The sequence below is a fragment of the Equus caballus genome, chromosome 12, assembly GCF_041296265.1.
Source record: "Equus caballus isolate H_3958 breed thoroughbred chromosome 12, TB-T2T, whole genome shotgun sequence".
Classification (NCBI taxonomy): Eukaryota; Metazoa; Chordata; class Mammalia; order Perissodactyla; family Equidae; genus Equus; species Equus caballus.
The window spans coordinates 5,771,452-5,915,630 of NC_091695.1; the positions used below are offsets into that span (position 1 = coordinate 5,771,452).

The window sequence follows — 144,179 nt, forward strand, 5'->3', positions numbered from 1 at the left end:
GGCTATAAATTCTTTAAGCCCCTTCTTAATACTTGACTTTAAACCAAATATCAAGTGTGAGGGAGACTATAAACATCAGAATATTTTACTTGATAATTAAAACTTATAACGTATTTATTATATATAATTTAGAATAGATAGGAATATATATTTTACATACGTCTTTTTGCTATAGTTTCATACTCACATATAAATTCTATTTTCACATCGAAATCATAACTATTATTACTTAAAATATATTTTGAATATTTGCCATGTCATTAACCATTATCAAAGAATATGATTTGCAAAGGTGCAATAAATTTTCACTCTTTGGATACATAAAAATATGCTGTCAGAAATATAGCTTTCAGATTTGTTTATTATATTTGAATCTCTTTATCAATCTTAATTTCAATTTCTAAAAACACTATCTGGTCAGAGGCACTGAGAATTTAAAATTTCATACATTTTGACAAATTGCCCTATAAAACAATAAAAGATCTAACTCATGTTAGCAGCATAACATACTGAGGATTTGCTAAGTATGTTCATCTCACAGTACTATTTTTATACAACAATATTTTAAAATATAATAAATATATAACAGTATTGGAACATAAAGATATAATATTGAAAAAATCATCAAAGAGAAACCAGATTCACAGTAAAAAAATAAAAAGGGAAGAATAAAAATAGCCTAAATTATTTGCAGTAGAGGATGCTGGCAAAACTCTCAGTTTAGAGTTAGCTAATTATGGTGCAAAGGGTTGTAGAGTTCCCAGGAGTCAATGTCAGGATGCTTACTTGGGCAATTGCATTGGAAATAAATGAAACTGCAGTAGATCAAGTGATCTTTACCTCCTGTAATAGAGTCAGAAAGACTGGGCAATGGGCCTAGCAAAGCCCATGAGGATGATGTAGATCCACACCCAGGAGACAAATGATGGGCACATCCCACCTGTCTTGCTCCTCCCTGTATATCAAAAAGCCAAGATCTAGAAACCAACATCTAGGATAAAAGACAGGAAAACACGGATATTCAATTTCAGTGATTAGCAGATAACCAGGAATAATCAAACTTTGAAGGAAGTTTAGCAATTTTAAAGAAAGTAATTAATTTAATAAAGAAATAACACATGGAGAAGCAAACTTAACAGAAAAAAGGGCTTCATGCTAAATTAGTGATGCAAATGTTCAAGGCACAGTTTATGCCTGAATGTCAAATGCAATATATACGAACGTATGCTCCTCACTGAATGCAGGGTCCACAAGAGAAATGACTTTTCCTGTTTTGTTCACCACTATATTCCCAGCTGACATTTAGTAAGTTCTCAATAAATATTTATTGAATGAACACATGTAACACAAATCAAAGAGATGGACTATAGAGAGAAAAGCTTTAAAAAAAGACAAAAATTTCCAACATCCTCTCCAAATGCTATCAGAAGGAAAACTATCCTCATGAACCACAGAAAAAGACCTCTAAGAGCAGACCCAAGACATGAAAAAATCTTTTGAGGAATATTAGCAAAGTTAGTGAATACAAGATTTTTTAATATTCCAGTTAACAAGGCTTATGAGGTATTAAATTTCTATCCAAAATATAAAGAATACATTTTTTAAACTACTTGTAGACCATTCTCCAAATGCCACTATTTCACTATTTATTAGAATCAGAAAACATCAACAGCATGAGTCACATATTCCATATTATCTGAATAAAATGCAATCAATTTAGAAATTAACAATAAAAAGAGAGATCAAAAAATCCATCCACTTAAAAATTCAAATGTGGTCACATAAATTACTATCTTTAATAAAGAGGACAGCAAAACAGAACTGGAAACTACTTAAAAGTAAATTAAAGTAAGAATACTGCATATCAGCACCTGTATAATGTGTCTAAAACAGAACAGATAGGAAAATTATATGCTTTCAATGTATACATTAGGATATGGAAAGGCTTAAAATAAATTATGTAAATAATCAAGAATCTAGAATAAGAGATAGAAGATGTAGAAGGGTCATATTAATTGGGATATTGATTCATTCAATCATTGTAAATATAATATATGTCAGGCACTAAAAAATATTGGCCAAAAAAATGCAATGGTTACCAAAAACAGATACTATTTCCGACCTCAGTCAGCTTCAAATCTATTTAGAAAGACACATAGTGAAAAAATAGGCAAAAATCATATAAACAAAAGCTTAGATAAGCGTCACAAAGAAGAACATCTGATGAGAGGGTTTCATTTAATTGGTGAGTTTAAAAAAGATTTCCCTTAGGAAATTATGACCAATCTGAGGTCTGAGTGTGAGGATGTTTTAGCTAGGAGAAGGTGATGGGCCGGGCGTGCAGAAAGACGGGAGCAGTAAGCCCAAGGCACTGTGATATGAAGGGATGTGGTACCTTGCAGAAACTAAAGGGAGGCCTTCGTGGCTAGAAGACAGCATGGCCTGAGGAGAAGCTTTAAAGAAAGTGAGGGACCAGTACTTATAGGGTCTTTGGCACATGTTTATGAGAGTGGTCTTGATCTTAAAAGCAATGTGAAATCATAGAAATGGTTTAAGCTTAGGAAGAGGTGTTCTGTTGTCGGATTTGCATTTTGAAAAAGATCCTTCTAACTACATGTGGTAAATTGATTGAAGGGTGGTATTGGTCACAGTGAACACAGGGACACTAGTGAGGAAAGTGCAGTAATCCAGGTGAGAAAATATGGGTGCTTTTCTAGAATGACAATGGGGGTGGTAAAGTGATATAGCCAAAATTGAGGGATATTTAAGTGTTAAGATCAATAAAAGCACAAAGCAGTAAAATAAAGATCAATACAACCAACAGATTTGATCAAACACTCAAAATAATTAGAAATCAGAGATGCGCACATTAAAATAATGAGAAACCATTTTTCACATATAGCATTGGCAGAAATTAAATGCTTAATGATATCAGCTATTGGCAAGTGTGTGACATTCTGAGAGTACAAATCAGTGCAGCTACTCTTCAAGGGTGATTTGATGTATTGCTTAAAACGTAAAATGTGCATCTTCTTATACCCAGCAATTCTGCATCGCGGTCTACCCAAGGGATGTGTTTGTGCATGGTAAGGAGTCATGTACAGGATGTACACTGAACAATTATTTGATAATAGCAAAAAATTGAAAATAGCTTAAAGGTCCATGAAAAGAAGATTGGCTGAAAAAGAGATGATAGACGCACATAAACGTGATTGTGATTGCAATCAGGCAATATTTTTACTAGATAAACACCAAGTTGGGACCTATGGGAATGAGTCACAACACAGGCTGGGGGTTGCAGAATGAGAACTGGACCGAGAGTAACAGTTGCTGAGTTCTAATGCACTTTCTCTCTCTTTCTTTTTTCTTTACCATGATAGTCTTTACTTCTCCTTTGCCATAATAACCAATTTCCAAATAGTTTTTAATATTTTTCTGATTGTAACTTCCAAAATGCCACAGATCTTGCATCTTTTTCACTGCTGCATCCCCACACCTATACCTGTATCAGGTAGATCGTATGTAGTCAATATATGTGTATTATTAAATATATATGAATGCTTACATAAATGAATGAACAAATTTATGAATGAAAAAATGAATAATCTCATTTTTGTCACTAACTTTGTATAACTCAGGTATATAAATCACTCATTTCTCTTAAGATACCATCCATAAAATTAAAAACATTGGTGTTAGATTTCTCAGTGCTTTTGTACTTGAACATTTTATGATTATAAAATGCTGCTTGGATTGTCTCAAAAACTGTCATCAGTTCTTTATGTCGTAACATGATTTTAACTCTTATATTTCTCCAGACAACATGTAACTTATATAGAATTTGCTATGTTTAAATTTATGTGTATTGATCTCATATATGTTTACATAATACAAGCTCAAACGTTGCTATATCATCTGCATCAGATAAAATTTTAACTTGTTCAATAAATCCGCTGGCAAAAAAAGTCATAAGATTTTTAACATAAATGGATAGTGGAACATATAAGAGGAAACCTCAGAAAGATCAGAGATGATCTGAGTCAGGATATTTTATAAAATCAATAACCGTGATAAATGTGAACTGGGTAGATATGTAGGCTATTTTACTTTTTGTGTTACTTTGGCTAATAATATCATAAAGTAAAATTGGAGATATTCTCCCCAAAATCTGTTTCATATCACAGGAATGGCAAAGCTCATGCTTTTTTGTCCTAAATTGCAAGCCTACAACCTTGTAATCCTATAACACCACCACAGTGCTTCATACATGACATGACAGACTGGAGCACATCAAACCAATTAAGTGGTATCTTGCAGCTAAATGGCTTGCTGGCACAGTCAAACGTCTCATTTTGCACTTCGTTACATAGAAGCAAACTGGAGCCCAAGGTGAACGCTAATTAATGTAAACATGTTCTGAGTCACAAGACTCTGAAAGCTTATTGGTTTATTCCTCTCTCTATAAAAGTAGAAAATAAAGCAATCATCTGTCAGTATAGTTTTCACATCACATTAGATACCACAGTGACATCTGAAGTCTCTCTAATTTTTCACTGAAATATATTTAAATGTTTATCTACTCCATGATATACTTTCTCACCACATATGCATATACATTCAAACAATTACATGCAACGTACAGTAAAGATGCACAATCACTGGAAATGGAAATCAAGTAAGTGAAAGTGTTTACTGATAAATACTTGTGATAAATTATGCTATTTAAGAATATGTTCACTTTATAGTGTACACCCTCCCATCAGAAAGATTTTACATCCCTACCCCCATTTACTTCCAGGTTGGCCATATGATTTGCTTTCTTCAATGGAATGTGAGTGGATGTGATATGTGCCTTTTTCAAATAGAATCCTTAATAGTTACTGAGTGGTCTGCAAATGGCCCTTTTCCCTGTGCTGCTCCTGCATTCTCAAACCTAGAGAAAAAAAGAAGTAACGCAGAGCATGCAATCAAAATGAAAGGGGAGCAAAAAGAAAAACAAAAAAGTTGTGGTTTAAACCATTGAGATTTTGGTGGTGTTTATTATACAGCTTTATGTCACAGAAGTCGACTAATACAATGTTTAAATGTGACATAGTATTATTCTCATCAGGAAATTAGTAAGTGCTTTTGTGGAAATAAAACTTGTAATTAAACTGTAAGATCTTTAAACTGGCACACATTAATTTCTAATAGAACTAGGAAAAGAATTCTCCAAAATTGATTTTATCTGAGTTTTTCTTTTCTTTAATATTCAGGAAGGTTAGCATTAGGTCTTTAATCAAGATCTCAGTTATATTTGTCAATATAATTACTGATTATTTTCCTTTATTTTTCGATAAATGATTTTCTACTTTCCAGAGGATTTTCTTTCTATAGATAGGATATAGAGATTTTTTTGCTTATTTTCCCATAACTAAGCAATTCCATCTCTGAAAGGGATTGGCCAGGAGTTTTCTGAGATCTTAAAAACATATTTAGTTCAAGTTTCATATAAGTGAAAACTATAAAGTTTGATTTTGAACTGGAATATTTAGAAAGTTTGAAATTTAATTTAGAATTAAAATACCTGAGATTTTTTATAAAGACCAATTAATGTTAAAATAAGGATAATGACATATATCATGATTTCACGAGAAACAAGGTCCAAGACGTAAATATTCTTTTCCAAATTTCATCAGGTTGATATTTTTTCCAGTCTTTTGGGAGTCTCATTAATTCTATGAGGTATTTAAAGTGAATTTACGAATAAGATTAAAATAATGAGGGGCCAGCCCGGGGGCATAGTGACTAAGTTTGCACACTCCACTTCAACAGCTCCGGGTTCACTGGTTCAGAGCCTGGGCATGGACCTACACACCGCTCATCAAGCCATGCTGTGGCAGCATCCCACATACAAAATAGAGGAAGACTGGCACAGATATTAGCTCAGGACTAATCTTTCTCACCAAAAAAAAAAAAAAAAAAAGATGTAGCCTTCAAATTAATCACCACTTCTTCCTGTAGAACTTAGATGTCTATAAAGTAAATTTCCCTATGCTACAGCCTCTATCACTAACTCTGGGAAATGAAAAACTCTGATATGTTAGCCGAGAATCAGTTTTCATAAACATCAAGTTCTGTCTTCAACCTTCTTTTTTTCCTCCATATAAACTAATTTTTAGGTAAATTATTAAAGATATACATTTATTGTTAAATTAGCTATGAATAGGAATAGAATAACTCTGTTGCTGATCAAAGTTTCTACTCCTATGAATGACTGAGTAAATGACTTCCATGTAACACTCAGAACATCCACTACGTGTAAAGCATTATGCTTCAGATTGTATTTGCCTTTTCTAGTTTTTAATTCACAACATATCCAATAGAGAGAAATTATTACTCCTTTCTTGCAGATAGAGAATGAGCTTCATAAACGTTATAGCGTTTCCCAAGATTCCACACCTGGTACAGAACAGAAGCAACGCTTGAAACTAGATTTACATGATTCCAAATCCTTTATTCTTTCCTAAATTTTTTAATTGTGCAGGTTTTAGATTGTATTATATTATTTGTCCATAATTATTTGTTCCCTTTGTACTGTTGCATTCTTCCCCTGCCCCATTAATTTTGAGTTTGGCCATGTGACATCTTTTTGCCTATAGTATCTGTCATATCTTGGCAGAAATATAAACATGACTGGATGGCTTGGTTGGGACCTTCTTTCTCCAGACCTTTCCTATAAGACAAGTAGCCCATAATAGGAGATGTCCCATTAACCCATGTTCCAGAATAGGAAGACACATAGAGTTAACAAGAACCCAAAGAAGCCCAGCTGAGCTCAGCAGAGCCCAGCAGACTCCAGTTGAGCCCAGGAGAACTACAGTTGACCCGCAACTCTCATGTAATGTAAATTAGAAATACAGGAACACCTCAGAAATATTGCAGTTCAGTTCCAGACCACCACAATAAAGTGAACATCACAATAAAGCAAGTTCACACAAATTTTTTGGTTTCCTGGTGCACATAAAAGTTACATTTGCACTATATTGTAGTCTATTAAGTTTGTGATAGCACTGTGTCTGAAAAACCAATGTACATACCTTAATTAAAACATATTTTCTTGCTAAAATATGCTAACCATCATCTGAGCCTTCAGTGCCTCACTTCTGAACCTCACTGTTGATGGCAGCTGCTGATTGATCAGGGTGGTGGTTGCTGAAGGTTGGGTTGGGTGTAGGAATTTCTTAAAATCAGTCAACAATGAAGTCTGCCATATTGATTGACTCTTCTTTTCATGAATGACTTCTCTGTAGCTTTTGATGCTGTTTGATAGCATTTTATCCACAGTAGAACTTCTTTCAAAATTGGAGTCAATACTCAAACGCTGCTGTTGCTTTGTCACCCATGTTTATGTGATATTCTAAATTCTTTGTTGTCATTTCAACGATCCTCACAGCATCTTCACCAGAGTATATTCCATCTCAAAAAACACTATCTTTCCTCATCCATAGGAACTAACTCCTCATCCATTGAAGTTTTATCATGAAATTGCAGCCATTCAGTCACATCTTCAGACTTCACTTCTGATTCTAGTTCTCTTGCTATTTCCACCACATCTGCAGTTACTTCCTCCACTGAAGTCTTGAACCCCTCAGAGTCATACATGAGGGTTGGAATCAACTTCTTCCAAACTCCTTTTAATGTTGATAGTTTGACTTCTCCCCAGGAATCGCTAATGTTCTTAATGGCATCTAGAATGGTGAATCTTTTCCAGAAAGTTTTAAATTTACTTTGCCCAGATCCATCAGAGGAATCACTATCTATGGCACCTATAGTCTTATAAAATGTCTTTCTTAAATAATAAGACTTGAAAGTTGAAATTACTCCTTGATCCATGGGCTGCAGAATGGATGTTGTGTTAGCAGCCAACATTAATCTCATTGTACATCTCCATCGGACCTCTACAGTGACCAGGTGCATTGTCAATGAGAGTAATATTTTGAAAGGCATCTTTTCTTCTGAACAGTAGGCCTCAACAGTGGGCTTAAAATATTCAGTTGTAGACAGACATGCTGTCATTCAGGCTTTTGTTGTTCCATTTATAGAGCACAGGCAGAGTAGATTTAGCATAATTCTTAAGGGGCCTAGGATTTTCAGAATGGTGAATGAGTGTTGGCTTCAATTTAAATCACCAGCTGCAATATGCCCTAACCAGAATGTTAGTCTATCCTTTGAAGTTTTGAAGCCAGGCATTGAATTTTTCTCTCTAGCTATGAAAGTCCTAGGTGGCATCTTCTACCAATAGAAGGCTGTCACATCTACACTGAAAATCTGTTGTTTAATGTAGCACCTTCATTAACTACCTTAACTAGATATTCTGGATAACTTGCTGCAGCTTCTACAGGACTTGCTGCTTCACCTTGCACTTTTATGTCATGGAGATGGCTTCTTTCTTTAAACCTCACGAACCTACCTCTGCTAGCTTCCAACATTTCATGTACAGGTTCCTCACCTTTCCCAGCCTTCATAGAATTCAAGAGAGTTGGGGCCTTGCTCTGGATTAGCCTTTGGCATAGAATTCAAGAGAGTTGGGGCCTTGCTCTGGATTAGCCTTTGGCTTAAGGGGATGTTTTAGCTGGTGTGATCTTCTCTCCAGACCACAAAAACTTTTTCCAGATCAGCAATAAGGTTGTTACACTTTCTTATCATTCATGTGTTATAATGGAGTAGAACTTTTAATTTCCTCAAGATCTTTTCCTTTGCATTCACAACTTGGCTAACTGTTTGATGCAAGAGGCTTAGCTACTGGCCTATGTCAGCTTTCAGTATGCCCTCCTCACTAAGCTTAATCATTTCTAGCTTTCAACTTAAATAGAGAGATGTGCGAATCTTCCTTTCACTTGAAAACTTAGAGGCCATTGTAGGTTATTAATTGCCCTAATTTCAATATTCTTGTGTCTCAGGGAATAGGGAGGCTGGAAGAGAGGAAAAGAGATGGAGGAATGGCTGGCCGGGTGAGTAATCAAAACACAAACAACATTTATGGATCAAGTTTGCCGTCTTATATGGGCATCGTTCATGGTGCGTCAAAACAATTACAATAGTAACATCAAAGATCACTGATCACAAGTCACCATGACAAATATAATAATAATGAAAAAGTCTGAAATATTGTGAGAATTACCAAAATGTGACACAAAGACAGAAAGTGAGCAAATGCTGTTGGAAAAATGATGCTGATGGATTTGCTTGATGCAGTATTTTGCAAACTTTCAATTTGTAAAAAACACAATATCTGTGAAGCCCCATAAAGTGAAGCACAATGAAACAAGGTATGTTTGTAAATATGTTTTTGTAACAAACTGAGATTTTGAGGTTAGTTATCACACCACATAACCTAGCAAAATACAACTAATACGTAATTTGGAATCTAAAAGAAGAGGCTGTCATAATATAAAATCAAAAATGTACAGTATTAGCTTTAAGAGTGGGTGACAGGTGACAAGTAAACTATTATAAGAGGATGAAATATTCTATTATAATAGGATGAAAAATGGTGATGAAGTATTTGATACAATTGTTCTTATTGATAAACTAGTAGGGAAAAAAATGTATCTAATGAATCTGTGGCTTTGGGTGAAGGGATTTCAAGACAGAATTTAGCTGGGTTGAATTCTGGATTTTCAAGAGCACTTGATTAAATGAAGTAAGTTTAGAAAATAACTGGCCTTTTCATAATCAGAGATGAAAGCAAAAAAAAGGGAACCAGAAATACCGTGGGTTTCAGTGTTGGAAGAGGCAACTTATATTAACTTTATTTTGTAAAAGATTCTTAAATAAGACCCAGAGTCTGGACAAAGACCAAATTAAGGTCTGCTTGCATTAAGTTGGCCCCTAATAAGTCCCATCTGTTAGAAAAGAATAACTTGTAAAAAGAGATCAAGCATATGGTTGATGGAAGTCTGATAAGTTCAAAATACACTTTATTGTGTCTAGAGAGAGAAATACAGCAGAAAAGAACTATTGATGTTGCTATTGGCAAATGGAACTGACTAAAATCAAGTAGCTCAATTTTTTTTTAAGGAAGCTCAAACTATTTTTGAGAAGGAAATTCTCTATTACAGGAGTAAAGGTTTATCATAACATTTGCCTGAATGATTTCAGAAATGATTAGGACCAGTGAATATCTCATTCTCCCCACCTTTCTTCCCTTTTCTGAATGGAAGTGTTCATGGGCAGTGTCATTCCTATTCCATCACTGTATTTCTGTGGTTGGGTTTTTTTAGCTCATATATCTCTGGGTAACTTATAATTTTAGTATGTGGATTCTCTGATCAAAAGGAACTCAATACCAACTTCAGTAGTTCTTGAGATCCTGTACGTTGAGTCAGATATGTGGTTGAACTTCTGAGGTGTCCTGGGGAAGATATGAGTGTACTTTGTTCACAGGAAGGAAAGAAATATTGGCAATAAAAATGAAGCCAGTGGTAAATTATATCCTTTGGTAAATTGTGTCTATTTTCTCTTTCCCCTTACTATGCTGTCTTACAAGTAGAGTGTATTTTTTTTACCATGTGAACAGTCAGAGCGGCTGTACCAAAATGAGAAGCCATGGAGAGCCAAGTCAACCCCAGACTGAGCCCAGAAAAGCCTATGATAACTGAGCAGAATCCAGTGGAGTTACAGCCAAACTACAGCATTCACGTTACATAACAAGAAGTACATATGTATTCTTGGAAGAGGTTGACATTGGGATGTTGCTTTGACAACAAGGGAAGTCTCAGCTACAACTTCTCTCTAGTCTCTATCCTTTTCACTGGCCTTTAGCAATTCCTCTCTTCTTGTCTCAGTCCCTTTGAATTGGTATTCTCTCTGCCTTGTATGTGTTGCCAATACCCTCTCCCCACATTCACTTTTCATTAAGATTCTTCATCTCCCAGCTTTCTTAGGAAAGCTCTTCCCAATCCTTCAGATCAGGAGTCATCTGTTATATGCTGTCTTTATACATTATTTTTTCTTAAAACTAAACACATTTTATATTTCTATATTTTTGGTAACATGATTGAAAAATTTTGGTGTCTCTAACTAGACTGCAAGCTTCATGAGGGCAAGAACGGCTTCAATTTCTTTCTCTGCTACACGCTCAGCATCTGAAATAGTGCTTGGCACCTAGAACAAGTTCAACAAATATTTGTTGTTTGAATAAATATACTTCAAATAGCTATACTAATGAATTCTATACAGCCACAAATTGTGTATAACTACCTATGTCTGAATATTTTTCTTGAGGATTTTACTAATTTGTGGCCATTCATTGCATAAGCTTAAAATGAGAAAAGTAGTTTATTGATAATTCCCTTCAAATATTTCTCTCATTTAATGCTCTGAATCTATCTGGTACCAAACACTCTTTTGTCTCTCTCTACACAATCTCCTGGTTGCTGATGCTTTGGCTACTCTGAATAAAGCCTTTTGGGCACTAGAATGAGCAGTGAGATGCAATATAGATGAGTCTTCTTGTGGAATTCTGTTCTACAGAAACCAATATTAGAATGTTTGCAGGGCAATATTTAAATTAAATTTTACTCTCAAACGATAATTTCCTTTTTTAAAACAGCCTTTTCTATTAAAAAGACACTTGAAATGTTCAAATTAAATCCTCTTGTGGTAAAGTAATGGCCTGGGGCAGCTTTTAAATAGAACATAAGGAGGTAACAGTCATTTTACTCCAAAGAGCATTCTCCAAAGATTCACAAAATTTTCGCCCCTCCTCTTTCACTGTGACGCATCGCAAAGTTCTTTATCTATTATGAGTTTCAATTTTCTCTTTGTCAAAATGAGAGGCATAAATGTAAGCTTAGTTATTACAGAGTCATGAGTTTATTTAGTGGTTTCATGCAGGTCATCTTTCTTTAGTTATTTCATCTTAAGAAAATATAATAAAACTATTTCATGCCTGTTTTGAATGTTAAAATTTGTACCAATACACATGGTATTGTAATATTTATATATGCATAATTAGCATGTAATATTAGCATAATTAGCATGTAATACTTGCTAGCATATTGTTTGCTTTCAATTAGTAGTTCCCTATCATTTCCTAGAACCATTAGGATAGCTAGGTAAGACCACTTGAATCGTGTCTAGGACAGAATCAGTAATCAATAAACATTTTTTCCCTCTTTTTCTATTAATCCAGGGTTATTTTACATGAAGAAAATTTTCCTTAAAATAAAGTTTTTCAACTCATTACTTGAATAACTGCTTCATTGCTTATTTTTGAATGTCTTAGAGAATGTGATTTGGATCATTCTATTTGCCAGACAGGGTTAGTTTAGGTATCTGATCTCTAGCTTTTCTGGAAGCACTAGGATCAATCCCATACATCAAGCCTCCGCTGTTTCCACACTGCAACATAAATCCCACAGAAGATCAAAATATCACACATTTATCTCTGCAGACAATCAACATATCAATATGCCTAGAGGAAAAAGATAAATTTCCCCTTTGTTCGATCAATAGAGTAATAACTGAAAGTGCTGTGAATGAAGATAAAGCTATCTCTTCTATTTTCATGTTCAACCACATTATTTGACCTGATCTCATCAGCATCAGAGAATTCTATCGCCTGACTACACACAATGCAAAGAACGTATTTCCTTTCATTGATTCTCAATTTCACCATCATTAATTTCATTGACTGAGTAGCAGGCTTCCAAATTAGAGAAAAGCAAAGCTCAAACATTGTAGTTTCATCAGTTCGGTATTGTCGATTTTCTTTAGTCTTTTTTGAAGGGGAAGGTAGGCGGCATTCTTACGGTTGTAGCATTTTTTCATGCTACTCCAGAGAGGAGACGGCAAAGGCAAAACGTGTATAATAATGAAATCCTAGTGCCTAGAATAGCGCTTGATGATTATAAAATAAACAATATGTTGATTGAATAAATAAACCAAGATTCATAAACAAAGCAATCAATATTCAAATGCTATTCATTCACCAGGTAGGCAATAGAGAAATATTTATTGGTGGCCTACTTATAGCAAGGCTGGGAAAAATGCTACAGACATCTGGATGAAAAGTCATGGTTCTGCCCTCGAGCACCTTACCATTGGAGGCCCCATGGTAATTATTACAGTGAAGATACATTGGTGCAATAGGAAGAGAGAGGATAGAGAAGCTCTCACTACCTGGAGAAGTTAGGGAGCTTCTCATTTACTCATTCTCATATTATCCATTCTCTTTCATTCTTTTGTCACATTTCCATTCGTTATCATGTCATACACATGGGTAATATTAAAGCTAGTTATCTTATTGCAGATAGGAATTAAATGCTTTTTAGTGACTCATCTTTGATACAAGTTTATAAAACTCAAACCCATTTCTTATATTTATTGTAATCATGTAATCTAGTTCAGCCCTGATCTGCTTAAATTATACTTGATTTTATGGCTTATGTATTTATTGAGACTTATGTGTCCAGCACTTTAATACTATATTGTTCATGCTTAGAATAATGATACGTTTAACAAAAATGTGTTAAACAAATCAAAGTACCTATCATGTACCTTACATTTCAATGGAAGGAGATTTAAGAAAACATAAATCATAAAATACAGGAATAAGGTTTGCAAAAGGTATAAAACAAGATGACAGAATTCAACGGAATAAGTGGTTATTTTAAATAGAGAGAACAGGGTAGGTCCTGAGAAAGTGACAGTTGATAAGAGATGTAAGGAGCTAGCTCCATGAAGACCTTCAGGAAAACCAGTCCAGTTGAGACAGCAACCTATTTAAGAGCTCTTGCCTTAGGAATAATCTTGGCAATTTGAAAGAACAAAAAGAAAGCAAGTGTGTCTGGAGTGGCGTGAGAATAGGAGGTTTATGATACAGTGTGTGAGAGGTCAAATACGCAGAGATCATTTTGGGTTTTTGTAGGCCAGGATAATGAGGGCAAAATTTATTTTGAATTCAACATGAAGTCTTCGGTGCGATTGTTCTCAACAAGGTGACAGCCTCATCAAGGGACAAACAAGGTGTCCCCTAGGAGACATTTCACAATGTGGACACATTTTTGGTTTTCACAAATGTGAGCGGAAGGTGCTCCTGGCACCTAGTGAGTTGAATCCAGGGACGCTACTGAACATGCTACAATACACAAGACAGTTGCCCACAACAAAGTACCGTCCTGCCTAAAGTGTCAATGGTGTTGAGGTCCATAAACGCTGTTTTAGGAAATTGTAAAGAGGTAAGAATAAAGTGATATAATCGAACTTACATTTTAATGACTCTGGATGCTTCTTGGAAATTAAATTATCGAACAGAGAGCGTGGAACCTGAATGACAACAAGACATCTTTGTAGTGGTCAAAAAATAAGACATAATAGCATTTATATTGATCAGATATCTTCTCTATGCAGTTTTATTTCCAAAAATATGATTTCATTCATGTCATACATAAACTCATATAATAAGTCAAACTCTAACTAGGTTCTAACACATTTGCATTCTCTTTACCTCTTGCCTCAAAGCCTTTCAGCTCTAACAATTTCGACAATAGAGAAGACAAGAGATCAATCCATCACCAGCAGAATATTTAATATTTCAGTCAAATCTCATATTGATCTTACCTCCAGGTCCACAATACTGTTTTTATTTATTTTGCTCTCTTCAGGGTCATAACAAATAAAATATGGCATTTCTTCCTGCGACGATTTATATCACCAGAAGGAAGATGAAATGTGAAAGCCGAGAATTCTCCATTAACTATTATTTATATACTATTTCTACTTGTCAAATAGTATTCACAGAAGATCAAAATATGGTGGTGATATTTTTTTCTTCTTCAATTCTAGGCAATTTGATTAAGTTGCTACACATTCATATATCATTCAGTGAAAAACAGTATTTGAACTAAAGCAAAACCCTAGGGAAGTAATTTTGATAGATCAGAAAACAATTCAAGCTTCTATAAATGGGGGATTTTGAAAGAATTTTCAAGTCTGTCATGTGTTTTGGATCAAAGCTAATCAAAAGAAATAGGTATTATTCCATTTGAAGACCTGTGGTCACCATTGACCACTCATGATTTAAATATAGACTTTGTAGAAAGCTATTCATTCAAATTTTAGCTCTGCCATTTATATTTTTGGGCAAAACAGAGTCAAGTCTCCCTGAGCCAAGTTTGCTCCTCTATAAATTGAAGATGATATCAGATATTAAATACCAAAACAATACATAAGACATATGGTACATGCTGCTAATGTAAAACTGTATGGGATGAAGACATTTCCTCTACCCACTCTGGGGCCTTCTGGCTGGACAATGAATTAAATTCACGTGAGACAGAATAACAGGAGAAGATTAAACAAAACTTTATAACATGTATGCATGAGAGAGGCTTAGGAAAACCGAGCAACTCTGCCAACTGGCCAAGGGTACCTGTTTAAGTATCTTCAGCTACAGACAAGGAGGATGTTTGGGGTAGTGGTTTGGGGCTTCAAAGGGGAGGAAGGCAATCCACATGGAAATGGAAAAACAAATGTCTGGTAAATAGAACTTTGATAAGAGTGGGCTTAGCCAGGATCCTCCCAGTCTACTGATACCCAGAGTTATCTATGGTAACGACCTGTCCTGGGGACAGACCCTCACTTTAAATTTCTTTTAGGCAGTTGAGGAGGGAAAGGTTGAATGTTCTTGATGAGCCTGAGCCTTTACTGCCTTCAGCTTGACATAATCAGCATACCAGAGTGGTGCATCTTGGGCAGCCTGCCCTGAATCCCATCAAAACCAATGAGTCAGAAGGAATCCTGCTATCCAAATTGTGTAGTCATTGTTGGATTGTCATATTTTAATGAGGCAGGCACATTTGATTTGGCTAACTCTTCTTCAAAATTGTAGATGAGAACTGGTTTGAATGCTTCCTGTCTCTTCCCACTTTAATATCCAAGTGAAGCATAATTTGAGACCTATTTGTCAGCCAGACCCTGACCCTCAACTGCTCTTACTGACACTGCAGGGATCAATCAAGTAGTAAATCCCTATCTGTTCAGTTCACAATTGCAGGAAAGAGCAAACAGCCCCTTAGTTATTTGAGGATGGCAGAGAACAATGAAAGATTGGCCTTTCAGGTATATATGTCTCCAAGAAACAGCCAAAAGAAGAGTTTATCCCCAATAATGAATGGGAACCTTATCATGGAAATAAGGAAAAGGGAAGGGCTGAACAGGAGAAAACAGAAGGAAAGGAAAAGTCACACATTCTACTACTTATTATGGGTCAACCTGTGTAGAGCACAAATTCCACATATGGTGTCTCATTTAATACTCCTAACTAAAGACTGAAGAAAATAATTTATTCCTGTTTATAGATGAGAAAACTGAGATTATAGAGTGAGGTTAGATAAATTGCCTATATATTTACAGCTAGAAAATGGTAGAGCTGGGATTTTCACATGAGTTTTGCCTCCATACAAAGCCAATGATCTCTCTACTAGGGTACATGTTCTATGTGAATCACGGTGCTTTGTGAAATAACAGGCCAATTAAGTACTGACTTTAACAGTACAAAATACCTTCGCATCATATTTAAATTCGAGGAAATATATGAAATAAAATTTGAATCAAAGGCAAGGTAACGTAGCTCAGACAAAAAGGATGGTCACAAAAGTTATACATCAGTAATCACAAGTCACCATATGATACAAGGTGATTCATTAGGATTCAACTCATTGTAAGGTTTTAAGAGAGAGAACAAGGCAAAGTTACCCTTAACCTACATGTTACTCATGAAAAATACAAACAAAACTATTTCTTTCACAAGATATACGGTAACATTTTCTGAGGCTAGTTTAGTCTTCCTTTAATTTTTTCTTTAGGAATCTTGGCATTTAAGTAAAGCTATCGATAAGAGAGAGTATTTGCCTCAGTTCAGAGAAGTTTCATTGTCTCACTTAAAAAGAATATGCTTACTTAGAAACTGCATTCAACTATGGTTTTTTCTGACCTTTCTTTTTTTGAAAAAAAAAGCATAAATCTTTATTAAAAAAAGGAGTAATAAAAATGCTTGGAAATATGCCATGGTTGAAAAAGCTAATTATAGGAAAGACTTTTTAAAAGAGTAAATATCTAGGTATAAGAAATAATATTTTCACCTAAGATCTGTTACCTACCAACATTCTATTTTCCCTACTCAGAATTTGAGTAAAATATTTCTACATTTCTTGAATACAGACTTCCAATTTTACCTATTGGGAAACTGACACATCGCTTTGTGGCTTTGGATAGTTAAATATCAAGTGATTTCTAGCAACTGATCATCAACCTTCAGGGTATTGGGCTAAAACTGTATGAATTCATACATGTATATACACGTACATATGTATGTGAACACAGACACCTCTTTCTTACAATTTTGTGTACAGGAAGCCTGGAATGTGTCAGAGGAATGAAGAACTCAAAATTAGGAGGGAGGTCTTGGGCATTAGGGAAGAGATTCAAAATGTCTAAGTTTCTTTTGCTTCATCTATTCCTTGTACAGCTTTGAAAAGATGATCCCTTCTGGCTTCCAACTGTCTGACCTTTAGCCTAGTTCCTTCCACTGAACTAATTTACTTTGTTTCAACCATCTTAGAACCTCTCTACTTCCTACTGCTCCGGGAAAAATAAAAAGGTAAAAGAGGTAAAAAATAATAGTAAGAAAGATTTGGAGTAAATCTCTACCCTGAGAAGACTAGACGATAGCAAATGTCTAGTCTCTCAATAACCAAAAGCAAGTCAAACAGTCCTCTCTCCCTGAACCCCATGGAGCATTTCACTAGTAGCATTTGCTGATAAAAACTCCTGAGCCAAGCTGAAACTTTCGAAACTTGCTTCAGGAAAGAATATTCTCAACTATTCTATGAATATATTTTTTAATCAAAAATATTTTTAGAACAAATATTTAATATGTCTCACATGGAAAATGCAACAGAAGTCTACATTTATGAGGAAGATTAAAAATGAATAAAGATAAAACACATAGGAAAATTTTCATAAAATTATTTTAAATTTAAAATTTTAAATTGTATTAAAATTATATAAGGTTATTTAAATTATTAAAATAATAGGTAGTAAAGTAAAGTTGTCAGATTCAGATCTCCCAACTCAGAACTATTGGCGTATAAATTTAAAAAGGTTGAACTTTGGCACCAGCCCTGATGGCCTAGAGATGCAAGTTTGGTACTCTCTGCTTTGGCGGCCCTCGTTTGGTGCCTGCGTGCAGATCTATACCATTCGTTTGTCAGTAGCCATGCTGCAGTGGTGGCTCACACAGAAGAAATAGACATAAATATAGTCAATTGATCTTTGGCAAAGGAACAGAGGCAATACAATGGAGCAAAGATAATCATTTCAACAAATGGTGCTGGAACAACTAGACATGTAAAATAATGAATCTAGACACAGACCTTATACCTTCACAAAAATTAACTCAAAATGATTATATACCTAAATGAAGAATGTAAAACTATAAAACAAAAAATAGCGTCGGAAAAAGCTTAGATGACCTCGGGTATGGCAAAAACTTTTTAGGTAAAACAACAAAAGCATGTTCCATGAAAGAAATAATCAATAAGTTGGGCTTCATTAAAACTAAAAACCTCTGCCCTGAGAAATACAATGTTGAGAAAATGAGAAGACAAGCCACTGACTGGTAGAAAATATTTGCAAAAGACACATCTGATAAAATATTGTTATCCAAAATACACAAAGAATTCTTAAAACTCACCAGTAAGGAAACAAACAACCCAATTAAAAAATGGACCAAAGACCTTAAGAGACACCTCACCAAACAAGATATACAGATGGGAAATACTTATATAAAAAGATGCTTCACCATCATACATCATCAGGGAAATGAAAATTAAAACAACAATAAGATACCACTACACATATATTAGAATGGTCAAATCTGGAACGCTGACAACAGCAAATGCTAATGAGGACATGGAGCAACAGGAACTCTCATTCATTGCTGGTGGGAATGCAAAATGATACAGCCACTTTGGAAGACAGTTTGATGTTTTCTTAAAAAACTAAACATACTCTTCCCATAGGATCCAGCAATCATGCTCCTTGGTATTTACCCAAAGGAGTTGAAAACTATCTACGTGAAAACCTGCACATGAATGATTATAGCAGCTTTATTCGCAATTGCCAAATTGTGGAAGCAACCAAGCTGTCCTTCAGTAGGCAAATGGATAATTAAACTGTGGTACATCCGGGAAATGGAATATTATCATTTAGTTCTGAACAGAAATGAGCTATCAAACAATAAAAAAGACATGGAGAAAACTTAAATACATATCACAAAGTGAAAGGAGCCAATCTGAAATGACTACATACTGTATGATTCCAACTATATGATATTCTGGAAGTGGCAAAACTATGAAGATGATAAAAAGATAAATAGTTGCCACAGGTTGGGATGGGGGGATGAATAGGTGGAATATCGAGGATTTTTAAGGCAGTGAAAATACTCTGTATGATATCATAATGATGGGTACATGTTATTATTAATTTGTCCAAATCCATAGAATGTACAACATCAAGTGTGAACCGTAATGTAAACTGTGGATTTTGGATGATTATGATGTCGGGTCATCAATGGTAACAAATGTACCACCACCCTGGTGGAGGATGCTGATAATAGAGGAGGCTATATGTCTATGCAGCAGGTGGTATATGGGAAATCTCTATACCTTCCCCTCAGTTTTGCTGTGAACTTTAAACTGCTCTAAAGAATAAAGTCAGTAAAAAAAGAAAAAAAATGTAATAAGCAAATAAGAGAATTGTGTATGTACCTTCTCATGTATTCCTTTCTCTCCTTTTGTTCACCTATTTTTTGCCTTCCTTAAATTACACAAATGCAAATGTTACTTTTGGGAGAAGGAAGGAATTGGAGCAGAGTTTCCTGCTTGAGGTTGAATTGTGTACTACAGAGGATATGTTGAAGGAGCTGAGAGGCAATAAACTGATAAGTGATACGTCGTAAAAAAGAAGGCAGCCATCTTACCCTGTTTCTTCCTCCCTATCTCCTTGCTTCTGCCCATTTCTGTGGTGACTATTCTCATCACTGATATCAGAGGTCACTGACCAGCTATAACCCTAATACTACTTCTTAAACTCTAATCAATTGGCATAGTTAAAACACAACATGTGAAATGACTCACAGATATAATTCCTTTGCCATACCCCAATGAAATAATAAAAATATGATGGTTTTAGCCATATGCAGTCTGTCAGCTACATACACTCTCTTTGACTTATAAGAAAAACTCAGTTCAGTAGAAAGAATCGATTCCACGATTTAAAAGCTTAAACCCAAGAGCACTAAGACAGCTGTCCTTATTACCTTTCACAAAAAAGGCAAAAAAGATGACATGGGAGCTCAGTGTCTTGAATCTCACTTGGAATCTAAAGCAACATTATCATAGACTTATTGCAATTTCTGGTATTATTTCTTATTTTCGTCAGTTCTTTATGATTTACAGCCATTTACATACATTATTTCCCTTAAATCTGAAAATCAGGTAAGTATGATTTTTACATCCATATTCCAACTGTAGTCACTAATGCTAGGAAGGCAAAATAACTTTTCTAATTTCTTGTAAATGGTAAGCAATATATATGAGGAATTCAATCTCAGGTCTTTAGACTCTAAAGCTTTTTCTTTTCACTACTCAAAAATGTAAAATATTAATTTTACACTTTCTGAAAGCCCAGAGTTTACTATATAGTATAACCAACTCCATTCATTCTGTGGCAGACATAGAAAAGTAGGATATTGTGGGATCATTTTGTGATATTGAATCTTGTATGTTTAACCAACTCCATTCATTCTGTGGCAGACATAGAAAAGTAGGATATTGTGGGATCATTTTGTGATATTGAATTTTGTATGTTTAACACACAGTTCAGGCCTAATATCCCTTCAGATACAAAAAGCTTATTCAGCAATTATTAGCACCTTGATGGGTTCATCATGTCACAAGAAACTGGCACTAAACATTTACCACAATTCTCAAATAAGTGTATGATGGCGCAATTGATTTTTAAAGTTAAAAGGGAATTTATTGACAATCTAATACTAATCCTTCATTTTATGGAGGAAGAAGCAAAATTCCAAAGAGATAAAGTAAGTTTCCTTATATCTAAAGTGAGCCATTGGCAGCCAATGCAATGAGGCAGAAGGATTCAAGGCTAGGAAGAATGAATATATGATCTATGACATAAACAGTAGTATTACTTTCACTTAAAATAATCAGAGTAACTAATATTTACAAAGGCTTTCCAAGTGACAGGATCTCTATTATGTTTTCCACGTTTTGAGATCAGTCATAAATGTAAGTCATATTTTAAATTCTATCTTAGAGATAATACAAAGATGTAAAGTGATTAATAACTTGCATATGGCAAAAAATCAGGGGTTCATAACCAGATATCTATAATAGTCTTAACTCTGCTCCAGTGGTAGAGTCTGCTCATTTTCAGTATCTTCAATCACTTATTTTCACACTTGGCCACCCTGAATAAAAACTGTTTCCCAGCTTTTGGGCACTTATATTTGGTCATGTGACTCAGATTTGGCCAATGAATGAGTAGAAGTGATGTGATGTTTGCAACTTCTGATGTTTGCAACCCTGAAAGAGAAGAGGCATGCTCTCCTCATCACCCTTCCCCCTGCAGTTGGCAGAGACGCAGATAGGGTGGTAAACCATCTTGGACCACATAGACGAGGATGACACTCTAGTGATGAGCCAGCCTTCTATCTGGCTCATGTGATAGACATAAGATAGAAGGTGTCTAATTGCCTACCCCACAGTGTTACCAGATTAGAAATGGATTGCTTACCCTGTGACTGCTACTTGAGAGAAATACATCTCAGCCTTGCTTATACCACTGTTATTTTGAGTCTGTGTTGGAAAGGTTGATATATATTATAGTAACAGAACTTCCTTCCAGTGTACAATGTAATAGGTCATGAAGGTCTATGCAATAGTTTCATGAAGCAGATTGATGTGGACCCATGACAGTCCTTTTCCTTGACTGCCATTATGAATCTCTTGCCTGTTTAGGCTTTTCCTCTATGGGAATAGAATCTTTCATCCTGTCCACATTAAGTTGATTTTTATATCTATGTTGGTTGCCCTCTGCTACTGTAAACTCCATAAGATAGAAATCATCTCATATCAAACTCTGGATTCTGAGTTTCTAAAAATGTGTCTAGCATATTTTGGACAATTAGTAAATGTTCACATCACTCAATTTATGATGTGACTTCTGACAGTTATTCAGAATTAGCACTGTCTAGAGAAACACACAGAATACTGTAAGTGACATGAACAGATAAAGACAAGCAGCACACTAGCAAAGTTGACTATAATGTCAGTATTCGGTCAGCTTGAAAATAGGATTTTCACCAGAAATACAGAAATAAAAAGGATTACTAAATTCTGGTTTTATTTTAGAGTGCTTTTCATGATGAATATGTAAAAAAGAACCAAGGAAAACCATCCTACGAAAAGTATCAGCCAATGAGGATGCTGAAGATTGTACAGGAACCAAAGTGCAGAGGTTTTGATCAGAAGCCAGACTCCTCATCAAGGCTCGCACGTCCTACAGGATTCAGGGCTGCCCCTGTCTTCAACATCACCTCGCTCATCTCTCCTCTGTGTGTTCCAGCCACATTGACCTGCTTTCTGTTCTTTGAACACACCAACCTCTTTTGTGCAAAAGGACATTTGCTCTTGCTGCTCTCTTCTTATGAAGTCTTTTTCCTAGCATTTTGTGTGGTTAGCTTCTTTTCATTTTTCAGATTTTAGCTCAAAGCTGACTCCTCAGAAATGCCTTTCTGGGTAATTTTTTAAAGTTTTCACATCCCCTCTCCCCAACCAAGGTATTTTTCATATAATACCATTTATTTCCTTCATAGTTTTTTTACAATTTGACCAATCTTGTTTTTTATTTCCTCCTTTAGTATCTGGCTCTTCTTCAAATAACCGTGAGTTTTTTATCAGTAGGAACACTGCCTGTGTTATTTGCTCTTGTATCTCCAGTATCTATGACTGGGTTTGGTACACAAAATACACTTAATAATCTTTTGAAATATATATAACAATTGAGTGGATGTATTTTAGGTTTGATGTGTACTGACATGGGACTGGCTCTATAATTCCCCTTGTAATGGTGAGTACTCTTTGAGAAATGTTGGAAAAAAGATGCCAAGGAATTACTGCATGGTGAGTCAAAGGAAAGGGACTCTGGTTAAAGCTGAGGATCAAGAGAAACAATACTAGGCTATTTGAATAGTGTTTCCCTTATGAGCTGAATTATGCCCCCCAAAATTCATATATTGAAGTTCTAACCCCCCAGTACCTCAAAATGTGACTGTATTTGGAGATAGCATCATTAAAGACGTAGTTAAGTTAAAGTGAGTTCATTAGGGTGGGCCCTAATCCAATATCACCAATATCCTTATACGAAGAGAAAATTGAGACACAGATACACCCAGAGAGAAGGCCATGTGAAGACGCAGGGAGAAGATGGCCACGTACAAGCCAAGGAGAGAGGCCTAAGAAGAAACCAACCCCGCAACACCTTGATCTTGGACGTCTAGTCTCCAGAACTGTAAGGAAATAAATTTCTATTGTCTAAGCCACCCAATATGTGGTACTTTATTATGGCAGCCATCATACACTAATATAATCACCTAGTTGGAGAATAATGGGAAGAAACAGAGAATCAAGGAGCCACCATGAACATAAAATCAAATTATAAACTATTAGAGAGGAAGGATCATAGGTAAATCCCTGTTCTTTGTATTCTGACATTAGCGATAGTGGCTAAAGGGAGAGAAGGGAGGAAGTGAACAAGAAAAGCAAAATGTATAAAAACAAGGAAGCCAGAGAATGTGAAAGAACTTACCCAGTAAGGTGATCCATTCAGAATGAAGTGCTGGGTTTCAGGTAAGACAGCAAGATGAGTGCCAACCCTTGCAAACTCTGGATTTTATTTATGTACAAAAACATAGTCTTTGTTTCATATAAAATATAAAGTGAATGATAGCAGTACAATGGCATTACTTTTTGAAACTTAATAATATTACAGACTTTTCAAAGCAGCTGTAAAGCAAGAGAGGCTGTTTTAAGACATTTATTTTTAATCAAACACTTCTTCCAAACTTCGATTGCAAATTTTCTAGAGTCTAAATCACAATAAATATAAAACATTGAACACTAGAGAATTTTAACCATCTCATCTAACAATGTAAACACAACACTCACGGAGCTTTGTGAAAGAGGGAAATGTTCTCTTTTTAAATCTGTAACCAGATGTGAGATTGCTGGTCTTTGTTTCACCCACAATGACTATGGAGAGGAAGAAATTAATTGCAATTTTGATGAATGGAATGCCTGACAAAATAATAGTTTTTAGCAGATCATTGTTTTCACTCTTTAATTTCTATCCAGCAAAGTTTTATTTCAATGGTACATCATCATAATTGCCATTTTTATAAACATCAAACTGTGCAGGTGCATTTGCAGCAAATACAATGAACTAAAGAAATGTACAGCGGGTTATGAAATTGCAGAATATCTTTGAGTATATCGTGATATGCAGAATATCTGCTTTAAGGAAAACTGAAAAATGACAGGTGTTTACAACCTGGTAGCCAGTCAAATCAAAAGAAGCCTTAGGTTTCAATATTTGACGATTTAATAATTCACTTCCACTGTCTTTCCCTAGTTTTTGGCTCCTTCTGCCATATGTGCTACACTTTATCAGGTTTAGTGTGTTTACAGCCTTCAAATCAGCACTTACTTAGATATCAGCACTGAATTTCCTACTAGTCAGTCAGTAAAATATGAATTAAAGACAGGTCAGTCTATGAATCAGACATCTTTGAGGGTACCTTGTGATGCCCTGACAACACTGGCATGATTAGTGGAACATGCTATTTCCCAAAAGCCCATTACATGAAACTTGAGATTAAACATTAGGATTCTTCAAGAATGTGCCTTAGTTTATTCACTGCAGGTACAAGTCCTGTGTACCTGAAGACATCCTCAAAGTAGAAATGTGTATTCCAGGCATCAGGACATAGTTTTCAGCTTTCTTTTATAAATTCGTATACAAATTTCAAAACCCCAGCTCAAGTCGATTATGGTAATAGTTGGTATGATCTATCCGAAAAAAGGGAAAAAGACTGTTAATACATGCAAATAGTTTCACTTTTTAATAAATGGATCAGATTACTGTGGGATTCATGCAACTCATTATCATTTACAACAATAAGCAGAGAAAAAGATTACAAATATAGCATTATTTTCTGGTGACCAGAAATATTTACTGCCCAAAATATGTTTTCACTTAGTTGTTTAATTGAGAAAAGTTCACCATCATGAATTCATTCATTGGGGTAAGACTGAATTACTTCTTTCTTCTAAAAGAATGATTATATCAACATTTACCCTTAAAGTTCCTTTTCATGGCTTCATACAATCTTAGCTTTGGAAACACACTTAGTAGGATTTATTAAGTCGTAGCAATTTGATGCACGAACATCCTCTCCAACCACTCTGTCAGACTGAAATTCATTTTCTTTGAAAATACTCTATGGCTCAAAAGACAATTCCTTTGTAAGGCAGCTTTTTTGTTCTTCTAATTTTAGAAAAACATACTTTCTAATTTTGGCAAAAAAATTAGCTGTTTTGCCATCCCTAGTAGCTTCTGCAGTTACATATGAGAAATCTGATTTTTCTACATACCACTTTTTATATATTTGAAAATGTCAGGGCCGGCCCCGTGGCCGAGTGGTTCAGTTCACATGCTCCGCTGCAGCGGCCCATGATTTCGCTAGTTCGGATCCTGGGCGCGGACATAGCACCGCTCATCAGGCCATGTTGAGGCAGCATCCCATATGCCACAACTAGAAGGACCTGTAACTAAGATATACAACTCTGTACCAGGGGGGATTAGGGGAGATAGGGCAGAAAAAAAAAAAAAGATTGGCCACAGTTGTTAGCTCAGGTGCCAATCTTAAAAAAAAGAAAAGAAAGAAAATGTCTATTATGTCCCTATTTAATCTTCTCTGTTCTAAATATTCTTACTTCGAAAATTTCTTCTGTGGTATGGTTTCTTGGTGATCTATTTAATGAACTTAATTAATAATGGTAAAAAGTTAGGATCTGGCAGGCATTCTTCCAGGAGTTGGCTGTATGGTGGTCACTAAACACAGCTCCTGCCTTAATGGCTTTTAGAGCTGAGTCAGGAGAGAGAAAAAAACAAGCAAATAAACAATCATAAAAGTTTAACTGTTGATAAATGCTGTGAAGGGAGTTCTGAGAGGGCTCTGATGAGAATTACAAGAACTTAACTAGCTTACAGGTAGTCAGGCACATGGAAGTGGGGTGGAGGAGTGAAAGGAAGAAGCATGTTCTAGAGAGAGGAGACAGAAACAAGTGACAACTTGTGAGAATATATTGACAATTTATGTCACAGAAAAGGAGCAAATCTCTAATTCAAGGTCAGTTCTCAAAATCAAAGAGATCTGTATAGAATCCTAGAACAGAAAAAAGAATTAGCAGAAAGACTGATAGAATTTGAATATGGTGGGTAGTTTAATAAAGTGTTAATTTACGGATTTTGATGGGTGTACTAGGGTGATGTAAGGTATTAACATTAGCGGGAAGCTGGGTGAAGACGATATAGAGATACTCGGAATTATTTTTGCAACTTTTCTGTAATACTAAATTAGTTCAAAATAAAAAAGCAAACATTTTTTAGGGAAGAAAAGGAAAAGCACTTTGCAAAAAAATGTAGACAAAAGCCCCTTAAACATGTGAAAGGCTAATTAAATTTACTCATAGTAGAAGAAGTGGAAAATAAAACTTCATTACGATATTTTTCACCACGGCAACAGCTTGACAAAAACTTTTAAACGATAACAATAAACTTAAGTAAATCTCTGAAAAAAGTCACTGCCTGACTTTGCTTGTTACAGAGCAAAATGGTGCACCATTATTGAGGGGAATGTGATGAATTTCCATCAAAACTACAAGGATGTTTACCTTATTAGAACTACACTTATGAGAATTTATAAGAATAACTTATTGCATTTCTGAGAAATTATCGCAAAGCTACACTCCCACCAATATGAAACAATATATGCACAAGCCTATTCACTGTGGAATTATTTGGAAATGTAAAGTATTAGAAACCACATACATGTGATTTGTAAGAGCCTGGGCTGAATAAACTAAGGTGCATTTAAATAATACAGTTCAGTGAAGCTTTCTCAAAATGAAAAAGATCTCTACAAACTGACATTAGTATTTTTCAGCATGCGTTGTCAAATGAAAAAGGAAAGATATGAAAGGCTGTATATAGTGGGCTACTTTTTGCGTGAGATGGAATGGGAAATAAGAATCTGTGTGTGATGTTTATATTTGTTTTTGCAGCAAGAAAAGAAACACAGCAAAGATAAACCAGAAACTAACGAAAAAATGTTACTTACAGAGGGTGGATGACATAGGGTGAGGGGATAGAAGTGGGAGTGTGACGTTTTCAGGTGTCCTTTTACAAATTGTTTCAATTTGAAACCATGTCAATGTTTTGCAGATTCAAAATGCAAAATAAACAAAATAGGAAGAAAAATTAAACCCTTAAATTGACTAAAAATAGAAATTATAAAACGTTGTATAAAATTGAAAGTGTGAAAACACAGACCAAATAATTCTCTCACATAACTTTTAAACACTCTCCACTTCAAGGAATATATTCTAAGGGCAGAAAGATCTCAAAAACATTTTGAGAATGATTTATGGTTTTGTTGGTAAACCCATTGGTGATGTGACTCCAACATTCTTTTTTAGGGACCAGCCCCGTGACCAAGAAGTTAAGTTCATGTGCTCCACTTCGGGGGCCCAAGGTTTTGCCACTTTGTATCCCAGGAGCAGACATGGCAGCGCTCATCAAGCCACGTTGAGGCAGCATCCCACATAGCACAACCAGAGGGACCTAAAGTAGAGCATACAGCTATGTACCCGGGGGCTTTAGGGAGAAGAAGGAAAAAAAAAAGATTGGCAACAGATGTTAGCTCAAGTACCAATCTTTAAAAATATATATATATGTTTTATATATTGTAGAATAAAGTGAATAAGTATATATACTAGCGTTTTTTGGAACTCAGAATTTTCACTGATTACGAAGATAAATGCAAATGAGGAATAGAGAAGATGAGGAAGAACGCTGGATTTGGTTGAGAAGGAGACATATCAATGTAAGTTCACATTTTGTAAGACATTTTTCTATCTCTACTCACTAAAAGAACTTACTTAAAAACAATGACACTTCAGTATCAATAAGTGAATCTGGGTCCAGATTTTGGTTTCTAAATACCATTCCCTAGTAAAAGAAACCAGGCTTCTTAGAGAAATGAACGGTTCCAGGTTTAGGCAGGGAAAGTATAAAGTGAGCTTAGAACACCTTCTGGCTGCAAACAAGGGCAGAGGAGCTAGTGTGATAGGACTTCCACACATCAAATATGGGGCAATTGGAGCATTAAAATGAATAATGAATAATAATAGAGACACCTCATAACACATGGAATAAAAAATCCACAGACCCACAGAGATACTAAAAATAATAACAATGATGATAGTAATGAGAACAAGAATAGGGAGAGAGAAAAAAAGAGGGAAACCTCTCCTTTATAGAAAGAAAACTAGCTAATAAATATAGAAAACAGAACAGAAAAAGAAAATCACCATTCCATAACCCGCTATGTAACAACTGATTCAGGTAAAGCTCATTGAGGGATGCTAAAGCCATTTGATGAAAGGCTTTTGAGGAACTAAATATTCACAATACCACCCTCCAGAAAGGAAAAAAGCTTACCTCTACAACTTCTATTGGACATTATCCTAATCAAGTAATCAATTTCAACATCAGCAATGTTGTGAAACTGGATGTTACATGCCTTCAGAATTGATGCAATAAAATATACAAACATCGCCTTTGTAGCATTCTTTCCAAAAGTGTTTAATCTAAATCTAGCAATGAGGAAACTCATAGATAAGTATAGAATGTAAGATATTTTGCAAGATAACTGGCATAAACTCCATGAAAAAGTATATGCCAAAAAAACAAAACAAAACAAAAAGGTAGAGGGGCTGTCTTAGATTTATAATAACTGATGAAGAATATAAATCAAATTCATCAACTTTGACTGGATCTTGGATTTGAAAATAATGATACATAAAATTTTGGTAAAGACTAAATATGGACTCTGCATTAGGTTGTATTATTGAACTAACACTACTTTTCAATAGGGGCAGAGGCAAATGTCCTTGTTCTTATGAGACACTTTCTTAAGGATTTTGGGATAAAGCACCATGATTCCTTCAACATTTTTCAAAAGATTGAGAAAGAAGGAGAGGATGTTACCAACTGGCCAATCTAGAAAAATGTATGTTGTTGTTAACTGTAGCATTCTTTTACGTTTCCTATAGGTATGAAAGTATTCAAAACAATCAGGAAATGATGGTAAGATAAACTGAACTGAGATTAGGACCACCCTTAAGCAGCTGGCAGAAGCAAATAAATGTGTATCTGAATGAATGAATAAACACATGAAGTACAAAATCACTTCATCTGTACCTTAGCTGCCCATAACAGGTTTGAGTACGTTCAAACTGACAACAATTGACACTTCTTACTCACTGCAATTTTAGAGATGAATTAATGTTTTCAGATTTGTTATTCTATTCACCTATTCACCTAATTCTCTGTAGAGGAGGAGGTGTTGTATTTGTGTACACAGCGTGCTTTGCATCCCCCACACCTCCTTGGGGACACTTGCTCAATCCTGGACCCATGAAGTTAAAGTCAATTGACAATCAGTTCTAAAACCATCTAACATGAGAGTGGACACTTGATTGAGGATAGTAAAATGATTATACTTACTCTCCCTAGAGTCCAGAGTGGTCAGCCAAGTGACAGGCGTGTAAGCTGAACAGATCGAAGTGCTTCTCTAGGACTGTGTGTGCAGACTCAGATTGAGGGAACCTTTTCTTCTTTGCCCTTGATAAATTGGAAGGATGTGTTTCAAATTTCTCGGCTCATCATACCCACCTCAATTTCTAGATCCCCAAGGCGTAAAGAACAAAGAGAAAGAAACAAAGAGTGGAAGGGAGATTCAAAAAGACAGGTAGACAGGGGCCTGCCCAGTGGTGCAGTGATTAAGTTCACACATTCCGCCTTGGTGGCCCAGGGTTCACTGGTTTGAAAGCTGGGTGTGGACCTATGCACCGCCTGTCAAGCCCTGCTGTGGCAGGTGTTCCACATATAAAAAAAATAGAGGAAGATAGGCACGGATGTTAGCTCAAGGCCGATCTTCCTCAGGAAAAAGAGGAGGATTGGCAGCAGATGATAGCTCAGGGCTGATCTTCAATAAAAAGAAAAACAAAAGAACACAGGTACACAGAGAAAATGGTCTGTCCAATGACATTGTTTGCTTTTCTTATGTCCTTGAGGTTAGTGCCACTCCCCGATTGCACACAGTTTTTGGAGAATCCCCTTCTTAGTCAAAGCTAGTTGAATTGAGTTTCAGTCACATATGACTGAAAAAATCCTGATACACAGTTGAAGGCAAGGAATATTGCTCATGTAGTTTCCATACATCACCCAACACGCTAAAAACATTTATCCAATGAACTAAAAGACTCTATTAAAATGGGAAAGTAAGAAAGAAGTAAAATGGGAAAGAATCATTAACTTGATGCTATTGAATTGAGAATTTTTCTTAATTTTCACTGAAGCTAACAACACTATCAATGAATGAAGACTCCAGATATAGACGATGCAAATCTATGTCTAGATAAGGTTATTTATAATAGCATATATTATACAGCCCGTACTTAATTTAGAGGCCTCTGGAGTTATATGGATTTATTTGTAGCTGATTTTTGCCTTTGTTCTTTGATTGCCTGAAATGTGAAAAACCAGAAAAAGAAAGAGTTTGGTCTGTGTGGCTAAATGATGGTTTAGCTGCTGTCATTTTTATCTTTGCATTTCTTACGAGGAACAGAGGTGGAGAAATGCCAAGTAAATTAGAAGTCATATATTGAGTTTATAACAGAGTAATATTAATTTCAAACTCCTTTAAAGTACCATTTACATCCGTAATAAGAAAATAGAATATAGACAGAGGTCCTCAGAGTTTAAACTGTTTCTCTTACGTGTTTATGACTAACCTGTTCTGATCTGTTCCTTACCAATGCAAACTTTTGAAGTCATAATACTTCAGGTACCCTCAAGTGAATTGGAAGCTCTTGAAAACTCTGTATTGAAGAAATCAACACTTATGTAGTGTCTATCGGGAGCCATGTGCTATGTTGGCAACTGGAAAATCAAGAATGAACAGAAGTCTCACACTATACTAGTGCTACGAACTGGTAAGTATAAGTCTTGTAAACTGGAGAAGAAGAAACAAGCAATATTTCAGATGGAAAATGAGGCGAAAACCAAAACTATTTACATTCCTCATGATTTTGCTCTTGAGTGACATTGAATCTATTTTTTTTTTTTTTTGTCTTTTGTTTGAAGATGGAGAGAAAGTGATGTGAGCACCTGGAAGCAATTTGCAGATAAATTCAATCATTTAGGGATGCATTCCTGCATTGTTTGCCCTTTCATAAAGGACAAAGAAAGACAAAAAAATAAAAAAGAAGGATGCAGGAAAGGAGCTTCTGAGATATCTAGATGTTAAAATCAGTATATATTTTGGAAATACTAGACTATACATAAACATACCTCTCTATAATTAGTTCTAACTGCTGCAATTTAGGAAATGGGAAGGAAATATGATCTAAAACTGAATGCTAATATAAAATTAAGAATTACTCTTAGGGGACTAGCATGAGTGGAATTGTGTCATCACAAAAGTTCTGTTGAAGTCTTAACCCTCAGTACCTCACGATGTGACCTTATTTTAAAATAGGATCATTGCAGATGTAACTGGTTAAGTTGAAGTCATACTGGAGCAGGGGAGGCTTCTAAGCCAACATGACTGGTGACCTTTCAAAAAGAGGAGAAGAGATACAGACACACAAGGGGAGAATGTCATGTGACAACAGAAGCAGAGATTGGCAGCTGCAAACCCTGGAACTCCAAGGATTGGCTGGAAACCCCCCGAGGCTAGGAAGAAGCAAAGAAAGATTCTTCGTACAGGTTTTATGAGGGAACATGGCCCTGGTAATAGCTTGACTTTTTTACTTTTATCTTCCAGAACTGTGAGACTATACATTTTTGTTGCTTTAAGCCACCGAGTTTATAGTATTTTGTAATGCTAGCCCTAGGAAATTAATATGGGAACATATGAAGATTAATTCTATGCCTTCCGTTATATGTTTAGGCCACAAAGAAAACTGAAAACTATCAGTGGGATACACTTCTGTAGTATGTCCAATACATACTCAGAAGCTATGTTTTGATGCTAACATCGAAGACAGATGTTATCTGTAACAACACTTCAAAGTGTTACCTTTGAACTTTCTCCTGGAAACTGCCAGACTAGGAAATCAAGGTCCTCACTCTCATGAAACACAAGGGCTCCAAGGCCTGGCAATTAAATAGTTTTAGCTTACACCTCTTTTATTCTGGATATGTAAGACAAACCTTCTCTAAACAGCTCATAAAATATTCTCAGGCATTTTTTTAGAGATTAATAATAATCCTAGCACTCATGCTTCCTTCCAACCCTGGATTTTCCAATTTAGGCAAAATGAAAAATCAAGTGGGAATCTTTTCACAAGGTATACATATATTAAATCACCACGATGTACGCTCTCAATGTCTTACAATTTTATTTGTTAATTATACCTCAATAAAGCTGCAAAAATTTTTAAAAGTAAAGAAAATTCAAAAAGTTTGCAAATTTATAAACCCTTAGGCAGAAGTCTGGTAAAAATCTGATTGTGGACTATGGGTTAAGGCGGGAAGTGTCAGAGGGGCCTTTTGCTTCACAATCCCCAGAATTCCCAGGTGACTCTCCTATGAGTCAAAGAATGTAGAGTCTGCAGAAGAGATTCTGGTATAAATTTGCACATCCATTCACAGTTGAAGAATATAGGTAATATTTCCCAAGTTTCCGTATTTGGTGTACTTCCTGCAGGAGGTGCAAGAAACAATATTGCATCTGGACACTAATCCTTACCACAGAGATCTTAGCCAATAATAAAATATTGTCCGATAATAGGCTAGAGGCTCACCAATAAAACGTATAAACACAAACAGGCGAACATAGGACAGAGTAGCAGAGAAATTATTAACTCCCCATGTAAGAACCGCAAGCTATCATATTCTTGATTTTTACATGAAAGTAATTAGCTGCAGATCATTTCAAATTTGGTGGTAAAGTAGGAGGTGATAACTGTCTGTACGTTGTTTTCAGGTATACTTGCTACAATGTAACTTTTAACACTTAAATAGTTCTATTAGTACAAGCATCTGCATTCATTATTAAACACGCAAATCATATTAAAGAAATAAAAATGTATTTTAAAACTCTCATGTTTTTATTGGCTTTTTGCTTGCAACGCTTAATCTCTATTTTGAATTTTTTTCAAGTTGAAAATTCAGTGAAAATAAAAGGGCTTTCTACCCTTGAATGCCACCATTCCCAAAGAGAGTTACTTTGTCATATGTCAAATGCTATTACAGATCTTGGCCTGCCTAATCTACTATATGTAGATCTTGTTTTTGAAGGTAAACCTGAATATTTTGTGAAAGAGAGATTTTTTATTTTACCTTTCAATTTTGTTATTGAAGTGTTTTTGGTGGAGACATATGCTTAGCATGAAAGAACAATTATCTTCTCAGAACCCACTAGTATTTTTTAAATATCCTAGTGTATTCCAAACAAACTTCCAGACCTTACACATAAAGAACCCTGCTAATTAAGAAATTTGGCAATAACCAGTAAAATGCACAGATGATCTCTAATTGATGTAGTTCAGAGCCATTCAATATCTCCGTTGGCCCGTCAGTTAATTGATTACTTGGATTATTATGCTTAAATCTGTGCATTGTTTTCCTATTTAGTATCTTCCTCCACATCCTTTTCTTTGGAAGACTGGAATTCTGCCTTTACATGAGTTCCCTAACGCTGCTTCTAAACTTTCTTGAAGTTAATTTCTCAAGTCCTGTGAGCTACCAAATGACGTGTTCCCCTGAAACAGTTTATTTGACCCTACTGTCCACTATCAGCCCTCCTTGACTCCATCTGAATAGATTTCTTTGGAAAACTCCTCTCTGATCACTACTCAATCACCTCTCTGTCCCAGCAGATCCGCTTAAATTCTGAGACCGGTCCAGTTATAAATTGCTGCATAACAACCCACCCCATTAACTTAGTGCCATAAAACAGCAACCATTTTATTATGCCCATAGAGTCTGTGGGTCAGGAATTTGGACAAGGCCCAGCTGGTATGGTTTGACTCTGTTTCATATTGTCTGGGACTTCTGCCGTAAAGACTCAAATTGCTTCATATGACTGAATGGCTGCGGCCTAAACTCATGTGGAGGCTTACTCCTTCATATATCAGACACCTCAGCTGGGAAGATTCCAGTGCTGAGCTTAACCAAAACTATCTCCTGGAGCTACAAGTGTCCCTTCCATCTTCTCTGGTTTCCTCACAGCATGGCTGCCCCACTGTAGTTGAACTCCTCATATGGTGGCTCAGGACTCCACGAAACAGAGCAGGAGCATCTTGGCTTTCTACCTGCTAGCCTCAGAAGTCACATAGACCAGTTCTACTGTACTCTACTCATTAAAGCAGTAACAAGTCTGTACAGATAGAAAGGAAAGGATGTAAATGCCATCTTTGAATGAGAGGATTGTTAAAGAATTTTCAACCGCATTTTAAAATTATCTTGAGGCTCCAACAACTCAGTGGATATAGGACAGATTAATCATTTCTAGTGTCTTCTGAAAGCTCAAAACAGGAACTTTGTGGAAGACCCAATGTAATATGTGAAGAAGAGATGTACTGCTCACTTGGAAAGACTCTAGTATGTCTTTCTACATAACCTGGTGACCCAGAGGGACACATAGTCACAAGAGGGCTTCCTAAACATACCTCTTTGCTCAATACAATAGGTGAAACTGCCTTTCAATTATGCTTCAAACAATCTTTGGCGACAACAAAAATCCCAGAGAGAATTTCTTCCCTGGTAAACAAATGTTTACCATGTCTTGCACAGACAATTGGACATGGAGGGGACTTCGATCAAGTGGGTCTTGCTAGGTTCCTCCCTGTCCACCACATCTAGTTCACATTACACTCTAGCTATCCATGGAGATGGCTCCTTCCTGGAACAGGCCTTCTATCTTCAATTCTTTTAGACAGTTGGGGGAAGGTCAAAGTTTCTCCCTGAGTCTTTTGTTCTTAAGAATAATCAAACCTGGAGCCAGCCCATTGGCCTAGTGGTTAAATTTGGTGCGCTCCACTTCAGAGGCCCAGGTTTGGTTCCCAGGCGCACACCTACACTACTCAGTGGCCGTGCTGTGGCAGTGACCCACATACAAAGTAGAAGAAGACCGGCAGCAGATATTAGCTCAGGGTGAATCTTCCTGAGGAAAAACTAATAATAATAATAATCAAGCCAAAGAGACACATTTTTGGGTGACATATTCTGTTCTCCTACAGTGCTTAACCTCCTTTCTTATTTCACTAATCCACAGAGCTATTTTGTGCAGTTCGTATGATGGTTCCTGCTATACAGATGAAAACAAAGTCAGTAAAGTTAGGCATTTTGTTCAAAGTCACACAGCTAAATTATCACAGCAGATATCTTCACCCATGTTTTTCTGACACCTTGGAACTCTAGCTCGAGGATTTGATTTTGGTAAAAACTGATCCATTCACTTGCCCTAAAATAGGTATCAGGTGACTTCATGCAGATGACAGGTCTTCCTGTAACTAGGACGGGTGAACTCAGATTAAAAGGGAAGATGGGGGTTCACATACTTGGCAAATTTTACAATTCAAGCAGAGCTTTCTAAGATTTCATTATGCTTTAAAGTTAAGGATTCTGTGCACTACAAACCTGTCTCCTTTTTTTTTTTCTGTCATAGTCCACAAGGCTCATCATGGTTTGGGGGCACATTCTCTCTGGAGTACGTTGGTTGCTATCACTGGCTGCATCTATTGAGACTGTTGAAAAAACAAGTAATTTGAGACATTGTCTATTTAGAAATAGAAGTAGAGCTTCATCTATTTCATATGTAATCATACTTTTATTTGTATAAGTTGGGAAAAAGCAAAAAAGTGTAAGTGAGGGAACAAAAAAAGGCAAAGAGCTCTTAATATGGTAAATATAAAATAATCTGTAAGAGCTATTGTGTTACTTACCTACCAAGATATTGAATACTGATTGTTGATAGGAAGTAAATGGGCTTAACAGAATGTTGAAAATTTCAAATTAGTCTCTTAGGAGAACTTCTTCTTAAATCGTGTAAAAAGTCGGAATGGTTTACCGAGGGAGTTCACAGAATTTCAAACTCTCAGTATGGTAAGAAAATAGCAAACACAGATCTTCAACCTGGCCATTTTTAAACTGCTATAACATTTTGCATTAATTTCTATTTTCTTGGAGTTTGCCAGAGAAGTTCCACTGGAAAACTCCCAATTCAGGTAACTGACGGAATGGAGAGTGCAGGATGAGCAGACATACAGCAAAATGGCTGGGGAGCTCACGGTGCCAACAGAGGCTCCGTGGGAGGGGAGAAAAACCACCTCACTCTCTGAAGATAAAAGAACAGCCTGAGAGCTAATACAGACAGAGATAGGAGGGCAATAATGTGAGAGCAGGAGAAGCATGATTGCTATGGGTGTGATCTCTCCTGCCTGGGGTATTTTTTATACTCACACTGAACTCCAGTTTTGACATTTATGCTTTGCTCATTCCGTCCCTGTGAAACCAGGACTAAGTCTACTTAATTAGAAAAGAAACCTAAGTAAGCACAGGCTTTTATTTTTTTCTAAATGGGAAAGGGGATGCCATAGATAATTGTTTTGTCATCAAGGCAAGATCAAATTGCTGACCCTCTAATTATATTGGGCAAAATAACAACGGATCTTACTGATGGCCTTCCTAATTCTGGAGCTCAGAAATCAAATTAAAATGGGAGAGATTCTGCTTGCGGACTAATTTGCCCAGAGTTCATTATATTGGAGGCCTACAAAAGAGCTTTGTGACTAATTACTTTGCATTGTCTACTTCCTCAATATTAGAGCTGATATCATCAATCTAAGTATAATCAAATCATATCAATGTCAAATCAATGATCTGACAGAACCAAGAGTGAACTTAAGGCATAGTTGAGCCTGAATGAGTTTAAATATGCTTATCCTTCAAAGTATATATAGAATCTGTAGCATTACATAGGATTTCTAGTTTCTCTGGAATTACAGAGTTATGCGTGATACACTCAAGTTTGCAGAAAAATATAATTCGTTCTTCACTAAAAGTGACATATCATCCTCAGTGGTACCTCTTGCATCCCATGCCACCACTAGACAAGAATAGTAAAAGGGAATCAAAGTTGATTCTTTTTGAGGGGGGAGAAAGTCTGGCCTTCTCAGTTTAATTTTATAATTTGAGATATACTTTTAGGAGATTAGTATGAGGTATATATCAAGTGTTGAGGAGATCAGTTTCTTCAGAATAAATATCCAGTGTTTCCCATCTCCTCCTTTGTCCTCACTACACTTCAAGGTAGTGTCTTCAGGTAAGAGGGGCTTTACTATACACACACCATCAAATGAAGAGGGTCTCAAACCTGGCTCGGGTATGTTGTGCTATTCTCTGGACTGAGGACCCCTATAGTGTGTCTGGCCCATCCCTGGGGACTCTGTTGTTGTCAGTTAAACTGACACAATATTTGTTTTTGCACTTATTGGCTTGGTCAGGGTGGGCCTCTGGCTGATTGGGCTCTATGTCAACTCATACTGCCGCTCTCCTTTAGCTCCAGGTCTGGCAGTGACATCCATAGCCCTAGTTCAGGTGGTCTACTCTTCAGCCCTTGCCTATAGGGCCCCCCATTGCCCCTCCTGTGAGCCACCTCTTCTGCCAAACTCCTAAGCAAGATCTTGAGCTAACACCCATGTCACCATCACTCCTAAAACAAAATGGATGTATTCACTTATATGAGACCGAAAAGAAGCTAAACTCGGGCTGTCTTTGCAATTATCAATGTTATGCCACTGTGTTTACATTAATGGACAACTCATGCCACTAGCATCCTTGGTGCAGCAATATTATCTCCAGAGTTTCATATTGGATAGGAGGAAAATCTCCTTGCTTTCAGTGTTCCCTCCATTTAACAAATACATGTCACACTCTCTGGGTTGAGATTCTTATCCCTTGCTTTTTCATCCTACTATTTTAGGGTGCTAGCCTCATGAGCTAGTTATAAGCAGAATAGGATTCTTATCTATATGATGTAATACATTATGATCTGTTTCTGGGACTGGTTCTTGCTATGTTAAGAGAATTTAGAAAATTTTCAACCTCTTCTCAAATCCTGAATTACAAGCTCCTCTGTCTTGTTGCAAAATGATTTTTGTGAATTCCAGTAGCTGAATAGAAACTCTTTATTACTCTTTGCATTTTACCAATAACAATTCTGTGCATTTTCCACCCGCTCCTGGTAGAAGAGGGAGTGTTAAGATTACCAAGGAGAGGGACATGAAGACAGAATGAAAAATAGAAAGACACATTAATAACTTCAAAAATCTTAATGCTTTGTGCTGTCTACTTTCCATTTTTCCCCTTCTCTCCCCAAGCAGATGTATTTTCTTCACTTTGCTGCCCTGCTTGGTCTCTCAGGAGTCTGACCACTACACACAGCATCATTTATACCCCCTTGCTCTCCAGTGTCCAACTTCTGTAAAAAAATGAATGGACCAAAAGAAGAGTAGAGAGGAAAGGACTAGAGACGTCCATTTTTTCTCCCCTCACCCTCCTTATATCACTATGGCTGGCAAAGTCTTCATTCCTTACAGTCGTGGATCCATTAGGCTTGCTCTCTTCCTTGACTCTAGTTACAGCTCTCCTTCACTCTTTGGTACCTCAGATCTAGAAAGGGAAAGAGTTTCCCACTGTGGTGAGGTCCTTGGTGCCTCACCATCATCTGCTGTTCCTTTAACTCTGCCTACCCCACTCTAAATAGTCCTTCCACTAGTCTCACTTCAGTTAAACCTTTGAATGTCCCATCTATTTCTGATTGGAATCCTTATGGGTATATATCTTTAAATTATCAGTTGAAATAGTTCCTTTATTATTTTAACAACTATGTATTGAGGATCTACTGTACGCCAGGCATCAATCTCAACGCTAAGAATAAAATCACCAGGACTTAAAAACAAAAGAGAAGTTCTTAATCTCATGGAGTATATAGTTAATGGAGGAGACAGACAATAAACAATAAGTTTATAATGCTTAGGTGGTGATAATTGCTATAAGGAAGAATGAAGAAGGGATGGGGGGATGGGGGATCAGAATTTTCCATCCCAAAATGTGTCTCTTTGGCTTGGTTATTTTTAAAAACAAAAGGCTCAGGAAGAAACTTTGACCTTCCCTCTAACTGCCCAGAAGAATTTAAGATAAAAGGCTTGTCCCAAAAAGGAGCTATCACCATAGATAACTCTAGATGTGGTAGACAGGATGGCACCTGGCAATGCCATGGCCTAGCAAACGTTTGTTTACCAAACATTTGCTTTTCCATCTCCATGTAAATTGCCTTCTTTCCCTTAGAAGTTCCAAACTACTACCCATAACATCCTCTTTTGTCTTTAGCTGAAGATGGTATTTAAGGTGGTGGCTTCAGTCATTTTGATGAGTTTGATCAGTTTTCTTGGGTTCTTCCTATGTACACATGTTGTTAAACTTGTTTGATTTTCTTCTGTTATTTCTTCTCATGTCAACTTAATTCTTAGACCAGCCAGAAGAACCTAGAGTGTAGAGAAATATTCTTTCTCCCCTACAGGGATAAGAAGGCGATGGTGAGGGGAGTGTGATTTTCAAAGACTGGTCAAAGAAACCCTCACTGATCGAGTGAGGCATGAAGAGAATAAGGGAGTATTATGGAGTGAACTGTGTCCTCCCAAAATTCATGGGTTGAATTCCTAACCCCAATGTGACTGCATTTGGAGACAGGGCCTGTAAGGAGGTGAAAAGGGTTAAATGAGGCCATAAGTATGGGGTCCTAATCCAATAGGACTGATGTCCTTATAAGAAGAAGAGGGCCGGCGCAGTGGCACAGTGGTTAAGTTCACACATTCTGCTTCTCTGTGGCCCAGGGTTCGCCAGTTCAGATCCTGGGTTTGGACGTGGCACTGCTTGGCAAAAGCCATGCTGTGGTGGGCATCCCACATATAAAGTAGAGGAAGATGGGCATGGATGTCAGCTCAGGGCCAGTCTTCCTCAGCAAAAGGAGGAGCATTGGCAGTAGTTAGCTCAGGGCTAATCTTCCTCAAAAAAAAAAAAAAAAAAGAAGAGGAGACATCAGGAGTGTGTACACACTGAGAAGGCAGTGGTCTACAAGCCAAGGAGAGAGTCTGCAAGAGAAACCAATAGTCCTGATACCTTTAACTTGGACTTCTAGCCTCAAGAACTGTGAGAAAATAAATATCTGCTGTTTAAGCCACCCAGTCTGTGGTGTTTTGTTATGGCAGCCCTAGAAGACTAATACAAGGAGCAAGCCAAGGGATATTTAAAGTAAGACCATATCAGTCAAAAGGAATGGTCTTTTACAAAAAGTGTAACAGTCCTGAGGCAGGAGTATGCTTGGTAGATTCAAAGAACAGTAAAGAGGTAGTGTTCCTACGGTAGAGTAGACAAGGGAGAGAGTATCAGGAGAAGTAATTGAGAGCCAGGTCATTAATGGCCACATGAGCTTTGACCCTGTGAAGCAGGAAGCTCTGGTAGCTGAGTTGGGAATGCACAATAAAGGAGGAAGAGTGGGAGCAGGGAGACGAATGAGGAAGCAACTGCAATAATTCAATGAGATATAAAGGTGGCTTGGATAAAGATGTTAAAGATGGAAATGGCAAGAAGTGGTCAAATTTTAGATTATCTTGAAAGTAAATCTATTACAGGGTTGTTTGGTTTTATTTTTTAATGGATTAAATGTGATAGAAAGAGAGTTGTCAAGGATGAACACCTAAGTCTTTAGCCAAAGAAACCAACACATGACATGCGCATTCACTAAGATGAAGAGTTTGGGCATGGGCATGGTTAACTTGAATTGCATATAGACATTCAAATGCGGATTCAAAGTAGGCAGTTGGAAATGTGAATCTCAATTTCAGGGGAGTGTGTGTGGGCAGAGGTGAAGTAGAAGTATTTATGTAAAGCACTATTCTGATATACACTGAGTGCAGCAAAAATAAATCAGACATTGCATCTGCCTCCAATAAGCATCTGATTTTAGTAGAGAGTACACATATTGTAAAGCACTCATGATTCTATGAAAATTTACCATAAGGGAGAAGAGTGTATTATGACCACAGGAATTTCCTTGGAATTGTGTGCATGCTATGTCTCTTATAAATTCAGTGCCTGAATTATTTGTATAAATACAGTTGATAAAAATGTGCAACATTTGTACTTTAATACCTATTCATTTGTTTTTATATTATGTACCTTGTTCACTCATCCGTTATTGGTTACAAAAGAACATTTAAAATATAAAATCAGCTAAACTGTTCCATAGTGAAATTTTCTCTCATACTTTTATGACTTTTATAATGTCCATATACAGTAATTACACAAGACATATGGCAATAAGCAATTAAACTAACCTAAGATGATATATTACTCCATATGGAAAATTGTCCATAAGGTGTGGGAGTGTGTGATGAAGTGGGAAAGCTGGTGGTAGGAATGCAATAAGCAGGTAGGAAGCACTTTCAAACTCCTAAATTATGGTTAAATGAAACCTGCATTTACCTTTGAGTTACACAGGAGAACTCTAACTAGGTTTTCAATTAATTTCACCTAAGAGGGCTCAGGTATCTGAGATCTAGTTTGACTTCCAGTGGTGAGCTTCATGTAAGCATCAGCTCGTTTACACTGGCTTGCATCCTATCCACATTCACCCCCGTTCACCAGACAGGTGCGAATTCGTGGTCCTTAACAACAGTTCCTCCACACCAGTTAGGTTAACCAAGCAAAATCAAATCTTTTCTAGTCTAAATATTTCTAATTATTGTGAAAATTGCACAATTCAAATTCCAAAAATTATGATACTAGGTGTATTCGGCAGTAGGTGTATTCGTGTATCAGAGCAGAGCCTGATACAAGGCATTGGTGAGGGTAGATTATTTGGAAAGCTCTACTAGAAATCAGGAATGAAGGCTCAGAAAAGCAAACCAGGGAAGGAGTAGAAGTTCATATGAGGATGTGTTATGGATGGCACTGGTGTAGACAACAGGGTCCTGATCCTGCCAGTATCTCAGAGAAGTCAGGATTGTTCTAAAATTCTTTTGCGTAAGAACAAAGAGCTGAGACATCATTCCAAGGAAATGTGATATAGGTCATCAAAAGTCACTGCTACACTAGCTGTCAAAATTCAACCATTTGTTTCATGTTTCTGCGGCAAAAATAAAACTATTCTCTGAGAGCACAGGAATATAATGCATTCACAATAAACTAGAAAAATCATCATCTCTAATGAGGGTCTTCTAGCCTAACTCAAATTCAGAGTTTGACCACTCTCAAAGTTAATTCAGAAGCTCATCTAGGTTCCTAGAGCTTTCTGTATTTCCCCCTACGCCACCCTAAACATATCGTTGGTGACTGTGCTCATGACCTAGCTGCAGCATCTCAGGCATTCTATGCAGACATTTGGAGAAAACAGGGACATTAGCAAAGTGTGATGGCTGTTGGATAGGCAATCAACCTTGTCTGCCACACAATAGGTCTCATCATATTTATCTGCTTAATGATCTATTTAATGACACAAATTTGACAAGATGAAACTATTAACAAAAATATATTTTCATTTACAACAGATAAAATTTGATCCAAAAGTAAGAAATATTTGCTTTTTGACTTGAAGAACGTGTTCACATTTCAAGCCACTATCTTTTCCCTATGCCATTTTCATGGATATTTTGATAGCTCTAAATCTGAATACAGATAATCCTATATGTCAGATCCCAAATGAAATTTAAAAGCCTCAACACTAAGTCTCTCTCAGCATTATGAATGGATGCTTCCCTATTCATTATCCCTTTCAAGTCCCATATTAGCTTCCCCCGGACTTGTATATTTCTAATAAAGCTAAAGCAAAAAACTAGACAGTCATCTTCAGAAAGGATGAGCAAGCTAATTTATGATTCATTTGCCTTTTTAATCTGCACTCTCCATTGGAAGCCTCTGATACTGACAATTTAAAGAGATAAATAGGACAACTTTGGTCATTACACAGAGATATACTCAAGAGCATCAGAATATTCTTGTCTCCTCTTTTAATTTACATAATTTCCAAATGTGCTAAGAGTGGAAAGCATTGTTCATTGAAGGCAGTTTTTACTATAGGACAATCAGCAACACAAAACAAATTTTGGCTTAACCAAAGTCGAGAAAGTGACTGCTGTAAGTTTTTTTCATGTCTGCCTTCTCAGAAACTTTTCTTTTAAATGCAGCTGTTTCCATCAATTTTCTACCACAGGAAAACTTAAAAGTGGCCTGAGCAGGCCATTGTCTGAGGATCAGATTTTTATATCAAAGAATCAGGGAAGGGTGCTTATCAGAAAAGGGGAACTATTTGGAGCTGGGGAAACAGCCAGCAGGCAAGTGGTCATTACAGAAATGGAGACCTAACTTGACTATTTCCCAAATAGCTTTTCTAACAACAAGTGTTGGTGCTCCATCCCTTCATTATTGGTTTATAATGTTTGCTTTGTTGTATATTAAACTTATAAGTGTGAATAAACAAATAAATAGGTAAATAAATAAATTTAAAAAGCAATCCAAGGGACAAATAGCTTGAGAAAGACAATATTTTTTACTGTGTAGAATCAAAAAAAAGAGATGTTTTCACTTAAAAGGGGGCTAAGGTAGGGAGAAAAAAGAGAAAAAGAAAGAAGGAGGGAGATAGTGGAGAAAGGGAGAGAGGAGAGAGGATGAGATGGAAGGTATAAGAGAAAGAAATAACAGAAAGAAAAAGTGTAAAAGAAGGAAGGAAGAGAATGAAGGAAAGCGTACAGTTAGGCAGGAAGAAGGGAAGGAGGCCAAACCTCTGGCAACAATCAGATTCTCAGGGTATCCACGATGCAGGAGAGAGGCAATCAGCAACAAAGTTTCTGTGGGTTTCTTCTCTTTACTAACATTAATTCGTGATAGGGGCTGGCCCGGTGGCCAAGTGGTTAAATTTCCACGAGCTCTGCTTTGGTGGCCTGGGTTTGCAGGTTTGGATCCTACCAGGGACATACTCCACTCGTCGACCATGCTGTGGAGGCATCCCACATATAAAAAGTAGAGAAAGATTGGCACAGATATTAGCTCAGGGATAATCTCCCTCAAGCCAAAAAAAAAAATTAATCCATAATATCTGCATGTTATCATATGCCACCTAAATAGGTCATCAAGAAAAAACAATATCCTAATTGAGGTAACATCTTATTTCTCTGGGAAGTGTTTTCTCTAAAATAGCGTAGAAAATAGGATTTGCCCCAAATAGGGATAGCATGCCAGGTTGCATAGCTCCTCTCTTATCTTATTAAAAATCAGAGGGATAATCTTGAATTCCTTCTCTTTAAAGAGTCTCTATTTAGGGCTGTGTGGATAGGCTTTAAAGAGACATTTTCTATGGGTATTATCAGAGCTTCTAAAAAACAGCTGAATGATACTATACCTTTAAATAAAAATGTTTAGTAACAACATTGAATAGTTCAGTAGAGTGAGCATAAGCTTTCAAGTCTAACTTATCTGGGTTTTTATTTTGGCTTGCTTCAGGGGTAACTTGAAGAAATCACAAGGCTTTTGCACATCTGATTACTCCATCAATGAAATAAAGTTAATAGCACTAATTTCAGAGATGTGAAAAGTTGATGATATGATGTAAGCCTAGTACAGACTTCAGGCTCCAGCCTCCAGTCTCTAGGAACAGTTTCATTCCCTCAATGTGCACGTTGCATATTGTTTTATATTTATCTATTTGAGTCACAAGATATTTACCGAAAAGTTTCTCAGTGCGAATCATCACACTAGGTCGTGGGAAGTGACTTTTCAGATTTCACCTGGATAAATAAAATATTTTTCATCTTATGTTTTGGTGTGGGAGTAGGACTTAATAAATAATGCTTTATAACCTTAGATGTTTCTCTGCTCATAGATTTAGTATCACCTCCATTTCCAGGGCAAATTGTCATGACCTGAATTGTGAGAGAGCTGTAGTTTAATTCTCATTGCTGTGCATCTACGAAACACCTGTCTTCTCCCATACAGCATAGACTTGCTCAGTTCAGGGGCTCTCTGTCACAGTTCTTTAAACTCCCACAGTAACAAGAATATTATGTTGCATCTAGAGAAATTGTTGATAAATTGCTAAAGAGTACTCACTAGTTCTATCTGAAATTAGAAAACCAGAGAATTTATTATCATTCACTCTGCTGGACCGTTTTATCTGAATTTGGGAATAACCATAAGCTAACTCAAAAAAAAAAGTTTATTGATGGCCAAGTTGCAAATTATTACTCAAGTGCATTGCCGTCTGCCTCCCTGTAATATACCAAATCAAAAAGAAAGCGTGTACTCCAACTTCTTAAAGTCAGATTGCAATTGACAGATGCTCCTTCAGAGCATGAAAGAGAGACACATACAGAAAAGAAAGTTTCTGGAAATACTAAAAGGCAGATAGGTACTTACTCAGTTGTTAGAGCCAGGATTCAAAACCTTAAGAGGCCCCTTGGCCATACTCACTCTCCATTATGCATTAGGACTCTACATAAAATGTTGGAGTTGTGGGGTGGGGGGTGGCAAGGCAGGAAGGCACACCCAGAATCTAGTTCAATCTCAGCATCACAAATGGAGACAACCAGACCATATGTGCTTCATAAAGTGATGTAGGGAGGTACACATGACTGTGTGTGAATTATCCTTGCCTAAAAATCGGAACCTGAATCTAACCAAGCCTCTGGATCTAACTACAAATCTACCAGAAATTGAAGGGGTGGAGGAAGAGTTCAAAAACACAATCAAGGAGCAATCAGTCAAACACTAAATATGGAAGATTCTATGAAACAAATTTATTTCTCCAACAGACAAAAACTTAAAAGCTAGGGGTAGGAGCACTGTTAAAGACAGAATAAAAGAGACTTTAAAACATAATAATTTAATGTAATGTTTGGACCATATTTGCAAAGTGATTTGAAATAAGCAAATTAAAATAAACTCTATGAGTCAACTGGGACAATTTAAATATGGGCTTGATATTAGATGGTGTTAAGTAATTAATGCTATTTTTTTTAAAGATTAATAAAGTTGGGTTGGGTAACAAAAGAGACGTCTACATGAATATATATGTCTTTATGAAAGAATGAAATGTATGAAAATATGAAATAACACACTGTCTGGGATTGCTTGAAAATACCGCCAGCATTTACAAAAAGATTGGGGGTGATGCATGAAACAGACTGGCAAAATTTCATATTCATTGAAGCTGAAAGAAGTAGACAGTGTTTCATTATAGTATTATTTCTAGTTTTGATAACTTTATTTGTAAAAAGCTTTTTATTAAATGGCCATAGGGAAATCTCATGCACAAACTGTGAATAATACAAATTTAGGATAACCTATGGTGAAAATTGTCAGTCTGTCAATATTTTACATGAGCTGGATGTCTCAAGCTAACATTAAGTTAAATCATATAATTTATATATCAGCTCCCCTTTAGAAGTAAGAACAATATTTATAGAAACTGCAAAATTAAATAAATATAAAGTCATATTCATGATTGCGTTCTGAAAATCATGTGTATTTAACCATGGTTTGACTTGTAAAATATAACCTAATTATAAATAATCTCAAATTATGTAGTTGGAAAAAACTATAGATATTGATAAAAATGTGGATACAGCTAAAAACTGACACAACTTCTACGTTTATAACATATATGCAAGTCTATCTAAAAGCTCTTTCTTAGAGTCATGATGTATAGTGACAATTGTGAAAAATTCTTCAACAAAGATAATAATTTAATGCTGTGCATCCACCAAAATTTTAAAATTTATTTGACAATGGAGCACATTTTTCATAACATGCCTGATTCGTACATGTAAATAGACACATGTGGATGATGGGTATTCTTCAGAATTTCTACTCAACACAATTAATATGATTTCAGGTAATATAGTAGCATTCAGAAGTCTACATTATGTCAATTAAGTCTCATGAGGTAGATTAGCTTGAATGGCTTTACTCATGAAAACAATTAAAATAGAAGTCACTGCCTTTTCAAAAATTAATATTCTATCATATTGAATACATGTTTAATTTCTAATATATATACATAGAAATAAAAAAATTAAGGATATAAAAATATGAAAACAAAATACATACTGCATCATTTTAGAGTCTTATGTTTTATCATATTTGTAATAATATGTACAAATTGTTTTGAAAATTACATTCTATTCCCATTTGATAGGTGAAGAATTTAAAGGAATCTGCAGAAGATCCAGCAAAATACATAAGTAAGTGAGGAATCATAAAGATACACCAGCTGAATGGCAAAATAGGTAAAATAGTGAAAGAGAATCTATTTGAATCATTAATGGAGTTGGGAGTCTAGCAAGCAACAACTGAGGACAGGAGTTCCCCCTTATCCACGGTTTTGCCTTCTCAGTTTCAGTTACCTGAAGTCAACCAGGAAAACACTGCTACGTCACAATGTGTGTGTCATATACGTCTCTTCGTCTCATCACATAGGCTTTGTATCATCTCCCATCATCACAAGAACAGGGGTGAGTATAGTACAACAAGCTATTTTGAGAGAGACCATGTAGCATAACTTTTATTACAGTTTATTGTTATAATTATTGTCTTATTATTAGTTTGTTGTTAATCTCTTACTGTACTTAATTTATAAGTTAACCTTTATCAGAGGTATGTCTGTATACGAAAAAACATAGTATATGTAGGGTTCAGAACTATCCGCAGTTTCAGACATCCACTGGGAGACTCGAATGCATTCCCCATGGATAAGGGGGGACTACTATAGATAAAAGAAAAGAGAGATAATTAGAAAGCCTATATAAATGTGTATAAAAGTGTTCTCATGGGCCCCAATAATGGGATTATCATAGGAAAAAATTACAACAAAAATTTAATTAGTGATATTGTTTATCTGCTTTAGAAAAAAATGTATTCCACAGATCCCAATGATATTCCAATCATAATGAAGTTTAGTAGTGGAAGTCTAGATTGATATTCATTCATTCACCAAATTTATCAGGAAACTGGCCTCTGAAATATGCTGACTTTCTTATGTTAGGCAAAACATTTATCCCCTCTAAAACTCAATATCTAAGTTTAAGACTAGCATCTATTACACAGAGCTGTAGTTAAGATTAAATGGAATAACATAATTCTATGTGTGCCTAAACCTACTCATAATGAAAAATGTCACTGGTTATTATGATCATAAATATTATTATTTACCATCTATGTGTTTTGTGTTGAAGACACAGAGATGGCTGAAGCAGCCTTTGACACCAAGTGGACATGCAGTTGAGCTAGGGCTATATTAATGTCAAATATTTTTAGATTAATTTATTGAAAACTTTCAAGCTGTTACACATCCACACATTTTTCGACAAAATTGGAAATAGCCTATTTTCCCTTCTGTGGTCCCAAAGTAGAATCCTTTTGGAAAATGGGGAGAGTAAATTAATCTTTTCTTGAGTTGGGTGTGTCTGTTATGAATATGAGAGTAATGGATGCTCCTGGGCCATGACTAGAATAGTTTAGACCTTAATATTCTATTATTTGAGTCATCTACCCCAGAGAAGTCACTAGGCTACAATAGGTGTAAAAGTTCATGGAGCAAAAAAGATGAAGAAGAGACTTGTTGTTCATGCATGCTTCTTAGAAATGAAGTGGTCATTACAACTGCAGCATTTTACAGTTGTAATTTCTCAGGGCTCATCCATGTTAAAACCAACACTTTCTCTTGGGCTTATTTCCTACTCATCTAATTGGAGGTCCCTTGTCAGTATCTGTTTCCGAAGCATCTCTGATGCAGTGGAAATGATGTTGAGGACAGGATGACTGGGCTATATTAGCATCTATATGAAATTCATTTTACTTTTATTAAAGTAAGCCACTCGGGAAAATCTTTCTTTTTCTTACATTAGCATTTCACTAAGAACACATCACAATTAAACAGCATATACACACTTGCAGAAAGAATAGTTAGCTTAAAATATTTCAAGTTGTTTGTGTGTGTGTATGTGTGTGCTTGGATCTATATTAAATTACAGAAACTCAGACAAAAATCATTCAATTTTTAAGATGAGACATTCAATATAGTTTGGCCCTAAGTTGGACAACTGCTCAGTTTTTTCTTTTCATGATAATATTTTTTATTATTCAGTCTTACTTGATACATAGTGCCCACTTTCAAAGGAAGAGATTTTTGACAACTTTATCAGGCATATCTATGTTCTGTCAACTGATTTTAAAACCAAGAGTTGCAAAGTGTCATCTTTGGTCCCCACTTCACAATATACTAACCTCATTCAATATAAATGTCACAATATTCAACTAAATTTTGTTATCACTTAGATATTGGAAACAAGACTTCAAATTAGCATAGATACTGAGGACCATTCACAGCACTAAAAATAAAACTTTATTTTGCCATCTTTATGTGTAGAATGAAAAGTCTCTTGAGAGCCTATCTTAATCCCTTGTTCCCAAGAGAAAGCTTTACAGTTGTCTCATCTGATCATCAGAAACAAGAAAATGACAGCGCTGTATGTTGACTGTTCTCTCACTGTACTGGTTTCCTATGCTGCATACAAATTCGCAAAGACTTAGTAGTCTAGAACAACATCCGTTTGTTATCTCGAAGTTTCTGTAGGTCAGAAATCCAGGTAGGCTCAACAGGTTCCTCTGTTCAGAGTCTCACCAGGGTGAATTCAAAGGCTCAGATGGGCTAGTCCTTTCTAGAGCATCTGGAGAAGAGTTCGCTTCCATGCTCATTTATGTTATTGGCAGAATACAGTTCCAGGCTTCAGCGGGACTAAGGTCCCCATTTCCTTACTTGCTGTCAGTTGAGGGCAGAGGGGTGAGGGTAAGGCTCTGCTCCTTAAGGCCAAGTGCATTTCTTCTAATATTGCTCTTTTTATCTTCAAAGCCAGCAATGCGCATCAAGTTCTTTTCACACTTCAAATCTCCCTGACTTTCTCCTTCTGCCTCTGCATGTTGGGGCCTGTGTGATGCAATTAGACCTACTTGGATAATCTCCCTTTTGTCATAGTGAGGGGTCTTTAAGGGGTGGGAGATGGAAAAAAACATTAGTCAGGTCTTACGTGACCAAGTTCTCTGCACACCTTCTATGCTAGACTTGCCAAAACACACATTTTATCAGAAGATACAATGGTTAAGAATGTAGGCTTTGGAGTCAACTAGGCCTAGGTTCAAGTTCAAGCTTAGTTATTTAATAATTGTGTGATTTTTGAGCCTCAGTTTTCTTCATCTCTAAAATAAACTCAATTATATTGCCTATTTTATGGTGTTGTTGAATTGATTACATGAGAAAAAGCATGGCAGTTAATATAGTAATTAACCTGGAGGAAGCGCTCAGTAAATGATTCTCACACAATATAGAGTCTCGTCAATATAAATAATAGTTGCTTAGCAACTCCCCCAGTACACTCCCTTTCATCCTTGTAGTTCTAGCGTTTCTCTCCTTAAATTCCTTCTGTCCTTAAACATACGCAAAAAGATGTGTAAAGTATTTCTTTGGAGTATACACCTCCAGAACATTTCAACACTTTTTAAGAAGTCCAATGCAGTCCTACATATCTGTGCACAACCTGTGTCATTTGTAATAAGCAGCATGCATGTCTTGACAATCTAACTCAAAACTCCACATTCTAAATTTTCCTGAATCAAAATTAGAGTGTCTTGATTATGTGAAATCTTTAGTGTGGGGCATGTGATCCTTCATGTACTAGTTGTCTATAAACTCTCAGTGAGTAGCAATTGTAATCTAGTTCAATAGGGAATTGAATTTGGGAAATTTTCTTTACAAAATGGTTTTTCCTTCCCAAAAGAATAAAAGGGAAAACATCAGCCCCTTTCACTCACCTCCTATTGAATTCACTTATGCCTCTGGAACAGAGTAAAAGAAGAAAATGCCATCAACATTAACAACTATAAGTCTTGAGTTTAGAATACTAAGTCCTGACCTCATGGGATGGTTTATTCAGCACCACGGATCTCTCTTCTTATCCGTATATATATATTCTCTTTTCTTCCTGATCACCGATCACTATTCACTTTTACTCCAGAGAGTCACAATTACATTTCTTATTGCAGCCCTTATTGTACTGAATATTTCAAGCTACCAATTTAATCCAAATGTTTATTAAACTCTTTCTGGGGAAAGGAAATTAAATTATTTTAGTAAAACTAGACGTTTATTAGTACACCAGTAAGCACGTAATGTTTATTACAGCTCAGAGATTTCAGCAAATGCCTTTTAACTGAACTTGTTTTGTAGCTGTCCCCTAGCAATTTCGTTAAATTCAGTGGTAATTAACAATTAGGCACCTAGACGAACTGGGATGAGCATTAGAGAGTGATAGGTGCATTAACTGTGTGGATACACTGAAAATTAGGTAGGAAATATGTGAATGGACTCATGAAAAGGATCTATACTTCCACTGATTTCATCTATACCCCTGGATTTAAATACCATCCATGTGCCAAGAACTCCCAAATTCTTATCCTTTGCCAAGACTTCTCTGAGCTTCAAGTTATTTGAAATCTCCTCTTTACTGTCTTAAAAGCATCTTAAGTTCTATGTGAAAGTATTTCCTTTATAACATACTCACCTCTAGTCTTTCTCATCTCAAAGAAACAGCAAATACACACCTACCTAATTGCTTGATTGAAAAATCCTATGAAACTGGCACATTTTTAAGCAACAGCAAAACAACAAGTTATTTTCTTGAAATTCTTTCAGCATTCTTGTACATAAATGGCTAATATCTAAGCCAAATATCCTGTATAGCATATTACTTTTAATTTTTCTTGCATATCATACTGTTGAAACAATCCTCAGATTTGATTGTTTTGTGAAAAAATTGTAATGATTTCAAAAATTATTTGAAAGAATCATTTTGCTAACCTTTAAAGTATAGTTCTTTCTAGGAAGACACAGGAGCTATAATAATATATATATATATTTTTGGTTGGGGTTGACATGAAGAAAATTTCTGAAAAGATGTAATTTCATTCTGTATACTAACAACAAATACAAAATAAAATGTAAAAACATATACCATTTATAGTAGTACAAAAATATTATATACCTGGGAATGAATTTAACAAATGATGTGGAAAATTTCTATGCAGAAACCCATAAAGATGTTGGTTTTATGAAATGTGAGATTTATCAAATTTATTAGTTGGAAGACAACATTTTGAATTTGACACTTCCCCTAAATTTAGATTTAGTTCAATTTTAATCAAAATCCAATAGAAATTTGAGGGAACATGACAAGATGAAACTAAAATTTATTCTGGAATATAAATGGCCAAGAAGAGCCAAAATATTCTTAAAGGAAGAGGATAAGATGAGAAGATTTCTTTTACTGAATGTCAAGACTAATTACAAAGCTATAATAAATAGGCAATATGGCATTGGCATAAGAATGAAGAGCTAGAAAAATGGTACCAAGTAAATAGCTCAGATACAAACTCATATATATGTGGACTCTTGAATGCATTATAGCAGAGTGACAGGGAAATAAAGTGTTCTCAATAAAGGATGATGGAAAGTTACCCACATGGGAAAGAATGCAACTTAATCCTACTTCAGATTTTTGGAAAAATTTAATTGTGGTAGGCTTTCTAAAGATGTGTAAAATAATGTTAAAGTAAAAAGATAATACGGATTTTATGAGATTATTTAGTAAAATATATTTTTGACTTCAAGATAGGCAAAGGCTTTTTTTTTTTATTAAGACAGAAAGAATGTTTTAACTTCATAAGAAAAGAAAATAAACTGGACTACATTTAAATTAAGAACTTGAATTCATCAAGAGACCGCTGCTAAGAAAATGAAAAAGTAAGCCACAAAGTGGGAGAAATTATGAAATTATTTCCAACAAATATAGCTCACAGGCTATGTATGTATATATAATATGTATACATTTACACACAAATAATGTATATATATAAAATACATATATGTAAATTTTACATATATACGCATGTGTGCATATATATATTTACACATATATATTCTACATATCTCTAATATGTGCTTGTATGTATCCCACATATCAACTTAAATTAAAAAAATACCCAGGAGAAAAATGGCTAAGGTTTAAACAAGTATTTCATAAAAATGTACATTGGTATTTATAGCTATGAAAACAATAATGTTTACAATAATATAAACTGGATAATAAATGGAATGTTCAGATATAGACATAACACATTAGTGTAAATAGTGAACTATAGCTGGATGCAACAATTCAGATTAACTCTAAGAAACACATTTAGTGAAAAAAGAAAGTCAAGACAATTTTAAAAATTCAAAAGCAGGCAAAATTAAGCAATGTGTTTTTAGCCACATACATGCACTGGGAAATTGGCTCTTCAAAAATAATTAAAAAGTCATGATTTTTAGTTTACACCAAGTATTGTGGTGTAAATATCCCCACCGTGGCTGATTTTCTAGCTAGTGACAGGCAGATCTGAATGTGAAACTGAGAAAAGACACATACTTACTTGCTGTCTCCAGCATACCACTGCATTCGTAAGTGATAATTCAATTAAACATTTTTACAAAGGAAAGATAAATGCAAATATTTAAAATGTTACACTTTTCAAAAAGTTAAAAACGTGATTTTCATACACATATAGAATGAACTCAATAAAGATTTTATTCAACTTATTAATGACGGAGGGAACTGGTCAGATCGCAATCCTGGCTCAAACAAGAATTAGAGGTAGAATGACTATAAGTACATGAAAGTAATTTTAAATACTTTACTCAGTTAGAAACAAAAATAATTAATGACCTACAGGACAATATATAATCTTTGGGGTTATTTTTCTACTAGACAGAAAGTATTTGCAATTCTATTGGATAAGATCTATAAGTTATGTAATTTATGAGTGTGTGAGCCTTTGTTTAATACCAATATCAACTACAGGTACACTTTTCTAGATCATTAAATAATTTGTTGTGAAAGTTCCAGTATAAATTTGAAAGAATATACTGTCCATGCTTTTGCTTTATTTCCAAGCTGTAAATAATTTTTCTTAATGAGTCCACCAGTTTGATAATGTATAATCTCCAAACATTATTCTTGGTCACAAAAATGATAGTCCCAATAGGCTTTGGCTTAATTATTTATAGAGGGCTACGAGAAGTGTTAATTAACCATAGAAACCTCCTTGAGTATCCAGTATTAGGCACATTCTAAAGCAAGAGAATTAACTTCTGTCAAAATTTCACGAAAGAATCTCAGATTGGATAGTGTAAAGCCTCTGTCTTTATATCCTCTTTCACCTTGGGGCTAACCAACCAAAGAAAGTCTCTCCTCTGGGGTTCTCCTATAGAGCTTTTGACTTCGGTGTATCTTTCTTTTGTCTTCAATTAAAATTATCAAACTAGTCTGATTCATCCGAGGATTCTCGTTAGTAAAAGGAACTTGCTGTCTTATATAAAAAGGCCTCTGAGCTAGCAGTTTCTGAGTCCCTCACTCCCTCTCTGAAAAGACAAACACACACCAGTCTTCAAACTTTGTTTCAAGTTCCTTTAAAACACCTAAAATTTTCTGAAGATCTCAAAGTGTTTTTGGAGGGTATATCACTCAACGCTTACTGTATTAGGCATTTTTAAATGATCATTTTTAATATTTATTAGTTCATTTTAAAGTAGCAATAATAAATTTATAACATGAATGACTATAACATGATTTATTTAAAAAATGTCTTTTCCAAAATGAAAAAAACAGTTGTGGTAAGAACAGGATCATTTTACATTTTTGCACATCTCTGTAATATCTGCCATGATAAAATATCTGCTTCTGTATTCAATTTGTTGATCATTAAGGTTTATGCAGAACATCTGTCCTTACCAGATATGGAGTGAGAAAAAGAGAAAATATTTGAATAGCCTTTTCAGATGATTGTAGATATTTTTCTTTGATACTACATGAAAAACATGATATGCTATTTCTATTTAAAATGTGGAATTTGAAACCGTATCTGTAAATTTTCTATACTCTCTTTCTTTAAAACCCCTTGATGTATTTGTTTTGGGAATGGATTTCTTACCCCTCTTTGCTTTTATAAGAGCTTTCATTGGTCATTTGAAAAATATTGGTTCATTAGATTATATAAATCTTCCAAATGTAAAGACAATTCATGATACAATATTAAAAAATTGTGTTAGTTAATATCACCAGTGATCTCATCAGAAACATCTTTCACTATTAGGAAAGACACAAGTTTTCCAAAATTATAATTTTTGTTTGAAAGCTCAAATTTTATCAATGGCAACAAACACTGCCAGTTTTTTCTTGATTTAATAGGTGCATTTACTCGTTTTTAAGAAAACGTTAAAAACCCAAGTCTGAGTTACTATGTCTCTGTCTATTTGTCACTCTGTCAAGTAAAATGGATAAGAACGAGGTTAGAGAGAGAGCAGCAAGAGTAGCTAGTAAGAGACTAATAATACTACTGAGAGCACACTGAGTTAATTTCTCAATATGCACATATTTATACACAAACCTACTACCTTAAAAAAATCCTAGAAATCACAAGAACACTTTCCATTAGCTGTCAGAACAATATTGTCGTCACACATTAAGTAGCCTCTAGACAGATCCACTATGCACTCATAAAAGAATGAAAGTAAAAAAGCATGTAATGTCTTAATACTATTATGAAAATAATTTTGACCTCCCAGACATCCATGAAAGGAGCCTCTAGATGACATTAAACCATACTTTCAAGAGGTGCTTCTCCAGTAATTGCCAGACAACACACACACACACACACACACACACACACACACACACACACACACACACATCTCCTCAGGAAATAAAATTATCTCAGACTCAAAGATGTCTAAATCCATATTAATAAAGAATGACCATTTTCCTAAAGCAGTAATCTGTTGAGATATTACATGCCTGAAATGAAGAAATTCTTTTATATTATTATACGAAACAATTTTAACATTCTTTAGAGCTATATCTGGTTTTCCCAAACTATACCCAGAGAGATAGGCGCCCATAATAAAGTATCCCATTATTGTGATTTCTTCCCCCAAACATCATTTATTTCTCAACATTCAGCTTATCCATGAAACCTGCTAAGAAGAAGTTAAAGAGTTTCCAGTTTTTCACTAACTCAAGATGGAAATGATTAAACCATACTAGCCACGCTGAGCCCAGGTACATGCCCACACTTGCTACCACCTGCACCCCCACAGCACCTCTCACTGATCTGTCAGGTGAAGAGGAACCCAAGGCATATTCATGTTCTCCCAGTGAGGAGAAACCTACAGATGCCATAGAATATTTTCGGCACATAAGACTTAACTTTATTTTAAAGGAAGCATTACAAACTCAAGGAAAATATTATTTTAAAATATAGTTCTTAGAAAAACAGTTGGAAAAAATTAAGGTTGAATCTTTACCTTATATAGAGACCGACTAAATTGCATGTCACCCAATAAATTTAAAAGTTATATGTAAAATATAGTAACCTTAAAACACCAAAAACAATATAAACAAAATATAAAAAGATGACACTCTAAGGGAAAATGATCAATGATGAATAGAGTGACATATTTCAGTACACGTTTTATAAACATTTGAAAGCCCAGAATAGTTACAAATAACATTAAAAGATTCAAAAATAAACTTGTAAATTTTGTAATAAATATGATGAAAGTTAATTTCTTTAATATACAAACAAAATTATTAACTTATACAGCAATAAAAATAGAAATAGATGCAAAAGAATGGGTACAATTTTTCCAAAGAAATGTTTTACTTTGATACTGATAAAATTACTTAATTTAAAATAACTGAAGTCTATTTTCTGACACAAAATTTTTTAGAACTAAAACTCATTGTGAAAGAATGGTGATGAGAAATTACCACTGCTGATGAAAGATAAAATTGTGCAACAGGTCTGGAAATGATTTTGAGAATCTATACAGAGAGGACAAAAATATTTTCTATTCTCTGTGCCAGAACTAAACTCCTCGAAACTCCATTCTGAGGAAAATTCATAGATGTAGCAATTTAGGTAACAGAAGCTGCATTATAGAATTGTTTACACGGGATGAGAAAAGAACAAACCTATGAAATAATAGGAGAGATTATTCAGTAATTTATGTTGCCTGTACATTATAGAATGTTATTCATCAAATATACTATACTCTTGAAAATATTTAATACAAACTAATGCTCAAGCAAGTATTGAATTTTAAAAAAAGATTAATATGTTTGCAGGATGACAGGTTAATGCCAATTTTATAAACGTATATGATATCTATTTCTATTTATGTTATTCTCTATCCATCTATCTGTTTGTTATCCATCTGCCTAGTGAAAACATTTTCAGTGTAATAAAATGTTAATCTCTTGAAATTGGAATTATTAATGATTTAATCTCCTTTTTTATACTCTTCTACTCTCCAGCATTTCTCAGGGAGCGCTTGTCCGTTTTAAACTCAGAATCAAATGTTAAATTATTATAACAGAAATAAATGGCCTTATATCTCTTAAGTGTTTTTCCCCTTTGCTTTTCTTACCTTATTGTAGTTGTCTTCTTGTGTCTTTGTACAACGTAGCCAAGAATTAAAGCACAGATTACCACATCATGTATGAAGGGAAATTATTTTGTTATTCGGTCAATAAACTTTCTAGATTATATTGAGCTCTTCCTCATTATATTCCACAAATAACTGTATACTTAAACTTCTAAAATCTCAAGAGTCTTTCCTCTTCCCAAGTTTCTGCAACTGATAAAGCAGTTTCTCAAAGGACATTGTTTTTCTGCAGATTCCTGTTGCCAACTTCCTCTTAAAATCTAACAGTTGGAACTAAATTACGTTTAGCCACATGGATCTGAATTTTCTCAAAAGTAAGTGGAAGAATTAACCAAAGGTGAACAAATTAAGTTTAAATAGCTCTTAATCACTGAATAGGACCTGTCAAAATTATGGCAGACATCGAAACTTTTTAACATTTTCCAGCTAGAAACTTGTTTTAAGTGGCATCTGATTACCATTCCTTTCCTTCCTCCAAGTCAAAAGCAAAGTCTATTTTACCGTAACATAACCAGTAGTCTGACATAAACTCCATATTTTCTCATGAGTCAATAGCTGTGTGCATTGCCTTCATGAGCTTCAGCTTCTAGGCTCATCAACATCAGCATCAGAAAGGAATACAGGATTCCAGATCAGTATTGCGATGTCCCCTTGTTTATGTGAAAATCATTTACTGAAGCCTAGCTAATCAAAACAGAAAGAAATTGGAGGTACACCAGGATTGAGTATTTCTGCCAATGTTTCCTTTCTGTAAATAGCACTAAAAAGAGAAACAGACAAAAATATCTCCAGAATCTGACTAGATCTTCAAATCAAGGGTCACCTGGAGACTGTTCTCTCACATAGATGATTTCCAGAATTTGTATACTTATTAAGGAAGTTTCCAAACAACTAGATTTCTTGTGGCAAGTGAACTCAGAAGGGCCATTGTGGGCTTTGCAGTTATACTGGTCTGGACTTATATCAGTGAGTTGTCGTGTTCTATATATATAACCTTAAGCTTGTGTCCACAATGTTCTCTCTGTCAAGAATAACCTTCCTCCTCGTTTCTGCTTAGTGATTACATTTTCCAGAACATATTTCACAAGCACCTCAATGTACTGATATAAACATCCTTCCCTCTGAGCTAAGCATTGTATCTCTTCCCAATTCAGTTACAGACTCGATTTCTAGAACTTTCTTCACTATTTAATGGGTATCTTTGGCACCAGGTCCCAATCAGCTTATATGTATCCAAATTCCCAGTTTACACCATATAATTAAAACCTTTCATTCATTCACAAACATTTATTGAGTGCCTTCTACAGGTTAGAGTTTCCACACTATCTTACACGTTATCATGTGGACAAAGAAGACAAAGCATCTACTTTCATAGAATCTAGATTCTAGTGGAAGAAAACAAAGTAATTAAATTCAAAAGATCTATCTAGTAATAACACTCTGCATTTAAGAGGATGACATAGTGGAGAGTATATAGCTAAGTCTGGTTGATCAGGAAAGGCCTCTCTGAAGAGAAGACATTTAAGCTAATATTTGAACGCTAAGAAAGCGTTAGCCGGGGAAGATCCCTGGTAAGAGCATCCAGGCAGAAGAAACAACAGATGCAAAAGCACAAGAAATAAATGAGTGGAGGCAAAGTGGAGCAAAGGAGCTCTTGACTTTTCCGCCACAGTTACTTTGAATTTGACCTCTGGAAGACAGAGCTGTGGCAGATTAGAAGTGGAGAGTGGGGGAAGAGGGGTGAGAAATGCCGGCAGCTTGCCTCTCTCTGGGAAATACCACAGCCCTTGACTGGGAGCTGGAGGGAGCCCGGTCTTCTTGGCCACACCTGCTGGAGTGGAGCTTCTGTCATACTTAGCCAGGATGGGGAAAGAGAGGGAGCAAGTTGTAGCACAAGTGCCACAGACACTCACTATTATTACTGAGATTTAGTAGAATTTCTTGAACAAACAATTCTTCCTTCGCTGTAATAACATAGGAAAATTTATAGGGGCCTTAACTGGTTGTTTTGTTTTATAATTTTTTTGAGTGAGGGCTGTTTCACAGGGGTGTGGATCTGCAGAGCTCTTCACGCCACCATTCCAGAAGTGATTCTTGCCCCTTGGCTTTTAACATCCTTCAAATAAAGTTCTCAGAACGAGGCAAGTGTATGAAGTCTCATATTTATTAAGATGGGTAATGGTGGGCCTAATAAAGGGAATGAGAAGGGGGTTAAAGAGGAGAAGGGTGGAACAAAATAAAGAATAGTTATAAATTGTTTTAACAGATGGGGATCTTAAAATCACTCTCTTTAGAAAGTGTACTTTCTATCAAAAAATGCACCTATGCATACTCACCCAAAATTTACATGCCTTACACATAATTCCCAAAACACTTAAGAAACTAAATAAACAAATGGTAAACTCATCCTCATGGGATGAAACTAGATAAAATTGCTTCAGTTGAATTTGGAAATGTTAAGAAAGTTGCTATACAAATGAAAGAAGATATTTTAATATTTAGTTTTGGCATTATAAAAAAGGGTTGGCATTTTATTTTCATATACAAAAATAAAAATAGAGTTATCATCAAATTTAAATTCCAAAGTAATTAACTGCTGCCTTTTTAAAATGTCTTCATTTGAGATGGTAGGCACATGACAGAATAAAACAGCACCGGGTGAGTGGAGATGGGTAATAAGATAAAGGAAAAAATGAGAGGATATCAGAAATGATGTGAGAAGATAAAATTAATCATGGCTTAACCAATCTCAGAAAGACCATTTTAAAATGCAGGCTTTTGCTTGACAGTGGCCCTTTTTCCCTCTGAAGTGTGGCCTTTAGAAATCCACTGAAGTTTAAGGCGTCATTTGAAGGTGAGAAGCACGTTTTAGTCCTTATTATTTATTTTACCTTGCTCCCTCACCACCTGCACACATGTAATAGCAGGGGGAGGATGATATTCTGCAAGGTTTCCAGGAGCTGTGCATCCTGTGTGAGTAGATATAGAAAGATTGTTGAAAGACAATAGCTAAATTCACGTAGCTTAATGTAACGTGAGAATCAGAACAGGAAAAGGTTGATTTAATTTTACATTCCTTTTTCGTGGCCACATTTAAAACGAAAATATATTTATAGAGAACACACGATTGAAAACACGCATTATTTAAAACTAGTAAGCACACTAGCCTCGTATTTCCCATCAAAAATGGCACGACAATGTGGCGAGACATACACACAGATTACAACTCACTGGGCTCGTTAAATATGCATAAAATGTGAACTGCCCTATGTTGCTGCATTTCCTTACTTGAAAGGATCTCATTTGGTGGTAAACTGGGAAGTTGGAATACAATGATTAAAAGTTTATATAATCAAAACAGAAAAGGATGAAGTCTATGGGGACAAGGAATATTTCTTAGTCATCTCATTCTAAGCACCAAACAAAGAATCAGGAAAAAATGTGGCACTAAATAATTCAGTCATTACTTTAATTATTTATTCACTTAACAAATATTACATTTCTCCTATGGCAGAGCCTCTAAATGTGGGGGAGGGGAGGGCTAGAAAGATAAGGAAATCATATTCTAGTGATGAGCATACTGTTTGTTGAATGAATGAATGAATACACCAATCTGGGTAAATTCAAGTATAGAAGGGGAAGACAATCAGATTTGAATAGGATTTGGAAGGAATCTTTTCATTGTATGCAAATGCTCAGTACTTTAGATTTATAGAACATTTATATTATCAAAACTTTAGATTTACAGATCATTATCTTATCTCACAGCAACATTCCAAGAAGATATTAACAAAATCAGTTCATAAATGAGTAAGGCTCAAAATAATGAATGTCTTGCTGAAGTTCCCATAACTATAAGGGGTCCAGTGGGACCTTGAACCAGGTTCTGGTGGCCTCTTTTGTTCTCCTTTGTGGAAGGTAGTTCATCTTCTCTACTACTTACGTGAGACTGATCAGGGCTGTATCCCCACCAAGTCCCTCCAATGAAAGCCAGTCCAGTGAAGAGAATATTGTGCTCAGATCTGAAAGCTCTCAGGCTCTATCTGGCATTGCCACTGACTAGCAGCATGCCTGTGGCCACACCTGCTAACGTTCCATTTGTTCATTCCTGAGGAAACTTCTGCAAACTTCTATCCCACTACCCTCAATGGTCAGTCTTCCAGCATAGAGAGAAGGAAAAGAAGATTTTACTTTATTTTCCTCTTGAGTTGTCTATTCATCAGCGTTCCTTTGTGTGTTCTTCTTATCAGCCACTGTTCTCAAAGTCCTAAGGAGGAGTTCCCTTCAGATCAGGGCCTCATCTGGAACTCCTGGTTACTGTTTCCGCAATAGGACTCAGAACTCTTCTGACTGGAGCCACTGGGAATGTTACTATAAGACTAGACACACTTTATTTATTGTCCCATATCTTTATTTTCCATGACACTTTATAGAAAACATACAGGTGTTTCAGACTTAATTAAAAGCTTGAGAAAATGAAATGTAATTACCGTGTAGGAGGAGAAAACTTAAGAGACGTATGCCGCATAATAATTTTCTTAGAGAATAAGGGTAGGTATTCAAGAGGTTAAGCTTTAAGGAGGTGGGAGGGAGACAAGGTCACTTCATAAAGAAAGCCTGTTTTTATCCTAATTTCTTTCATTCACATTTTTTCTCTCTTTGATAAAAAATGATCTAACCTCTGCCATTTTACTAACCCTCTCTACCCACAAATATCCACCTCATCCACCTCAGTAGTCCTCCCTTCTTTTAATGAGATGAGATTAATACACCATGGATGTGTCAGGATAGTTTCAGAAGGATAATCAGGGCTTTCCATTTCAGAGAAAAGTATATTACATTCTGAGAAGACAGGAAATATCTATTCTATCCTGATTGGTTGACGAGAAATGATATAAATTATCTCTGCATCTAGTAATCTTGGATTTTAGAACTTTTTGACTTTACCCTTTATGTGGTATTATTTATGATCCTAATATCCCACAGTCATCATCAACTTGTACTTTCCATGGAAATTTGCTTTCCTACTTGATCTTGGAGTTCGCTGGACCAATTTTACATCTTTCAAACAACAAGACTCAAGTCCCTTCTCCTTCTGGTCTTCCCTTGGACATTTCCAAGAAAGATACTTTGCCAAAGTACTTTTTTCTCTGCTGGCCTAACACTCTATCAAGTGGTCTCCACCTTTGTTCACAGTTGTTCTGGTCATCAACATTAGAATTGCAACAAGGTGATGTCATTCCTGATCATCGTCTAAACTCTTCTCTCTATTTTTCCTAAAGGTCATTGCCTGCACTTCTGCTCATTGTCTGTTGCAAGTTCTCAAGCCGCCCAGCTGGTGATATTGAATCTACTAACAACACACTTAAGATATGTGCTCTTCCTGCATCAAGTATCTGTAGCTGGTGCCCTCCCAACTCCAGCTCTCCAGTTCACTTTTTTTCTAGGTAATATGGCAAATTCAAATTCTCCCTTACTTTCAGTTGTGCCCACAACACAGTGGGGCCAGTCCTAATATCAATATATTTTGAGTTTTCGCACACACAGTTCCCTGGTGGCAGGAAGCGCCTACCATAGATATTTTGATCCCTGTTAATAAAAGAGATTTTCTTTTCACCTTTGATCATCCCAATCCCTCTTTTGAGTTTTTTGGGGACTGAGTCAGGATCATACCAGGACAGCTTTACTTTGTATCAAGGATCACTGGTCTCTTGTCATACTGTTGTGAAAATGTAACCAAAATGTGTGAATAAGTCAAAAAGATGGGTGGGATGGACTGAAGGCCACCCAAGGAAAATATTTAGCTTGACTCATTTCCAGTTGATCAAAAGTCTCAGACTTAGTGAAGTTGTAGATTAACTGTAATTTCCTTTTTTTTTTTGAGGAAGGTTAGCCCTGAGCTAACTACCGCCAGTCCTCCTCTTTTTGCTGAGGAAGACTGGCCCTGAGCTAACATCTGTGCCCATCTTCCTCTACTTTATATGTGGGACGCCTACCACAGCATGGCGTGCCAAGTGGTGCCATGTCCACACCCAGGACCTGAACCGGCGAACCCTGGGCCGCTGAGAAGTGGAACGTGTGCACATAACCGCTGCACCACTGGGCCGGCCCCTGTAATTATTTTTTTTATCTAGAAGAAATGACAATTACTTTTGTTCAATAAAACAGATAACCATGAGGTTGTGTTTTATTGCTCTGAGATAACCAATTTTGTATATAATCCAGTAACCTTATCTTAACATTACTCTCTTAAATTTACTGCAAATACCCCAGCTTTGCAAGTGTTGTGTGGACAAGTTTTAACATCTTCCTGGTTCCCTCACTAATTAATGAGTTAAATACAATCTATGACACCAGTTAATTTTTAACGTGCCTAAAAGTCATGATTTTGCCTTTTAAAAATTTTTAAACATTCTGCTCGCCATCAATGAATCTCCACTTCAGGATATTCTGGTACATCTTTGTGTGACTTCTCTTGACTCTGCCATTTTGATTTCTAGTAGTAACGATGCAATGGATGATTCTATATTTAAGTGGCCTTAGAAATGTCCATTTGTCCCATCTTTTAAGTCATTCAACTCATGCTATTATTATACCTCCCAGGCCCCTGTCCCACCAATATTGAGTTTTGTCAAATAAAAGAGGAAAAAGTACAACCAAAAATAACTGCTAATTTCAAACTTTATTAAAGTACAAAAGATAATTTTGAATTCTGTGAAGTGAATATGGCTTTTTACACTAGAGGTCCAATCACACATTTGGAATACAAAGCTAGTTTTGTCCAGCTCAGAGTATTTTAAGAGAAAAGTTTATTGATCTTTATCATGGACAAAAGTTCCCCAAATTAATGAAGATTACTGTTTATGGAATTGCAAATTTGGTGCCAAGAGGCACGAGAAGCAGCCATTTGACTAGATTTATACTGGAGGTACAGCATATTTAAAATTTCATTTTAGGATCTTAGATTACACAGTCATTGGATGTTATATATATCAGCATTCAGTTCAAGTGTTTACATCCCTCCAGGATGCCCAGTTGATGGTACCTGAGCACAGTGGGGGGGGGGGGCTGTATGAACTCCCATCTTTTAATAGTTATTTCTCTTTTTTGTTCTGTTTAAAGTAAACACAGTAGATTTATATTTATAATAGTGATATAAAGTTTCCTATTTAAATAAATTTAACTAAATTCATATAAAGAAAACTACTGAGTAAATAATAATTCAGGGGGTGTGTGGTTAGAATAAATGCCAAAACTCAAATGAGTTCGCAGAAGTAATCTTGGGCCTTTGTGAAAATCAAAGTTTAATGCTTAAGAATCTAAAATAGGGATGACTCATCGTATTATTTTAAGATGTTTTTTCAGTAAAGCCTTTGGAGGAGTTAGTAAGCAATATAGTCAACGGAGAATATGCTCTGGCTCAGGTTCGGCAAACCCCAGTTTAAATACCATCTCTGTTAAGGAGACCTTGGTCCCAGGGTCCTCATTTATAAAACAGGAATCTTACTTCATGAGACTGCTGTATGAAGCAAATGACACAGCACATAGGAAGCAAAAGGTACTTAGGTTCTCTGCCTTCATTCCCCTTGATTCCTCCCTGAATCATGATATGAGCTGTTTCTCTTTTCTTAATGCGTACGAACTGGAAGGAGGTCATAATTACTTGCATTTCATTGTTTTTTTTGTGATGTGACATCAAAATAAGGAAACACCAGATATTAAATTCTTACATTATTGTGAAACAGAGAAGTAAAAATTTATGTCAATGGCAAAAAAAAAAAAATTTGTAGATTGTCCCCTGAAATGCCAACTGGATACCTGATGGAACCAAGCAAGCAGGGATGGCCGGGCACTACACCATGCAGGGTGTTTGAGCCCAGGCATACGTTTTCTTGGTTCCATAAGTGAACCCCAAATGACAATAGAATTAAGACATTTGTGACTAAGTTATTTTCTTTACTTTTTACCGTGTTTATTTTTAGTTTGTGCACAGACAACAAGTTATTCTACTTTGGTATTAACACAAATCAGATATTTGATTTTATGGTCTACAAATTTCATAATCTCTGTCGAATAAGGTTATAGAGATCTATGCTTTGTTGGTTGAGAGAGGAAAGAATATATGGCTTGTTAGTCTGTATATTCGCTAGTTTTTTAAAAATTATTTTCAACCTGTTGGCCTATTTGTGACTTTATATCAATTAAGAATTGCATACCCACTGAGAAGGAGAACAGCTCTTTGATGCCTGAACAGATGATTTTTTTTAATCTTTTATTTATTTTTATTTTTTTACTTTTTGAGGAAGATCAGCCCTGAGCTAACATCTGCTGCCAAACCTCCTCTTTTTGCTGAGGAAGACTGCCCCTGAGCTAACATCCCTGCCCATCTTCCTCTACGTTATATGTGGGACACCTACCACAGCATGGCGTGCCAAGCAGTGCCATGCGCACACCTGGGATCCGAATTGCCGAACCCCAGGTCGCCAAGAAGCATAACGTGAGAACTTAACTGCTGCGCCACTGGGCTGGCCCCTGATTTTTTTTTTTTTTTTTATTTTGTGTCTATTTTTGACTTGGGATTTAGGTTGTACAATTGAAGATATAATTTGTCTACATGCCTATGTGTCTGTAATTAAGAAAAGCTTTTAACTTTTGTTGTGAGTGTGAAATATTTTCCTGATTCCAGAAAGTACAAATTGGATAACATTTCTCAAATTAAATAGATTTTCTTCCATCTGTTTTACGGATTTGGATAAGCATATATACAAATTAAAATATTTCCAAATTTCACAGAAAGTAAATAAAATGAGTCCATAATACTTTAAAAGTGTCAAGACAAATATTTATTGTAGACACTGCTATCTTAGAAATATTGAAAGAATTCAAGATTACATAATCAAGATGAATTTTGCAAATTATACCACTTTAATAATTTTGTACATAATAAATGATAACTATGTGTTTGCTATTTGACTTTTGCTATGGAGTAAAATATAAAAATTTAACAAGATTTGAGAAATATACATTTTTATAAAATTTATTTTATTTTGTTTAAAATTTAGATTTATTTTCTCACAAAGAGAAAAATCAATCTAAAATTTCTAAACTGATACTGGTTTACTAACAGTAGACATATGCAACATTTAAGATCATAAAAATCTAAATGTGGATTTAATTAATTAATTCTGACAAGACTTTTATGAAAAGTGTAAATACGTTTTCTAGTACATCATATTGAACAAAATTTCTTAGCTCTTTAGATAACCAAAATCTTTCAACTAATACTAAAATGAGTTAATAGATAATCTTTGGATTCTTAATTTCTAAGGGAGAGTGAATAGTGAACTCCTAGTTGCATAACATAATTTTAATTTTATATAGTTTGCTTCTTATTTGCAGGTGGTGTGAATTGGCCGTATCTTTGGGTCATGTTAATGAACCTGTTTATTCTTGCCACTTGAATAGGTGGAAAAGAGACATGTGCAGATATACCTGCGTTATGTGTACTATGAGCTGCAACATTCTGCTCAAATTGTGCTTATATATAACAGACAAGACTCAGTATATCTCCTAGTTTTCTCTGTTCAATAGAGGACAGTTATTTTGGTTGAGTTATTACTGTAATTGTACCAGGAGTAATAACGATTCAGAAAGACACTGTGTATGTAAAATTGAGGGGTTTGCTTTTCAAGGAAAAGGAACAAATGATTTTGTCTTAAAGTATAAGTTTGTCCCAAAATAAGAAAAAAACATAGAAAAGAAGAAAATTTTATGGTGTATGGCAAATTGTGGAAGGCATGACGTATGCGTCCGTTTATAATATCTGATATTAAAAGGATACTATGAAGAGTTTTAAATTTTGGCAAAGTTAAATCAGTTTGGATGGAGTTATTCTCAAGATATTTTAAGGAGGTGGGGGGAGATTTATGAAAACTTTGCTGACAAATATTTATCTCAATGTAAAATGAAAATTTGGCTTTTTCTGTGTCACATTGATATGTCAGAAATTCCTGAAGGATAATAAAATATTGTGCTTTATCTTCTGGGTAAACTTCCCACATAGCAGAGATTCCATACCTTATCAGAATAATCTTCTCTGCTTAGGTTTGGTTTTATATGTAATTGTTAATTAAAATAAAAAAGGAAAAATATTCCTCGCTTATGAAAAACTAAAATTTCTTAGAAAACTGTTATAATATTTTGTGTTTACTTAAAACATTTTCTTGCTCTGATTAAATAGACAGCCAAATATGGTTTCTCAGCATCCATGATCCTATCTTGAGGTATCAAATCTGCTCTAATATTTTGGTTTGCCTCAAATATCAGACGCCATATTTATAAAAAATAAAAGTATATATTCAGGAGGGCCCCTATAGGTCTTCTAGAGAAACACAAAGATTTGTTACATAAAAAAAGAGATAATAGGAACAATTAGTTTTCTTTGCTATGTTTCATATTCATAATTAGTTCAACACTATTGTAAACTCTACGTGGGAAAATCATCAAAATAGAGGAAATACTCAACTTTTCCTATGTAAAGACTACACAGGTGAAATATTGTTATAATAACTATTTCAGAAATTGTACAGTTTATGTTTCTAGAGATTTTTTAATTCCTTCACTGTCCATTTTTTCTTACTCCTAGGAGGAACACTGATCAAACTCCAGAAATACCATGCCTTGAACCCCAAGAGAGAATTTATTCTCTCCCTTTCTGATATTCTTTCTCACTCATTTAACAACAATCAAACAGGTTTCTGCTTCCCACTGATGCTTGCCAGAAGACATGCTACAAACTAAAGCTTAGAATTAGTGTCATCAACAATAAAAAAAGGCAGTCAAAATGCCCAGTGAAAGGACTGTACTAGATTCTCTAAATTATCTGTGCTTCAGTGAATAGATGATTAGAAGAGTCTTCCAAGCAGGTGACGATTAGAAAACATTCATACAATATGGGTGGGCTGAGTCAGGATTTCCAAGACTCTTCTCTCTCAGGAAGCAGACCTACTTCCTGACAGCAGACTGTTTATGCAAGATTCATAGTTACAAAAATTACATACGACTGAATGAAATGGTGAGGGAAATTTAATTGTGGTTATTTGATTGAAATACTATTGGTATTATTTTATTGTTCTAATTTTATGTATATATGAGTGCTATAGACCAAACGTTTGTGTCCCCACCCCCCTCAAATTAGTATGTTAAATCCTAACACCAAATGTGATGGTGTTAAAAGTTGGAGCCTTTGAAAGGAGATTAGGTCATGAGGGTTGAGGGTTCATGAGCTGGATTACCGCCCTTATAAAAGAGACCTCAGAAAGCTCTCTTGTCCCATCTGCCATGTGAGGACACAGCAAGAATACAGCTATCTATGAACCAGGAAGCAAGTCTTCACTAGACACCAAATCTGTCAACACCTTGATCTCGGACTTCCCAGTTTCCAGAACTGTGAGAAATAAATTTCTGTTGTTTATAAGCCTCCTAGTCTATGGTATTTTGTTAAGCTGTGCAAATGGACTAAGACAACGAGGAAGCTCATTTAACTCTAAACATAGAGCTTTTCCAAACTGAAATTTACCATTTTAAATTAAATCTGCTCTCAATAACCCCTTAGAACTGAGAGAGAACTATTTTGCTGAAACTCCTTACATTTTCGTGGCAACATGGGTATTTATATAGATTCAATAAAAGTCTATTCTCCTTTTTACCAAGATATGTCATTGGACAAAGTGACTTATAATTTGACAAATTGATTATGCAACCAACACCATACCTCATAAATGTAATATTTGAGAATAAATTTCATTTAATAGGTGCTGAAACACTTTCTACTAAGAAACAAGGATACTCTACCCAAGATAAAATAACAGACACGTAATTTACCCTCTGGACTAAAACAAACAAAAAAACTGCACAAAATATATGAAACATGGTTATTGTAGGGGAGGAAGACATTTCCTCTACCCAATATGGGTTCTTCTGGCTGGAGAACAAATTAAATTCACATGAGACAGAATAACAGGAGAAAATTAAACAAAGCTTTATAACGTGTATACAAGGGAGAGGCTCAGGCAAGCTGAGCAACTTGCCAAAATGGCTGAAGCCCCCACCTTAAATATCATCTTCAGCTAACGACAAAGGAGGATGTTGGGGGTGGAGGGGGAATCAATCATGGGACATTACCACACAAGTACAGTAAACAAATGCAGATTTAAGTCCTTGCCTTTGGCATTGATTAAGAGTTTCTAGAGATAAGTTCATCCCCCCCCTTCCTGGTACAGAGAGGGAGACATCTTTACAGATGGAGATTTCCTTTACAATGTAAATGTCTCTTAGCAAAGGGTAGGTAAATTCTACTTTTCAGTTGCTTTCCTGTCTGCAGTTTATTAAAAGTAACCAGCCTCATGCCAAAGAGACATATCTTGGGGTGGCCAATTCCAGGCCCCCACATTATCAAGACACTAGACCTCAGGTAATTTTGATGTAAATTAGTATCCAGTAGAGAATTATCTATAGCTGCCTGTTCTTCATCCTTGACTTCATCATTTAGTTTCTAATTGATTCTGAAACTAGCCTGTCTCAGTCTAGGTCTGATTCCCAGCAATTCAACTCAACATCTATGCAGCTTACACTTTTGGTATTCATCCTCAGTAAAGGAGCAGTGGTGTAAATTTGACTATGACCCAGTGAAGTATATTCAAACAATTTTAAGTCCACCCTGTGGTGGACACATTCATAATAATAATCAACAGTAAAAAAATTTTAAACAAAATAAGTATGCAGTTTTAAATAAATAAAAATACTTGTATAGAAATTACGTTCCAGGCAGTGTTCAAAGATAGATAGAGAGGGAAAAAGAAAAGTAGATATCAATAATTATTTTATACTACATAGAATATAATTTATACCCACAGCAACCCTAGGTTTTACTAATATAACCATTTAAAAGTGAAAGAACCTAGGCACAGAAATCATAAAACCAGTACACGGCAGAACCAGGATCTGCACTCAATTCCAGTTCTTCCTATTGTATTCATTATTTACATTGATAATTAAGGATGTAATCTAGATAGCCAGTAGCATCTTTTGTGTGCATGTGAATTATTTTTTAAGCTAGACAGTAAGCTTTCTAAAAAACAATACTTTTTAACACATTTTATAAGATTTTGCTGTGGTCATTGAGCAAGGTAGCTTGCACATACAAGGTACACAATGAGCAATTGACTGACTGTAGCCAGCAACTTATTCAAAGAGCCAAGAAAAACCTGGCATATCTAAGAAGTGTGATATTTTGACATAAATTCGTATCTTTTCTGATGTTTCTGATTAGAAGGGCAGAGTGTGAATGAGTCATAAGGTAATGGCCATTTTTCATTCATAGCAATTGCTGTTTTGAAGTTAGATTGTAGATGGTGATTATACGAAAGTATATATATATATATATATATATATCAGAATTGCATTCTCTTGAACAAGCAAATACCTATTGCAGAATATCTTTTTCTTTCCTCATCAAAAATATCTTGTATTTTTAATACCAGCTTTTGTACTTTAATTCAGTAGTGTTTAGTGGATAAAGACCAAAAGATTATTTTTTTCAATCTATAATAGGTAAAGTTATATTAGAAGTTAAAATTATTGATGACATCTAAAATTATTATCCAATGATCTGAAAATTGTAATAATAAATTTAAAAAGGAGAAGTAAATATTCTCCAGATAAAGTAATTATGAATAAGGGTAAGGTCCTGCACGCTTACACTATAAAGATATAGAAACAAAAGTCTGTGGCAATATATTTTTTCTGACTATCCCACCTCCACATACCCATACAATTTACACTAAAGTGTCAAAAAAAAAAAATACTAACCAGGACTCAGATCTAAGCTAGGACACGTCATTAAATGAATTTTAACAGAAAGGTGACAAAGTCTTTCATGAGTAATCACTTTTCAGGCTGTCACAATTATTGACAGAATAAAGGAGGGTAATTTAGATCTGTGATGTGTATTTTTTTTTAATTGTTCTGTTTTTACTTGGAGAACACTGGAAGCATTGAAATACTCTACTCCTTTGTTCTTTGAATTGTTGTCGTAAAATTAACATTAAAGAAACCTGGGCTTTGTAGAAGTGAGGTTCAGATCACACCTCATCAAATTTCTAGTTCAATTTCCCCATCAAAATAGCATGAAGAATTAGGAATAGCTTAGTCCTTTTAGAAGAAAGTTCTAGAGACAATGTTGCTCATTCAGAAATTGGCACTTCTTAAACAGAATATATGTTTTTATTTTAAAAAATAATAAAGTGTTTACAATGAAGAGGAAATTAAACTGATCATACAGTTCCTCAAAAATTCGATAGAAAATACTATTTACCTCATTGTTTCTTATGACAATGTATCGATATACCAGAAAAAGATTGCTTAAATAATACTCTCGAAATCTAAGATTGGTAAATTATGTGACCTAAAAAGGGAGGGCATGGGGGCCTGCTGGTTAGGTTCGTGTACTCCGCTTCCATGGCATGGGATTCGCTGGTTGGGATCCTGAGTGTGGACCTAGCACAGCTCATCAAGCCACGCTTTGGCAGGCATCCCACATATAAAACAGAAGGAGATGGGCAGATGTTAGCTCAGGGCCACACTTCCTCAATAAAAAGAGGAGGAATGACAGCAGATCTTAGATCAGGGCTAATCTTCCTCAAAAAAATAAAATAAAGTAAAATAAAAAAGGAGGGAAATTATCCTTGTTTTGATAAACTGGTAAAGGGCTAATTGCTTTATCTAGTTTAATCCTCATAACTCTCCTAGGAAGTAACTTTTAGAAAAATGAGAGCATTGAGTTAAACTAAGTATTAGGCTGATATCACATAACCAAACAAGAAATCAAGCCAGGATGTGTCTGACAGATCCATACTTGTTGTACTCAACCTTACTACCTCCGTGGTATATTTGTAAGGATAGAAAAGACTAATCTCTATTGCAATAATAAAATAAACCACAAAATCTCAGTGTATGAATACAACAAAGTTTATTTCCTACTCTTAAAGAAAAAATTATTTAATGACATTTATTTAAGAATGATAGGTAGACTTTATTTAAGGGGAAGGAGACATTGCGATGGATTTAGAGGCCACTGCAACAGAGAGAGATTAGACTTAAATGGACTCCAACAAGGATCTTGGGGATTTACAACAAAGGAGCAGGATGGGGTCAGTGGATGGAAAAATTAGTGAGGAAATATCAAGAACAAGAGGGATACTTCTTAGACCAACTTAACAGAATTCTTGCTGAAGGCAGACCAGGGCGATAAGATGTTAATGGTGGACAGATACTAAGGGTGGGGCATTGTCACTAAACTGACTTAGCAAGATTCTTGCTCAAGGGCAGAGAGCGGGAAGCTCAGTATCCAGCCAATTCCAGCAGTGGGCTCAAAGGAACTTATTAAAGTTAGATCAAGAAGAGAGTCTCTGTCATTGTAACCACTGGGCCCTGCAAGACCAGTTAAACTGACCCCATCTCTTATCAACAGAGTGATTAAGAGTTGCCTTTCGAATATCTGCAAAGGGCATGCTCAAAAGAAGAAATTTTGATCTGAAATGATCTTGGAACCAAAGGTCCTCCTTTCCACAAAACCCAAAGACCTAACACAACCAGAACTTGAAAGTCAGACTCTTATCAGAAGCAAGGAGGTCCCTCATTCAGGAAGAGAACTTGTTAAAATTCCTTCTGAAATTAAGAACTAAGGAGTTAAAAAATCTTTCTTAGAGCAAATCTTCGAGACAAGCTTTGCTAACTGCAGCTGTGCACATTCAACATAATCAACTGTTGTTCAGAATGAACCGGGTCTTTCTGCCCCTCTTCAGCATATGAGTGAGTTGTCTTTCCCAGAAATTCAAGGTCCAGACATCAAGATTCTTTCTTTGGGCCAAACGCAAGCTGGTGGAAAGACACCAACCAGCAAGGCCACGTGCTCCCCCTCCCCTACCTAAAACCCCACATAAAAACCCCTATCTTTTTCCCTTCGAGAAGGTGGATCTGAGTTCTAACTCCCATCTCTTCATCTGGCTGCATTTCAATAACAATAAACCCTCTTTCCTTACCACAAGACTGGCATTTCAGTTATTGGCCCTACTGTGTGGCAGGTAAACAAATCTGTGTTTGTGTTTGGTAACACTTCCCCACCTCATCAAAAATGTTTAGAACCCCATCATAAAAGTTTAGAACCTCATTGTAAATGTTTAGAACCCTGTCATAAATGTTTAAAACCTTACCATAAATGCTTGAAGCCCACCAGTCAAAACCTGTCCCACGAGCATTTCCACATGTCAACCTGTTCTCCATAACCTCTTAAATTTTGCCCCAAATCCTGAATCAGGGAGACGGATCTGAGGGCACACACTCCCTGTTCCCCCTGCAGGTGGGTCTTGCAGAATAAAGTTGATCTCTTTTCCCAAAGGCTGATGTCACAATTAATTGGCTTGTTTATGCGCTTGGGCAAGTGAACCCCAATTTTGAATGGTAACATCATCACTTACACTGTATGTCCACCAATGCTTATATAGCAATTCTGGGATTTGAGGTGATGAAAGTCTGCTATCTCGTGGCCACACCCTATAGGACATTTAGTACCTTTGGTTGCCAGGTCAGAGAAGAAAAGATAACAGACAGGCATGTGATTTCACCAAACGGGAAGGGGATTAGGAAACATAAAAAAAGAAAGCAAAATATTTGGTGATATTACTATTTGCCATAAATTTATATGATATTTTATATCTGGAGAGGACTTTTGTGAGGATTTAATGAAATTATTTTAAGTTTTCCTAATGGAGCCCTTTCATTTTTCTACTTATTAAAATAAGAGAAAGCCTAGAAATGAGAGCACTCCAAAATCTCACTCCTGTCCCAATGTGAAGCAAAAAGATGTATCTTTGTGTGTCTAAATATGTGTGTACAAGTGTATGTATTTGTGTGTGTATGCAAATGAAATCTTCCTCCTAGGTTGGGAATGAATTGAGCGCGTTCCCAAGGAAGTTCTATCTGCTAAAGGGTATGTAGAAATCTTGGCCTAAGAGTTAAGGTACCACCTCAAACTAGCTAATTACAGTTGACATTTTTCCCTGATTTGTGGACAAGTATAGCAGAGCATGTAAATAATAAAGATAAATTGTTCTACTCAAAAATTATGTCAGTTCCTTCCATCCTACCCTAAATACTTAAAAGTAGAGCCCCCAGCAGAGTTTGAAATGGTCTTGCTCTCCACAGTTAAGCTATCAATCAGATCAATTAGTTCAAATTTGGCTCTTGAATATCTACATGTAATCCCTGTTTTCTGCTTTTAAATTCATCCTATATCCTCTCCTTTTCACATATATTCAGTTGGCTGAACAAGAAATACAAATCATTTATTTTAACAACCATCCTTTGGATATTCCAACTAGGTTTTCAAAGTCTTCCAAAAATCCTTACCCAAGTATTTATTTATTTATTCATTTCAAAATATTTCTTTGGAATGAGGGTTATATGCCTGGCACCATCTCAGATGCTAATAATATAGAAGTGAACAAGACAGGCAATATCCCCACACACAAAGAGCTTACACTCTGGTGGTAGAGATGATATAGATAGATATAGATGTAGGTAATAAGCGTATAAACAAGTAAATGAACAAAACAATTCATCAAAGAATCTCTTAATTTTCACTATATTGTTCCTTGAGTATTTTCCCTGGACTGCTCTATTAGCATCCTCATGTCAGTGTTACAGGAAATTCAAATACACAGTCACATTTTTAAAGCCTCCATCTCACTCTAGGGCATCCCGTGTTCTCTTTATTTAAGATATTTAAAATATTTTAAACCTCAAATTTCATGAAAACCATAGTTTTCTAGGGCCTAGATTCATCACTTATTTATGTATGTTTTTAGAGGATTTTATTTTCTTAGAGCCTCCGTATTATTTTATTAATTTGTTTCATTTTATCATGTCTAGCAAGATGCATTCAGAATGACTAATTTTTCTATATGCCCCTAGGAAACGCTGCAAATAGAGCTGTTATTGCAATTCAACGTGGCTGCCCTCTACTGGGAACCCTGAGATGTAGTAAAGGGTGACAATCCCAGTTACTATTGGACTTGGATGGTTTGTTGTTCGCCTAATCATCCAAGGTCCTACAGAGAATATCTGTTCAGTGTGGAGTGCTCTTGGTGCATAGTTAGATCATTTTCTGTTCCCTTTCTGCTAAGCCCTATTTCACACACACACACACACAAATGGTGTGGATGGGTGAGGAGGTCCTGTTATATAGAGAAGAAAAAGAGAATAAAACCAAAAGCATACAAACAAAAAACAAGGCCCTGGTTTGATTCCGAAACTATTTGATTTTGATAGCCCACATTCTAAGCAGTAACGGTTCATAGGGAACAGGATACCTTTAAATATAAAAACATCAGAAATCACCACACATTTCTATCTCTAGTGTAAAACTGCAAATACCTAAATGCAAAAAAGAAAATACTTTTAACCCAAAATATAAAAATAAAGGGGACATTGCAGTACTCTTCTGATACACTGAAAAGCATTAATTTTGCCTCAGTCTTCTAAATTTGTTCAAGCACTTCTTCTCACCATTTTCTTTTTACCCCATTCATAACATGGCCATTCATTCAGTGAGCATTACTTGATTGCTGATGATAACACTGACTATTTTATTTGCCCATATCTACCTCCTCCTACTTGGAGGGTATTCCATTTATCTTGGTCAAAGGGTTTAATTATAAATTGCTTATGGATAAATAATGGAATTTTTAATTATATAAGGTAATACATTTCTTGGTGTTTTTTTCCTTAACATTTTTGAGCTTTCTGTCAATTGCGGCCAAAAGAATTCTGACCAATAAAAGTGCCTATTATGTGGCAGACATCATGTCAATTTTCCTGCATCCCTTTTTAAGATGAGTTTCAGTTACTTATATGCGGGTTTGGAAAACAGAATCATCCCCTATTCTAAAACAAACTACAATATTGTGCTGTTTGAAATACATTTTAACACACGTTAAATTTGTCCACTCTTTGTATTTGACTGTCATAATCGAAATTACTTCATAATGACATCAGCTATTTGATAAAGTGGTTTGGGAATACAGTTGGCAAAGTTTTTGCAAGCATAAGTATATTATCTTTGCATTTTGCTTCCCGAACTTTAGTCTCTCTTCATCATTCATCCCCGTACTACTCACCCCACTTTGTATCCTGGGCTGGCCAACGGGAATCTCTTAGGGTTCCGTGATTTGTTCATACAGTGTTTAAATTTATGGTCAATTAATTTCAGCAATTTTGTTTCAAGCATAAATGAAATGATTCTCTCTTTTCTATTTTTCTGAGGAAGATTTGCCCTGAGCTAACGTCTGTTGCCAATCTTCCTCTTTTTTTGCTTGAGGAAGATTAGCCCTGAGCTAATATCTGTGCCAATCTTCTTCTTCTTTATATGTGGGTTGCTGCCACATCATGCCTGAAAAGTGGTGTAGGTCAGCGCTCAGGATCCAAACCCGTGAACCTGAGCCACTAAAGCTGAGCATGCCAAACTTAACCACTAGGCCATGAGGCCCGCCCCAAATGACTCTCTTTAACAAAACCCAAGCATTACAAAATTACCGCAATTATTTCTATCCTGTGAATGAATTTTAGGGTTACAGGTTGGGATTGAAATGAGAAATAAGTAAGACCCTACCTGGTCTTTTATTTCTTGAATCTGCTCTGTTGAAACTGCTTTCAGATCTCACACTGGCTGGAGATAAACCTCATGTAAATCTGTGGGAATAACAGGAGATAAAATGAGGACGCACGCTTGGCAGTCATATTCTTCACTCAGTCCACCTCCACAAACCTGTAATGAGCATAGGCATGTACTTGCACTGTGGTGTTTCCATTTATTTCACAGGAATAATTTATATATGCCGTTTCTGTTGTGCTTATTCCCATAATGACTACTTCCAATTTTTGATTGAACTGATGTCTCAGGTATTGAAAGGACCTTAACATTTGTTCTCTTATTCAAATCTTTAAAACTCCAGGCCCTTCCTCCCTTCCTACCAACTGTTTCCTAAATGAGCTTTAGTATTTCCCAACACAGTTACGAGGCAGCAGGATGCTGTTTCAAAGGGGTGGAGGGGAGGGAGCAGAGCAGCTCATACTTACCCTAAGTATATTAACTGGAAAGCTCTTCCACTCAAGTGATGTACTGAGGCACTTCACCACCGCTCCTCTGACCCTGACACTTGAAGTGGGAGCTCCGCTCAGTTCCTATTAAGAGAGACACATAAAGCTGCCATCGTCACAAACTCAGCCAGTAATGGATAAAGTGGTAATTAAATTAAGATGGCTGTTGAAGAGAGAGTTTGCTTCATAACAAAATCCAACAAGACTGAAATTCACTTTCCCACTTTCCATCTATACCAATTAATGCAGCAGCTCGGGATCTGGTTATTTATATTCCGCCTTCCAAGTCACCTTGCTATAAGAGTTGTCTCCAATTGCTAAAAAGTTTGCTAGAAAGAAAAAAATCATACATATATATTTCTTTCACAAGCCTATAGCAGGAGTTTAAGAGGTCTTAGAAAAATAACTTCTCAGCAAAGAAGTAATGCTTGAAGTGAGTGAGCTGTGAAAGGAATGCCAACAGGAGAGAATAGCCAAACACTAAATTACAGATCAATTATCTTCAGTTTGCTCTATAAATGAATTAGTCTCATACTATTAGATCCAGGGATGATCACAGAGAAACTGACAACTGGGTATCTTTAACAGGTTCATTGTGAGTTTCATCTTTGCTCAAACCATGCATAAGACCAAGGCACAAGGCTGCATGTTAAAATCACTTAAGGAGCCTTAAAAATTGCTGTTACTTGGATCCCACCCTTGGAGATTCAGATTCAGCTGGGCTTGTGGGCAGCCTTTCAATCATGACTTTAAAAACTATACAGGTGGGGCCAGCCTGGTGGCGTAGTGGTTAAGTTTGCATGCTCCATTTGGGCAGCCTGGGGTTCACTAGTTCAGATCCCGGGCACACACCTATGCACCTCTTATCAAGCCAGGCTATGGCAGGTGTCCTACATACAAAATAGGAGGAGATGGGCACAGATGGTAGCTCAGGAATGATCTTCCATATAAAAAAAAAAAAGAAACTACACAGGTAATTTTTATGGGAAGCAGAAGCTAAGCATCGCTTCACTACACAGTTAAATTTCTTCATAGTTTCCTCTTTGTTGAGTTATTTTGTCTTTTTTTCCAACAGACTTAATATATGTAGCCTTAAGGCTGTAGTAGCTTAAAGATTAGGGCCTTGAAATAGGCAAACAGATGCTGCATCAAAGCTCACGCTCTTTGGAGTAGAGCCTGGAAGAGTCATCCTTACTTCCTCTATCTTCAACTGAGATTCGGAACTTGCACACTCTGCACAGTAGAGACTGCCTAACTGATGTGGCAGATGCAACATTTCCAGCCAATCTTCAGGATCAGGCCTCTGATTTACTGTGTGTCTCCACAAACTGAAATCAGAAAATTTTAGATGAAAAAAGGGAAATTTCTTTATCCAGTGCCTGATTTTCAGCTATGGAGTCCACCTTCTACAAACATGAGGTGAGTCACGAGTAATTTGTGCCATGAAAAATAGATGAAGATGAGTTCTTATTAAACATGAGAGAATAAACACATATTTCCACCCCAGTTTCCTCTTATATTCTCATGGAAATGAGTGTAAAGTGATTTTTTTAAAAAGAAATACCATATAAGGACAATTAAAGTGGAAAAGAAAAAATATGGAAATGCAAAACAGATGGATAGTGGTAACAAATTTAGAAGACCAGAGAAAGCTGAAACTTAAGATAGCCAGAGAGGAAGACAGAGAACCACCTGCTTTGCATTGCATTATCCTAGAAATGTGCAGGAATTTGCTGGACTACAGCCCCTGTAAGTAGGATTAGAGGGAGCTAAAAATAGGAGGATAGTTTGAAAATCTGTTTAAGAAGCTGTTGGACACTTTGATCTTCAACCAACTAACTCAGACTGGCAATGACTCTTTTCCTGCACTAAAAAAAGATTGAAGATATATCATCTGGAAAGAGTCAACAATAAATACTTTGAACTGTAGGAACACAAGGCACTGAAGAGGGCAATTTCATCAAAAAGAAGGCAGAGTTGGGGGATTAAGTGCATGCCTAGATAAGAAACTAGGTATGTCCTATTTTGGAGCATATTCTCTTGAGTTGGAATCCCAGCTTTGCATCTAACAAGATCTACAACCTTAGGTAAGTTCGTTTTCTTCTTTGTGCCTCAATTTCTTCATCTGAAAATGAGTATCATCATGGTTATTCAAATGATGTAAAGATTAAATGGGTGAATATATGAAAAGCACATATGACAGTGCTTGGCAAAAATAAGCACTATATATATGTTAACAACTCTTATTATCACCTGCTCAGGGCCCAAGACAAAGATAGAGAAACTTATAATTTACAGCCAGAAGATAAAAGATTCTTCCCAGAAATAAAAAATGTCTATGTGTGTATACATATATAGAGACATTCACATAAACATATACATTCACAAGCATATACATACAGTTCCTGACAGTTTGGGTTCCCAAATGAAATTTCCGATCACATCATCTAGAGTGAAACCCACCAGGGAACTTAGCTCATCAACTCATGGAGCTGCCCAGGAACTTTTTAGACTTTCCCTTCTTAATTATAGGCAGTAGCCAAATATCAACAGATATTTGAGGAAATTTTCTATCCGGACATACAGAAAAATAAATAAATTTCTAAAAGGACTTTGGAATAAGTGGCAACAAGACAGGGAGAGTAAAAGTACAAAAAAGAAGCTATAGTTAATTTCTGCAGAGAGAAAAAAAGAACACATTGCACATTTGAAAGAACAGCATGCTATGAAAAGGAGTATTTAGAGAACAAAATGAGCCCTTGAAATTTAAAAATATAGAAGAAACTAAAACTCAATACAAAGGTCGGGAAGTAAAGTTGTGGAAATCTCTCAATAGATACAATAAAAGAAAAATAGGCTTAAAATAGAAGATAAAATAAAATTAGATGATCAGTACAAAAGGACCAATATCTGAATAATAGGAGTGCCTAAAAGAAAAGCAGAAAAAAAAAAAAAATGATGGGTGGAAACTACCAAAGAATTAATTCAAGAAAGTTATCTAGATTGAATGAATTGCATTGGTTTTCATAAGCAAAATGCTTACCACACTTCCTGCACAATGAATGAAAATAATCTACTCTAAGGGGTATCCTCATGATTTTCAGAGCAATGAAGGGACTGAAAAGACACTAAAAATTCCCAGTGAGAAAAATTAATCTAATCGTATAACCAGTTATCATAATACTATTTTGAAAAATACATCCTTTCCCCACTGATCTGAGTGCCAAATCTGCTTTAAAGCTAGTTTCCATATGTGCATAAGTCTATTTCTGAGCTCTCTATCTGAAACATTATAATAAGACTTGTTATATCATAAAAAGTCCCCTGATTTATTTTTCTTGTAGAGAATTTTTGCTATTCTCAGCTTTCCACTCTTCCATGAGAAGTTTGAATTAACTTGCCACGTTCCATGAATAACTCTGTTACTAACTATATTAGAATCTGTTTAATAAATAGATTAACTTCAGGATAATTCACATATTTAAATATTACAAGTTCCCATCCATGAACATAATACAGTTATCCCTCCGTATCTATGGGGGATTGGTTTTAGGACCCCTGTCAATACCAAAATCCATGGATGCTCAAGTCCCTTATATAAAATAGTGTAGTAATTGCATATATCCTATGCACATCCTCCTGTACACTTTAAATCATCTCTAGATTACTTATAATACCTAACCCAATGTAAATGCTATGTAAATAGCTGTTATACTGTGTTGTTACTTGTAATACTTACATAAGATTACTTATAATACCTAACCCAATGTAAATGCTATGTAAATAGCTGTTATACTGTGTTGTTTAGGTTTAGGAATTTTTTTTTCAAAATGTTCAACCCAGGTTGTTTGAATCTATGCATGCAAAACCCACAGATATGTAGGGCTGACTGTATATCTACTTATTTAGTTTTAAATGTCTTTTAATAAAAGGTTATCATTTGTACATAAAAGTCTTAATGCCTTTGTTACATTTATTCCTAATATGTTATGTTTTTGTTACTAATGTAGATTTTAAAAATTTCTCTTTTGACACAAAAATCTTATGAAAAAGTTGCAAGAACTGTTCAAGGAACTATTTTTTTCCTGAATCTATTGATATTAGGCTGCCAACATGATGCCCCCAATACCCAAATACATTATGATGTATTTTCTACAAAAAAGGGCATTCTCCTATGTAACCACAATATCACCAAACCATCAAATTCAGGAAAATCACATTGCTGTATTGCCACTAAAAGTTCAGGTAGTTTAAATGAAAATGTAGCAGCTCTACTATAGGTCATGATAATAGTGGCATTGAAGTGGCTACACATTTTTCTAAATGGATTGAAATAATGTGGTCTTTTAAGATATAATGTAGTAGCATATGTTCCTTTTCTCTGTGAGATTTATAAAGAGGGTCAGGATAATTCTTTCTGAGCCCAGCGATGGCTACATGGTCTGTCTTGGAGGAGAGTGGTCACATTTCACCAAGGTTATTTCTCACCTGCCACTTGACTTCACCTAGATTTCTATCTATATTCTTCTTTCATGTGCCTTCAAGTGCCTTTGTGTAAATTATCCTCACATTATGTAGAATGTATAAAAACAGAACCACAATGTGGGAACTATCTGTTAAATATCACCATGAATTCCAGAGCACATATGACTATGACTTTGGCCAAGAATAATTATGCTTTGACCCTGATTTGTGCTGGCTTATGCAATAACCCTGTCTCAGCAGTAACAGCAAAGCAAATGGATACCAATGAAAGTAGACGTAGTAGATTGGATAATTGTTCTCACTCACTTCTGGCATCCACATGCTTTAAATGTGACTTTGCAATTCTTTCTCCAGAGTAAGTGGAATATATTTCCATGCTTTGTTGATGTTGGAGTTGTCCATGGAGTTTGCTTTAACAATGGGATGTCGGTAGCTCTGATCCAGTAGAGGTTTGGAGGTATAACGTATCATTTACATTGGTCTGTTGTGCTCCTATGACTCACTATGAGAAGAGCATGCCCCAGATAGCTGCCAGTCTAAGGGTGGGGAGGACCTGAAACCAAATCACAGTCTGACACCATGGCCAACTACTCCTAACTTAGATCACTAGAACCACAACATGTCTGCAGACCTGTGGAAAAGAAGAATCGCTGTAACTTAAATTACTTAAATTTAGTCTTTTCTAATGACCAGTTCACTTATACTATCAGAGGAATAAACTCACGTGCCATAGGTTATCAGAAGGAAAATTTTACCCGTAATCCAGATCCTCCTGGGACTTGCAGTTAACAGGCAAGAAGCAAGTTCATTTCTCACAAAATTTAAATATCAATATACGTGGTGTTCATTCAGTGTGTGAATAGTTATTTGATATACAAAATCTTTATTTTGCTCATAACTTTTTCTTTAGTTAGTATTCTATAGCATGCAAATTTACAAGTCTAATAGAAATTCTCCAGATTACTCACCTGTATGCACACTTTCAATAAACAATACGTGCCATCATTTTAATTATATTTTTGACTCTATTTATTTTAATTATATTGATGTAATTATATTCCTGTTGAATTTAATAATAAAAATATATGAGCTTCTCTTATGAATGTCTGTGCTTTTTATTTTACTTTTTTAGTAATTCATTCTTAGCATATTTTGCAAAATGTCGCAATGAACTAGGAAATCTTTTAAAAATGATTCTTCCATGGAGGTATTTGAGAAGCACTGCCTTGTAGAACTAAACATCTATGTAAATATAGCCAAAAGAAGTTTCATGATACAAATAGTGTAGCAAAAGGAAAGGGACATATGAAATAAACAAAGGTGCTGATGTCAGATCCTAATGGTATAGCACTTATTGAAGGAGCAACGTACGTTACTGCGGATAGCACTTTGTGCTAAAGAAGCAAGCCCATTGTTAACTGGGACAAATGACAGGCACCTATAAAGAGGCCTTATGAGACTTAAGAGGATGATATTATCATCCCACACAGAATCTACAAGAGGAAAGGGAAACAAAGATTGCATCTTAGTTGATAATGTCACAGCTCTTAGCTATAAACAATAGAATGCACGTCAGCTCCCTTAAGCAGCAAAGACATTTGTAGAGGGTATTAGGGTTCACAGAAGGCCTGTGAGATCAAACGAGATATTTAAGTTACTATTATTAAAGTTTCTAAACAAAACTTGCTACGAGAACAACATTGATACTTTTGCTCCTCATCTATGTTGTCAGAGAACTGATAATAGGAGACCAGCCATGCTTGTCCCTGAAGAAGTGAATGCACCAGACTACAATAATGTATAAACTCACAGGAAATAGCTGAACTGATTCTTTCCTCTTACCCTGCTAAAGGAGAAGGCTTCCAGAAGAAAAGACTTAAAATAGCATTAAATAGGAAACGAAGAAATGCTAGAAGTTAGGGATTTTTTCATTCTAGGAATCTACTATATTAGCTCTCTATTGTTGCAATAATGCTGTGTGCAGGTACTCCAAAATATCTGTGGCCAACAAGATGTTTGTGGTTCTAAGACACTAGTCTGTGAACTGGCTGGCTGTAGCTCTGCTGGGCTCAGCCGGGCTCATCCGGACTTAGCTCTAGGGTCTAGGTCATATTTAGGTCCACTCCAAATGTCTCCACATTCTCCTTGGACCAGCAGCTACTGGGCCATATTTTTCTTGTGACAGATCAGAAGAGCCAATGTAAGCTAGTCAAATTCTATAAGCAAATTTCAAGCTCCCACTTACACCATATCCACTGACATCTCTGGTTAAAGCAGGTAATTGGGGCCAGGCCAACATGAATGGATTAGGGAAATATGCTCCACTCACTCAAGAGGAAAGTACTATGAAGTCACAAATAAAGGAAGTGGATACAGAGAGTGAGTGAAAAATGGCAATGTTTATCAATATCATGATACTTCAATGTATTGGGAAACATTTACTTCCCTATAAGAACTGACAGACAGGGTATGTAATCATCTTCAAATTAGGGCAAAAGTACAGTAGTTCTTGGGTAAAACAAAGATCTGATGGCAGGACTTCACTTCATATCTTCTATCTTGTGGAATTCATGGTGGTACTATATGGAAGTTCCTACATTAAGGTTTTATTCTTGTATGTATCATGTGATGTGGAAATATTGTGTACAAAGCCACTGGAAGGCCTAGGAAGGCAGGATGTAGATAGAATTTAAGAGGCAGTCACTGATGCATCTGAATAGTGGGAAAGAAGTTCATAGAAATCTTCCCACTCTCCTCCAAGACAATCCACATACCCTTACAGTACTACTCACAGACAATAGCATATATCTTACAGTTTTTAATGTCTGTTTTAATAACATTCATAGTAGAGAAACCAGGTCAAAAAATATATATTGAGAGGAATAGAAGTAGGTCTTTTAAAGCAATCTCAGGGTATTCATTTTATTTCATCCAAAATAAGTTGAATGCTATATTTTCTAAAATTTAACTTCAGTCACTTGTAAGTAGCCAATTCCAACAATTTATGCTATAGAGCTATAGCTAAATTTAAATTACATTTTCATGAAATAAATGAATACCAAATTTATGAATTTTCTACGTTTGAATCTTCTTTTGGTGGAACATAAAGTTCAAATTATTCTATCAAATGTAGAAAATGCTCAGTGACTGCTTTTCTAGAGATATGATATAAACATCACTTACTTCATTGATTATTGTCTTTAAATTATGGAGCATGCTATAATGATTTGTAGACACTCTGTTCTTTTAAACTTTAACTTTTGCTTTTTCCTGATGTCATCTGCCATTGGAAAAAAAAATGACAACTTTCCTGTTTCTTTTGATGATTATGAAGTTTTATTTACTTATTTATTTTAAATGGCTAAAATTTATTTTCTCTATTGTGGTAACATTGGTTTATAACATTATATATATTTGGCGTGTATAGCATTATATTTCAATTCCTGTGACAAAACTTTCCTATAGGGAAATTCTAAGATCATTAAAAACAAAAACAAAAAAGTCAGAAAAATAGGCATGTCTGCTATTGATTCCTATTAAAAGTTGAGTCCAAACCATTTTCTGCTCTTGCAGAAACACTAAGAGTTTGTTGCATAGTTCACACATGATTGGCAGAAAATTTCCCCTCAATAACCATCATACTTAAGGATGTAATTCTTAATAATCAATATTCATATTATCACATATTAAAGAGAATAAACTCTAATTTAACACTATAGTCTTTACATAATTCACAAATTTTACTATATTACCAAGCACAGTCGTTATATTAATTAACTAAGTATTTTTTTTCATCATAAAACTTTCTCCGTGAAGAAAGCAGTTAGTTGATTTACATTCTGGAGGAAGATCCTTAATATGGGTATTTACTCAGAATATTTTCCTATCACTGAAACTGCAACATCAGAACACATCTCTATACAAAACTTATTTGTTGGCGACAGGTATTTGCTCACTCCAGATTCACCACCAACATTTATAAGAAAACATTCTAAGAAGACTTTGTTGCTATTCCTACACCACATCAGGCATCCTGATGCAGAAGTCGCAAGCAAAAGTACTTTAAAAAGATTGACATTTCTCTTGTTTTGCCCTATTGGACATTTAAAAAAGTCAAAACATTAATAAAGTAGTTGGAGTTAATGTCAAACAAACTCTTTGTCCATCTACATGCAGTTGCAAAATTCCTGGAGAGCATTTTCATAAAATAATTTGCAGAAATGTTCCTGTGTCATAGTAGTATAAGAAATTGATGATGGTAGATTGAGTGAAACTACTAAGTGATGGGCAAAGAAGCTGATGTTACCATAATATCCTTTGCAGGTTTACTTGTGTTTTATTTATTTTTAACACTGGCTAACACAATGTGTTTTTTTGAACCTGAGCTGCAATTACCTTTAAGTAATTTCAGTTAACGTCTACAATCCAAGGTCTCCGGCAATAGAGAAAGTGGAGAGCTCATATAACCTATATTAATGGTTCCAAACTCAAGAAGAACTCCGTATGCTTTCTGAAAAAGAATGTCAATACACCTTAATTAGCAAGTCTTCAGAAACTGGGAATTTTAAGTTGCAGAATTAAAAGCTCAGTGAGAAGTATTTACAGCACCATGTACATCTGTGTGAGCAAGCAGTCAAGGACCAGCTCTCACTTCCTGAATGGCTACAGAATAAATATGATAAATACGTGCTTTAAGATGCCGGGAAAATAAGCCCACTTACCTCATCCTGCTTTTTTCTACAACAGGACTTGTGGAAAAGTCAACAATTAAAGCAAGAAAGATTCCAGAACTCAAAGCTCACTATACAAATTGTTGACAAAATATCATGTTGTACAAATGGGTTGTGAAGGATTGGAATTGGCCACCTCAAAATGTGTCTCTTTGGCTTGATTACTTTTAAGGACAAAAGAGTCGGGAAGAAACTTTGACCTTCCCCCTAACTGCCTAAAAGAATTTAAGATAGAAAGCCTGTCCTCAGGATGGCCTTCCCCATAGATAACTCTGGGTATTGGCAGACTGGGAGGATCCTCGCTAAGCCCATTTTAATCAAAGTTCTGTCTCTCGGGTCACATTGTCTATAGATGGCCCGGGGAACACGTGTTTATCAAACATTTGCTTTTCCATCTCCATGTAAACTGCCTTCCTCCCTTTTGAAGTCCCAAGCCATTATACCCAACATCCTCCTTTATCTTTAACTTAGATGGTATTTAAGATGGTGGCTTCAGTCATTTTGGCGAGTTATTCAGTTTTCCTGCATTTCTTCCATGCATACATATTATGAAACTTGGTTTGATTTTCTCCTGTTATTCTGTCTCATGTCAATTTGATTCTTAGACCAGCCAGAAGGACCTAGAGGGTAGAGGAATAGGTCTTCTTCCCCTACAGAGTCAATTCCTTATGGAATTGAATAGAAAGGAACAGAAAGATCCCAAAGCAACATTAGGTTTTCCCAATAAGAGGCTAAAGACAGGATGCCTCCAAAAAAACTTATGAAATATATATAATGAAGTAAAACTCCATAACCCAAATGTCTTTGCCATATATACATATACATACAGTAAATCTCTTACATTCATATGTTTAACATTTGAGGTTTTGCATTTTAGTAAGGGACACCAACAACCATGACATATAGTTATTTGTAATGAAAATATACTTTTGACATCTCAGAGTAGTTAAGATTAAATAAGACAATACTTTTCAAGTGTCATTTTGAATCTCATATGCTGTTCTGCTGCCCCATGCAGGCAGAATCAGGTAGCTGGGTGGTGAGTCAGGAAACCTCTTAGTATTTGCATCTCAATAAGAACTGCTCAGACTCTCTGCTCAATGTCAAGGGTCTATTGTCCTTGCACTCACAAATATGAATATTGTGAACAGACTATCTTTTCACCAGAACAACAAATATCTATACACAACTGAAGAATTGAAAACTGTCAGTATTCTCAATTAACAAACCATCACCTTGAAAAGGTCATTCTTGCAGCATTTCTCACTAGGTTTTGAGTGCCTGAGATTAAATCTTTGAAACCTGGCCACAACAAATGACTCTGATTGCAAAGCCTGTCACATCACCTGGGGTAGAAAAAAAAGCATTATTTTTTGTGTGCATGCTTCCTCATTCTCTGTTGTAGGTAACGCCTTGTCTACTTTCCAAATCTTTCAATTAGAAATTGAAGTGTACAGCATCTAAATATACCCCCAGAGTATTTATTTGCATAATATTTATTTGTCTTTTAATTTTTACAGAACTGACAGTTAGTGGATTGGAGTAAAATAACTATTCCAAATAATGCTAACCCAACAATTTCCTATCCCCATGGAGAGCACTTCTGCCAATTAATAAGAAAATTTCATCATAGGAGAAAATGATGATGCTTCCAGTGCCAAATGTAGGCCAAGTGTAGGCAAGAACCATCCCTAGGGCATGAAGAATCTGGCTAATTGCCTCGTGCATTTTGCTTTTTTGGCTTTCGTGATTGAACTGCCTTAGGGAAAGGACATGATGGGAAGAAGGGAGGAAAGAGGTCTTCTGAGAATTCCCCTACTAACTGCAGTGCCCCCAGTGGGTGTAGAGTGTGGGCAGGATCAGAAATTCTAAATCATGTTCCTCCTGAAGTTGTCCTTGAGAGAGATACACATGCAGAAGAAAATACCACTAACCAGAGTTTTGACTCAAAATTCAGAGTAATTTCATGGTGAACTTGCCAATAGTGAATGCATATTGTTGAATCGCTGGTTAACAAGATGGATATTTCTGCAGATATCTTCATGGATACTCTCCTCTCTCCTGTCACGTATTTACTCATCTTCTCTTGACATATTCCCTACATATTCTGTCAAAAATATCAGCACTAAACCCCCCTCCAGCATACATACATCCTATCCTCTTTTATCACCTTAAAGTTTCTCCTTAGCACTTGCCACTACCTTACCTGCTATCAGTCTTACTTATGTACTTTATTTCCTGTCTCCTGTCAATAGAAAGTAACCAGTTACTCCCTTTTCATGGATAGTCATGAGTGGTACAGAATTTGTCCAACAAGGATGGTTTTCCTGATTCCCGAGATGGTAAATATGTGTTTGAAGAAGAAGAGGGGTGAGGGAATGATTGATAGGGTTATTGATAGAAGGAAGGTATATAGGAGAGATACAAAGAAGAAGAGAATAGATGAATTTGAAAGCAAATTTAAAAAAAATCAATTTAAGTGTTCATCCATTCCAAACAATGAAATACTTCAAGCTTTCATATCTAACATCTTTGCCTATTTTTTTCCAAAATTCTCTGCCTCATTTCCCAGAGTGTTTTTTTTCTGTATGTGATGAGCACATCAAGATTTCTGCACATAAAATCACATACACACAATCAAAGATGCTGTTAGAATCATGTATTGAGTTGACATTATTTTTTGCCACCAAATCCATTAATTAAAAGTGCATGCTTTTTCCCCAGAATAGAGATATTCAGTCTATAATATCCCTCCAAAACTTCTTGTGAAAAATACCACATATTTTATTTCTAAAACTAGAAGTCTACAAAAACAAATGCCTGACTTATTTGGCATTCTAATTGAGTCAATGTTCCTTTTTAAGGGAGATACTGAAAATGCCAACTTAATTTTAAATTAAAAGCTGATTTTTACCAAAAGGTACCTCTATTCACAGAATCACACAATTTAATGAGTTTTCTAAGAACAAAGCAAAGAGTGACACTTTTTGTTTCACACATATACCAATTGAATCATGAGTTAAAAGTTCATTACAACAGAAATGTAATTAAAATGGGGTTTAAAATACAGTTTTCATTTTTCTCCCTAAAATAATCATTAGGAGGTTTCCATGGAAATACTTTTGTACTTTAATATCACATGTAAATAGCTATTTATTCACATATTTGTCTAGAATCAGTGCAAAGTCACCGTGATGGTTCAGGAATATTTGGAAGGAGGATAAATATACTGAAAGGCAATTGTTTTATCTTTTGATTTGGACAAGACCCAAGCATATTCCTGTATGATTACCAATTATTTCAAAGATAATCTTTCAAGAGTTAAATTCTCATTTGGAGACTATGCAATGCAAGATGTCCATTTGTTTAAGCCATTAAAATATAACAAATCACACACCTAAGTGACAGAAAACGCAAAAGTGCCAAGTTTTAATGAGTAACAAGGAATGTTATCTATGTATCTTACATGCAATAACCAGCGAGTCATTGAGTGGCCCAGCATCCACCTAACATGTCTGACTCCAGGAGCTTAGTCTAATGGCCATAGAAGACAATCAGACATAACAGCAGGCAAAAAGATAATATTCTCAGTTTTATTGTCAAAGCATCAGGTCTAACAAAGAAGTGTCTATTTCTTTACCTTTTGGTGACTACATTACACAATAAAGATTTTATCAGAAGAAGCACCAAAGACTTAAACACAATCACCATTTGAAGCGTACAGTTATGTTGGGTAAGCCACTTAAAATAAAGTCTATTTAAAGTAGTGTGGATTTAATGGAACCTACGTTGTCAAAGCATTCTAAATATCTACCTCAATTTGAACGCCCTTTGTCTGTCATGCTGGAAGTTGCCTAGATATTAAAAAATAACTCATTTCAGATTTGCAGCTTTGTGGACTAGTCTGATGCAGGATTTTTCAAATGAGCAAAAATATTCTTTCAAAACTAGAAATAAAGGTATTTTAATGTAAGAGAACTGTGAAGGCTAAATTCAACATCCAAATCCACCACGGTCCCTCACAACAGTGAGAACTCTTAACAGCTCTAACAGAAGCCGTTCTTTAGTCTTGACTATTTAGATCATTGTTTAGAAAAGGGATTTATTTCTCTGTTTTTGATATTTGTGAAGTTCATGTATTTGTTTCATTTCACAACACTTTCTTTGGCTTCTTGCAATTTTTGAGGGCAAGAAAAATGTTGGTTATTAGATGTTTATAATTCTCTACCATGGTAAAACTCACATGCATGCGCGCGCACACACATACACGCAGATTTGAGTTTATAAATTCTGCTGAATAAGTCATGGATGGAGCTTCATATGGAGAAATTAAATTGAAATACCAAAGTAAGTAAAATAATATTTTAAAAAACACGGGAAGGAAGAAATCCATTATTTATCTGGTAATATAAGGTCACTTTGTCTTGGGCATTTCAAACTGTCCTCTCCACCCCTCGACCTTCTTTGTCACACATACACCCCCACACACATACACTCTAACCAAAGTAAAGTGATTTGGTTGGTCATTCAGCAGAATGTTCGAAAATGTACGTAATAATAAAAATAAATTATTTTATATGCCTGAAGTTAATTTAAACCAGAATATACAGAAATCTCCCAAACATACAGTGAGAATATTTGTTGTACTGATTGACATGTTTGTACAACACTTTTTGAAAAGTGTAAGAAAACAAAAATATTTAAGATAGTTTATTAACTTCATTATAATAATACATAAAATTACATATTAAAAAAAGTAGTATAGCAATTTAGAAACATTGCTATTTTTACACTGATATTTCAAAAAACTTTTATTAAAACTCTCCTTGTCCTTCTTCAGTGTTAGTGTATGAATCCTTTCTGGGTCCACTTTTTGAATCACATAGGTGTTTTAGAACAATTTTCACTTTCATCAAAGTTGTGTAAAATTATGCATGATGCATGTTTCCATTACTGAAACTTTCATACCAAGCCACAGGGCCCCATTCATATCACCTTAGAATAGGCTTATCTTTTACTTATCATACAAAGTTATACTCATGAGGTCTATAATGTAACTGCTTACTCTATTGCTATTTGTAAGGAGATTTTTAAGTCTTTCTTTTACTTCTTTTTTGCAGGGAAAGATTTGCCCTGAGCTAACATCTATTGCCAATCTTCCTTTTTTTTTTTTTTTTTTTTGCCTCCCCAAAGCCCCAGTACATAGTCGTATATCCTAATTGTAGGTTGTTCTAGTTCTTGTATGTGTGCTGCTGCCACAGCCTGGTAACTGACAGATGGGTGGTGTGGTTCCACTCCTGGGACCAGAACCTGGGCCGCTGAAGCAGGGAGCGCCAAACTTTAACCACTAGGCCATCAGGGCTGGCTCTATAAGGAGATTTTTAAAAGGTTTATTTACAGTTAATATCTATCCTTGTAATTGTGAAATCAATTCTCAGGAATAATTAGGAAATCTGACAAATTTATTTCCCTCCGTTTTTTTCCTGGTTACTTTTTATCAAGCGGCTTCTATAAGCACCCTAAACAAGCATTGATTGAGGTCGTTTCCCATTAATACCTGTTCCCCTTTGTTATTCAAAATAAAGCAACTCAGAGATCATTGGATAATATCAGAAACTCATAGAAGTCCCTGCGAAGGTGACTTCTTGTCTTCTGCAAGGGGAGAGGGGAAGACTTGGGGGCAGGAAATGCTGTAATTTGGCATTTATGCTACTATTTTGAACTCATAGAATTTTCTTGACACCAGATACTCTCTCTCCACCTCAAGGTTCACAAGACTGGTACGATAAAAAGAAAGTTGGCCCATAGAGAGGGCATTCTAGGAAAAAGCCATTCAAAAAGGAGCCAGATTTCTGGGACCATGATGCATTGTCTCCTTCCTCTCCTTCTGACTTCCCACATACCATGGGAAGCACACACTGTTTGTTCTTTTTCAGGAAGCTTTGGGGAGTCAGCAAGCAAGTGTAACTCCATCTCACTACCTAGCTGAATGTAGTCCACAGAATCAAAAATTATGGGGAAAATTCCTTAGGGGCATGGCAGTTTCATAAAAGGTTAGGAGCTGACAACCATGTATCTTAAGATAATTAGTGACACCCTGGCCTGCAGCAAAATCTAGGTTGGTAATCAATACTTGAAAAGTAAGGATATTTAGATGCTGAGTCAAGTAGACTTTCTTAGCTTGGAAAAAGATACCAGATAGACAAAAAAGGCAGATGTACTGCTACAAACTCCCTTTTACCTTGTTACTTCTTTCTGTCTAATCATCATTGTTCACTCATTCTACAGAAATTTATTATCTATCAAGTACTGTGGTAAATTCAACAGAAATAGAGACAGAGTAGTCCCTGATGGAAGCAGCTGGCAGCTACCATGGACTTTTTCATAATAATAGTAGTTACAAAATTAATAGTATTTATTGAATACTTACTATGTGTTTTACATGCTGCTAATCACTTTACAAGGAGCAAATTTATCCAATTCGCTTAACAAGTTCATCAGTAAGTATTGTTATCATTTTGTACAAAGAATGAGACTAAATCTTGGAGAGGTTTAAACATTTTGGCCAAAACTATACAACCAGCAAGCAGTGGGAATAAGATTTACATCCATGTGTACCTGGTTCTAGAACCTACACTCTTAGTATTAAATTCTGGTAGGTGATTTGTTTTTAAAGGAACTATTCTGGGTCAGGTTAATGCTTCTGGGTTCTTTTAACAATTTAGAAAACCTCAAACAGAGGCAGAATTTCAGCTCTTATCTGTTCTGATATGCCTCTGCCATCGTTAAGAAGCAGTGGCTGAGTTTCTTTTTCATTGTTTTTAGGAATCAGTAAAACAATCCGAATTTTGCATATAGCTAAAAGAAAATCTCGCTCAACTTATCCTTGGCTTTCTAATACCCAAACCAATGAAGATCAGCTTGGAACATCAGCAATAAGAAGATAAAACTAAGCTCAACTAGTTTGAGTCAACGGTATGAATGCTTACTGATTTTAAGTGCTTGTCTTGATATTAAATGGCAGTGTTAATTAATGATCAAAATAACAAGCATGGATTTTTGCAGTATTTCCTATCTACTGCTAAAACCTGCCTCCATATTTCTCACCTTTATGTCTTTGGACGTGATGGAAACAAATGAAACTAGGCATGAAGATACGTGAGGGGTGAATATTGGTATGTATAACTGACAATCCAATGGGATACGATAAAGAAAATGAACAAGGCAAAAGAAAAACTTACCCAGTATTTCTCATTTGAAAAGGCTCCAGAAAATACAACTCTCAGAGGAAAGTAATTGCAGACAAATATCTGTGTTTACCAAAATGTGAAATGCCTGGGAAGGGCAGAAATCACTGTTTCTGTTCCTCTCATTTTGTATCCTTATTGATCAGAGTGCTGTAATTTTCATGGCGCTGAGGGGAAAAGACAAGCAAGTAAGAGTGTAATTATTCAGAATGGAGGTTTGGGAGCAATTTTTGTAATCAATAACCTAACCCTAGAACGTAAGAGAGTAATATTTAAAACTGTGTTCACAGGAGATTCAGTTGTATTGATCTGATTCTGTTGGAGCACTTTTCCTGAAATAGCATTCTCACTGAATCCTATCTGAATAATTATATTTAAAAATTTCCTTTGCATTGGTTAGGAGGAAAATGCCCCTTAAAAGTTGAGTACCTTCCTTCACTTTTTAAAAAAAATCAGCTTCATGTACTATGTAGGAAGATATTAGGATTTTTTAAAATCTTGCCTTCAGTGCTCAGGAAAGAGGAGATGATCAAAAGTAGGTGGCTCTTGACAATTTTTAAGTAGGCATACCTCTTAAATTAAAAATCCAGTCTTCCCACATTTGCCTTTTGACTTCTAGATGTTGTCAATACAGAAGGGACAAATAGAAAAAATAATGATTTTCCTTCTCTTTAGGGCACCCTATTTATGATGTCTCAGGCATAGGGAAAAGAAATAAGTTGTTCTTTTCTACTTGGCCTTTTTGAGTGGGATTATTAATTTTCTCTTATAAAAGTATTAATATATTTTAATTAATTTAATTAATACATTAAAAGATGTATGCAGACTACTAAAACAGCATGGTACTGGTACAAACACAGGTGCACAGATCAATGTAACAGAATTGAAAGCCCAGAAGTAAAACCATGCATCTATAGACAGCTAATCTTTGACAAAGGAGCTCAGGGCGTAGAACGGAGAAAAGAAACTCTCTTTAACAAATGGTGCTGGGAAAACTGGACAGCCACATGTAAAAGAATGAAAATTGACCATTCTTTTTCACTACTCACAAAAATAAACTCAAAGTGGATCAAAGACCTAAAGATTAGACCTGAAACCATAAGGCTTCTAGAAGAAAATATAGGCGATACACTCTTTGACATCAGTATCAAAAGGATCTCTTTGGACACCATGTCTTCTCAGACAAGGGAAACAATAGAAAGAATAAACAAATGGGACTTCATCAGACTAAACAGCTTCTTCAAGGCAAGGGAAAACAGGATTGAAACAAAAAAACAATCCACTAATTGGGAAAAAATATTTACAAGTTATATATCTGACAAAGGGTTCATCTCCATAATATACAAAGAACTCACACAGCTCAACAACAAAAAATCAAATGACCCCATCAAAAAATGGGCAGGGGACATGAACAGACATTTCTCCAAAGAAGATATATGGATGGCCAATAGACACATGAAAAGATGCTCATCATCGCTGATCATCAGGGAAATGCAAATCAAAACTACACTAAGATATCAGCTTACACCTGTTAGAATGGCAAAAGCAACCAAAACAAAAAGTGACAAATATTGGAGAGGTTGTGGAGAAAAAGGAACCCTCACATACTGTTGGTGAGAATGCAAACTGGTGCAGCCACTATGGAAAACAGTATGGAGATTTCTCAAAAAAAGTAAAAATAGAAATACCATATGACCCAGTGATCCCACTACTGGATATCTATCCAAAGAACTTGAAATCAGCAATTCCAAAAGTCCCATGCACCCCTATGTTCATTGCAGCATTATTTACAATAGCCAAGACATGGAAACAACCTAAGTACCCATCAACTGATGATTGCATAAAGAAGATATGGTGTATATATATACAATGGAATACTACTCAGCCATAAAAAAGGATAAAATAGTCCCATTCACAACAACAGGGATGGACCTTGAGGGTATTATGTTAAGTGAAATAAGCCAGACAGAGAAAGACAAACTCTGTATGACTCCACTCATAGGTGGAAGTGAAACATGTAGACAAAGAGAACTGGTTGGTGGTTACCAGGGGAAAGGGGGGAGAGAGGGTAGTCACAAAGGGTGAAGTGGTGTACCTACAACATGACTGACAATCACGTACAACTGAAATTTCACAAGGTTGTAAACTATCATAATCTTAATAAAAAGTAAAAAAAAAAAAAAAAGATGTATGCAGAGAAAAATGTGATAATGAAAAAAATAAATAAAAGACTTTTCTTTTAATCATACGGTTGCTAAACTCCCAAATGACAATAGTTACTACGAATAGCATATTCTCTTTATATAGAGATTCTCCCCACCAAGTGCATGGATTTTATTTTGTTTAGTTTTCTTTCTTTATATACATTTTACGTAATTTTATTTTCTCTTCTACAAATATTCAGAATTGTAGAGGGATCATTCTGATCTCCAATCACTTTGTTTTAACTAGAGGAATCAGATGATGTTTTTCTTCCTCAGACACCAAGAAAGTCCCAAGCAGGTGAAAACAAATAAGGATGGAAGAGCAGAAATTAAGATGGGTGAGCACTTATGAAAAGGCCATTTGTGGCTCCCCTCATTTCCTTTTTCCACAACCTTTTATGATTTCTCTCCCATGTGAAGAATGTGTGAGCATTTCTTTTACCATAAAAAAATCTCTGGGTCTTCAAGAATTTCTGTGCTGTTTCTTCTTCAGTATAAATTCCTTAAAATGAGTTGTGGAACTGATAGTAAAATATGACAGCCATTCTCTCAGGGGACAGTAAAATATTATTCCAGGGAAAGAAAAATGAATTTTGATTTTGAAATTTAGTGAAAGGATACCAGGGCTTAAGAGTCCAAAGATATGAGTTTAAAGTGTGAGCTCCAACGCTTATGAACGATGTGATCTTGAGAAATTGATATAATATCTTTTATCTGAAAAATTGAAAATTAAAGTAATTAATTCAAAGGATGTCCTGAGGATTAAATGAAATAACACCAAAAGGCACTGCAGACTATCCTGTAAATGTACATCATTGCCATTCTCATCCCTCTGCTAAGATTAGTGACAACAGGTCAATCCAGATATTTTCTACTCTTACATTTGTAAGCCTATGTGCGTGCGCATCAACTAACTTAACAAGATTACCTATTCCATTGTTAAATAATATCTAGGAATATTTCAGAGAAAACATCTTCCATTGGAAATAATAATATTGTGTGCTTTCACACAAATTTTAATGTTTGGAAGTCTATAATTCCTAATATTTTCTTGCAGTATGTGTCAATGACCAAATTACCACAGAAACAGAATTCTTAAAAAAAATGTTGGAAGTATAGTGATTTGCTTTAATGCAGGTAATTTAACTTCAGGCTTTAGGTTTTGTAAGTAGGGAGAATTATAGCTGCAACCTCTGGATCTCCAAACACGCATTTTCTTTGGCCCAGTTAACAATGCAACTAAACTCTGACCCATAGATTTCCAGCTTCACCGACCCAGTTTCTCTTGCACTAAGATAGAGTGATAGAAAACAGGTCAGTAGTTTCGCCTGGGAACATATGGTCTCTGGGGAATGGACTGAGACCCCCCCAACTGAGGACAATGGACAGCCATCTGTTAGGAGTAGGTAATGAATAAGGAAGTCCATCCTCGAGGCCAGGAGCATTGATTAGATTTTTTGCTAGATGAAGCTCTATCCATTCCTGATGATCTTCTGATCTTAATTTATTTTCTCCATCATGACCTAAGTCAAGGTCTCAGGAAATGAAAAACTAACTCGGTGCTGTGATAGACGTTGCTCTAATATTGAGGCTTGTTTAATAACGAAAAACAATAGAAACAACTATTTTCACCTGAACATTAATACTGTGCTCTGAACATGTATTTAGAGGTACATCACCTATAATATTTAAGGTATCCTTATTTTTTCCTAAATGAAACTAGTCCTTCTATTTTCATTGCCTTGAAGGTGTTGAACAAATGTAGAATAATTACCTATAGCTCAGGAATTTTTCCATATCTATCACTCAGAAGGTTTTTCTTCTTTACATTGTACATTACAAGTGTTCCTTTAAGTATTTAACTATGGATCATCAATTTACTTAAATTTTAAAATGGCAAAGGGCCACATAAATTATAAAAATGAAAGTATACTGAAAATGGACAAGGACCAAATGTATGTTTTATGAAAATATATGATAATGAGAGGAATAATAAATTCTAATGTAAATATAAGTTTCTCTCAAGTAATGGCTACCACATCTATTTTGGGGGTTTAAAAATTAAAATGCTGTAATAGATCACTTTTATTAAAAAACACTACGCAAGTGTTTCACATTCAATCTTGACATTTTCTTATCTCAAGCTGCTAGAAGAGCTTGGAAAATATTAAATTATCAGTAAACATTGCTGAGTCAAAACAACCTTGTGAGGTAAGTATTATTAGTGGCTCTAATTCACAGATGAGGAAAATTAGAATAAGCAGAGACTTCTGGCTTTAACTTCTGCATGTAAGGAACTTGGAAGTCACGACTTCATCCTAACAACAAGTAAAAACTGAACAGACTGAAAAATCAACAACTTTTTTTGGACCTGTAAGAGAGGTGAGAATGCAGGAAAACCACTGACCCCAAGATTGGAGAGACAGACAGGCAAATATGGAGAGACACAGCTTACCTAAGTAGAGATTCAGGAAAGGAGATCATCCTGGGAACCGTGCCAGGGTAGGAAAACCTGAACTATAATTGATGAATTCCTGGAGGCTTAGTGTGGACAACTCCAAGAGTTAAAAACTCCAAGGGAACCCAGTCATAAGGGGTCCTCCACAATATTATGAGTTTTACTTCTAGGAACTCCACCAGGTACTCACAGTAAATATCAAACAAAAATTCCCTCATGCTTCTGGCAGGGAAAGGTGAAAAGGAACCATTCTGAAATACACCAGAGCATTCTAGTGTTCTTAATGAGGCCTTTTCTGGGGAGAAACTAGTTAACCACAGCCTAGGGGTATTTTCAAGGCCTAACTGACTTGGAGGAAGGGAAATTTCCAACTATGTTCAGCTGTAGCTTTTCACATGAGAGACAAGAAATACCCAATGCCAGCCCACTCTAGCCGTCCTGTCCCACATAAGATGAAAGAAAAAACTGAGAAACACTGTGAAGTTCACAGTCCAGAGGCATAGCCTTACTAAAAGACTGAGACTTCATCATAGGACCATAGAATGCTTCACATTCCCTCCGCCCGTATTACTAGAAGCCGATTTATAACAGTTCCATTTACCTGGTACAACATATCCAGCTATCAAGAAAAAATTACAAGGCCTACTAAAAGGCAAAAAATGCAATTTGAAGAGAGAGAGAGCAAACATCTGACCAGACAAGGCAAGGTTGTAGGAATTATTAAACCAGGAATTTAAAACAAATGACTATGATGCAAAAGGCTCTAGAGGATAAAGTAGACAGCATGTAAGAACAGATGGGCAATGCAGAGAGATGAAAATCCTAAAAGAGAACCAAAAAGACATTCTAGAAATAAGAAACACTATAACAGAAATGAAGAAATCCTTTGATGGGCTTATTTGTAGAGGACATGGCTGAGGAAAGAATCTCTGGGCTTGAGAATATCTCAATAGAAACCTCCAAAACTGAAAATTAAAGAGAATAAAGAATGAAAAACAAAACAGAACAAAATATCCAAAGACTCTGGGACAAACATAAACGATGTAACATAAGCATGATGAGAATAACAGAAGGAAAAGAGAGAAAGGAATAGAAGAAATATTGGAAATAATGACAGAGAATTTTCTAAATTACTTTCAGACACTGAACCACATATCCAGGAAGCTGAGGGAACACTAAACAGGATAAATACCAAAAAAACTACCCCTGGGTATATCAGTTTCAAACTACAGAAAATCAAAAATGAATAAAAAATAGACATTCACATTACTTGGGAAGTGGTATAGTCTTATTTGGAAATGGAGTTGGATCAGTTGTAAAAGTATATTGCAAACTCTAGGGCAACTACTAAAAATAGTTTTTAAAAAGTGTACTTGATATGTAAGAAAGGAGAAAAAATGAAATTATATAAAATGCTCAGTTAAAACCACAAAAGTCAGAAAAAGGGTGGAAGACAGAAAAATGGGACAAAGAAAAAGGGCAACAAATAGAAAACAGTAAAAAATGTGGTAGATATTCATCCAACTGTATAAATAATTTGATAATCACTTTGAATATCAATAGTCTAAATGCACCAATTAAAAGACTGAGATTTCCACAGTAGATCAAAAAACAAGACCTACCTATATGTTGTTTACAAAATACACACTATAGGGGCTGGCCTGGTGGCATAGTGATTAAGTTCATGCACTCTTCTTTGGTGGCCCAGGGTTCACAAGTTCGTATACCAGGCACAGACCTACACACTGCTCATCAGGCCGAGCTATGGCAGCATCCCATATACAAAAAATAGAGGAAGATGGGCACAGATGTTAGCTCAGGGCCAATCTTCCTCACTAAAAAAAAAAAAAAGACCCCCCTTTAAATATAAAGACATATATAGATTAGAAGTAAATGGATGGAGAAAAATATACCATGCAAACACAAATCAAAAGAGAGCAGAGTAGCTATATTAAGTTCAGGTGGAGCAGACTTTAAAGCAAGGAAATCTATAAGAGATAACGAGGGCATTACATAATGATAAATAGATCAATTCTCCAAGAAAACATAACAGTCTTTAATGTGTATGCAGCTAACAAAAAAGCATCAAATTTCATCCAGCAAAAATTCATAGAATTGCAAAGAGAAATGGATGAAAAATGGATGAATCCACCAGCATATTGGAGACTTCAGCACCCCTCTATCAGAAATGGACAGGTCCAGCAGGCAACAAATCAGTAGAGACATAGTCAAACTCACAAATACCATCAATCAACTGGATATAATGGACATCTTGAGACTACTTCATCCAACAACAGCAGAATACACATTCTTCTCCATTTCACATGGAACGCTCACCAAGATAGACCACATTCTGAGCTGTAAAACACAGCTGAAGAAATTTACAAGAATATAAATCATACAATGTCTGCTCTCAGACTGCAAGGTAATTAAATTAGAAATCAACACTAGAAAAGTAAATGGAAATCCCCAAATACATGGAGATTAACAGACTTCTAAACAACATATGCGTCAAAGAAGAAATCTCTGGAGAAATTTAAAAAATATTTTGACCTAAATTAAAATGAAAATACAGCTCATCAAAATTAATGGGATGTGGGGCTGGCTGAATGGCATAGTGGTTAAATTCCCATGTCCTGCTTTGGTAGCCCAGGGTTTGCTGGTTCAGATCTCGGGTGTGGACCTATGCACCGTTTATCAAGCCATGCTGTGGCAGGCATCCCACATATAAAGTATAGGACGATGGGCATGGATGTTAGCTCAGGGCCAATCTTCCTCAGCTTTGAGGATTGGTGGCAGATGTTAACTGAAGGCTAATCTTCCTCAAAAAGAAAAAAGTTATGGGAGGTGGCAAAAGCAGTGCTTAGAGAAAAGGCTGTAGCATTTAATGAATATATTAGAAAAGAAGACCTGAAATCAATAATGTAAGTTTTCATCTTAGGAAACTAGAAAAAGAAGAGCAAATGAAATCCAAAATAAGCAAAAGAAAAGAAATAGAGAGCAGAAATGAAACTGAAAACAGGATATCAAGAGAGAAAATCAATGAAACTGAAAGCTGGTTCTTTGAAAAAGTCAGTATAACCAATAAGCCTCTAGAGAGGCTAAGTACAAAAAAAAAGAAAAAGGACACAAATTACCAATGTCTGAAGTGAATCAGGGGACAGATACAGTGGAAATTAAAAGAATAATGAAGGTTCTGAAAAGGTACAAACTTCCAGTTATAAAATAAATGTCATGGGGATGTAATGTACAGCAAGGTGACTATACTTAATAATACTGTATTGTATATTTAAAAGTTGCTGAGAGAGTAGATCTTAAAAGCTTTCATCAAAAGAAAAGAATTCTAACTGTGTGGTGATGGATGTTAACCAGACTTATTGTGATAATCATTTTTCAATCTATATGTATATTGAATAATTATATTTTTCACCTGAAGTTAATATAATATTATACATCAATTGTATCTAAATTAAAAAAAGAGTAATTAAGGAATGCTATCAACAACTCTATGCCCACCAATTTGGCAAGCTAGATGAAATGGACCAATTCCTTGAAAGACACAATTTGTCAAAACTCACACAAGATGAAATAGACAATCTGAATAGGGCTTTGTCTATTAAATAAATTGAATCAACAATTGATAACTTTCCCAAACAGAAAGCATCAGATCCAGATTTGTTCACTGGTGAGTTCTATCAAATGGTTAAGAGAGAAATTATACCCATTCTCTGCACTCTCCTTCACAAGATAGAAGAAGGAATACTTCCTAACTCCTTCTGGAAGGCCAGTATTACTCCAATTCCAAAAACAATAACAAAAAAGATATCACAAGAGGATAAAACTACAGCTCAATATCTCTTATGAATGTGGATAAAAAGATCCTCCACAAAATATCAGCAAATCGAATCTAACAATATATAAAAAGAATTTTAGACCACGACAAAGTGGGATTTATCCCAGACACATGTGCCTGAGGCAGTATTTGAAAATCACTTAATGTAATCAATTACATTAACCAGGCTGGAAAAGAAAAGCCACATAATCATATCAATAGTTGCAGAAAATGCATTTGGTAAAATGCAACACCCAGTCATGATAAAAACTTTCAGTAAACTAGCATTAAAGCAAAATATCCTCAACTTAATACAGAATAGCTACAAAAAAATCATACAGCTAAAATCATACTTAATGGGGAGACACTCACAGCTTTGCCACTAAGATCAGGAACCAGGGAAGGATGAACACTTTCACCTTTCCTTTTCAATATTGTACATTAAGCAATTTGCACCAAGTCACACGACTGACTTTACTGAAGGTTTAGATGTGAATGCAGGTCTGATTCCAAAGTTCTCTTACTCAACTCCTATCCAATGCCCCTTCATAGTAACTCACTGGATATTTGCAATATACTATTCTATCCTATTTATGATGTACTGTACAACTTCCACGTCATACTTTTCCTAAGAAGCCATTGATAATCTGCCAATATATAGTCACATGACATGACTTTAGTTTTACAAATTACTTTTATGCCATCTTATTTTATTTGTGTGTTATAAAATACATAATAATGATACTAATTCTGATCCTTACATTACTGAGTAAGAACATTTTTCTTTGAAAATATAGATTACAGAGAAATAATGAAAGAAAATTAATGAAACAAAATAAAACTGATTAGACTAGTTTTAAGTATAATTAAAACAAGCTTGTTCAAATAGTGAATAGAAAAGTCAATTTGTAAAATCTTTATTGTAATAAATGAAATGTAGATGAGTAACAAATAAGATATTTATTTCCATAAGTTATCATGCCTAAGTTGCTTTAATAAATTAGCATTGAGCATTTTTTATTTCTTACAATTAATGCTAATAACACTTATTTTGAAAAATAGAAATATCTGCCGAGAAAGTCATTTAGAATTTAAAGCATACAACAGTTTAATAATTCATGGTTTCAAATTTTATATAAAATCGACTTTAGTATTCTTTCCATGGTAAGTTTTCCTAGAGGAATCAAGGGATGAAAAACTAGCCAAGGAAAGCCATAAGAATATTTTGGAAATGGGACAACTGAATTTATTAGGATTAGTCAAACGTTCTCTTCTATTGGTTTATTTTGACCTCTTTAAGTGAAACCTATTTTTCAAAATGTGTTCAACAAGGCTACTTTTTCACAGGTAAGAATGCCAGAGTGAAAAGAGTGTTAAGGATGTTTAAAAAGAGGCGATTATTCATTCATCAAACAAACACTTGAGTGCTCTCTTAGGCCAAGAATTCCTCTAGGTTTTAGACATGCATCCTTGAAAAACAACAAAAAATCCTGGGCCTTGGAGATCGTATTCTAGTGGCAAAAGGCATGAGAGGGAGGCAGTCAGAAGAAGAAACACGCAATAGCCCATAAATTGATAAGTACACTGTGGAGAGGAATAAAAGACACAGTTATTGTGGACTGAATGTCATGTCACCAAAATTCATATGTTGAAGCTCTAACCCCCAGTGTGTCTGTATTTGGAGATGGGCCTCTAAGGAAGTAACTAAAGTTAATTGAGGTCATCAGCGTGGTGCCTTGATCTGAAAGGATTAGTGTCCTTATCAGAAGAGATACCAAGATAGCTCACCTCTCTCTCAGTGCACATGAAACAAGGAAGGGCCATGTGAGGACCTAGTGAGAAGGTGGCCATCTGCAAGCTGGGAAGAGAGCCGTCACTGGAAACTGAATCAGCCAAAGCATTGATCTTGGCCTTCTGGGTTGCAGAACTGTGACAAAATGAGTTTCTCTTGTTTAAGCCACCCAGTCTGTGGTATTGGGTGAGAAGACTAATTCAGCAGGGTAGAGAATTGTACCTTTAGGAGGGGAGTTCCATTTTAACAGGGCACTAGGGGTAGGTCTCATTGAGCCAGTGAAATTTTAGGCACAATCCGAAGGAGGTACATAAGTGAATTCTGAGGCTATCCGGAAGAGGAGCATTCCTGGGAGAGGAAACGGCAAGTGCAAAAGCCTGAGAACAAGTATATCTGGAAAAACTGAGGAATACAGAGAAAACCATGTGGCTGCAGTGGAAGAGGAAGAGGAGAGTAGGAAGAAATAACAGCCAAGAGGAAACCATAAGTCAGATCATGTAAAGTTTTGCAGGACATAGAGAAGACTGGGTTTCATTGCAAGTAAGAAGGAAACCATAGAAGAATATAATTTTTTAATTAAAACGCACATTTATAGCTATTCTGAGAATGATTTGCCGGGAGGAGAGCACAAGAGTGGTAGTGTAGATGTCATTTTAGAGGATATTAAAATAACCCCAGTTTAAGATGATGCAATCTTGGAATAGAGCTGTAGCAGATAATGTGGTGAGAAGTAGCAGTATTTTAGATATATTTTGAAAATAAAATTAAAAGCATATGCTAATAGATTTTATGTAAAGTGTGAAAGGAAAAGAAGAGTATAGGAGGACCCCAAGGATGACAATCAAAACAGAGCATAGAGTCAGAAATTGGTTAGGATGAGAGAATAGTACCATGTCAGTAATGTAAACAAAACAAAAGCAAACACAACAGAAAACGGAGGTACCAAGAACTGTTGGAAGGTGTCATAAAAGTCAAAGAAATGTCGCAGTTTGGACCCTAGAAAGTGTAAGCTGGAAGAATAAGAAGTGATGGTCTGTAGCTAAGACTTTGAAGGATGAGCGTTGTGCGTTATGTTACGGTTGGGGGGCCGAGCAAGGAGTGGGTGGTTGAGGTAGTGTGGAAGAAAGGTTATGAGGAGAGAAGCTGAGATATTAAGAATGTAATGTACTAGATAGATAATGAATGTAAATATGTGAAGTACATTAAATGCATTAAATTCACCGAAGAAAATGCCAGAAGAGTCATACAGAGTTCTGTTAGCCAAAAGCTAAATTCTTCAACTAATGAGTGGGAAGGACTGGAACATCTGGAGATACTATTTCCAAATGAAGTGGCACAGGATGACATGAAATTCAAAGGAGTTGGGTTTTTTATTTTTTGTTTTAAGAAGGAAGGAAAAGAAATGATTGTAAAGGTCAATAATAAGCAGGGGGATACTTGCCACAATTCACCTTTTGTAAGCTGGAGAGAGGGAAGAAAAACCCCTTCTACTTGAGAGTGCTTCAAGGAAGATGGTGTGTTTGGTAGACAGCCACATTTCAATTAAAAAATAGAGAGAAAGAGGCACCGGCTTCTTGGCCGAGTGGTTAAGTTCATGCACTCGGTGTTGGCAGCCCAGGGTTCGTTGGTTCAGATCTTGGGTGCAAACCTAGCATTGCTCTTCAAGCCATGCTGTAGCAGCATCCCACATAGAATAACTAGAATGCCTAAGAACTAGCATACACAACTATGTTCTGGGGCTTTGGGGAGGAAAAAAAAAAAAAAGAGGAAGATTGGCAACAGATGTTAGCTCAGGGTCAATCTTCCTAAAAAAAAATTAATTAATTAATTTAAAAAATAGAGATAAAGAAAACAGAGAAAATCTTAAAAGAGTTCTAATAAGCATAGTTAAGGTGTTTGGAACAATCATTGTGGCAGAAGGTATAGAGGTATGGGGCATGGATCAAATTTGAATATGGCCTATGAAGGGCAGTATAGGGCTGAAATTTTGCATGACATTAAATAGCCTAGAAGGATTCAATTTCACCAAGTGTCTGAGATACAGCAATATGACGTGACAGTCTCATAGGAGAAGGTGGACAATTATTTTAAGTAAGAGTGTGAATATTTAGCCCAATAGTATAGAGAACTCTTAGTAATTCGTGTTTATGCGAAGTGTCAGGGAAGAAATGGAAATATGTTTTCAGCTTGGACCTGTCAAAGAATAACTCAAAACTATTTAGTCATTAAAGAATAACTTGGATATATCAGAGATATTATTTGGCTGTTGCACAAACTTTATACACGTATGTGGGCGAACGCCTTTGGACTATTTTCATGAAACGAGGAAAAAGCAGATGGATAAGAGAGGGTAAAGAAAGAAGGGGAAAAATACTTCAGACCATCTGGGAGTGGTGAAACCGGGTTGGTTTTCATTTGGGGATAACAGGGTTAGCTGGCATCTATCAAAGATGTCCTTTCTCCATCAATCTGAAGAATGTCCTTGAGCAGGCTGTCTAGGGGTATTGATGGTATCTCTGGAGCACACATGACAGGCTGCCTCTGGGCAGTACTTGCTAGTATCCTTCCATGAGGACCTGCACCACGGTAAGGCCAAGTCTGCACCAAGTTCTTACGAAAATGACTCAAATTACTTTCCTTGCCAAAAGAAGTTTGAGAGATTTCTATGTCACAACATTACAGCAGAGACCTGAAAGAGGTGCTAAGCAGACACATCATTGAAAAGAGCATGGATTACAAAACTTTTACCACCAATTGAAAGTAGCTGGTGTTTGCAGGCCAAGGGGACGCTTCTCCTTATCCATAGAGATTCTAAAGTGTGTCCTAAAAGTTTGCTTAGTACTCATATTTGTATATTATGCCTAATGGTGCAATATAACGTGTAGATTTTTCATTCTTTATTGTAGATCATCACTCCTAATTAATATTCTTGTTGCGTTCAGTTTTGTGTTCTTTCTAAATAGATATACAGGTTGTGAAGACATAAACTGAGAAATGAAGCTCAGATCATGATTCTTAAATTCACAAAAAAAGGTCAGCAGTATCTTTTAAAGAATGTTCTACTAATGAGCCTCATTTCTATTTAGTTATGTCAAATGTTTCAAACATATATTCTAGCAGTTTGGACTTTATGATTCCTGTAACTCAAACTCGCTTAATAAAAAGGATTTATTATTCCTTACAATTGCAGAGGCCAGAAACAGCTCATGTATCACAATTTGATTCATTGGCCCAGCATTCGGTGTTTCAATTTCAGCCCCTCGGCTCTGTCATCCATGGTATCAGCATTATTCTAAGGAAAACATTCCCCTGGGTTACAAGATGACTGTTGGTAAATCTCTGGCTACCTGCTCCTTTTCTAAGTCTATAGGAAGAAAGAGAGTTTGAAGAGTGAGGAAGATTCCTTCTAAGAGATTCCCATCAAACATCTTGCATGCCATTTGCTTCCACTGGGGAGCCTGTTTAGGTTTGAATCAATAATCCACGGGATGATACTTCACTTATTAGCTGAGACCTCAGCCATACACTCCGCAGTAAACCAATGGTGAAGTCACTTTTCTCACATGATAGAGACTGCTCAGGGGAGAAGTGGGCATCTGAAGAGCAGCAGAGCAATAAGCAAGAGAAGAAGAAATTGACCCTGGGAAGGAAAATATAATGCTTACTTTACAACCAAGCGGGACTTGTAGCAGAAAACGTCAAATATCATTCTAGTCTGCAAACATTTTTCTTATGGGAGCCATTGATTGTACTTATTACGCTTCTATAAGACAATCTACAGGATTATCATAATGAATCAACTGAATGTTGGTACATTGTAGTAAAATCCTCCTAGACTGGCTGATTCATCCCAAAATGATGTGTATGCTCAGACTGAACTTTCCAGATGTCATTACACTACAGCCTGAAAGAGTAAAAATAAAACTCAATGACTCCCTTCCTCTTGGGTTGTTATTTATATTACTCCATCCAAATTTAGAGTGAGAAGTTCCTCCACTTTAAGATAACGGAGAAGATTGGTCTTGAATAATTCTTATCACTGAGGACCTCAAGATCTGAATGCAAGTTCATCCTCTTAACTGGGTGATTTAGGCTGCCATGAGTCCTTTCACACTACGCGTCTCCACAGTTTCCTGCTTCAGATAATTTACAGGTCTCGAGAATCCATCTCTTTCCTAACATAGTCAGCTATGTTAGGTTCACTCTACACCACCACAATAATAAAGAATTCAGTCCAATTTTTATTCTGAAACTCCCAGCGGGAGCTCTAGGGTCATTCTAAAAAGAAATGCAAATGCAAAGTGATAGATTTTTAAAAGGTATTTTTGCTATGAAGAAAGAAAAAAGAGATAGGGAGAGACAAAAAGAAAGAAAACCCATAGTAGTGGCTCTGTGCTACTGCCCTTATCTAGCTTGTTAGGAGTTGTCAGAGTCAGCCTGTCTTAGCTCCTGGGCACAGTGAGTTTTTCCTCCTGTCAAACCCACAGAGTCAGTGGCGGTGCCATTAAAGAAACCTGCCACCAGATCAAAGTCCCCAGCAAAGACCTTTTTGCAGGACTCACTTTGGTGCAAATGTTTGGCTCTGCACAGACCATAAGCTCACTTTCAGTCTTAAACTGAAGGAAGACAATCCTTTTTGTTCTGTCATTTTATTTTCATTTCAGTAGATACTTATTAAGTGCCAACCATTGTTCAGTCATAAGGCTTATCAGCTTTATAAACATTTTATACTAGAGATGGAGCCAATAGAGAGTAGAGAAAAAAATTGTACTTTCCTTGAATACTTCTCAACTTGCAACCTAAATCTGAATTCCTGTTAAATGACTATAATGAAGCTAAAAAAAAATTGACTCTAACTTGAATACAGGAAAATTAAAACTTTCTTAGTGCATTGGTAGTTCCTATTATTTATGAGAAGCACAGAGTGAATTATTACGACGTGTAAAATATTCATCGTGGGAAGGCTGCTAATCATGGCAATTTTTTCCTCGTTTTGGTGGTGGGGGTGGATGTGGAGGCTTTTCTGAAGCAAGGCATATTTTTGGCATCCATACTTTGAAGAGAGCTCATTTGAATCGTAGGCCTCATGGCACATGGCAGGTAGGCAAGTTATCAGAAGCAGAGAAGACAAAATAGGCTTCAGGAATTTCTTACCATCTTGGCACACTTTTAGAACCTTCTGCTTAAGACACCAGCTCTTTCTAGTACAAAACCAGATTGCTGAGATACAGCTCTTCCATGCAATATCGAGAGAGATGAATAACAACATGGATTCAACAGACAAGCAAAAACCAGTGAATCTGTCAGATTAGTAACCAGCTCTTTGAAAGTAGTGAGGTAACTTTTTAATTATCACTTAAGACTTGTGTCCTTAATATGAGAAAACATGATCTTTAATGTCTTAACTATGTATGATTCTATGATGTTTTCAAAGAAAAATGCATCTATGAAATGGCCCATAACTTTATAAAATGGTGGATATTAATAAATTACATTAAGTATAAGATCTCATTGGTTGTAAAATGTATCAATATTTTATTAATCACTAAGAAAGAATAAATGTTGCCACATAAACCATGATACATGTTTTATCACTTAGGATTTTTTTTTTTTTTGATGGGGAAGTTTGGCCCTGAGCTACTATCTGTTACCAGTCTTCCTCTTTTTGCTGAGGAACGTTGTTCCTGAACTACATCTGTGCCAGTCTTTCTCTATTTTGTATGTGGGATGCCACCACTGCATGGCTTAGTGAGCAGTGTGTAGGTGCATGCCTGGGATCCAAACCCATGAAGGCCAGGCTGCTGAAGCAGAGTGGGCAAACTTAACCACTATGCCACTGGGCAAGCCCCTAGACATTTTTTTATTTTAATTATTTAAAAATCTTCTGTCATATATCTCTCTTGTACAAACATGAGAAGAAAAATATAATCAGAATAAATTGATTGTGGTTTTCCTAAAACATCATCTCATTCAGAGTCCTCTTCTCTAAGTCACTTTCACCTCAGAGCTATTGGTAGCCATATTTTTATACATGGTATCCTCTTTCGTTCTAAGAAGAGTTTTGATAATACAGCATTTCTTAAAGAGTACTCCACTATCATCTCTTAGATTTCCTCTCAAGCCACTGGTACCCATTCTATAGCTTTTAGTATAAGCATTTTCAATGCAAAGTTTTGAGAAAATAACCAGGATTCATACTCCTTCTTCAAATGTTCCATCAATGGTTTGTTGACTGAGAAGTCAAGAAGTTACAGTTGTACCATCATGCCATATGAAAAAGCAATTTTACACAGTGCTTGCCTTGACAACAATGGCGTGAAAGCCATCTGGCAGAAAGTGACTGTAAGATATCTTCAATGGTAAGATACATCCTGAATTTTAAAAACACCAAAAATGTGTGTGTATAGGGGTCATTTTAGAACAATGAAATATGCTATATAACAATAAATATTGGTCCTATGTGCTGAGATAGTTCCTTTGGTCTTCCTTTCATTCAATAAATAGGTATTTAATGAACTACTTCTGTGTGCAAGCATCGTGATAAACAAAGGGGACGTGATCATGAGTAAAAGCTGATCTTTTCTCAGCCCTCTGGAGAAAAATAGAAAACACAAAGGAGACAGAAGAGAAAAGGGTGCATCCCAAGGCTGGGAAAGAGGCTAGAGAGAAACTTGAGAGAGGAAAGAAAGGTGCTGTAGGGGTCGAGGATAGAGGGAAAGGGAGAGGCCAGAGCACGCCCCTTTAGGCTTCCTGAAGGATTTGGACCTTTACCTGAAGAAACAAAGGTCAGTACTGAAATGTTTAGAGAGTAAAAGGGAAAGATTCACATTTGGAAACTGCAACTGAGTACAGCACCTACATGGATTAGCAGGGGGAACAGAGGAAAATGTAGAAGCAGGGAGACCAGAGAGGAGCATATTACAGCTTCATCAAGATGACGCTTCGGTCTGGAACAGCTGCAGCGGAGATAGCGAGAAATGCATGTATATGAAAGACAATTAGAAGATAAAATCTATAATAAACAGGTTTACGTAGGAAAAAGAATAGCTAGAAATTTAATAAGACATGGCCAGAAACAAATTTCTCTTTCAGTTCTATGGTATATATTACTTACAAAGTTCCATCTGTATGTTAAAATAATGAAGATATATCTGTAAGTTTCCATGTCCAAATGGGAGACTCATAAGTTTCAGTTCACTTTTATTCTTCCCACCCACTGTATGAAAATCTAACTGTCTCAATCTACAGTGGCAATTTCAAGTGGGTTCACTTTACTAGCTTATATTATAAGCCCTGGAATACTTGTCATAAGAGGATTGATGAAAATCTCTCTCTTCTCAAAATAGTGGTAGATGCCATACTGGGCCATACCCTCTGACATGAAGAAAAGACTGGACAATTCAAGTATTCAGTTACTTTTCTTAATTCAACTACTGTCACTCTCAGTGCCTCTATAGAAACAATGACCTAAAATGTTGAGAGAATCCACGTGTGTTTTTAAAATGATGGACCAAAAAATCTGTACTGGGTAGACTGGGAAATAAAGAAATTTGAAAGCTAAAGGATTAAACAGAAGAAAGGAGAAAGGCCTGGAGAGGGAAATGAAGGTAGAGAATGGTTGTATTGGGCAATCAAGTTTGCCATCTGGGAAACTGAAGCTTGTGGTCAGAGTTTGGGATGTTTGAAGCCATGTCTTTGGAGGACTAAAATTTACAACAGATAACTAATTAAAAGTTAAGAATTTGAAGCTGGCTGGCTGAAGTGAAGAAAGTGCGAAGATCTTTGGTGGTTAGGACATCAGAAAAAAAATGAGAGGCCAAAATGTTGGAAAGATTATCATCCATATAGACTTGATGTCAATCAAAAGTATATGTGCTTTAGTCAAATAGAATGAGCAGATGCTGAGCTTCTTGATAAACTGTGGAGACTCAGATCTAGAAAACAGAAGATGAGAATAACTAGGTGGGTAAGTGGAGAGTTTAATGTTGCGGCATGGTATGCATGTCAAAGAACTAGATTTGTTTGATCTGTTTTTAATACATCCAGATAGAGGATTAATAGCCCAGAAACAGTAATGAAGAGCAATCTCAATCTTCTGGGAAGTAGGTGAGCTCTGGAAAAAAAATGATTGAGGAAAATAAGCATAAGAGTCTTGATGGATGCAATCTCATCTGGTTGTGATGCCATCTAACTTTACAACTTCACTTCCCGGTCTTTGCCAACACAGGCGTCCAATGCTTTAATCACACCAACGGTGTCATGCTTACACATGCTTTCATTCATATAGTGAGCTGTGTTTGTAATGCCTACTTTACAATGTTTATAAGCCTTAATCTGAGGAATTACATATTAGTTAGGATCCAGCTCAAATATACTTTGCTCTTCTTAGATTTCTGACCTTTTCCTTCCCCCCCTTGTCATCACCATCCACCAGCCAATCTGATAGCTCTCATCTATGCACTTCCGTGCCTTTCTGTTCATAGCTTCATCAGCACTTCTCCCATTCGGTAGCACATATTTTGAATGTGATTTACTCTCCTACCAGACAGTGAGCACCTTGAGGGCAAGTTTTATGCCCTGTTGATCTTTGTATTATTTCCAGCATCTAGCACAGAGTATGGCACAGGGTAAACAGTAATAAATGATTGCCGAAATAAAGTTTTAAAATGTTTGGGTCCCTAAGCAGCCACTTTCCTCTACCATGTCAAGAACATTCAGTTCCTTGTCCTTTGGCAATGGCATATTTCATATGCCCAAGAGATTTAAAAGCATACAGCATAGAGCAGAAATGAAAAGACTCATTACGGTACTGCATTCGAGCTACAAGTCATATTTTGTAACCGTACTGTGCCACCAATATAATTAGAAGATATTGAACTTTCATTAGTTAGAGAAGCCAGCTACCCTCTAATTGTCATTATTTAAATTTTTTTGCTGACTGTAATAGCCTCATGAGATAGACATCTCATTTCTGTGACAGACCCTAGGGTCACCAGTGGTGTAATTTTCTTTCTTTATACTTGAATGCAGCCCAGAATAGTATTCAATATTTAACCCATTCCTAACTTTAATTAGGAGCTTTAGTCAAGTACAAATTAATCTAGTTTCCCATTTTAAAACCAGAATTTCTCAATGTTGGAAAGAGCAGTGATTCATCAGTACCCATATGATGTTTGAATCTCTCCACAGGAATCCCATCATCTGTGTTTGTCCCGTGGACACACACCTTGAGGGAGGGAGAAATCTCTGCATCCTAAGACAGCTCATTTCATATTTTTTAAAACTCTATTTTAACATTTCTTTATAGGATGAAATGAATACTTTACCCAACAATTCTACCTCTATCATGTGTATTATACAATATAGTCCATGTTCCAATCCTTTTTATAATATTGGAAAATGATTATTATGTTGCCCACAAGACTTTTTATATCTGGGATATTTATGCTCAGCTTTCTAACCTATTTCCATACTACATTATTTGTGTTCACTTTACTATCTTGACTACTATCTGTCTCCTCAATATGTTTATAACTAAATTTGGGGTTGAATTTCAAGTCAAGCATTAAATATTAACTCCTCTCGTGGAAAATTAAAGGATATTAGTCCAGATATTACACTTAAAAATATTCATCCCAATTTATGATACATCTATATTTTCAACTCCGTTTGTATTTTTTGTAAATTTAGCATTGGATTTTAAGATAAAGATGGGATTTTATTGATTATTGTACAATCATTTGAATGCAAAATATTAGTATTTTCAAGGACCATAATATTGAAGCATATGTCTCCTAATCTAACCCAAAGAGGATGAGTTAGAAGGTCCTATGGCATCTTTATCTATAAAGATTACAGTCATTCATCCCTTCCAAATTATCTCAAATTTGGCTAAAAGAATTCCCCACCCACTTCCTGCCCCCGACTTTATATCAATTTGTAGCCAAATGCAAATGAGATCATATAGTGAAGACTCAAGTTCTCTTCTTTTAACCAGAAATAGTAATTGCAGGAAAAAGAAAACATTTGCATTTTTGTCAGTGAACTACTCCAACTGGACAAACAAGGCAGAACCAACATAGTCTGCTTCTCAGAAAATTCAAGAAAGAACTAACTTTGCCAAAAAAAGTTATAATTTGGCATCTAAATGCCATTTAGATTTCTGTACATGTACCCTACTTGAGTGAATTCTAAGCATATCTGAAAAAAGATGAATGGCCAATATCCAAATCTTAGTTTCTTTTTTAAATTATATGTTAATTCGGTAAGCAGATAAGTAAATTGAAACTAAATCTTTTTGGATCTTTAGGAAAGAATTCTAATTTTACTCCAAATTGTCTTCTCTTAATAGATTTTAAAAAGAAACACAGCCCAGAGAAAACGTCATTACTTCAGTCCCCATTTATATGAATTATAAATACCTTATATTTTTATCGATTTTACTACTAATAAAATAATAATTATATTTTATGTCCTTGGTAATGGATTTTTCAGTTGAATGAGGTCTCACAGATTTTCATGTAGCCATGCTTTTTCTTTCTCATTCTATGTGTTCTATACATTCCGTAGATCATCTCTGGACTTTTGCTGGGAGTGTTGGCATAAAATTTCTATTCTTCAAGGCCAACTGGTTAAACAGTGGATATATGGACTTAGATATGGTCATTCCAGAGGCTGGAGAGACAGACAGAGGCCAGATTATTCAGGGAACAATAAGCCTTGCTACATATTTTGGAATTTCTCCTAAGAGGAATCTGTTTTAAGAGTGTGTATATGTGTATGTGTGTGTGTGTGAATGTGTATAGCTTTTCTGAGGGCGCAAGGGGCAAGGAGAGAAGTAGAGTGATTTAGATTGACATAATCAGATTTTGAATACCACTTTGGCTATGTGATTAAGAATTAATTAAAAGAACAACAAAGCCCCAAGCCAAGCTGTTTCTTCAAGACACACTAGAGATGCTCATAGTTCAGACCAGAGTGATGAGTAGGGAGGAAAGGAGAAGCAAACAAGTCCTAACAATATTTAGGAGGCAGAATCAATAGCCTAAGCAGTTGTTAGGCTGTGGTGAGGAAGGTATTAAGAAAAGCTTTAAAATATCTGGTCTGAGCAATTGGGGGTAATGATGGCAAGAAACTTTATTTAGTATGAAAAACATTGCAGTAGGGGGCAGGAGAGGAGTTCAGTTTTGGACAAGTTGAGCCCTACAGCTGAACTCACAGAACAAATCCACGTTCATCTCTCACCATGACTTTTTGTTCTTAGTCAACATATCTCCAGACTGTATTCCATCCTTTAAAGGAGTGGATAATGCCAAGTTTTCTCCAATCTAAATTATCCTTTCCCTGAAATTATTCTCAATATTTACGAGGTTTTACTGATATGTGATGTAGCTAATTCAGAAACGAATGCAGTTTCAGTATGAATAAATTTTCTAAAGGAAAAACATGACCTATAATCAGATCTCAGGAAAGAAAGGAATCTTGTAAGATTGACTTCTCTCCTGCTCCATTAATTGCTAATTATCACTAATGAGAAGGAAGTAGGATTTGGTTTATATCTGAGCAGCCCACAAATCAAAACCATCTAGAATACCGGTCACACGAGCATCACCAGCCCTCTCCATTATGTGGCCTCCACTTTCTTATTATTTCAGCTCCTCTATGAGAGGTTTCTAAATGCTTAAGTACTCATGACACGGTCTACTGAATTCTAGGCTCCAAACCTCGAAGGATTGCAATTGGCTGCAGTAAAATTTGAATTATTTTTTTCTGTGAATGGATCACAGAGGGGATTTTTGAGTCTCTGAAAAACTCTACTGAAGAATCATGTATAATGACCTCACATGGGCCTTAAAATCTCCACAGAAGCCCAGGAATCACTAAATACTACATTAATGGGGATTTCAGCCTTTAATTTCTCATTGTTCAGACTCTTTCCAGAGGACATTATATATCCATTTATTTCTGTTTATCTTGCATTTGTTTTTAAAAAGAAGGCAATGTCAAGGAGGCAATAAGGTGACAAAATTGTTCTGACAAATAATTCATAAATAAATGGTACATTAATTTGAGTTGCTCCAAATGCTTTCACTCCTCAGCAGATGCAGGGTTTTTTTTAGGAAAAAAAAGTAATTGTGTAGCTGCCATAAAAATACCAGCAAACAAAGAGGGCAACATTTGTAACTGTTTCTCGCTGTTTCTGAGAAAATAAGTAGGACTTAAAATTACATTAAACTGTGCAACTCCCAAGCTGTCTTTTTGCTGTGGTAGCTGGAAGGCCCACTCTGAACTGTAAATGGAGAGATAGCCTATAAAATGGGCAGATAAATGCCCATTTTGGGTTGGCAAAGAAAATATCATATACCGCTCCTTTCCATGTAGTCAGATCTTTCAAGAGACTTATTTTTAGTGTCTATTTTCTTATATGAAAGGAATCTAAGAGTGTTAGAGCAACTCTGCATATACACTGAATGTTCTCTCTGAATGCTGACATTTTCTGTTCTAGAATATGAATACAATGGCTAGAGTGTTTTCTGAATTGGATGGCTGAAATTCCCCTAATTAGAGAGAGGGAGAGAATGAGATTGGAGACCAAACATTTGCATCAGAAATATTCTGACATTTTTTTGTCTTGTAACAGTTGAAAAGGGAGAAAATGTTTTAATAAACTAGGCTTTTTTTAATTATCAAGGAGCAAGGTGTTAGTTTTTAAAATTTGTCCCAATCTTAAAACACATTATTAGTCTTCAAGTTAAAAGCAGCCTATAAACTCACCTTATAAACTAAAATACTTCAAGTATTTTTTAAAAGTCATTTACGAGTATTCAGGCTAATTTCAGGTCTGAAATCGCGTTCAGCAGAGTTTAAGACTTCATTCTGATTTTTTTTTATTTGTTTTAAATTAAAATAGGAAAAGAGGATAAAGAAGGAAAATAGTATTTACTGCATTCCTCACTAAACTAAGTTTTTCTATATGTTGTATAATCTTCCTAACAATCGTGGGTTACAGTATTGTTATTTCAACTTAAAGAATGAGGAAACTAAGTCTCAGAAAAGTTAATTATCTGTCTTTACGGTCATTCAGCCCCTAAGGGGTAATGTAACAGAGTTAGATTGGAATATAGATTTGTCTGGCTTAAAGTTCTACCCATGTGCTTTTTTGATGCTTAACCTAAGCTGGAGTCAAAAGAACTCTCACCCATAAAAATCCATGAGAGCACAAATTAAGGAAACAAAGCAATTCTGAAAGTGTTGCTGTTAACCAAACAGTTATACCTAAGAAAAGAAGAATCATTCTTCCCTTGCCTTCGAAGGACGCTTTATATTTATAGTGCGCTATCAGACAACATGCCATGAAGATCAACTTCTCACTGTGTTTGACCAATAACACCCATTGTTATAATCTCATTTCACTAGCTATTAAAAAAGTCACGGTTTTACATCCACTCCTAAATTTGGAATAACAGGGAGAAAAAAAAAGAATTCAAGGCATAGACCTTTCCCCAGAGAAGCTCAGTACCTAGCTAGAACAAAATAGACGGCCAGATATGCAGAAAATCATCAGAGAGGTAGCCAGCACGTTAAGCAGAACGTCACAGTGTGTAAGACAATTTGGAATAAGTATAAAAGATTACTGGCTATCTCCAGTGGAGAACTGTGTATTTTTTACCACATACCTTTCCTGGTTATCTGATTCTCATCCTTCACTGCCTCTGAGCTATTTAGAAGTTGGAGACAGCCCTTTAAGTCAGAGGCAATTCACGGCAGTACAAAATGATTCTTATTTATAAACAAGAAATAAATTTTTTCTGGTAAAGGTTCAATTGATTTTCCTCCCCCACTATGTTAGAAACCAGTTTGCACCCATTTGCACATTCATTTTAATATTTCTGATTTACAAACATGTCTGTTCTTGGGAATCTCTTTTGAACTAGTTGTAACATCTTATCAGTTCCCTCATTAATAACGAGCTAAATCCAATCTTTATCACAAGTTCTTTTTATCTCTGTATGAGAGTCATGATTTTACCTTTTGCTGAAAATTATTCTTTCACAAATGTGATATAAACATTCTTTAGTTGGTGTCAAGAGAATGCAAAGAAACAAATGATTTTCTCCAGATGTGTGGAAGAGAGGTGATAATATATATCCTCCTGTAGGCAGAATGTCTAAAAACATATTATTGAGATGAAAGACAGTCTTCTTTGTAAACAAAGGCATCAGTAATATACCCATATGATTCAGTCAGGCTACACTTATTCTAATGATCTCCATACCTGTATATTAGAGAGAAGTGAATTGATACATCTCTATAATGAGTTAGATTTGAGAGAAAATACACACACACACACACAAAAGTACTATAAAAACAGGAACTGGATCACCTTGACTGTTAAGATATTATCCTTTCCATATTTTCAAGTAAACTAGAATAAGAACCCTAAATCATTCTGATAACCTGGTAGTATTAATAAGGTTTAGTTTCCCAGGGAGATTTTTTATTAATGCTTACAAATTTTTCTTTGATTTAAGGAGTAACACAAATATTTTCTCATCGTTACCTTCTTCCTCTGTTCTTTAGATGTTGCAAAGTTGATTCTTTTCTCACGAGCCTTTGAAGAGAACAGCCCTGTCTCTCTCAAACATCAGACACAAAAAGTCTTGGCAACACCGGAGGGCTTTGACAGACAAAAGAAATTTTTCTTCTTGGTGCTTATCTACTTATTAACTGTTTCCAATACCTCTAGCAGTGTTTCCATCCCTTTCTTCCACCACAAACAATATCTTTTGGTGGTAGAGAAAATTACAACAAATTGGTTTCTTTTTCTTCTATGGGAACTGTGTGTCCATCAAATCCTGAGTTATTACTTAAGAGTCCAAAGACATTCAGACTTGAAGTTCCTGCCTTACCCCTATGCAGGAACTCAAGTAAGCCATTGGTGCCATCAAAAATCATTAAATATTTTGGCAGATACTTCTGGAAGGTCTAACTTAAGGCAACCTAGACGGAAAAGGAGCACATGGTAAAGAAAAGAAGGAAAAAAATAAATGCAGTTTATTTGAATGAGACACCTTGAGGTTTTGTAGAAAATGAGTGTTGCCATGAAGAAAACAGTGATGGCACCCGCTTCGCATCATCATGTCTTCAGTACTTTAACAGAAATCCTACAGAAGTAACAGTGGGAATAAATAAGTGGATTTTTGAAGATAAATAAGTGGCTTTTGGTGACTATCAGAGGGGAATCGGGGAGGGAGAAGGGAGAAAGGGGTAATAGGGAACATGTGTATGGAGAGAGATGGTAATTAGTCTGTAGGTGATGAACATGATGTAGTCTACACAGAAATCAGAATATTATGATGTATATCTGAAATTTACATGTTATAAACCAATGCTACTTCGATAAAAATAAATAAATAAAAATAAGAAGCTTTTTTAAGAGAACCATCATCCGTAACTTCTCTTTTGCATTTTGATACTAGCTTTAAGATAAAACTTTTGCTTAAAAGAAAATACAAATAAATAAATACCCACAAACCAATTAAAACCCATATCCTGTGGTGATAAATGCTTGTCACATACTTAGCAAAATATCTGGTGCCAAATAAGCAATGGGAACAGGTAGCTGTAACCTCCTCTCCTTTTGAAACCAGTTGGTGATACATTGAGAAAACAGAAATACTACTTCTTAAATGCCGGCAGAAAACATATTTGAGGCATTGTAGACATTTTCATTACAGTAATTTAGACTCACACCCAACCCATGCAAACATCATTAATTTGGGTTCTCCTGTTGCCCTCTTCTAGCTGAAAACATTGTTACAATGGTGTGAGGCAAAGCAATTCACATTGGTTTGCATTCAAAAGTCATGGATTACCCAAAGGGTCTTCAAAACACATCCTACGGCAAAAAATACATACACTTGACGTTAATATTAGTCTTCCAGTGAAAGCAAATAAATTTGGCCATGGTCATTGATTTTATACATTTCCAAAAATCATCAAGAAACAAGTTCCTTGTTCTACACGGCAAAAATGAAATACACACACAAAAAAATTAAGACTAAAAACATGACTTACATAAATGAGTGAGATATTATTCAACCTAATAGACATAAAACAGAATAATATACTTTTCAGGGACAAGCAAATAGACTTCTTAAGATAAATTCAGTTATAAAGGTCAAATAAAGATATTCTCTTGAAAAGTTAAAATAGAGGATCAGAGAAGTCTGGAACGAAAATCTTTTGGTGGGAAACAAATCTGACTTTGCCACTAGGTTTAATTTGCCTTTGCTGTTCTTAGAAAGAGTAAGGCCTTTGGCATCAGACCCGGATTTGACACCCCATCTGCTAATTGTAACTGTGTGACCCTATTCACAATCTCAGATTTCTGGTTGTTTTCTTTTCAGTCTTTAAAACAGGGATAATTATGCCAAAATAACATTGAGGGATCACAAAATAGAGAAAGTAAACACCTGCTATATTGTCAGCTCCTGGCACTTTCCCTTTCTCCTATTCTCCTCCCCTGAGAATCACAGACTTCTCCAAAATACTTCTCTAAACATGTACAGAAATTCCTTGCTTGGTACTACCAAGGCAATAGCTGAGGCCAGAAGCTAATGAAATCCCAAATACAAAGGCATGTGTTAAAATCTAGAGGAAAATAATGCCAGAATCATATAAAATATGGGAAAACCCAAGTTTCTAATAAAATGCCTTTTGTTTTGAAAAACACAAAGAGAAGTGATAAAAAGTTAGTTAGGGTCCAAATTTCCTCATTCGCAGGTAATAATTATCATTTCCCAAAAGTACCATATAACTTTATCCTCATTGACCTCCTGTACTCCTGGGATCCTGCCCGACCAAGAAGGCTGCAGTCACCACTGATACTCCTGACCTCCAACTATACCACTTGTCTTCTTAGATTCCAGAGGATACTCCAAATATATATATTATCCCTTCCTCCAAAATGCCAACAAATTAAGGTTTTTCATCATCCAGTTCTTGATTTCCAAGTACAATACCCTGAACTTCAGGGGGGGTCTTCAAGTTAGTTTCAAATTTTCAAAAAAATTTCACAATTGATAAAGAGAATAAAAAGAGATTGTTCATAACAAAAGTGATCTGAACAGTTTGAAGATGATAATGATTTTTAAATATGATACATACACACACACATATTCCCTTGAAGATTTTCCCCCAAGAAAAGATTATCCACTAGTTTCTTTAGTTTTAAATATCAAATTTTATACAAATTTTTAAATCTGGTAGTTACTTCCACTTGATATCATACATTTTTACTAAAAACAGGACATTTGGACAATTATTTTTAAGGGGAGTTTTACTGCTTATTTAATTAAATTTCCTTAAATATTTCAAATGGCTTAAGTGGATTTTATAAATTTAATATGTTCAACTTCCCTTTTACGTATTTCACTTTTCTATCAAAACTTTTGAAAATTTAAGTAAATTTTATGAATCTCAAAAAGTATATTAACAAATATCGTGTCGTTATCTTAAAATATTCTAATTCTGTATTTAAAAACAGTATGATTTCTGCTTAAAAGCTCAATTTTGAATCAATTATATGATATTTAAATGAAATATCAATTATATGATGCTCAACTGTCTTTGTTTTAGTCCTGAAGACCAAGAACTTGGTAAAAGTATCCTTTTGATCTTTTTCTAGTCTTGTAGGAACACAACACTCAACACTGTCACAATGACATCTGACGGAATTCTAGATAGCTTTCACGACTTCACTTAACTATGAACTCACACTTTCCACGCTCATTCTATTAGCTGTAGTAACAATAATAAATGCTAACAGTGATAACCATGTGCCAGGATACATTGCTCTAAGACCTTTGTCACTCTTTTAATCATTTCTGCAAATCTAGCATTTTGAGATTAATATTATCCCTCACTTATAGATGAAGGCACTGAGTCAAAGTGTTAGTAATTTATACAGCATTATACAGCTAAGGAGAGGTGGAGCAGGATGGAAAGTGAACATATCAGGCTTCAGAGTGTGCTCTTCACAGAATATTTGGTTCTGGGAACCAAGGCTTAGAATCGTAAATGGTGTTTCTCTCTGTCACGCAAAACATTCCCCGCACAGAATTGTTATTTCCCATTTCTGTCACTTAGGGCCTGATGAGTTAGTAGTCTTGGTTTTGTTATGTGCTTTTTCTGTGTTGGAAATTTTGCTACACCCTTTAGATAGATTTTAAAAACTCTTTACTACAATATTGAAGACTGCCAACTTCTCTTCTCACCGAGACAGGGAAGTAGTCTTCCTTATTCCTTAGAGAGGGAGAAACTTGACCCTGCCATCATCTCGTTATGCCTATAAAGTGAAAAATAAGCAGCATGTAGGTTGTCATTGCACAAGCGTAACTTTCAAAGTTACGGCAAAGTTAGAAATTTGATGAAAAGATACTTGAAATTTGAAATGTTGAATTGCCATAACTAGAAAAAGACCCAAATTAATGGTCAATATTTTAAAAGATCAAAATTATTAAACTTAGGTTTGTGCTCCCTGGAAAATGAAAAAGCGTTGTTCTTCTCAAAGGGTCAGTACAAAAGCAGCGGAAATAAAGTGTCATTTGGAATTAAAATGAGAGCTTTGGATGTTGTTTGAGGATAAAAATGCAGTCCCCATCTCTTCAAAATAACTTAATTACAGAGATCATATGGGGGATTAACTGAGTTTTGAGGACATTCTTTCAGAGAACAAAATGACAAGAATGAAATATTGCAGATGCGCAGATAGTAAAAAATGTCCATGGAAACAAATTATCCATTGATAATCCAATTACCTGTTGCCTGCAGATCTCCAATCGGTTAATTATCTCCATTTATTTTGAATCAGCTTTCAGCCACTGAGATTCATTACTGTCCATTCAAATCTCTGCCATCATGCAACACTTTTCACTTTCTTTTAAAAATAAAGAATGTGGCCTATTGTTTCTTCGCAAGGTTGATTTGTACTGTTTTCCATTCCTGTTAAACTCTTTTGGATTAGCATTATTTCTCTCTAATCTGAAACCATGGTCAATCCCAGCCTCAAATGGAACATCTGTTACTGAATATAGTAAGCCAGTATTGACATTATTCATGGAATTTCATAACTGTGTATAGGATTTTATAGAACACATAAAAATGTAATCATTTCCCATCACGTTAGTACCCACTTTCCTCCTAATTCATATCACCCTGCTACTTCCCTACATCGGTGTGGTATGATTAAATATTCATGACATGACACGAAGATAGCGTAGAGAAAATGGAAAGGACTGAGTTGATTTCTTTTTTTTTATTGACTCTCATGATCTTTGCCACGATTGTATAGACTATCTTTTTCACTTTCCTCCTAGGGTAGCCAAAAAAGACACCACAGGAATCTGGAAAACATCTCTGCAGTAAACCTAATAGATCGATAGGGCCAGAAAAAATACTCAGTGGCATGGTACTAAATGGAAATGATGTCGAAAGGAATATGCTGTTCTGTGTAAATAAAGACAAAAGAACTACATAATCTGTAGTTCTTTTTTGCCTCATCAAATATGTTTTTTGGTGTGTTGCCATTTTCCAATACTAATGTCCATGTTTTCTAGTACTAATCTTCAAAAAGGAGACTTGGTGAATCGAACAAGTAATATGTTCAAAGCTGGCTCAGTTAATCATGGTTCTGCCAGGAGGTATAGAAGCTGGGTTCACCTCGTATAAGTATGACAACTAAGCTCAGCCCTTCAGTAGACGGCACATAGTGCTCCCATAGAAAAGTGTATAAAAAGTAAGTGGACCAAATCTCTCTTTTGCATTACACCTCTGCTACTGCCTGGCTGTGGTGTCTTTGTGCACACTGCTTTCTTTGTCAGGGATGCTACTGCCATTACGCACATTCGGCCTTCTTCATTTGCTCTTCAAGGGTGAAATCAAATATCCCCTCCCCTGGAAGGCAGTCCCTGCCTCTCCAGGTTCTGCGCTCACATGGGAGCTTCTTCCGTAAACAACCAGCATGGCAGCAGTAATGGCATCTGTTTTTTATGAGAATTTAATTAAAAGACAGACATGTCCAGAATGGGTCAGTAAGCAAACCCAACTATCTACTGTTTCCAAGTGACAAACTTTAAATATAAAATACACAGAGAGTGAAAGTAAATGGGTCGAAAAGATATAACACGACAACAGGAAGCCTGAGAAGGCTGAGCTGGGTGAACTTAGATAAGTTGACCTCACTGCATGTCTGTTACAGTGGGATAATAATAGTAATACCTACCTCATAGGGGTTTTGTGAGGCTTAAATGAGGAAACATGTAGAACACATGACCAGACACATAGTTCTAAAAACGTGGTTAGATATTTTTATCATTGGCTTATAACACAGGGTTATTAATATTACCAGAAATATGCATGCAAAGGGCTGTGGAAACATAAAAGATGGTGTGATTCATTTTGCTTAGCAGTTTATTGAAAGGAAAGGTAAATGTACATAAAATTGGGAGAAAATTGGGGGATGTAATTAGTAAACGTAAGTGGAGAGAAAATTTCAGGATATGAGTAAAACATGATGGAAAGTATATGGTATATTTGAGGAGCAATAAGTGGTTTGTTCAGCTAGAGGATAAAAACACAGTGAAAGAAAGAATGGAGATTAGGTCGGAAATGTAGCATGGTGTCCTTGACTGCGCAGGGCTTCGTTGTGTTGTAATATAAAGTACACGAGATCTGACTGAGATTGGGAGTCCTGCCCCCTTACACCTTAGCTGTGTGATCCTTGGCAAATGAGTTTACCTTTCTGTGCCTCAGTTTCTTTAGGTGTCGTGAAGATTAAATTAGATAACATGTGAAAATCATAGGGTATTTGTGGAATAAAATATATGAAGCCATCACTTAGAAAGTTGCTACATGCAAAAATTGAGAAAGTGATCTAATCTCTCAGAGTCTCAGGCTCTTTATTTGTAAAAATTGAAAAAAAGGGAAAGTAGGTGTGGAAAAATATTAATGCACATGAAAGTGTTATTTGTAAACTATGTATGCTGTATATACTAACAAAATTAAGGAATCATTTCTTGAATATCTACTAAGTGTTATCTATCGTACTAAATAAATATACATATATTTATTTTTTTCTAGCTTTAAATTTATCCTTTCGACAACAAGGTGTCATAGATGTTATGAATTTTATTTTCATCAACAAAGAAATTAAGGCCAAAAAATTAATAAATTTTCACAGGTTCATACAGCAAATTTAAACATATTTGTCATTTCAAATTCCATGCTCTGTTCTATTTTACTGTCTTAAAATGATTACTATTATGATGATTATTTATATTCTATTTGTGTATTTGTCTTCTGATTCTGTTAGTATGTTTAATCTGAGTTTTAAAAATTGGAAGAAAAGAATCAACTAGGCAATGTTATTACATAAGTTCTTAATCTACAAATGGTTCCTTATCTGTAATTCAATTGTGTCTCTGTTAAAACAAAACTACTGAGGATAAATAACATTTTTGGATGCTAAATTCAGTAAAAATTAGAATTATTTATTTCCTGGGGCCCATGCTTTTAGAACGTATTAAGAGAAATTCTCAAAGTAATAATGCAACTCACATGAAAATAATTTAGCATCTGATTATAAATAAAATGTCCATCTCTGGAGTGTCTATCAGACTATGCCACCTGAGCTTTTCATAGTTCCTTGTTGAGAACTGAGACTTGCAATATTTTATGCAAAATCTCCCAATCTAGAAAGGCTTGAAGTAGATAGCAGCGACATAATACCAACTTTGGTCCAACAAAAAACGACAGGTCCACTATTATCTTAGAGGTGACATCAGCTCTAAAAATCATGCTGGAAATAATTCTCTACTTTTCCTTCACAATTGCATAGCCAGACTTTCTTTTTTTTCTCCAATGTAGTTTTTAAAAATCTTAGGAAATACCTGCACACTCTAGGAAAAGACTATTTTTACTAGTAGGAGGCCCAATTAAAGTTAGTTACTGGAAGTTTGACCTGCCATGGTACATAAAGATGGGTGAAGGTGTGTGCAAATGTGAATTCTTGACAAGAATTGTTTCCCCTAGGATGCGTGATCAGAAATGCCTCCAGGGGGCGACCTCAAAGAGTGTTTCAGGTGCCATAAAGCTCCTTCGGTACCAACAGGAAACAAAAGTGGATAAAAAAATACTATTCTCTTTTCTATTATGGTTTACCAAGAGCATAAACAAGGAAACCAAACACCTCCATGGTTTATCATCAGGTTGTTTAAGAAGATCTCTTTGTGGTACATTGAAAATCACAAGCTGTTTAGAATCAGTCTTTTATTACTTACTTGATATTTGAAGATAAAAAAATATGTTTCTATATATTAGCAACAAACACACCAAAAATGGAACTAAGAAAAATTATTCCATTTATAATAGGACCAAAAAGAGTGAAATGCTTTACAATAAAAATAACAGAAATACAAGACATGCTCTGAAATCCACAAAACACCACTGAAAGAAATTAAATATCTAAATAAGTAGAGAGACATTCCAAGTTAATGGATTTGAATATTGAATACTGTTAGAATGGCATTTCTCTCCAAATTGATATATAGATTCAATGGATTTCCTATAAATATCCCAGAGGGTTGCTTTTTGCAGAAATTAACAAAGTGATCTTAAAATTTATTTAGAAATGAAAAGGACTGAGAATAGCCCACACAATTTTGATGAAGAAGAACAAATTGGATGACTTATACTTAACAATATCAGAACTTAATATAAAGGTACAGTAATGAAGACAATGTAGTACTTGCCTGAGGATAGTCATATAGAGCAAGGGAACAGAATTAACAGGGCAAAATAAACTCTTCTACTTAAGATCCATTGATTTTTAACAATGGGGACAAGTCAATTTAATGGGAAAAATCATACTTTTCAAATAATAGTGCTGGGACTTTGGATATCCTTATACAAAATGATGAATTTAGACAATTACCTCACACTACTGACAAAAATAAACACAAAATGAACTACATATATAAATGTAAGGATTACAACCATAAGCCTTGTGGAAGAAAATAGAAAAGGAAATCTTTATAACCTTGAGCTAGGCAAGGAGTTCTTACATATAACATCCAAAGCACTATCTATACAATTTTATAATATGAATTATTGGACTTCATCAATATTAAAAACTTTGGTGCTGGGGGCCAGACCCATGGCCGAGTGGTTACATTTGCACGCTCTGCTTTTGGTGGCCCAGGGTTTCGCCTGTTCCTATCCTGGGTGCGGACATGGCACTGCTCATCAGGCCCTTCTGAGGCAGCATCCCACATAGCACAACCAGAAGGACCTACAACTATGTACTGGGGCGCTTTGGGGAGAAGAAGAAGGCAAAAAAAAAAAAAAAAAGATTGGCAACAGATGTCAGCTCAGCTGCCAATCTTTAGGGAAAAAAAGGACAAAACAGTGATTTGAAAGTATTCATTAAGAAAATGAAAAAAATAAGCCACAGGCTGGGATAAAATATTTACATATCATCTATCTGATAAATAACCTGTACCCTGAATATACAAAAATTTCTTACAACTGAGTAATGAAAAGGCAATCCAATTAAAAAATGGGCAACAATTTGAACAGACATTTCAGCAAAGAAAATATATAACTGGCAAATAAGCACATGATACAATGCTCAGCATCACTAACCATTGAGCAATTAAAATTAAAATCACAGTGAAATAACACTTCACACTCACTAGAATGGTTATTAGAAAAAGAAAGACAATAGCAAATGTTGGGGAGGATGCGGACAAACTGGAACCCTCCTACACTGCACGTGGGAATGTAAAATGATGCAGCCACTTTGGAAAACAGTTTGGCAATTTCTTAAAAAGTTAAAAATAATACTATAAGTCAAAGAATTCCAATTCTAGGAATCTGCCCGAGAGAAATTTGTTCGTGCAAATTCCTGTATGTGAATGCTCACAGCAATGTTATTCATCATAGCGTCAAATTATAAAAAAAAATGTTCATTAACTGGTGAATGGATAGACAAAATGTAGTGAACCCATGCAGTCATGCAGTGGAACACTATTCAGCAATAAAAAGTGGTAATACATGCTATCCAACAGATAAACCTCAAAACATGCTAAGTGAAAGAAACCAGACATGAAAGACTACATATTCCATAATTCTATTTATGAAATGTTCAGGAAACAAAAATCTATAGACAGTAAGTAGATTAGAGGTTACCTGAGGCTGATGTGGGAGCAGAGATTGGTTGCAAATGGACCCAAGGGATCTTTTTGGAATGATGGAAATGTTCTAAACGTGGCTTCTGGTGATGGTTGCATAACTCTACATATTTACTAATGATCATCAGATGGACACTTAGAAAAGAAAGACAATTATAACGTAGAAAAGAACTTGAAGTTATCTCAAGCGATCTCTTGCTTCCAAGTCATATTGCAAATTGATAGAAAAGAACATTTGCCACAGACCTTCTGTACCATGTGCGTTATGAATGTAAGTTATTGAATTCTCAAAATCTGTATCTCTGTTTGTTAGATTATGAATCTGGACCCCTGAGAGACTAAGTATCATGCCCAATGTAATACAGTTAGTAAATGGTGAAGATAATATACTGACCTGGATCTTTGTAGCTTGAAATTCTGTGTGTGTGTGTGTGTGTGTGTGTGCATTTCTATCTATGTTTCCCAGTACATGACTTATGCATCAGCAATAGTGTCACACATCTGAAATGCTTCTCAATTTTAATGATTGCAGTTTATCTTCTCTTTGATCTGGTTGTGATTTCTAAAACTTTCGGCCAGTTAAAGAGAGGGTTTTCTTTCCTTAAATCAAACTGTTACCAATTTGGGTCCCACTCTGGTGGGACGCTGACCCACACTTGGAAGAGCTCCGAGGAGGGGCCCATGGGTGGGCCTCACACCCACAATCTGTCTCTTCCTCAGAGAGTTCTTTCCTGTTCATTGTTGCAGATTTGAAACAAAACCAAAGCTGACCATTCAACAGCACAATCTTTATTTAATGGCCAAAGAACGGAGAAGCAGGAACAAAGTTCGCAAATCAACTCCTCAGCTCCTGGAGTGATTAAACAGTTGTTATAAGGGGTCTAGGTATTGAAGGGGAGTAATATTTTTGGTTGTTCAGAGAAATGGGCAGGCTTTTCTGGGGAGCAAGGGTGCCACCTATTTCCTTTCCTAATTTGGTTATATCCCGCCATTGCCATGGCCGTTGTAAATTGTTACGGCATTGGTGGGTGTGTTCTATAACAAGATAATCCATTACAGTGAGTGTATAATGAGCTGTGGGGTCTATGTCAAGTCAAGTCATACTGCCATGTAGCCTTCAATCAGTTTTAACTGGCTTTGACCTATGTCTCAGCCACCTTTTCCTTCTTCTCTTTGTGGTTTCCTGTAAACTGAAGAAAACAAGGCTTGGTCTGAGCAGGGTTGTAGTTAATATCCTATAAGGTCTGGGGGTAACAAAACTATGTATTTGGTACTTGTTAAAACTCCATTTCACAGAGTCCCAATAGACAGAGGCCAGGGAGGGGTAACATGGAATAATGGGCTACAGGTTCAGATTTGAAATCAGATAAGATTATAATCTCAGATTCCCCAGTTTCCAGCACTGTGGATTTAGAGGCTTGTTAACTAAGTTCTCTGAATTTCAGTTTCTTTCTGGTAAAAAATGAGAACAATAATACATCTCACTTTGGAGTTTGTAAGAATTAGAGTTACGTGAAGGTGGTAAACACAGTGCCTACAAGCACCCACTATTATAGAATCTATTTTCTGTTCTCGCTGGCTGACAAGGGAGCTCGTGAAAAGCTATAGTCCTCATATAACTTCAAATAAGAAATCACTTTAATTGTAACTTTGTTAATTGGCTTTTCTTTAAATATAAGCAAACTTCTCCTTTTTTGGCTGCTCTGACATTTTAAAGTTTAATTATATCCTGGGTTCAGTAAATCGACTGTCTTGATCACTCACTTGCATCCCAGATTGTTCTCTTCCAACTGTATAAAAATTATTCCTAATTGGATGATCCATAGTCACAGCAAAGGAACACGTTTATTGTCTTCACCTCTCCCTTGACAATTCAAGCATCTGGCACATTTTCAAGAGACTATAAGGGGAATATCAATTGACATGAAATTCTAAATTTTAACTAATAGTTATTGCCTCTGCTTGCCCATCCATGAACTCGCCCTCATAAATCTTAGTGCATAGTAACCGTGGGTTGAAAAGCTTATCAGATTGTTCAAAACCCACCACTCTACTCCATCTTCCAGAGTAGTTTCTTTGGGTAAGTTCTTCATTTCTCTTAAAGTTACTGCCATTTTCTTTCTCCTCGCTTTCTAATGTTGACGTCTGTTATTACATGTACTTTTACCCCCTCAGTCACAGAGAGTGACCAAGATTCCTATTTTCAAGGAATCTGCTAATTTTCTCTTGAATATGTTTCAGATTAGTTTGCTCCTTATCTCCATAGCCCTACTTTCCAAACCTCTTTCCCTGATAGGTTATTAAGTTCTGTCCTGTTCTCAGACCCATCAGAGTGTCTTGTTCTACTAGTTGGTCACTCTTCTCACTCATCTGCTCTTTTCTCTTCTTCCTGCTTGCCTCATAGAGCCTGCCTGTTCTGCACTTTCAAACCACATCACACTTGCTATAAAATAGATCGTTTTTATCTGGAGACTCCCAGGCTATATTGATTATCTACTAGATAGAGTCTGAGCTTCAGCTTGCCATTCAGTTAGCGGCTCTCTCTCTCTAAAATTAAATATTCCTCTTTAGCACTATTGTCCCTTCACTCCAGGCAAACCAATATTTACACTAGAGTACTCTTTTCTCCATGTTATTCTCACATATCCTTTTTTGTATTAGCTTTTTATTGATGCAATAACAAATTACCACAAACTGAGCAACTTGAAACAACCCATTGCTTATGCCATGTTTGCTGTGGGTCAGGAGCCTGGGTGCAGCTGGATCCTCTGTTTAGATCTCACAGGCTGAATCAAAGTGTCAGCAGAGTTGTAATCCTCATCTGAGGGTCTGGATCCTCTTCTAACTCATGGTTATTGGAAGATTTAATTTCCTTGCAGATATATGACCATTCTTTTTGCTAGCTGTTGGTGAGGGTTGGCTCTGAGGTTCTAGAAGCTGCTCCTCAGAAGTTTATAACATAGCTATTTGCTTTCTTCCTTAAGGCCAGTGGAAGGACATCTCTCTCTTACTTCTCCTGCCCTCAGCAGAAGAAAATTCTGCTTGTAAAGGAGTCACTTGATTGGTTCAGGCCCAATAAGATCTCCAATACTTTAAGGTTATTTGAGGGACTTCCGGTACACCTGCAAAATCCCTTCATAGTAATAACTTGATTAGTATTAGGTTGGACAAATAGAGGATGAGACTCTTAAAGGGCCATCTTTAGAATTCTGCCTTCACACTCCTCATCACCCATCTAATTTCTGCACAACCCTCAAGGCTCATCTCAGGCTCCATTAGCTCTGTTGCTTTCTCCAAATTCCTTATTTCTATTATGAACTTCTAGACTGTATATAGTTTTTATTTTATTTTATATATGTACACACACACACACATATATGTGTGTGAGATATATACATATATCTCACACACATATATATATATCAGTATACACAAATGTCCTTTTATCTCTTTGTAAGTGTGTGATCCACCCAATACTCTCAATTTTGATTTTAATGTACTTGAAGGTACAGAAGATTTTTTTTCAATCTCTTTTGTATAAAACAAATCCCTTGGCTATTATACACCAAACACCCGGACAAGAAGAACTCACAGTGTCTACAACAGTGTTAACTTACAATATTCTATGCTAACCTTTCTTGAGATGGCAGAGGATCTCCAAATTACTACTTAATCTGAAGTTCATTGTAATTCTTCCTCATTCACACACAGCAGAACTTAGAGCCACCATTATAGGATACTAATGAAGCTCAGTTGTGAACTACACTGGTTTGGAGATTATCAGGAAGCACTTGCTAGTGGTCTTTCTCCAAATATTGCCACAGTATTTCAGTCCAAATCATGAAGATTTTTACTTAGTAAGTACCCATTTAGAAGATGCCCATGTAAGAAATTATCTTCTGAAGAGTTTGAGCGATCTCATGCTCCTTTTTACTTATCCTTGAACTAAGACTTGAAGTCTAACGCACTTAAAAATTGTTTCTCACTTTGGAAGGGGGAGGAGAGGTTAGAATGAGAAAATGTTTTTAACACAGGATTTTTTTCTATATTTTAGAATGTCAAAATCCATAGGCTGCATATTATGCTCATATCGATAGAATATTGCAACAGGAACAAATTTCCTTTCTGAGTGAAGACAAACATATTTTTCTAACACTCTCATCAGATCGCATGATAGCAAAAACTAGCATTTAATACTAGATGGGGAAACATTTTTATATATAGGTATCGTTAAGCATACACACATATAAGGTTCCTCCAAATTTTAAATGCTCAGATTTCTCTTTTTGAAAAAGATTAAATTATTTCACTGCAGCTCTGGTTATGATAGAATAATTTCTGGTATTACTGTGATTAAACTGGGTGCATTAAAGTAAGTAGTGATGAATTAAAAGCACAGTAGAATTCATGGTGGGTGTGAACTGATGACTAATCTTAATTAGAGGTAAAATGTTCCCATTATTTTTGTGCTATAAATGAACTTTCATATTATGAATTACAGAGATAAAGACAATGTGTGGCGCAGTGACACATTAGTCAAAGACTCAGCATAAGTGAACAAGGTACAGTTATTACTTTTGGAAAAAAAAAAGAAAGAGTAAAAGACCAAAATGTCAGCATCTGATTACCTCAACTTACCTGAATATGAATGATCCATTCATTTATTAGTTGGTAATGTCTTTTTTTTTCTTTTTGCTTTTCAAAAAAAAATTTTGTTTTTAACTTTTATTTTTTTTGGATGTACATCATATTTCGAATTCTGTATACATTACATCATGTTCACCACCCGAACACTAATTATAGTGCATTCGCTCACTTGTGACCCTAATCACCCCTTTTGCCCACCCTCCCCCCCTTCCCCAATGGTAACCACCAGTCCAATCTCCCATGCTATGTGTCTTTTTTTTCCGGTCGTTTTTACCTTCTACTTATGAGTGAGATCACATGGTATTTGGCTTTCTCCCTCTGACTTATTTCGGTCAGAATGGCTATAATTAACAAGATAGGAAACAACAAATGTTGAAGAGGATGTGGAGAGAAGGGAACCCTTGTTCACTGCTGGTGGCAGTGCAAACTGGTGCAGCCACTATGGAAAGCAGTTTGGAGTATCCTCAGAAAATTAAGGATAGATCTACCATATGATCCAGCTGTTCCACTGCTGGGTATTTATCCACAGAACTTGAAAACACAAAGGCATAAAGATACTTGCACCCTTATGTTCATTGCGGCTTTATACACAATAGCCAAGACATAGAAGCAACGTAGGTGTCCATCAAGGGACGAATGGATAAAGAAGATGTGGTATTTATACACGATGGACTACTACTCAGCCATAAGAAATGACGAAATCCGGCCATTTGTGACCACATGGATGGACCTTGAGGGTATTATGCTGGGTAATGTCTTATTATATGGTTCATGACCTAGATTTATATTAGAGTTTTGCTATAGCTAAAATTCAGTTATAAATTAATATTTTGTTTCATATTTAATTTAAGCTAAAATATTAGAAAATTACCCCTTCTAGTCCAGTCATAGTACAAAGATAAGTCAGGAAAATATATATTGATTAGCTCCTCCTCTGGTGAATGTTGCATATTAACCAATTATTAGAAAATAAATTCACTATTTCTTGAGGTGAAACACCAGTTTGTTCAATTAAGTAGAGGTAGAGAGTAGGAGGATCGCTAATAATAATATGTTGTACTATAAGTGATAACTTCATTGTTGAGCTGTATTTTATTTTAATTGTTTGGCATGAAGTACCAGCCTGACAACTGAATCAACCGAGCATCTGAAGACACCAGTCAGAGGAAAGGATATTACAGAGCATTCTATCCTTTGAACTGAGCATCTTGTGGGAAAAGCATACTCGCTAAACTCTTAATATTGACATAAGTTTGGAATATATTATACAGAACAATTTAAAAATGTGAAAAGTTTTGCTTCAAAAGTACTACATTTATTAACTCACATAGTACCTCCAACAGCTCCAACAAAGTTTGACAGAGAGGAAACCAAAGCTCAAAGCACAAAAGCTTTTAATGTTGATGAAGTCCAATAATGCATATTATAAAACTGTATAGATCATGCTTTGGGTGTTATATATAAGAACACTTTGCCTAACTCAAGGTCCTGAAAATTCCATCTTATATTTTCTTCTGCAAGGCTTGTAGTAGTAACTCTTAAATTTATACATAATTCATTTTGTGTTTATTTTTGTCAATAGTGTGGAGGAATGGTCTAAATTCATCCTTTTGTATAGGATATCCAAATTCCCAGCACCATTTGTTGAAAAGCGTGTATTTTTTTCCACTAAATTGACTTGTCCCTGTTGTCAAAAATCAATTGGCCTTAAATATAAGCATTTATTTTGCCATCTTATTCTGTTCTTTTGCTCTATGTGACTATCCTCAAGCAAGCGCCATGTCTAGATTACCAATCTCGTATATTAAGTTCTGATATTGTTAAATCAAAGTCATCCAGTTTGCTCTTCTTCATTAAAATGGTTTTGGCTATGGTTGTCCCTTCCCCTTTCTGTATACATTTTAAGATCAGTTTGTGAATTTCTGCAAAAATAAAAATCTTCTGGGATATTTATTGGAAATACATTGAATCTATATATCAATTTGGAGATTACCACCTTAATAATATTTAATATTCAAACCCATGAACCTGGAATGTCTCCCCATTTTTTTAGATACTTAATTTCTTTTAGCAGTATTGTGTAGATTTCAGTGTGTCTTATACTTTTGTTATTGTTATTTTTAAGTATTTCATTCTTTTTGATACTATTGTGAATTGGGTAATTTTCCCTTAGTTTCATTTTTGGTGTGTTTGTTGCTAATATAGAGAAACATGGGTTTGGTTTTTTTTTCGGTTTTTTATTTTGGTGAGGAAGATTATCCCTGAGCTAACGTCTGTTGCCAATCTTCCTCTTTTTGCTTGAGGAAGATTGTCCCTGAGCTAACCTCTGTGCCAGTCTTCCTCCACTTTGTATGTAGGATGCCACCACAGCATGGCTTGATGAGTGGTGTGTAGGTCTTCACCTGGGATCTAAACCTTCGAACCCCAGGCTGCCGAAGCAGAGAGTGCAAACTTAACGACCACATCACCGGGCTGGCCCCAATATGTAGTTTTTTTATCTAATGACTTTGCTGAACTTATTTATTAGACCTAGGAGTGTATGTGTATGTGTTTATGTGTGTATCCCTTAAGATTTTCTACATACAGAATCATGTTGTCAGAGATTAAAGACAGTTTTGTTTCTTCCTTCCCAGTGTGGATGATTTTTCATTCTTTCTCTTATTGCATTGGCAGTACAATATTGAACAGTAATGGCAAAGAGCAGACCTCTCTGCCTTGTCCTGATTTTAGATGGAAATAGTTCAGTCCTTCACAATGTATTTACCATTTTGCTATTTATTTTCTACATGTTTCTTGATTCTTTCTCTTTTCTTTTAGTATATGCTTGTTAAGTAATTTCCTGCATTTATTTTGTTTAGTTTTTGTGTTTTTCTAAGGATTAAAATGTGCTTCTTAATATGCCACAAGCCGTCAGGAGACACAGGAGGTCATGGGGAGAAATAGTGAGTTTTAAGTATATTAACATCACAAAAATATGTTCATTCCTTCATCAAGCTGCTGCTGTGAAATCTCATCCATTCATCTCATTTTGATAGTGGAATAAACTAGTTTTCTTATGAGTGCACCTCTGTGAGGGCATGAAATTAAAATCACAAGATGAGCAATTTCATGGTAGTTTGGTGTTTGAATGTAAATACAGTGATGTCCTCTCTCTTGTTCTCACCGGAAAACTCTCTGTCCCTCTCAAAAATACGTTACCAAAAAGTGAAATTACCTTCAAATATATTCAGTTTGGCATGGGCTCAGAGCTAGAAGAGATCCCCTTAGGAACTCTGAAGAGTTTAGGTCCAACAACGCCCCTGGCATAGGCATTGGCCAGCATTTTGATGTCCTGTGAAGAATAAATGGCCAAAGCATCTTTTAAGATCTTTCTAAATACCAGGTGTTGAGATGGTAGCTACAAATATATTATTACACCTTTGGGGTAGATAAAATTGTTTTTTTCCCCATTGATAAGAGTATTTATCATGATTCCAGCACAGAACTAAGAACTTTTTGTTACCTCATTTAAGACTCAAATTACCCTAGTTAGCGACAGTCTCTCAATTAACAAGGACCTACTCTGGGCTCACTCCTACAGTGCCAGTCTTATGGGGAAAGGAGTCCACAGATCCCAAAGAACATGCCTGCCAGAGCCCTGAGATCTCCTCCAATCCTAGACGTTAAAAAAACAAGACAACAAGCCCCAAATGGAGTCGCTTCTGCTAAGTCCCATGTCACCAAAGCAAGACTAGGTTAATTAGTTTCAGCTCTCCTAGAAGTGGAATTTTAAACCAGTCAGTCATGAATCACCTGATCAGCACTAGTTAGGTCATCTGCCTGCTAGACCCTAGCCATCCCCTAAAGGAAACTAACTTTGCTATAACCAACTTGTTTTATTGTCACTGTAACTTCCCTGTTCACGCTCCCTTCTGCCTATAAACTCTTTCACGTTGTATAGATCTTGGAGGTCCTTTCTATTTGCTAGATTGGATGCTGCCCAATTCGAATCAATTTTTGCTCAAATAAACTATTAAAATTTTAAATATGCCTCAGTTTATCTTTGAACATGGATAACGCTCTTGGTACCCAATATCATGGAATTCTTTGCCCTCCGTCCAAGCCTAACTGGAAGGGCATGCAAGGGCATCTTTCTGAGGTCCCTTTCCTACAAATAGATTATAACATGGGTGGATGCACTTGTAGGCCAAGGAAACATCAAAGGATAGTTGTTTAGGGGTTGTAGATGGAACTTGAATAAGCTCAGGTTTTCACACGTGTGTGTCTGAGGTCTCCTGTGGTGAGTAAGTGAGATAGGAGTGGGAAGAGAAGAAAGCATGAACTGTAGGCTGGAAACTGCAGACCAGGCACTAATTCTCCATATTCAGAACTTTGAGGAATTCAAGAATTTTACATTTTAAATTGGACTTTCAGGTCATTATGAAAATGTCAAGGTAAGAGTAAAGGACAGACAATTTAATGCTGTGTTAACTTGTCTTACATCTTTTAAACATTTAGACATATGGAATGATGGCTTGGCCTTCTCCCTGCAATTGTCTGGGGTGGCAGAGGATATTAATATCACCTCTATACAGGTGAGAAAACCTGAGATGCAGAGAAGTTAAATAATTTGGCTAAGGTCACAAAGCCAGAAAGAGAAACTGGATCTGTCTGGTTCCAAAAGCCACGTGAAAAACACTACACTGTGCTTTCTCTTATGTTGTAATATCGTACTGCTAATATTTGGAGAAACTGAAGTTCGAGTTCATTGACTTCAAAGCCTGCCATCTTTCAGTGACACCATACTACCATGATGGAGCCAACGGAATATAAAATACAAACTTAAGGAGGGCAAAAACGCTATCTTTCTTGTTTACTCTGTATTCTCAGCACCTATAGGAAGGTACTTACTAGCACGTGGTAGGCACTCAGTAAACATTCATTGAAGAAGGAATGAATTGAGTAATTTTGGCATTTACAGCCACACTGATGTGACCTCATATATAATATGTGACTGTAATCCACCACTGATCTAATACCTCAAGAATAGAGAAAAAATACAATGATGGGAAAAAAACTCTAATGAACTATCTATTCCATTTGTGAGCAAAGGACTTGCTTCTCTACATTCATTCCACTGCTTTCCACAAGGTGATTTATTTTTACAAAGAAAAAAAGAAAAATATAAAATAGCGTTGCCTGTTTCAATATAGACTTTCATCTGGGAAAGGAAGAGTGCTATGTTTTCCTCAGGTCTGTAAAAGTAACCTATAAAAACAGAACAAAAGCAGAAAACAAAATCTATCCATCCACAGACCACCCTGCAGTTCAATAGCACCTTCTCATGACATACAGCCCTGGGTGATTCAGGAAAAGGCAAAATTAGGGACTCAATTAATTATGAATTATTCAGGTAAATGGGTCCTAAACTGAGATTTAAGAGTTGAGAAGGAGCCAGTGCTGCAAATTGCCAAGGGGATGTGATCTGCTGTGGGAGGTGCGCTGAGGAGGCAGGCTCTCACTTCCGAGTACCAGCACCTGGAGACAGGAGCCATGAACCATGTCAGGAAAATAAATTTGAATCCTGAAAAAGATCAGCATGTCTACAGATAAAAACCTTGGTGCTCACAGGGGGCGAGCCTTTGGAAGGGTCAAACTGAGGGCTGGCTCTATGGTTGGTGCACCCAAAATGGCTCATGATAAATGACGCCCTAGCTTGGCTCCTTCCAGCGCTGGTGGGGCTGATTTAATACAGAAAGTTACATTGGTTGTGAAATGAGACTTCACCAGCAGCACAGCATTAATAATCCTTTGTTTTTATGCAGCAGGATTGTATTATCTTTACTATGGGCTTAAAAACCTCCTCTAGGATTTCTGTTGCTTAAGTGTCTCTTGCTAACAGGAGCTTGGTTAAATTGCTTATAAGAACAGAGGAGAGAGGTTATAAATTGCAGACTTCCCAATTCCCAGAGCTACTCAAGAATCTTTTACAGCTGAGGGACATTAATATCTCATACAACTCTACTGCAGTCTTGAAAAATAATAATAAAAAAACCTCCTTCTTTCCTCTCCACCACAGGTGCTGTGCTATTATTTTATCTCAAATAAAACATTTTCACTCCTTGTTTTCTTTATGATCTTGGTGCCTTTACCTCTCTGGGCAGGATAATCTTTTATCACTATCAGCTTTAGTCCTAACCTTTGATGACTTCTGGGCTTTTCTGGGACAGTAAATACTCCTGAATGCCTGAAGAATCTTCATATTCCTGCTCCTCTTCTGATAAACAGCCTCAACTCTCTGCAGACACCCAAGTATGCTAATGGGACAACCAAGAAAACAGGGAAGACAGTGAGGAGCATTTCCCAACTGTTCAATTGGTTTTGAGGGATGTTATTGAAAGTCTAATGAAAGGCCATTGTGTGGGAAAGCATGCAAAGGCAGAGCAGCCAGAGGCATTCTTAAGATCAAATCTCCCCTGCTATTGTCCAGGGATGGAGGTCTCCCTGTGTCTAAACTGAACAATTACACAGGACTTGAACATGGAACATAAACCTTGGAGAATCAGATGCTCCATATTGATGGTAGTCACCAAAGTATCTGCTCACTTCTCAGTTTCTCAGAGGAGCTAACAGTTAATGAAAATACAGAAGCTGGCAAGTTACTGTGGCAAAAAATAAAGAAATTTGAAGAACCCAGGAAACATATGTCCAAAATTCATCAGCAGTCTTATTTATTTGTTCCTAACATCCTTTCCAGGGTCTTTCATATTGACATAATCTCTTACTCATTGAACATTCATTCAACAAATATTTATTAAATGCCAACTGCATGTCTGTCAATGTTCTAGGCTTTGGGAATCAGAGAAGAGAGCATCCGGTCACTGACCTCAGACAACCAACAGTCTAAAGGGAAGAAGAAAGATGTCAACAGACAACGCTGGGACAATATGTCCAGTGCTGAACAGAGGTACGGGAAGACAAATGGGCAAGCCCTAAGAAAGAAGTTCATGACTTTTCCCAGAGTACCTACTTGCATTTGAGTTAAGTCTTGAGTGATGAATAGGACAGAGAAGGTAAGGGCATTTTAGACAGAAAGAATAACTTGTGCAAAGGCAAAGTGTAGTGTATTCGGAAAAGAAGCTCAGGATTCATGGATTATAGGGTTCAAAGCAAGGAACAACAGACTGGAAAAGCAAATCGGGACCAGATTTTTTAAAGAAACACATTTCAAAACAAGAAATTTAGTTTTTATCCTACTGATAATGAGGAACCATCAGAATTCTAAAACCATGAGCACATTTGTATTATAGAAAACACATTAAACACGATAGCTTTGGCTATGCTGCTTCTGTGCTCTGCGCATCATATACTTTTGCCATCAGGATCATGAAGCCTCCAAAATCACCAGAGAAGACTAAGAGAAGGCTGTAGGATACGGCAGAATGTGTTTTAAGGACTAAGTCTAATAATATAATTTTTGACCACATTCCATTGGCCAGAACTAGTTGTTTTGGCCTCAGTCCACCTAACTGTGTGCCCAGAAAGAGGACATAGTGGAAGAACACGTTGGATTGTCTCTGCCACAAGACATGGAGGTTGGGCTAGTGATGAGTAAAACAAGAGGGAAAAGTCATTAAGAGCAGTGCAGTAATTCTTCAAAGAGATATTAAACCTCACATTAAGGCGGTAGAAATGGAGAGATGGATGGATTTGAGTGATATTTAAGATAGAAAAATAATAATACTTAGTAATTAATTAGAAGTCAATGATAAAGAATAAGGAAATATTCAGGATAATTCTAAGATTTCTAGCTTTGGAAAAACAAGTGAATGGTGTTGATATTAACGATGATGCAGAGCAAGAAAGGATCAGTTTGAGCAGTTTTTATGGAGAAACTCAGGAAATATGATGAGTTGGATACCGGATATGCTCAAATGAATGTCCATGCTGTGAATCTGTAGAATATATCCACTTGAGAGATGGAAAACCAGTCCGATAACTAAACAGAAAGGTCAAGATTATTTAATTTAATATTAATAATAATATCAGAATCTTCAGAAATTATCTGTTATAATTTTTTTTTTATCAGTGGTTGCAAAAACTGAGACCTGAGAGCTAAGAAAAACAATAGCAGCAGAGCTGGGTATCAACTTAGTTCTACAAACTGCCCTGTATAATAGCCTTTCTACTACCTGCGCAATTATTTATTCAACATTAGTAATTAATTATTAATCAAAAGATATTATAATTAGGTAGAAAGCAACTGAGTGTCTCAGAAGAAATATTTTATAATTAGGCAACTTAATCCTTTGACAATCATTTTTCTTTTTTTTGGCCAAAACAGCTAACAAATAGAAGGGTGTGGCAGAGACCAGCTAGATATTCATCAAACAGCTACCTTTTCTTCCTGGACACACAGTTAGACTACCTTTCTAAACCTCCCTTTGCCGTGACGTATACACAGGGGTACTAGTTGACAAGGGCAGCTACAACAAAGTAACCACAAACTGGATGAGTTAGAAACAGAAATTTATTACCGCACAGTTCTGGAGTCTGTAAGTCCGAAACCAAGGTATTAGCAGACTTATATCCTTCTGAGCTCTGTGAAGGACAGTGTTCCCAGCCTATCTCTTTGGCTTGTAGATGGACATCTCTCTATGTCTCTTCACGTCATCTTCCCTTTATGCATGTCTCTGTGTCCATGTTTCCTTTGTTTTATGAGGACATCAGTTATATTGGATTAGAGCCTACCCTAATGACCTCACTTTAGCTTAATGACCTCTATAAAGGTCACAATCTGAGGTACTGGGGATTAAGACTTCAATATACTTGGGGGAGAGGGGTATAATTCAACCCATAACCCATAACATAACAACACAATTTAGGTGACTGAATTCTGGCCAGTGGAATATAGGGAGAAGTCATATTAACCACTTTCACCACTGGCCCATTAAAGAACTTCCAGGTGTGAAGCTCCAAGCTCTTTCCCCTTCCTGCCATCTTGAGAAAAATGAGCAGAGTAAACACGGAAGCCACAAGCTGAAGTAAGCAAAACCACAAGATGGAAGATATTGGAATTCTTGAACCGCCCCTAGAAGGAGACTAGTCAGTCTGTCAGGATCATACATCTTTGACATTACACAAGCAAGAAATAAAAATATTCTGTCTTTGAGCCATTGCACATATTGAATTTATTCAGCAAATAGTTTTATAAAACTAATAACATGGTCTTAGGCTGACAATATACCACAAACACACACATGTACACACAGAAATGCTTAAAAACTGAATTACCTATTTTCAAAATGATGCTCAGAATACACATTTTCCTCTGTTCGGGAAGCAATGGGCTTTTTGCTTTGATTTTTAAGACATATCAGCCCTAAATTCGCAGTAAATTCTTTAATAAAGTAGCCAAGAGAGTTCTCAAAATATTTGATAAAAGTGTCTACAAATCCTATCTTGGGGATCCCTAGGTGGCCATTCAAATGCTTGAAGTGTCCTAAGCCTCAAACTGTGTCTTCAGTTATCCCTCAGCGTTCATGATAAATTGGTAAAACTTGTGTTACAGAGAAATGTTGATGAAATATTTCCGGTATTGTTTTCTGGACTTAACATTTTTGAAGGTTTAAAAACTGGACCAAAATTCTTAATGACTTGTAACGTGGAAGATTTCAAGCTACTCTTCTACTAATTGAGGTTTAAACTAGAATTGTGGTAGGATAGTCCACAAAGTTTCTAAATATCTGAGTCTACTGAAGGTAGGTGAGCCTAGAAAATACAGGCTGGAGAAATATTTCACCAGATTTGTTAATACTGTGAGTCATGTAAGTTTTAAAATTTGAATTTTAATGCAAAAATTGGGGAATTAAAAAAGACAGTCACCATTGATGAGCTTCAGTGTATTAGCTCTAGGCTATTCCAATTCCATTCAAAGAGTTGGCTTCTAAATTCTAATTATCTTCTGATGTCTATACTAAATTTAATAGCCAAAGGATTTGAATCGTGCACACGCAGTGAGATGCGACAACAGTATGCGTTTGTTCATGAGTCATATTCATCAGCTGTCACTTGTATGAGTGGAGATAGGGAACAGATCTTGTAAATCAAGCTGTGGGATGTTAATTCCAGAGATAAAGCTATAACTTGTACTTTAGGATAAAGGCACAAGAAGATAAGAGCATAATTGCTTGTAGAACTTTACAAAT

The 144,179-nt window shown here is 35.9% G+C and overlaps 1 long non-coding RNA gene across 2 annotated transcripts; it reads right to left on the bottom strand.

Annotated features, from left to right (window-relative positions):
* Positions 1-23,669: 23,669 nt before the first annotated feature.
* On the bottom strand, positions 23,670-119,790 carry LOC111775889 (uncharacterized). Of its 2 annotated transcripts, XR_002811852.2 has the most exons (8): positions 119,655-119,769; positions 94,803-94,975; positions 78,326-78,430; positions 77,859-77,938; positions 36,127-36,233; positions 29,983-30,099; positions 25,785-25,961; positions 24,011-25,199 (listed from the first exon to the last, which is right to left on the bottom strand). It is a non-coding gene; the product is annotated as an uncharacterized lncRNA (long non-coding RNA). The 2 variants fall into 2 exon arrangements; XR_011423618.1 differs by lacking the exons at positions 25,785-25,961; positions 29,983-30,099; positions 36,127-36,233 and having other exon boundaries at positions 23,670-25,199; positions 119,655-119,790.
* Positions 119,791-144,179: the final 24,389 nt, after the last annotated feature.